The 144,179-nt window shown below is 41.4% G+C and overlaps 3 protein-coding genes across 4 annotated transcripts in view; 2 read left to right on the top strand and 1 right to left on the bottom strand.

Moving 5' to 3' along the window:
• Positions 1–29,578: 29,578 nt before the first annotated feature.
• Positions 29,579–63,227, bottom strand: tsr1 (TSR1 ribosome maturation factor). The gene is made up of 15 exons (XM_034169152.1): positions 63,062–63,227; positions 62,339–62,442; positions 62,026–62,254; positions 55,813–55,947; positions 51,972–52,405; positions 51,505–51,646; positions 45,498–45,679; positions 41,534–41,730; positions 41,261–41,420; positions 40,369–40,479; positions 40,144–40,276; positions 38,897–39,013; positions 36,724–36,864; positions 29,907–29,981; positions 29,579–29,794 (listed from the first exon to the last, which is right to left on the bottom strand). The coding sequence occupies exons 1-15, from the start codon at positions 63,186–63,188 to the stop codon at positions 29,595–29,597; spliced, it is 2,487 nt and encodes an 828-aa protein (XP_034025043.1). The 5' UTR covers positions 63,189–63,227; the 3' UTR covers positions 29,579–29,594.
• A 7,745-nt stretch (positions 63,228–70,972) lies between these two features.
• taok1a (TAO kinase 1a) lies at positions 70,973–131,788 on the top strand. The gene is made up of 20 exons (XM_034169148.1): positions 70,973–71,387; positions 107,347–107,605; positions 109,405–109,476; positions 111,164–111,265; positions 111,344–111,389; positions 111,527–111,623; positions 111,733–111,846; positions 111,952–112,043; positions 112,217–112,310; positions 115,322–115,403; positions 115,508–115,675; positions 115,755–115,955; positions 116,072–116,200; positions 116,736–116,972; positions 119,656–119,784; positions 119,920–120,123; positions 126,491–126,730; positions 127,676–127,888; positions 128,004–128,186; positions 130,043–131,788. Exons 2-20 carry the CDS (start codon positions 107,474–107,476, stop codon positions 130,562–130,564), a joined length of 3,057 nt encoding a protein of 1,018 aa, XP_034025039.1. The 5' UTR covers positions 70,973–71,387; positions 107,347–107,473; the 3' UTR covers positions 130,565–131,788.
• A 10,469-nt stretch (positions 131,789–142,257) lies between these two features.
• Positions 142,258–144,179, top strand: part of LOC117509453 (putative nuclease HARBI1) — a 4,704-nt gene continuing 2,782 nt past the window's right edge. The window contains exons 1-3 of one of the 2 annotated variants that reach the window (XM_034169151.1): positions 142,258–142,311; positions 143,152–143,288; positions 144,173–144,179. The exon at positions 144,173–144,179 is cut by the window's right edge and continues 38 nt beyond it. The gene's annotated coding sequence lies outside the window, so the exon portion shown is untranslated. Of the gene's footprint in view, positions 142,373–143,151; positions 143,289–144,172 lie in introns of both variants that reach the window. The other variant, XM_034169149.1, reaches the window with a different exon arrangement.

Genomic DNA, 144,179 nt, shown 5'->3' with positions numbered 1-144,179 from the left:
TAGTGCAGCATGTGCACACAACAGCCTGTGCTGCTACTTAACATAAAGACTTTTAAATTCCAAAAATAGGCAAGATGGACCAATAAATGTGCACTGGACAACATATTGGGTGTTATTTGATGCAGTCTGGACAAAAGGAATTGTCAGACGGACACGGATGGAGAAATCAACAGTGGATTTATGCAGGAAGCCCTCTAAGTGGTGTGTACAATAAGGACTTTATAATTCCAAAACTGATAAAAAATGGACATATAAATATGCAATGAATTGTTGTTCACCGGATGTTGGATGACAAACAAGAAGCTTTAAAGCAGTCAATCCTGTGTCCAGCTTTGGGTAAAGCCAACGAAAAGATCGTCTTGTTCCAAACAGGTGGCTTGGAGTCTCTTTTAGGTTGTGAAATGTTGTGTGCTAAACTCAAAAAATATAGTCTCCATGAGCCAAAATATGATTTGTACTCACTGAACCTGTGATATAATTAATATGCAAACTAGCTCACTGTTGCCATGGTGATCACTCTCCTTCCCCACCCATCAACCCCCCTTTCCCCACTTGGTCTACCCATATGCCAAGTTTGGTCCACCTGTAGGATGCAGCCCAAACATATTTCAGACAACAGTCAGATGACACAGACTGCTGTCAGACAGCAACGACATTGGAGCTGTCACTCACCCACTCACTCACTCACCCACGCAATCAAATCTCTGCTTGTCCCCACATTCCCAGTGCTAAACTGACCTCCAGAGGTGATTGCTCTAAGACTGCAAGGGAAGCTCAGCTTCCCCTAAAATGTCAAAAAATAAGTGATCAAATATATACTGTTGTGTGTACATGTCATTGACTAAATATGCGCTACAACGCGCTCAACTTTTGTTCAGAATCAGCTTCTTATCACTGGTAACGACACGGCTTTCCGCTCACTCAAACCCGCAGCTTCACGGTGCTTTAAACAGTGTGGACACTGAGCGTCCACAGACTTCAATAGCGAAGCAAAGAGTGCAGCAAAACGAGACGAGTCATTGGATAAATGCTGGGCTTTGTCCCGCCCATCGGACGCTCAGCGTCTCTGGGGGTCTATGGGGCAGTGGGCTGGCCCGGACGCTCAGCTTCTGCATGATGATTGGATGATCTGTCTGAGGCTGAATCCCTTTTTGATTGACAGCAAAATGAGTGAATCAGCGATCTTTTGGTGTAAACATCCGTGGGAGCATTTTTTAATTTTCATTCTGTTCTGAGTTGAACCGGAGACTTTCCTAATCCTCTTAGCAGCATTTTCTTTGTTAAAAACGACTAGCGACAAATCGAGCTTCTATTTCTGGTGTTTTGTGTTTTTTTTGTAGCTGTTTGTGTTTGGAGACTGACTTCTATCACTCTTTCTGACTTCTATCACAGTTTCTGTCCCTACCGAGCAGCGGGTGCTGCTGAGCTCCTCCACCGTCACAAAGCACTCACAGGCGGACAAACTTCACGCTAGCCTCGCGCCAGTCCCAGCTAGCGAGCTAGCTAGGTAGCAAGCTGCACATAATGGCAGACAATTTGAATGTTGTGGACCAGATTTTGGCGAAGCCATTTGATAGTCTTCCTTACGAAGAAAAACTTAGAGTTAAACAGCAGGGCAGATCAACTCCTCAGATTAATTTGGTGCAAAAGGTGGGGAAAAGTAACAGGTCTTTTCAGCTGTCCTGGTATGACAAAGTGAGCTGGCTGACTGGAAGTGCTGTAACAAATAAAATGTACTGTTGGCCTCTTGATGAAACCATCTCAGGGATGTGTTGTCTGGTCAAAAGTGGGTTTTGGGGATCTGTCCAACTTGGACAGGGCATACAAAAGGCATGAAAAAAGCAATGAACATGTGAGTGCATGTGCAAGGTTAAGTTGCCTGGGCAGAGTCAGGGTTGATCATGCAATCAATGAAGGCGCTCGCATTCAAGTGGCAAAACATAATGAAGCAGTTAAACAAAACAGAACTTTCCTAAACCGCCTTATTGATGTGACTTCCTTGCTTGGCTGTCAGGAGCTGTCATTTAGGGGGCATGATGAGAGTGTTGAATCATCCAACAAGGGGAATTACAGGGAGTTTAATGAAACATTAGCTAAATATGACTCTGTCCTGGCCACACAATTCCAGTCATCACCTGTGTTTTCTGGTATGTCCCATCCAATCCAAAATGACTTGATCTCTGCTCTTTCAGCCACTGTTTCTGATGAGATCAAGGATGAAATCCAGGCTGCTCCCTTTTTTGCATTGCAGGTGGATGAAACAACTTTTCTCTCAAAAATTCTTGAAAGGGTAGTTGTAAAACAGCTAACTGATCATCTGCAGAGGAATGGTCTATTTGAAGAGTTTCAGTCAGGTTTTAGAATTCATCATAGTACAGAAACAGCATTAGTGAAGGTTACAAATGATCTTCTTATGGCCTCGGACAGTGGACTCATCTCTGTGCTTGTTCTGTTAGACCTCAGTGCTGCTTTTGATACTGTTGACCATAAAATTTTATTACAGAGATTAGAGCATGCCATAGGTATTAAAGGCACTGCGCTGCGGTGGTTTGAATCATATTTGTCTAATAGATTACAATTTGTTCATGTAAATGGGGAATCTTCTTCACAGACTAAAGTTAATTATGGAGTTCCACAAGGTTCTGTGCTAGGACCAATTTTATTCACTTTATACATGCTTCCCTTAAGCAGTATTATTAGACGGTATTTGTTATGTGGGCCGCTGAAGAGGAGGTACTGCTGGCCCACCACCACCAGAGGGCGCCCTGCTTGGAGTGCGGGCTCTAAGCACGAGAGGGCGCCGGACCCTGAAGAAGTGACAGCTGTCATTCATCCCCTGCACCAGCTGTCACTCGTTCATCATCATCATCACCATCTTAAAAGCCGGATCGTGACTCCACCTCCTCGCCGAGAAATCGACTACCGTGAGGTACTTTCTCTGCTGATTAACACGTTGTGTAGGATTCTGAACTTCTGTTGCAGCCGGTATCCTGTGGTGTTCACCCTTATCTGGGAAGTGGCGTGGAGCGTGACGACGACAACCGCGCTACAGATAAGTGGTCACACTAGGAGCTGCACGAGTGTGTGATTCGGAGGTGGAGGTTCTCCTCCTAACTGTGCACAGACTGTAGACCACTGAGTGTAAGGATTTACACTCATTCATCTTTTTTCTGCTTTCTGCCAGCAGTACCAGGGTCGACAGCTGAAGACAGAGGTCACCTGGGGATTCGGGACTTGGCGGCTCCGGTGTTCTTCAGACCGTTGGTGGTGGAGGCCGTGTGGGACGCGGTCTCTCTCTCGTCGGGGTCTTCTATCTTCGAGCCTGCCCACACGTCACCTGGTGTTCATTGACTTTGCAATTTCTGTACATTTAGTTGTGTATTGTCACAACAGTAAATTGTTACCTTTTGGCTTACTCATTGTCCGTTCATTTGCGCCCCCTGTTGTGGGTCCGTGCTACGACACCTTCCCAACAGTATTGCTTAAATTTTCATTGTTACGCAGATGATACCCAGCTTTATCTATCCATGAAGCCAGAGGACACACACCAATTAGCTAAACTGCAGGATTGTCTTACAGACATAAAGACATGGATGACCTCTAATTTCCTGCTTTTAAACTCAGATAAAACTGAAGTTATTGTACTTGGCCCCACAAATCTTAGAAACATGGTATCTAACCAGATCCTTACTCTGGTTGGCATTACCCTGACCTCTAGTAATACTGTGAGAAATCTTGGAGTCATTTTTGATCAGGATATGTCATTCAAAGCGCATATTAAACAAATATGTTTTCCATTTACGCAATATCTCTAAAATCAGAAAGGTCTTGTCTCAGAGTGATGCTGAAAAACTAATTCATGCATTTATTTCCTCTAGGCTGGACTATTGTAATTCATTATTATCAGGTTGTCCTAAAAGTTCCCTAAAAAGCCTTCAGTTAATTCAAAATGCTGCAGCTAGAGTACTGACGGGGACTAGAAGGAGAGAGCATATCTCACCCATATTGGCCTCTCTTCATTGGCTTCCTGTTAATTCTAGAATAGAATTTAAAATTCTTCTTCTTACTTATAAGGTTTTGAATAATCAGGTCCCATCTTATCTTAGGGACCTCGTAGTACCATATCACCCCAATAGAGCGCTTCGCTCTCAGACTGCAGGCTTACTTGTAGTTCCTAGGGTTTGTAAGAGTAGAATGGGAGGCAGAGCCTTCAGCTTTCAGGCTCCTCTCCTGTGGAACCAGCTCCCAATTCAGATCAGGGAGACAGACACCCTCTCTACTTTTAAGATTAGGCTTAAAACTTTCCTTTTTGCTAAAGCTTATAGTTAGGGCTGGATCAGGTGACCCTGAACCATCCCTTAGTTATGCTGCTATAGATGTAGACTGCTGGGGGGTTCCCATGATGCACTGTTTCTTTCTCTTTTTGCTCTGTATGCACCACTCTGCATTTAATCATTAGTGATCGATCTCTGCTCCCCTCCACAGCATGTCTTTTTCCTGGTTCTCTCCCTCAGCCCCAACCAGTCCCAGCAGAAGACTGCCCCTCCCTGAGCCTGGTTCTGCTGGAGGTTTCTTCCTGTTAAAAGGGAGTTTTTCCTTCCCACTGTAGCCAAGTGCTTGCTCACAGGGGGTCGTTTTGACCGTTGGGGTTTTACATAATTATTGTATGGCCTTGCCTTACAATATAAAGCGCCTTGGGGCAACTGTTTGTTGTGATTTGGCGCTATATAAATAAAATTGATTGATTGATTGATTGATTGATCTTACCTTAGGGACCTCGTGGTACCATATCACCCCAATAGAGCACTTCGCTCTCAGACTGCAGGCTTACTTGTAGTTCCTAGGGTTTGTAAGAGTAGAATGGGAGGCAGAGCCTTCAGCTTTCAGGCTCCTCTCCTGTGGAACCAGCTCCCAATTCAGATCAGGGAGACAGACACCCTCTCTACTTTTAAGATTAGGCTTAAAACTTTCCTTTTTGCTAAAGCTTATAGTTAGGGCTGGATCAGGTGACCCTGAACCATCCCTTAGTTATGCTGCTATAGACGTAGACTGCTGGGGGGTTCCCATGATGCACTGTTTCTTTCTCTTTTTGCTCTGTATGCACCACTCTGCATTTAATCATTAGTGATTGATCTCTGCTCCCCTCCACAGCATGTCTTTTTCCTGGTTCTCTCCCTCAGCCCCAACCAGTCCCAGCAGAAGACTGCCCCTCCCTGAGCCTGGTTCTGCTGGAGGTTTCTTCCTGTTAAAAGGGAGTTTTTCCTTCCCACTGTAGCCAAGTGCTTGCTCACAGGGGGTCGTTTTGACCGTTGGCGTTTTACATAATTATTGTATGGCCTTGCCTTACAATATAAAGTGCCTTGGGGCAACTGTTTGTTGTGATTTGGCGCTATATAAAAAAAAATTGAAAAATTGATTGATTGAATTGATATAGCTTGCCATGCTCAACTCTGTCGTTGTTCGCTATGTGGATAGGGCAGGTAAAATTCAGGAGCGCTTTATTGGATTTTTTTGCATCACTCTCTGGGTTTGCCACATTTTTCTCAAAATCCACAAAGAGGATGTCTTTTCTTGAGTCTGCAGGCTGCTCAAGGTTGCCCAGAAATGCTCCTACTCGATGGAATTTCACATCACGGATAGTGAGCACTGGGGCAAACAATTATGATGCCCTCCTGCAAACTTTTGAGATGATCATTGCAGATAAGTCCATGGATGATGACACATTAGACTGTGCCAAAGGCCTTCTGATGAAACTGGAGGATTTTGAGTTTGTGTTCATGTTGTACACATATGAACAAATCTTCTCTGAGACTGATGTGGTGTTTGACATTGTCCAACAGAGAGCTATGGATGTTCTGTACTGCAAGAAAAGAATTGAGTCTCTTCTTGCTTTTGTCAAAGAGAAGAGGTCAGAGGGGGCTTTCCAAGCTGTTTATGCCAAAGCAGCAGATCTCACATCAGACCCACAAACTGAGCCCATGAGAAAACGCCGTCTGTCACAACTACAGGATCCCAAGGAGCGCTACAGAAATCTGTACATGGCCATCCTAGACAATCTCACAGAGCAGCTACCTCGGCGTTTTGCAAATTTGTAAAGTCTGCGCTTCTTGGAATTGGTCAATCCAGGGAAATTTGATGAGATGAGACAAGTGTTTCCAGAGGAGGCATTTCAGAGTGTCCTGAAACGTTTTGGCCAGTTCTTTGATTCAGGGAGACTGAGGTCTGAACTTCAAGTCCTATATTCAAACCAGGACTTGCAGGGCAACAGGGGAAAGCTATGTGATTTCTTGCTGTTTCTGAAAGACATGGAGTTGGACAGTGCAATGCCTCAGGTGTACAAACTATTGTCATTAGTGGCAACGATTGGAGCTACATCTGCAGGTGTAGAGAGGAGCTTCTCCTATTTAAAGCGGCTCAAGTCTTACACCCGCAACACCATGGGCCAAGGCCGTTTAAGCAGCCTAGCTCTGCTGGCCATTGAGAGGACACTAGTCAAGTCCCTGGAAAAGACGCCTTGCTGGTACGACAGGGTCACAGATCATTTTCTTGAAAAGGAACAGAGGGTAGAATTTACATATAAATAAACCGACACATTTTATGATGTAGGCCGAAATTGAGCTTCCCCTCCTTGAAAGACCAGCATCCGCCACTGCTGACCTCTCATCAGTGTGTGTCTCACATGACGGAGTGTGCGCATGTAGGTGCATAGAACAGGTGATCTGAGTGTGTTCACAATAGATGAATGAGCCGCGTGTGCCTGCATGTGTAGAACAGGTGATCAAAGCCGTGTGTGTGTGGATGAAATGTTTGCTTAGCTGTGTGTATATGTGTTCATAAACATTGTACCAGCCACTCCGCATGTGATCGTGGCTGGACCTGTCCATCCAGAGAGCGCACAAACAGGCTGACAGCTGTCAGTGATTGTCTGCTGTTTGTATATATATATATATATATATATATATATATATATATATATATATAGGTCTATTAGACGACGATGATTAGATGACGAGGTCTATTAGAAAAGTATCTGACATTATTTTTTTCAAAAACCATATGGATTTGAATCATGTGTGACTGCGTCAGACAAGCTTGAACCCTCGTGCGCATGCGTCAGTTTTTCCACGCCTGTGTGATGTGCCTGGACATGCCAGAACATGTCCCATGAGGCTTCATCACAGCGTTGTTTTGCGCCATGCGGCACCGCCGCAACGCGCGGAATTCCTCCGCACGTCTGTCTCAATGTGCCAAAAAAGTGATGTCCACGTCTTTTCACAATTCCTGTGCTAGTCAGACGACATCCCGGATAAAACACAGCGTCCAGTTTGGAAATGAACGGCACATTCCACTGTTACAGGAGTTTTTGTCATGGAAAGAGGAGCGGAGGCTTCGCGCGTCGCGGCGGTGCCGCATGGCGCAAAGCAATGCCGTGATGAAGCCTCACGGGACATGTTCTGGCATGTCCAGGTATATCCACAATTTCTCGGATAATCACTCGATGGAAAAACCACCGACAGCTGTCTGAACGCCATCTCAAAGCCGTCCTGTGAGACCAAAACGGAGGTGGTTTTGTCTCGCTCCAGTAGCGAATCCATCGTGACGCGCGAAGCCTCCGCTCGGCTTTCCATGACAAAATCTCTTGTTAAAAGTGAAATCTGCCGGAAAATGGTTGATGTCCAGCTCTTGTGATAACCAGAGAAATGGCACATGATGGTCACGAATCCAGACAGCCATCCATTTAGAAATGAAATGGTCGTTCAGCCTGTCGATGGCAGCTTCGGAGCGTGGCGCGCCCCACAGCCGCTGGGGGCCGTCCTTAAAGAGACAGTAACACTCCTTATTCTCTACCAAGTCCGTAACATTTTCACCGAAAGCTAGATAAATTTTTCTAATGGTTTCCAGCTGCCAGTCTCTAACAGTTTCTGAAAAAATTCTGATGGAAAAAAGCCCAAATCATTCCGAAATTTCCTGGCAATGAAACAACGACGAGGGGGCTGGACCACTCCTCACTCAAAGCCTGCTCACAGGCAAATGACGCAACCGACAGGCGTGGAAAAACTCACGCATGCGCACGAGGGTTCAAGCTTGTCTGACGCAATCACACGTGATTCAAATCCATATGGTTTTTGAAAAAAATAATAAGGTCGGATACTTTTCTAATAGACCTCGTATATATATATATATATATATATATATATATATATATATATATATATATATATATATATATATATATATATATACGAGGTCTGTCAATAAAGCAACGGTCCTTTTTATTTTTTTCAAAAACTATATGGATTTCATTCATATGTTTTTACGTCAGACATGCTTGAACCCTTGTGCGCATGCGTGAGTTTTTCCACGCCTGTCGGTGACATCATTCGCCTGTGAGCACTCCTTGTGGGAGGAGTCGTCCAGCCCCTCGTCGGAATTCCTTTGTCTGAGAAGTTGCTGAGAGACTGGCGCATGTTTGATCAAAATTTTTTCTAAACCTGTGAGACACATCGAAGTGGACACGGTTCGAAAAATTAAGCTGGTTTTCAGTGAAAATTTTAACGGCTGATGAGAGATTTTGAGGTGATTCTGTCGCTTTAAGGACTTCCCACGGTGCGAGATGTCGCTCAGTGCTCTCAGCCGCCGTCGTCAGCCTGTTCAAGCTGAAAACCTCCACATTTCAGGCTCTATTGATCCAGGATGTCGTGAGAGAACAGAGAAGTTTCAGAAGAAGTCGGTTTCAGCATTTTATCCGGATATTCCACTGTTAAAGGAGATTTTTTTAATGAAAGACGTGCGGACGGGTCCGCGCGTCGGGACGCAGCCGACACGGTGCGGCGGCACAGGAAAAACACCTCCGTGTTGATAACCATTTGTAAAATCCAGGCGGCTTTTGATGGCTTTCAGTGGAGTGAGTATATGAGAAATTGTTTAACAGCTGGACATGTTCCAACTTGTCCTTAAGGCTTCCAACAGAGGTGTTTTTCCTGTGGCGGAGCGCGCGGACCCATCCGCACGTCTTTCATTAAAAAAATCTCCTTTAACAGTGGAATATCCGGATAAAATGCTGAAACCGACTTCTTCTGAAACTTCTCTGTTCTCTCACGACGTCCTGGATCAATAGAGCCTGAAATGTGGAGGTTTTCAGCTTGAACAGGCTGATGATGCCGGCTGAGAGCGCTGAGCGACGTCTCGCACCGTGGGAAGTCCTTAAAGCGACAGAATCACCTCAAAATCTCTCATCAGCCGTTAAAATTTTCACTAAAAACCAGCTTAATTTTTCGAACCGTGTCCACTTCGATGTGTCTCACAGGTTTAGAAAAAATTTTGATCAAACAACGCGCCAGTCTCTCAGCAACTTCTCAGACAAAGGAATTCCGACGAGGGGCTGGACGACTCCTCCCACAAGGAGTGCTCACAGGCGAATGACGTCACCGACAGGCGTGGAAAAACTCACGCATGCGCACGAGGGTTCAAGCATGTCTGACGTAAAAACATATGAATGAAATCCATATAGTTTTTGAAAAAAATAAAAAGGACCGTTACTTTATTGACAGCCCTCGTATATATATATATATATATATTTCCCGCATGTGCACAACTTTCAGATGCAGCCAGTGGACTTTCTCTTTTCTCTTTTTTTAAACTCTTTTTTGTGGCCATTTCAGTTGATACACATCTTGAATGAATGAATGAATGAGTTTTTATTCGGCGCACACACACATACTTAACAAAAGAATCTCTCATCTTAACACAACTGTAGTTGGATTATCATTGTGGTACGGCACTTCACATGGGATTTAGTTAAACCAGAGGTGGATTATGCTTTTGTCAGCTGATCGATGTCGCCAGCACACAGTGGAGCCGGGTGAAAGGGATTTGACCAGCTGTCTGCACTGTGCTGTGGAACATGGGCTACCGGAGATGAGTTACATGTTTATTTATGTCGTCATGTACTGGGCAAACATTTCCACATCATACCTGCTACAGACTTAGGAGATGTACGTGTAATAATACATGTGTTACAGCAGTGACATCCCATTCAGCTGCGTTGCAGGGCACTGCACCAAGCCTCTGACACGCACATAGTGCCACATACATGTTATTACATTTCATTCGCCCTCCTTGGCTGGGGTCCAGTGAAAGTGGACAAACGGCACAGCATGTTGGTAGGCTTTGCTGTGACCGATCAATCTCAGAGCTCAATCATCCATGATCAGATCATTTCAAATGCTGTTTTGATGCCGTCAGAATACGTAAATTGAGGTCAGATGGTCGTCAGATTATACATGGATCACTGTCGGATAGGTGTCCCATCTCGACAGCGCCCGGAGGGTTTTGAACATGTGCATCACACTCAGGGCCGCTGGCCGATTTTGACCAACTGTGTTGACTTCTGTAGATGGCTGTCAGAACATTTTGGAACTGAAATCCAACACTTTCAAATGTGCGCCAATTCACGAATCCGATGCCACTCTGCGTAATTCCAACTATGTGTGAGGGGAGTATTAGGCTGGGCATAGCTGACCTGCTTGCAATTTACACCTACAATCAATCATCTACTCCAGTGCAGTTTAAAATACTGGCTCATTCATGCACTCCTCACTAATTCGCTGACTTACTTCCTGTGCCAGCCATGCAAACTTTGCCATCTGTTTTGCCCACATTGAACCTTCAGACCCACTGACTCTCCCCCCATGCCTGATACACTTTGGATTGTTTGGACAGACCCCTTTTTTTGGACTCTGACCGCTTCTCTTACGTTAAATAAAATAACTTATTTCACCTAGTCACTGTGTAGTTGTCTGCATATTGGGTCCAATTTATTCATCTGATTAACAGCTAAGGACCTGAGCTGGAAGGGAGCCCCCAACAACAGTTGATTACATTTGATTACATCATCCACAACAACAATTTCATGAGTGCCCCCTTAATTTCTATGATCAGCCATGTACTGTCTACATGGCCAAGGAGACAGTGACGACATGCCTGGAAACCACCGAATGAGGCCTCATGAAACTAGGTTGCTGCCAAACACTTCATAATTTCAGATTGGAAATCTACAAAACACCGTGACCCAAGGGTAGAGGGGGAAAAAACAGTGGAGGGATGGGAGATGATGTGGTTTGGAGATGGGGGTGCAGAGGGTGCATAGGGTCTCTTTGCGTGGGGTCGCCAGAGCCCATGGTTTCATAAAATTTCACTGTGACCCATTTATAAAATTTTGAGATCTCCTTCTGGCAAACGTAAAAATGAAGAGTGATGACGAACTCCTCTGTGGAAGTAATAATCAGAAATAATCAAAGAAATCCCAACAGGCATCACTCATGCAAGCAGGAACTTTGCTTTGCTGTTAAGCGCCCTTCTGGACAAAATAGTTTCTTTATTTGTTGATGCCAAAGACTCTCTGGAGGACAACTTTTATGCTGTCTGTGTAAAATATCTGTGCTTTCCTACTTGTCCGGCCATGAAATGCTGACACTGTGTGCATAATTCACATTTGCATGCAGGTGCTGTTGCAAAACATTTCTCCACAGATGGTCTGAACAGTGAGTCCAAGAAAACTCCATCACAGAGATTTTCTGGACCAGTTTTACATGTCTTGGTCTCTTCCTGTGATACTAAAAACTTCTGCAGATCATCTATCTACCTCTTGCTTTTAGTCGCTGGCAGTCCCAATCTGCTCACCAGGCTTTACGTCTGTCATCCTCCCCCCCCCCCCCCCCCCCCCCCCCACCCTCGCTCTCTGGGTGAACTCTTTTGGCTCTGCTCGGAGAACCTGGTCTCCATACCGTCACCACCGTCCCATTCCAGTTCTCTATCAGCACACACAACAATACACGCAAACATGCAAACATGTGTTTCTCTCCAGTGTGCACAAACTCACATGCACTCAAATACCCGTCGTCGCAGTGATTAATGGCAGAGCTGGGGAGTGTGCCAGGCGAGAGGAGAGGAGAGGAGAGGAGAGGAGGCTCCTGCAGCTGTGGTTTTGGAGTTAGTCTCTGCACCCCTTTGCTGCCCCCTCTCTCCTTCTCCTCTCGGCTGCTCCTCCAGGGACACGCGCCTTGGCCAGGTCCCAGAAACCAGGGAGTCGGGACCAGGCTAAGGGGGAAGGAAAGGGGAACAAGAGGGGGGAAAAAGAAGGATAAGTCAAAAGAAAGAGAGAAAAACAGAGCTGAGCTAATAGTGAAGGAGCGTCAGGCAGCACCTACATAAACAGGACAGTGCATCAGAAGGTTTTTACGGGCTTGATGGTGCACGGCATCACGCTTTCAAAACACTTGCAACAGTTTGATGTAACACTGTAAAAAAGTCAAAGATGAGGAAAAATATGTACAAAGTTAAAAGGGTAATTTTATGCATTAACCTTTGTGCAGGGATGCCGGGAGGGATTTTGGACCCCATGAAAAGAAATCTTAAGTCTTTGCCCCATAGCTGGCGGAAAAAAAAATTATAATGTTTTACATAAATTTTCAATTTCAATTTCAATTTATTTTCCTTTATATAGCTCCAAATCATAACAGAGCTGCCTCAAGGAGCTTCACACAAGTAAGGTCTAACCTTACCAACCCCCAGAGCAACAGAGGTAAGGAAAAACTCCATCTGAGGAAGAAACCTCAAGCAGACCAGACTCAAAGGGGTGACCCTCTGCTTGGGCCATGCTACAAACATAAATTACAGAAACAATTCACAGAACAATTCACGGACGAATATACAAGAATTGCTGTTGGTGCACAGGACAGGAGGGTCGCCAACACAAACATAACTCCCATCTCTGGATGGAGCTGCACCTTAAACGGAGAAAAAAACAGAATCAGGCATCAGAAAGACAAAAAATACTGTATAATTTGCCAGCATTAATCAACAAGAAAAACAGAAGAAATACTAAGGTGATCGCCGGCCACTAGCCCTAAACTTCACTAAAAGACCCAGAATTTAGGTAAAGTTGAGGCCACGGCCCGCTCCAATTACTAATAAATGAATTAAAAGAGTGAAAAGCGTAAAATAAAACTGTACCAGTATGCTAGCCATATGAAAGGGTAAATAAATGCATAGTCTGGACTTGAAAGTCTCCACAGAATCTGATTGTTTTATTGACGCAGGGAGATCATTCCACAGAACAGGGGCATGATAAGAGAAAGCTCTGTGACCCACAGACTTCTTATTCACTTTAGGGACACCAAGTAGTCCTGCACCCTGAGAACGTAAAGCCCAGGCCGGGACGTAAGGTTTAATTCGGTCAGCTAGGTAGGGGGGTGCCACTCAATGAACACCTTAAAATCTGATCTCACAGGGACAGGAAGCCAGTGAAGAGATGCCAAAATGGGTGTAATGTGGTCGAACTTTCTGCTTCATGTCAAAAGTCTAGCTGCAGCATTTTGAACCAAATGGAGACCCCTAATGCTAGACTGCGGTAAACCAGAAAATAGAACATTACAGTAGTCCAATCTAGAAGAGATGAACGCATGGATCAGGGTCTCAGCATCAGCCATAGACAGAAGGGGACAAATCTTCACTATATTTCGCAGGTGGAAGAAAGCAGTCCTAGTAATATTTCTAATATGGAGGACAAAGGACAACGAAGGATCAAAAATTACCCCAAGGTTCCTCACTTTGTCAGTGTGATGTATGACACAGGAGCCTAGGCTGAGTGTTAACTGGTCAAATTGATGCCGATTAATTTTTATTCGGCGCACACACACACATACTTAATAAAAGAACCTCTCATCCTAACACAACTGTAGTTGGATTATCATTGTGGGACGGCACTTCACATGGGATTTAGAAGAAGAAGAAGAAGAAGAAGAAGAAAGACAGCATAAAACCATGCATTTTAATGATATATTTAACTATCATTCCCATATTTGTGAAAAGAAATACAGTAGTGTTCAGAATAATAGTAGTGCTATGTGACTAAAAAGATTAATCCAGGTTCTGAGTATATTTCTTATTGTTACATGGGAAACAAGGTACCAGTAGATTCAGTAGATTCTCACAAATCCAACAAGACCAAGCATTCATGATATGCACACTCTTAAGGCTATGAAATTGGGCTATTGGTAAAAAAAAAAAAAAAAAAGTAGAAAAGGGGGTGTTCACAATAATAGTAGCATCTGCTGTTGACGCTATAAACTCAAAACTATTATGTTCAAACTGCTTTTTTAGCAATTCTGTGAATCACTAAACTAGTATTTAGTTGTATAACCACAGTTTTTCATGATTTCTTCACATCAGCGAGGCATTAATTTTGTTGGTTTGGAACCAAGATTTTGCTGGTTTACTAGTGTGCTTGGGGTCATTGTCTGAAACACCCATTTCAAGGGCATGTCCTCTTCAGCATAAGGCAACGTGACCTCTTCAAGTATTTTGACATATCCAAACTGATCCATGATACCTGGTATGCGATATATAGGCCCAACACCATAGTAGGAGAAACATGCCCATATCATGATGCTTGCACCACCATGCTTCACTGTCTTCACTGTAAACTGTGGCTTGAATTCAGAGTTTGGGGGTCGTCTCACAAAGTGTCTGTGGCCCTTGGACCCAAAAAGAACAATTTTACTCTCATCAGTCCACAAAATATTCCTTCATTTCTCTTTAGGCCAGTTGATGTGTTCTTTGGCAAATTGTAACCTCTTCTGCACGTCTTTTATTTAACAGAGGGACTTTGCGGGGGATTCTTGCAAATAAATTAGCTTCACACAGGCGTCTTCTAACTGTCACAGCACTTACAGGTAACTCCAGACTCTCTTTGATCATCCTGGAGCTGATGAGCCTTTGCCATTCTGATTATTCTTCTATCCATTTTGATGGTTGTTTTCCGTTTTCTTCCATGCGTCTTTTTTTTTTTTTTTTTTTTGTCCATTTTAAAGCATTGGAGATCATTGTAGATGAACAGCCTATAATTTTTTGCACCTGCGTATAAGTTTTCCCCTCTCCAATCAACTTTTTAATCAAACTATGCTGTTCTTCTGAACAATGTCTTGAACGTCCCATTTTCCTCAGGCTTTCAAAGAGAAAAGCATGTTCAACAGGTGCTGGCTTCATCCTTAAATAGGGGACACCTGATTCACACCTGTTTGTTCCACAGAATTGACAAACTCACTGACTGAATGCCACACTACTATTATTGTGAACACCCCTTTTCTACTTTTTTTTTTTTTTTTTTTACTAATAGCCCAATTTCATAGCCTTAACAGTGTCCATATCATAAATACTTGGTCTTGTTGGATGTGTGAGAATCTACTGAATCTACTGGTACCTTGTTTCCCATGTAACAATAAGAAATATACTCAAAACCTGGATTAATCTTTTTAGTCACATAGCACTACTATTATTCTGAACACTACTGTACATGATTTGACAGTTACTTGGTAGAGAAGCACTGAAAATACAGTTGTATGCAAAGGTTTGGGCACCCCTGATAATTTCATGATTTTCCTTTAATCATGGTTGTCTGGATCAGAAATTTCAGTTAAATATATCATATAGTAGACAAACACATTGATATTTGAGAAGTGAAATGAAATTTCTAGTATTTACAGAAAGTGTGCAATAGTTCGTTAAACAAAATTAGGCAGGTGCATAAATTTGGGCATCCTTGTCATTTTATTGATTTCAATACATTTAGCACTAATTATTGTAACACAAAACTGGTTTGTAAACTCACTGACCCTTGACCTCCTTACACAGGTGAATCCGATCATGAGAGAGGGTATTTAAGGTGGCCATTTGCAAATGTTTCCCCTCTTTGCATCTCTTCTAATGAGTAGCAACATGGGAGCCTCTAAACAACTCTCAAATGACCTGAAAACAACGATTGTTCAACATCATGGTTTAGGGGAAGGATACAAAAAGCTATCTCAGAGATTTCAGCTGTCAGTTTCCACTGTGAGGAACATAGTGAGGAAATGGAAGACTGCAGGCACAGTACTAGTTAAGGCCTGAAGTGGCAGGACAAGAAAAATCTCAGATAAGCTAAAGTGAATGATGGTGAGAACAGTCATAGTCAACCCATAGACCTGCTCCAAAGACCTACAACATGATCTTGCTGCAGATAGTGTCTCTGTGCATCGTTCAACTATACAGCGCACTTTGCACAAGGAGATGCTGTATGATGCTGTAATGTAGAGGAAGCCTTTTCTGTATACACGCCACAAACAGAGTCATCTGAGGTATGCTAAAGCACATTTGGACAAGCCAGCTTCATTTTGGAATAAGGTGCTGTGGACTGATGAAACTAAAATTGAGTTATTTTGACATAACAAGGGGCGGTATGCATGGCTGAAAAAGAACACAGCATTCCAAGAAAAACGCTTGCTACCAACAGTAAAATTTGGAGGTGGTTCTATCATGCTGTGTTGGCTGTGTGGCCAGTGCAGGTACTAGGAAGCTTGTTAAAGTTGAGTGTCACATGGATTCCAGTCAATATCAACATATTCTTGAGAACAATGTTCATGAATTAGTGACAAAGTTGAAGTTGCGCTGGAGCTGGATCTTTCAACAAGACATGTTAATGTTTTTTCTCTAACATAACCAAGTAATTCAACACAGAGCTGCTCTCTGGGGTGGGGGGGGGGGGGGGGGGAGACTGACAGACACCTGCTGCTTTTGATGTGTCTGTTCAGAACATGCATCCTTTTTTGAGCAGAGCAGCTTGCTAAATGCTTGCCTGCATTGATTAGTTAAGTAAAGCCCCAGTCACATGGCACTAATGAAGGACACTGAAGCCCAAATGAAACAAGAAATCTGGACTTACATTGACTTTCGGAAGCATCGTTTAACCATTGTTCAGCTTTGTTCCTGAAACAGAGGAGAATAAGAAGAAGAAACAGAGAGCAAAAAGCAAGACCAAATTTTGGGTATAATAACAATAAGGGTACTTTTAATACATAAATTAAAAAATTACTTATTAACTACTTTTATGGCTCAACCCCAAAACTAGCTGTAAGCACCAGCAGTTATTTTAAAAAACAAAACTCAAAAGTAGTACATCTTGCCCTACGTTCAAATTAGCTACAAGTGGAGGTGATGGTCTAGTGGTTAAGGTGTTGGGCTTGCTCCCGGTGTGTAGTGAGCGCCTTGTATGGCAGCACCCTGACATCGGGGTGAATGTGAGGCATAATTGTAAAGCGCTTTGAGCGTCTGATGGAGATGGAAAAGCTCTATATAAATGCAGTCCATTTACCATTTACCATTTAAGTGGCGGAGGCAAAATGAAGACTTGCCATTCATTTTCAATCAAACTGCCCATTTTGCAGCAACAAGAAGCAATAGTCGCTCTGTCGACAGACCAGAAGCCCATTTCATGCAACTGTTGAGCGAAGTGACACGACGACTGCCGAACCAAGTGAATAGGCCGTGTGACATCAGCTGGTTGTTTGCTTGAACAAAATAATCCAAGATGGACGAATACGCTCCAATACAGCTTATTTCTATATAAATCTAATATATGTCTCATATATTTTGTAAAATTTAAAGAAAAATAAACACGTCTAAATCTGAAAACTATGGTTTTGTAACCAGATAACACCTCTAAATGGATTTACAAGGCATCTTACGGAGATTTAGCGTGCGCGCCCCCGGAACGCCCAGTAAGTGACAAAGCCGACTGCTTGTCTCCGGCATTTGTAGCTAGGGTTGCCAACCGTCCCTTGAAAAACGGAATCGTCCCTTATTTGGAAATAAAAGTGTGCGTTCCGTATTGACCTGAAACAGGACGCTGTTTGTCCTGTATTTCTGTGAGAATCAAAAAGTCTGGCGCTTTATATGGAAACTTACAGTAAATTTGATCCCAGCCTCTCTCCTCTTCTTCACCAATGAGCTGACAGACACGAGTTGACGATACAGAATCACTCTTATCTCATTGGTCGAGGGACATCTGCTCGCAAGAAGATCCCGGACGAGAATCATGAGCCGACGACGGTCGTCGGACGACCATAGCAGCATGGCTGATACCGACACCGACACTGGCACTGCAGATACGCCTACAAACCGCAATGTCTGTAACGTCGTTACTCCTCCTCGAAAAAAAACAAAACAAAAAAGAAAGCAAAAATACATGGGCAAATGGGAAAAGGTGCGCGACAACAGCTATAAGTATTGTAAGTATTGTTTACTTTTTCAGACTTTCACTGTTACATTGTTTTGGATGATTTTTTTTTTTTTTTTTTTTTTTGGTAATTTATACACTTTTATAACAATAACACGACAGAGAAAGATTTATTTTTAAAGACATATTTTTTTTATACTTTGAAGCAGGACAGGATGCTCATATTGAAATTGTGAGTGAAAATTTATTTTGCACTAAAAATAAATTGCTAAATAATAATTTGTTTTCCGCATGTTCATATCATAACAAATGCATGTGTGCATCTACTTAAATTCAGGGTCAAGTCAATAGTCAAATGGTTAAAAATCGTTTCACACACGTGCTGGGAAGGGTGAAGGCAATGGTCAGTTGGCCGGTCCATGGAAATAGAGACTGGAATGGACGTCACGTGACTAGCGGCGTGCCCCACGGCGGCCATTACTGAGGGTGGAGAGAGACCTTGATCCTGTTAAACAGAAGCGATATGAGGAGAAAAAAGGCAGCCAGTGCTTCACCATCAACTGCACGCACCACAAAAACAAAGGTAAATGAGCACAATGGCAAGACATACTTCAGATTTATATTTTAATACATAAGGATTTTTTTATCCAGACATGTATGGGTTCGATAGACCTTTTAATTAGCATGAATACAACTTACAAGGCTTAATTTATAAAAATCCATCGAGAATTATGATGACAGGAAAAAAAAATCACAGTAAATGAACAGAATGGAATATTTTCCACAAATTTCCACACTTTACATAAAACATTTTTTTCTACCTAGACATGTATGGGTTCATTAGAAAGAGCAATGAAAGGGCTTTAAAACAAGCCTACTTTTATTAAAATCTGTTAACAAATAGCGAAAATAGAGCGAGAAAAGCAGCACAGTTTGTCCTAATTTCCCCAAATTTCTGCATTTTACATAAAAGTTTTTTTTTTTTTTTCACCCACACATGCATAGGTGCATTGGAAAGAGCTTTCAAAGGGCTTTGAAACAAGCCTACATTTATTAAAATCCATTAAGAAATAGTGATGCTAGTGCAAAAAAAGCGGTCAGTTTATTATTGATGAGCTGCACATTTCCACCCTTAGTAATGGCGCCTTCCTGTCCTGAGTGACGCTAATAGATAGAGGCGCGCATGTCCGTTCCAGTCTATATTTCCATGGGCCGGTCAGCCCTGCCAGTGAGGTGTCCCTTATTTATTTTTCAGAGAGTTGGCAACCCTATTTGTAGCGAATGTGACCGCAGGGTAAAAAAGAAAGACAATCACATCAATAACATTTGGTTGCATCTCCGTTGACCCTATGACCATCTCTGCATATTTCATTGTCATAATTCATAGTGTTTTTGAGCTACAGTCTCCATAAACCAATAGGCAGTGGTGGGCACAGCTAACCGAAAAGTTAGCTTTGATAACCATTAAACCGCTAACTGCAAAGTTAGCTTTCATAACATTAAACCAATAAACCACTAAAAAAGTAGCTATTGGCTATTTGGTCACCAAATGACGCCATCATCTAATTTGCATATTTTTTGTTGTCGTCACAGATGCTGCAGGAAAAAAAACGTGGGAGAGATCATTGAATACATTATCAATGTTTTAATATTGTCTAGTTAATTCCATATTCACAAATGTAGAGTATTGAAAAGGAATTTACAGACTTCTGGCTGAATTTGAGCAATATATAGAAGCAGTATTAAGCTTATAGACTCTGCCAAATGTCATAAAACTGCCACGCTGTATTAGGAATTTTTTGAAGGGACTTAATGTTAAGGAATGCCTTTGCTAATTGTACAATTGGATTTTTTTTTTCTTTCTATCTCTTTCTGTTTAGAATGATAATACTATGAGTGTTATTGTGGCCTCGTCCTTGGTTCTTTTGCTGTTTGTTTTACTCTTATTTGTTGAAAAAAAAAGTGAGTAAAAATACCTGAATAATATTGAACGAGAAATAAACTTGATTGCTGGTTTATTTGTTTATTTTGCCATTAAAACTGCCTATCACTTCTCAAAATAACATAACTTCTCAAGGCCAGGGATCCTCAAAGTCTGGAGACTAATTAGTCAAAATTCAGCAAACGAGGTGAGTAGACTGAGCGAGTCTGAGACAGGTTTATCATTCAATGCAGGAACAGCCGTGGTGGTATTGCTCGCTCAAGCAAAGCAGCTTTGCTTGAGCTGCTGCCCCCGCGACCCGACTCCGGATAAAGCGGAAGAAAATGGATGGATGGATGGATGGATGTTTGAACGCAGAGGATTGTAGATATCCCTCCGCTCAGTGCTACAGGTGGGGAGATCCACTGCCACTCGAGAACAGATTAGATCTGAGTTGCCAAACACCAGAAAAGTCTCCAGTGACACCAGGAAAAGTAGCTAGATTTGTTGCTAGTCGCTTCTGAAAAAACAAGTCTTCAAGAGGGTTTGGAAAGTCGCCAGATTTAGCGAGAAAGTCACCAAGTTGGCAACATTGGCTACAGATAAGCCAGTTTCGAGTTTAAATGCCGCAGGGGCTGCTGGGTAAATTCAAACGCGGCCACAAACACAAGTGAACGCACAAAAAATAAATAAATAAAAAATAAAACCCCAAACACTGTCATCGCAGTATTACAAGTCTCAGTTTATATCCACATAATATATTTATAAACCGTTAACGGAGCTACGGCTCACCCGTATTATGCTCACAAACACAAAACAAATGCACAAAAAATGAACAAAAATACTGATTGATCCGGAAGTGTTAGTTAGCTCTGCATTCATAAAAAGGAAGTAACATGTATGATTTTAGCATTATGAGCGTTTTTGACTGATAAATTTACTCACTTTACCAGCAAAAAACAATGTTAGCAGACTGAAAGTTAGCTGAACTACATTTAGCGGAAGCTAATTGGTCAGCTCTGCTAACAAAAACATTAGCTTTGCTAATTAGCGGTTAGCTGAACTGTGGCTACCACTGTCAACAGGAAGGATGACTAAAGCTCTGCCCTCCTCTGCCCGTAGATGAAGGTTGATTCTTTTCTAATTTTATCAACACTAATTCATTGTTATTTGTACAGTTTTTAAGGTTGCGGTGAGGTTTAGAGGTTATCGGTAACTGTATCTATCAAGAATGTTTCAACGGGTCTTTGCTTGTTTGAACCCAAAGTGTGATTTGCTCGCCCCCTCTGCCCAGCAGGCCCGATCAGTGTGTTTCTCTCCCTCTCGTCTCCCCCACTTTCAGTGTTTTATGGGCTGTGTGCTGTGGTGCCGTGACCTCGCTCTCACCCTGGTGCCACCCAGCCGGTGCAGGATTCAGGCGCTTATGGCCCCTGCCAAAACCCCATCGCGCCACATCTGCAATCCATAAACGCCAGCCTCTCTCACCCTCCTACTCCCTCACCCCTCTATTTAACTCTCTCACCCACTAACACTTGAGTTTTAATTTCCTAATTCTGTGCGGCTCTTTTCACATTCCACTGACACTCACATCCTTATCTCTCATTCCCCCGCCGCCCCTTTCACTCCTTCCGTTTCTTTCTCCGCATCCAAAGGAAAACTCTCTCATCCGTTCTATGTGCAGTCTGCGAACAGTGCGGTGGCAGCGAAAAGACAACCACAAAGCATTCCTGATCCAAACAGTACTAAGTCACCAGCACGTCTTCTGACGAGAGCTGGTGCCAAACACACTCTTCACTTATGGCTTGGATTCCGCTTCACCACATCACACTCGGTCCCCAAACAGATAAATGTTTATCTCTTTCAAATTGATAGTGTCAGGGGAAAATGTACAGTATGCATCTAAATCCAGCAGTGTGGAGGTTCTGCACTCCGCAGAGTTTCTCGGGATTACTCGTGGTTTCAGCTAATCTGCAAAAAAAAAAAAAAAGGTGAAATAATCAATCTTATCTCAAGCAAGAACCCATTCGATTTTGGTATTGATAGTGACCTTGGTGTGGATTCTGGATTGTCTCACTGCCCTCAGCAAAGCGGTGAAGTGGGTTATTATTTCCACTGGTGCGTGTGACTGTGGTCAACAGTATTGGAGGTCTCGAGGCCAATTTTTTGATGCCTTGGCCTCGACCTAGCTATGACTCGGGTCTTGGCTTTGGCCGTGGCATTGTCTGGACTCAAAGAATAAGATTTCTGAAGAAAACTCTGGATGTATACATAAGAATAAAAAGGAGCCCATCATGGTAACTTTACACATACGATGCTTGAAAGCATAGTTTTCTAGTCACCACAGTACTTCGGGTACACATACCATGCTATGTCTACAAGTCCTAATGTATAAAAATATTCCGAAACAGCTTTGTCACTACCCAAGCGTTATTATATTCTTTTGATCAGGTAATGTATTAATGTCTCTGATCTCAACATGTTGCGTCAAGTTGGGACAAAGTCACGGTCAAGTCATCAATCTGCAAGTCCCAAGTCAAGTCTCAAAGTCAGCTTGAAACAATTGGTGGTCATTATGACTTGAGACTTGACTTGAGAGTGACTTGATGGTGACTTCATTCCACCTCTGGAAACTACACTAAAGATTATAAGACTGCACCCGACTCACTTGGCCGAGGCTTAAAATTATGCATTAGTTGATCGGAACAGGCCACAGCAACTACAATCGAGTTTGTATAGTATTTTGCCTTGGCCTCAAGTTGTCGTGACTCTATCTCGGCCTTGGACTCGACTCCCTTCACATTTGTTGGGAATACTTGGATAGATATCTAGAGGTGATTAGATTTTGAAGTAGTTTTGTCAAAGGCCAAAGAAAGCACAGTACAAAAAAAACACCTTTTTTGTGTATCTCAACAACCACAAGCCTAGATGGATGATCTCAAACATGTATTGATCAGCAACACGTGATTGGTTGGTATGAATGACTTTACGAGTCATACATAGTCAAAAATAAATGACAGACGTATGTATATTTAGTTGTGTATTTATATTGTTGTGTGTGGAGGGTGCAGCCCCTGATGCCTTCTCATTTTGTTATTGTTTCTAAGAACCTCATTTTTAGAGTTGGAAAACAGTGTTTTTGTAATCAGATAAGACCTCTGAAGTGATTTACAAGACATCCGAGACATTAGCATGCACGCCCAGTGTCCTCCTGCAGAGGGTGTTAAAAAGAAAATAAAATATCTTATGGAATTCCACCCCCCACGTATTCTCTTCATTAAAATGAGATGTAATTTTGAAGCACATTTCAAAAATAAAAATAAACTGACACTATAATTTTTGGATTTCACTAGAAACTAAACTTTGTTAGTTTTGTGAAATTTGAACGGCTGTATAGCTTTAAATTTGAAGTCTTTTGCAAGATTCGTTTTCTTTATTTAAAATTGATGGGGCAATTTTCAACATTCTCTGATCCATTAGTCAAAACAGTTTTTGGCCTGTGTAGGCTCTCATTTTTGCTTTATGACATCACAATGAGCTAGTCACACATCAAATGGCAGAAGTATGAGCTCTGAAGCCCTTCCAGTTTTGCTCAAACAAAATTTTACATAGTCAGAGGGTGTATTCATTAATATTTTTTTAAAGTTTCTCCACATTTCCATGAATCTTAATGAAGTCAGTCAGTCGTACAGTTAAACCCAGGGATACATTTGAGGGGCCTTCATCCTTGGCGGAGGTATATGCGCCCTCTCAGTACCTCCTCTAGCTGCATGTGAACTGCTTTCATATCAGGGGAACCGAATTCCTCCTTGTATCATCATAAGGCAGCATAGCACACAGCAATCTGCCCTGAATCACTGTTTCAGTGCCCTTTCCTTAATGCTTTTTAAGTCGAGCAGAAAATAAAGTGTGTTGCAAAGCTGTCCAGGGCTCCCAGTTTGCCCTCTGCTGGGCAGCAAAGATACCAGTCTTTCCCCCATTCTATTATCTTCTTTCCTAGACTTTTTCCACTGTAATTAAATAAAAAATGTACACAGTGAACTTTTGCTCCCCTTCATTCCTTGGATCATGTTCTTCTCTCCATCCCAAAGTGTTCACCTTCTGGTTTCTCAGACTTACTGGCAGGCCTCTGCGGTTCAGTCCCAACAGCCTGAGGATGAATCACATTGCAGCGAGAATGCAAGAGGCTTTTTCCTTTTCTTCTTCTTTTATTTTTTTTATGATAAACACTGCAATTCATAAATTAGTTTCCCTCAGAAAGCACAGGGCAGGGAAGGATGCAAAACTGATGAGCGTTTGAAAACAAAAGATCTGTGTGAATGTGTCTTTAGATCAGGCCAAGACCACCGGGGAGAGATCAGTGTGTGGGAGGATAAGCACTATCAGTACTATCAGTACTTTTCCTGTCAAACATTCACACTAACTACAGCAGAAATTATTTCATGCAAACCGCTCGTCCCCCGCCCCACTCCCATTAGCAGGAAACAAGGAAACCCCAGTTTCTCTACATCCCAGATCCAGATGAATCGTTTGATCCAGATTATTTCATGCTGATAGATTTTTTTTTTTTTCCAGATTGTTGAATTGTGATGTTCTGTTAGATCTCTCTCACTTTTTTAAAATAAGGTAACTCACTGCAGAAATCAGGCCCATGTCTGCACGGCCCAATCAAACCAGATCCTGGTCCAGGCGACTGATTTTTGAATCAAGAAAACACCTCAATGTGTTTGACTTTTACAGAATCCCATTTGTTTCAAATACTCATCTTTAAAGTAATCCTTGGGCAAATTAAAGACAGTGAGCCATTAGCAGAGAGAAGCTGGGACCACCCCATTTGCACCCTGCCCCATAAACTACCAACTTCTTTGGGTTCCTTTGATAACCCCAAAATCCAATAAGCATGTTCATAAAAATAAAACTTGACGTTCTAGATGGCATCCAAAATGGCTGTTAATGACATTTTCATTAACTTTTTTTAAAAGCTGTATAAGATTTAAGATTTCTTTGGCAGCACTATAATTTTATTTCTTAGGATTTAAATAAGGGATTCATATTAGATTCATATATTGCCAATGTGATCAAAATTCATGCTGTCTGGTAACAATTTAGAATTTTGACCCCTGACGGGTTGAAATTCAAGTGATCAGACACCATAATCTACATTTGGTAGCAACATCATATCACATGGGGCTTCCCCCCGAGCTGTGGGAGGAATACTGGGAAGGACACAGTGACTGCCAATCAGAGTAAAGAAAGGCAGTATAACATCAGCTGGCTGCTCGCTCAAACAAAATAAACCAAGATGGCAGAAAATGCTCGAAACACCTTATTTTTGTATAAATCTGTTTGTCATATACAGTAGTGTTCAGAATAATAATAGTAATGCTATGTGACTAAAAAGATTAATCCAGGTTTTGAGTAGATTTCTTATTGTTACATGGGAAACAAGGTACCAGTAGATTCAGTAGATTCTCACAAATCCAACAAGACCAAGCATTCATGATATGCACACTCTTAAGGCTATGAAATTGGGCTATTAGTAAAAAAAAAAAAAAAAAAAAGTAGAAAAGGGGGTGTTCACAATAATAGTAGCATCTGCTGTTGATGCTACAAACTCAAAACTATTATGTTCAAACTGCTTTTTTAGCAATCCTGTGAATCACTAAACTAGTATTTATTTGTATAACCACAGTTTTTCATGATTTCTTCACACCTGCGAGGCATTCATTTTGTTGGTTTGGAACCAAGATTTTGCTCATTTACTAGTGTGCTTGGGGTCATTGTCTTGTTGAAAGACCCATTTCAAGGGCATGTCCTCTTCAGCATAAGGCAACATGACCTCTTCAAGTATTTTGACATATCCAAACTGATCCATAAATCGACTGCATTTATATAGCGCTTTTCCATCTGCATCAGACACATTCACCCCGATGTCAGGGTGCTGCCATACAAGGCGCTCACTACACACCGGGAGGGCCCTCAGTGATTTTCCAGTTAGGTGGGGATTTGAACCCATGATCTTCTGGTCTCAAGCCCAACACCTTAACCACTAGACCATCACCTCCCCCTATATCGCATACCAGGTATCCATTATACCTGGTATGCGATATATAGGCCCAACACCATAGTAGGAGAAACATGCCCATATCATGATGCTTGCACCACCATGCTTCACTGTCTTCACTGTGAACTGTGGCTTGAATTCAGAGTTTGGGGGTTGTCTCACAAACTGTCTGTGGCCCTTGGACCCAGAAAGAACAATTTTACTTTCATAAGTCCACAAAATATTCCTCCATTTCTCTTTAGGCCAGTTGATGTGTTCTTTGGCAAATTGTAACCTCTTCTGCACGTCTTTTATTTAACAGAGGGACTTTGCGGGGGATTCTTGCAAATAAATTAGCTTCACACAGGCATCTTCTGACTGTCACAGCACTTACAGGTAACTCCAGACTCTCTTTGATCATCCTGGAGCTGATGAGCCTTTGCCATTCTGGTTATTCTTCTATCCATTTTGATGGTTGTTTTCCGTTTTCTTCCACGCTGTTTTTTTTTTTTGTCCATTTTAAACCATTGGAGATCATTGTAGATGAACAGCCTATAATTTTTGCACCTGCGTATAAGTTTTCCCCTCTCCAGTCAACTTTTTAATCAAACTACGCTGTTCTTCTGAACAATGTCTTGAACGTCCCATTTTCCTCAGGCTTTCAGAGAAAAGCATGTTCAACAGGTGCTGGCTTCATCCTTAAATAGAGGACACCTGATTCACACCTGTTTGTTCCACAAAATTGACAAACTCACTGACTGAATGCCACACTACTATTATTCTGAACACCCCCTTTTCTACGTTTTTTTTTTTTTTACTAATAACCCAATTTCATAGCCTTAAGAGTGTGCATATCATGAATGCTTGGTCTTGTTGGATTGGTTAGAATCTACTGGTACCTTGTTTCCCATGTAACAATAAGAAATATACTCAAAACCTGGATTAATCTTTTTAGTCGCCTTGGGGCAACTGTTTGTTGTGATTTGGCGCTATATAAATAAAATTGATTTGATTTAGTCACATAGCACTACTACAGTATTATTCTGAACACTACTGTATGCCCTCTTCATTAAAATGAGCAGTGATTTTACGTTACAAAAATAATAAAGACGGGAGGGGTGGTGGTGGCCGAGTGGTTAGTGCGCTTGGTTTCAGTGCAAAGGTTTCCTGGTTCAAATCCCACCCCTGCCACATTTCTCCATGCAATGTGGAGTTGCGTCAGGAAGGGCATCTAGCGTAAAACTTGTGCCAAACCAACATGCAGATCCACATCAGATCTGCCGCGGTGCCTCCGAGTGAAACAATGGAGATGCCAAAGGGACTCAACATTAATAATGCTTGGATTTCAGTAAGGTGTGGCAGGAATGTCTATTCGAGAATGATGGAAAGGAAGGTTCAGCCGATAGTCGAACATTGGATGCAAGAGGAACAATTTCAGCCTGGCAGTGGAACAACCGACCAGCTCCTCACTCTCACAAGGATCCTGGAGGGTGCCTGGGAGTATGCCCATCCAGTCTACGTGTTTTGTGGACTTGGAGAAGGTGTGTGATCGGGTACCTCAGGAGATACTACGGGAGTATGGCGTGAGGGGTCCCTTCTCAGGGCCGTTTAGTCTCTGTACTCACAAAGCAAGAGCTGTGTTCAGGTGCACGGCAGTAAATCAGTCGTTTTCGGTGGGGGTTGGCCTCCGCCAGGGTTACGCCTTGTCACCAATCCTGTATGTGACTTTCATGGTCAGGATATTGAGGCGTAGTTGGGGGGAGGAGGGTTTCCAGTTTGGTGGGCTCAGGGTCTTATCACTGCACCCGAGTGTGGCTGGGATGAAGATCAGCACCTCTAAATGTGAGGCCATGGTTCTCAGCAAGAAACCAATGGATTGCCGACTCCAGGTAGGGAACGAGATCTTGCCCCAAGTGAAGGAATTCAAGTACCTCAGGGTCTTGTTCATGAGTGAGGGGACAATGGAGTATGAGATTGGCTGGAGAATCTGCACAGCAGAGACAGTGTTGCATTTGCTCTAGCATACTGTTGTGATGAAAAGGAAATTGAGGCGAAGCTCTCAATCTACTGGTCAATCTTCGTTCCTACTCTCACCTATGATCATGAAGGGTGGGTCATGACCAAAAGAACTAGACTGTGGGTACAAGTGGCCGAAACAGGCTTTCTCAGGAGGGTGGCTGGTGTCTCAGTTAGAGATAAGATGAGAAGCTCAGTCATTCGTGAGGAGCTCAGAGTAGAGCTGCTGTTCCATCACGTTGAAAGAAGCAAGCTGAGGTGGTTCAGGCATCTGGTAAGGATGCCTCCTGTGCGCCTCCCTGGGGAGGTGTTCCAGGTGTATCAGTTGGGAAGAGACCCAGGAATAGGTGAAGAGATTATCTTTCTACACTGGCCTGGGAGCACCTCAGGATCCCCCAGTCAGAGGTGGTCAATGTGGCCCAGAAAAGGGAAGTTGTTGCCCCTGCGACCCGATCCCAGATAAGCAGTTGAAGATGAATGAGTGAATTTCAGTAGAAACTAAATTTTGAGTTTAGTCAAATTCGCCTTTCGAATTTGACTAAGGACTGTTTTTATTTTGGTGACCATCCTGATTGTAAAAAAAAAAAGTTGGTGTGGTTCCGGGGGGTGGTGGGAGAGAAGCTCCCCTACTAGACAGGTTTGCAGTGTTCAACTGAACAGGACCAAATACACTCCGACAGAGTTGATTTAACACTGCAAAATTTATGGTATGTAAAGATGTACCATGAACAGAAGAGGTGTTGGCGGGTTCTTTGGTGTCATGCCCTCAGTCAGCCAACAGGCCCACAGCAAATCTGGTCTGGAAAATGTAGAACTTGTGCCAATTCAACATGCAGATACACCTTGGATTTGCTGTGGTGACCCCAAGTGCAAACAAGGGAGCAGCCAAAGGGACTTACTTTTTTTTTTTTTTTTTTTTTAAATCTAGAATTAAAAGTTTATGGACAATTTACAGAGTGCTTCCTTCAATGTTAATGCTCAAAGCACTTTACAATAACGCTCCACATTCACCCGTTAACTCACACACAGACATGAGGACAGATCTGCGTGATCTCAGATGAGCCTGACTACAAAGACACTCTGTTCTTGTTCCAAGAAAGATGGAGCAGGATCCCCAGAGACGAACTAAATTTCAGCCAAAACAAAACATTTTAAACCACATTCTGGCACAGTTACTGTACTTGTATCGCTTCAGGCTCTGCCACATCAGCGTGACTTCAAACAGTTGTTGCCGTAATGGATTTGATACGTCACGTTTCGGGGGGGAAAAAAAAAAAAAAAAGTCACGATCTGGTCACAGCGTTCAGTATTTGTTGAAGCAGAACGTTCTGTCAGCACACAACTATTTGTTGCTGAATGTAATCACTCAAATACTTGACCCATTTCAAAAAGCACCTCAACGGAGAAGACTTAATCACCACTGCCACCTAGTGGCCCAAACACACCAAACAAGCAGCATGTCAAACTCCATCAACTTTTTCATATGAATAGAAAATTTGGATAAATATATATTTTTATTGCTACATAACATTTTTTTTTAAATGTTATGTGAAGACATCCATGACTCATGTCAGTGTGTGACTCCAGTAGTCCATGTCCAGGTCTTCCACTTCCACAGCAGCTTCTCTTTTTACCCACGGCTCAGGCGGTGCCACATACGGGTCGTACGTCCAACGAGGATACACTCTCTTGTATAAATTCATCAGCACAGTATCCTGAGAGCGCAGCTGGTTATCAAACACACACTTCATGTGTCCGTGGGTTCCTGAAAGGGGGACAAAAACAATCTGACATGTCAGAGGAGAGAGAGAGACAAAAAAAAAAAAAAAAAAAAAAAAAAAAAAAAAAAAAAAGGACAACAGCTGCTGGTTTCTCACCTAAAGCCTCCTTGATGTGACCTCTTCGCCCCCACTTGGTTCTCAGTTCCACAGGTTTGAACCACATGATGTCATCTGTCACAAAAACACATACAACATGATGAACAACACAAACAAGTGCTTGTACAATGAATGTGTCACACTTTGGATCTTCAGTTTACGTTGACTTGTGAGGGTTTGTTTGTTTTTTCCCCAAGTTTGTTTTTTTTTTTTTTTATATCTCCAACTCTTAAATTTTGGAGAAGATCTGGATCAAGAGGCAAATCCAGGATCCCCCTCAAACTTCCTATAACACTGCGAGACATGGCTTTTTTATTACATTGGTATCCATTTCTCAGGCTATTTTACAAGGATCTTTTGGGGGAAAAAAATGATATATATATAATTTTCAAGCATATTTGTAGAGCAGGCGACTGAGACACGAATTAAACCAATATAACTAAGGCAAAGCCTTGGACTGAACATCAATGTAGGTTGATGTAAATATATCGTGATGATGGTATGTGATACATACATAATATCTCAACATGGTTCTCCAGTTGCAGTATGTCAGACAAAAAAAGCCCTGCAGAGGATCGTTGCGGGAGCTGAGAGGGTCATTGGAGTTTCCCTCCCCTCTGTCCAGGAGCTCTTCTTGAGCCGCTGCAGGAGCAGAGCACTGGGCATCGTCAGGGACCCCTCACACCCTCTCCACAACCACTTTGAATTGTTGGCATCAGGCAAATGCTTCTGCAGCATCGAAACTAGGACTGCCAGACAGTTCAACAGCTTCCTCCCTCAAGATGTTAGATTCTTGAACAACTGACCAGGATGTTGTCACCACTGCACTTTTAGATTTTAACTTGGCATCTTAACAACAAGCTGCTACCTGGACACTTTAACAGACAGGTCCATTTTCATTTCATTTTCAGTGTGATGTCTCAGGGATATGTATGTGTATGTATGAATATGTGAGGGGTGGGGGGATTGATGTGACAGATGTGTGTTTTTATTTAAATCTTTTTTTTTTTCTTTGGATCCCACCAAGAAACGCCCTTTCATTTTGTCTGCACTACAACTGTATGTACAGCTAAATGACAATAAACCTTGATTTAATAGTTCAAAATTGCTTGAGGTGAAGGTATTTTAAATAGACTGACACAATTTGTTAATGATAACCTATTGCAGGCATTAAACAGTACACACATGGTTTATTAAAGGTATTCATGAAAATATCATTGCTAAGTAGAATATGAAGCACAGAACCCTTGCTTGTCTCCCTTTATCTTGCACCCCTCTGTCATATTCTGCGGCATTTTGGGATTAAGTTTCATTGCTATGTTGACACTCAATTGTACATGCCGATAACTGCTGGTAATCTCATTTACATAAAATCCCTAGAGGATTGCCTTGCTTCAGTGAGAAGCTGGATGTCTAGTAATTTCCTGCTTTTGAACTCTAGTAAGACTGAAATGATGGTTCTTGGTCCAATGAGACATCGGCATCGGTTTGACCAGTAAGCCCTTAGTTCAGGTTCGTGTGTTATACAACCCCAATTCCAATGAAGTTGGGACGGTGTGTAAAATGTAAAGAAAAACAGAATACAATTATTTGTAAATCCTCTTCAAACTATATTCAACTGAATAGACCACAAAGACAAGATATTTAATGTTCAAACTGATAATCTTTATTGTTTTTGTGCAAATTCTTTCCCATTCTTGCTTGATGTACGACTGTGTTAACTGAAAATTGTTTTCTGAAGTGTTCCTGAGCCCACGCGGTAAGATCTTTTACACAGTGATGTTGGTTTCTAATGCAGTGCTGCCTGAGGGATCAAAGGTCACAGGCATTCAATGTTGGTTTTCAGCCTTGCCACTTGCGTGTAGAAGGTTCTACAGATTCTCTGAATCTTCTGATTATATAATGGACTGTAGATGATGGAATCCCTAAATTCCTTACAAATGAACGTTGAGAAATGTTCTTAAACTGTTGGACTATTTTTTCACGCAGTTGTTCACAAAGTGGTGATCCTTGCCCCATCTTTGTTTGTGAACGGCTGAACCTTTTGCGGATGCTCCTTTTATACCCAATCATAACACACAATTATTGTCTTCAATTCCCAAACGCTTGAGTGTTGTTAGAACTAAAGGTAATGTAACACAGTGGTAAATATACCACTTTCCCAGCTTTTTTGAAACGTGTTGCAGGCATCCATTTCAAAATGAGCATTATTAAATACCTTGTCTTTGTGGTGTATTCAACTGAATATAGGTTGTGCAACCCCAATTCAGTGGAATTGGGGCTGCACATCATACAAAGTGAGGAACCTTGTGGGAATTTTTGATCCTACACTGTCCTTTGACCTCCACATTAAAGGAGGAGGACTGCTTTCTTCCATCTGCAAAATATAGCGAAGATCCATCCTATGGCTGACGCTAAGACCCTGATTCATGCATTTGTTTCTTCTAGATTGGATTATTGCAATGTTTTATTTTCTGGGTTGCCGCAGTCCAGAATCAGGGACCTTCAAATGTTTCAAAATGCTGCTGCCAGACTCTTGACACAAAGCAGAAGGTTTGACCACATTGCTCCCATTTTGGCATCTCTTCACTGGCTTCCTGTCTCTGTGAGATCAGATTTGAAGGTCCCGCTACTGGCCTATAAAACTGTTCATGGACTGACACCGCCCTACTTGGCGGATCTACTTAAGACCTATGTACCAGCCCGGGCTCTGTGCTCACAGGACGTGGGATTGCTCTGTGTCCCTAGGATGAATAAAAAGTCTGTTCTGAAATAGAGCCTTTTCCTGTCGTGCCCCGGTCCTGTGGAATGATCTCCCTGTACTAGTGAGGCAGTCAGACTCTGTGGAGAGTTTTAAGTCACATCTGAAGATGCATTTGTTTTCTATTTTATATGATTAATATATTTTTGCTATGCTATTCTTTTTTTTTTTTTTTTTAACCTTTTTAACTTTTTTATCATGCATTTAACCTTTTGATCATGCTCTTTTATTTTTTGATTTAATTTCTTTTGGTTTTTATTGTTGAGTTGTTTTATGTGAAGCACCTTGAGATGAAGTTGTGATTTGGCGCTCTGTAAATTTAATGAACTGAAACCCGCCCCCCCCCGCCCCCCACCAGGGCCCTCTTGAACCCCTACCTTTTTAAGCATTTTTCTTTATTTGCCTCTCACATGCCTGGAAGCTCCTCACCATGTCATTTAGGTCCAGCAGACTTTTTTTTTCTCACTAAAATGGTTCTGGGGAACATTAGCATGGCTAAAACCCATCAAGCAGTCCATCAGGGTTTCAGTACCACTTAAGGAGACTAAACAACACTTAGAATCCAGCTACTATGACCTACACAAAAAGACATGTTGGCCATCCCTGGTAGCTGTAGTCAGACTGGGTTCAATGAAGGGTTATAATGGGGGTCATCATTTAAAAATGTTCAACTTGTTTTGAAAGTACACGGCATTATTTGTCTCATCATAAAGATTCCAAAAAAGTTTAGTCTGAACTATCGTTGAGTGAATGTTATAGAGTTATCAGGCAAAAATTTAGCAACTTTATCTTTTTACCGGAAGTAAGGGATGCCGTCAAGCTGAAGAAGGAGTCCTACTTGTCTCTGTTGGTAGGTGGGACCCCAGAGGCAGCTGACAGGTACCGGCAGGCCAAGCGTACCGCAGCCCGTGCGATCGCAGAGGCAAAAACTCGGGCCTGGGAGGAGTTCAGGAAGGCTATGGAGGAGGACTATCGGTCGGCCTCGAAGAGATTCTGGCAAACCATCCGACATCTGTGGCAAGGCTCCTAGGGTGGATGAAATCCGTCCTGAGTACCTTAAGTCTCTGGATGTTGTGGGACTGTCTTGGTTGACACGCCTCTGCTAGATCGCGTGGCGATCAGAGACAGTGCCTCTGGATTGGCAGACCGGGGTGGTGTTCCCTCTGTTTAAGAAGGGGGACCGGAGGGTGTGTTCCAACTATAGGGGGATCACACTCCTCAGCCTCCCCGGTAAGGTCTATTCCAGAGTACTGGAGAGGAGAATTCAACCGATGGTCGAACCTCGGATTCAGGAGGAGCAGTGTGGTTTTCGTCCTGGTCGCGGCACACTGGACCAGCTCTACACGCTCCATCGGGTGCTCGAGGGTTCGTGGGAGTTTGCCCAACCAGTCCACATGTGTTTTGTGGATCTGGAGAAGGCGTTCGACCGTGTCCCTCGGGGCACCCTGTGAGGAGTGCTCCGGGAGCACGGGGTCCGGGGTCCTTTGCTAAGGACTATCCGGTCCCTGTACGACCGCAGCAGAAGCTTGGTTCGCATTGCCGGTAGTAAGTCAAACCTGTTTCCAGTGCACGTTGGAATCTGCCAGGGCTGCCCTTTGTCACCGGTTCTGTTCATTATTTTTATGGACAGAATTTCTAGGCGCAGCCAGGGTGTAGAGGGGGTCTGGTTTGGGAACCAAGAATCTCGTCTCTGCTGTTTGAGGACGATGTGGTTCTGTTGGCTTCGTCAAATCAGGACCTTCAGCGTGCATTGGGGCAGTTTGCAGCCGAGTGTGAAGTGTCCGGGATGAAGATCAGCACCTCCAAATCCGAGGCCATGGTTCTCGACCGGAAAAAGGTGCTTTGCCCTCTTCAGGTCGGTGGAGTGTCCTTGCCTCAAGTGGAGGAGTTTAAGTATCTCGGGGTCTTGTTCACGACTGAGGGACGGATGGAGTGTGAGATCAATAGACGGATCGGTGCAGCATCTGCAGTGATGCGGTTGCTGTATCGGACCGTCGTGGTGAAGAGAGAGCTGAGTAGGGGGGCAAAGCTCTCGATTTACCGATCGATCTACGTTCCGATCCTCACTTATGGTCGTGAGATTTGGCTCATGACCAAAAGAACGAGCTCGCGAGTACAAGCGACCGAGATGAGTTTCCTCCGCAGGGTGGCTGGGTGCTCCCTTAGAGATAGGGTGAGGAGCTCGGTCACTCTGGAGGAGCTCGGAGTCGAGCCGCTGCTCCTCCACGTTGAAAGGAGTCAGTTGAGGTGGCTCGGGCATCTTTTCCGGATGCCCCCTGGACGCCTCGCTGGAGAGGTGTTCCGGGCACGTCCCATTGGGAGGAGGCCCCGGGGAAGACCCAGGACACGCTGGAGGGACTATATCTCTTGGCTGGCTTGGGAACGCCTTGGGGTTCCCCGGAGAGGCTGGAGGAGGTGTGTGTGGGTCGGGAGGTCTGGGCGGCTTTGCTTGAGCCGCTGCCCCCGCGACCCGACTCCGGATAAAGCGGAAGAAAATGGATGGATGGATGGGTATCTTTTTACCTTTGTCACTATTTTTTCTGTTTTTTGCCACATAATTCCACAACATTCAGTCAGAGATAGTCCAAACTATACCTTTCTGGAATCATTACAATCTGACAAATAATATGGTATCTATATTATAATAGTCAAGTGGCCTCTGTGTGCGTGCGTGTGTATGGCTGGGGAGAACTGACATTTGCCGTTTTGTATGCTTATGTAATTTGGGTCAAGGATGAACACTGCGAAAGCAGAAAGTTGATTGGACAAATATTTTTGGAGTAATTAGCAATTTTAGCTAACCAATAAACAATGAATGTTGTGCTGCAATGCACTATGGGAGTTTGGGGTTTTAAATGTTATTGTGCTTCATGTTAGTTTAACAGTGTTCTGTTATTGATTTATTTTAGGATTTCAATTGGTTTCGTCAGATTAGTTCAGTGTTATGTTGCTGTTACAATGACTGAGTTGAGTGTCATGTTGGCACCATGAGTTAAATGTGTAGCACTTTTAATGTCTTCCGCCATGTCTTTGTTTGCCAAATTTAAAGCACCTGCTTATAGCAGAATGCAGAATGCAATTTTTTTCCCCACGGGCAAGGCGGTAATATTTTTTAATGTCACCAGAGTATTTTTACATTTTGGCCCCTGTGTACTTCTTCACTGACCCCAAACTGGCTATAGCTGACACCCTGGGATGGCCACCATGTGTTTTTTTTGTGTAGGCCATGGTATACTGAGGCTGCTGTTTAGTCCCCTTAAGTGCTACCAAAAACCTGCATGGCCCATGCATTATAGGGGTCAATGAACGATTACACAGGGGTCATCATTTAAAAATGCTCCAGTCATACTAAAAAGTAAAGTAAAGTAAGTCTCTTTGGCTGCTCCCTTGTTTTCACTTGGGGTCACCGCAGCAGATCCAAGGTGGATCCACGTGTTGATTTGGCCCGGATGACCTTCCTGATCCAATTCCACATTACATGGAGAAATGTGGCAGGGGTGGGGTATGAACTGGGAACCTTTCACACTGAAACCAAGTGCACTAACCATTTGGCCAATCTGTCTGATCATAAAGATTCCAAAAAGATATAGCTGGACTATCTGTGACTGAATGTTATGGAGTGATAACAGCAAAAATGGTGATGGAGTGATAACAGCAAAAATGGTGATGGAGTGATAACAGCAAAAATGGTGATAAAGGTCAATTTCAGTCTGTGTGTTTCATTAAAAAGTGATGCAAATTATTGGTTGAACTAAAAGGGTTTTAGAAAGGAATAGTCTGTGCCATCTGTGATGCTTAGTTATAGCATGGTAACATATGTCACATGACACAAAATCCACTGGACGTCAACCTTGTTTGACCTTTACTTTCAACACGGTCAAAAACTATTCACTTTAACCAAAATTAGATCAACTTTACCTTTTGCACTAGTGGCCCGAAACCTAAGATGACGCCTTTGGTGTGTGGGGTTTTATTTTGGTTTTTCATTCACTTGCCACCCAGCGACATGTAGCCCCACCTACTGATAGCAGCTGGAACTGCCCTGCGACCTCTCACCTCTGTTGAAGAACATGTATCTGACAACAGCTGAGCGACGGTTAATTTTGAACGGGTGTCCGCTCAGGACAATCCTCTTGAGAACGACACGCTGAGGGTCACAGCTGAGCAGACAGCCTGTAGCCACCAGGTCCTGCACACCTACAAGGTCACAAGAACAACAGCTCAAACACCAGCACAATTTTCTTTTAAAAAAAGGTCATATTAAACACTTTCAGCAACATATCAACAGGAATCTGTCTCACCTACAATAAGAACAGACTACACAGTCATTTTAAGGTCTATGTTAAAAACAACAATAATAATAACAATCCTGTTTCGGTGATCATCAAGGAGCTGCTACTGGCCACGCCCCTTCCAACGTGTTCCTCCGAGTCACCTCCAGATTGTGTTTGGCCAACAGGGCAGGTTGGCTCAGCGGGCATATACCACAGAATGAGTTCAAATATTGACTTCTGTGACATATGTCACGCATGTCTATAATGAGCCATTTCCAGGCTAAACCATGTTAATAGATTCTATCAGCACAAATACAGAATCATGGGAATTTTAGTACATTTTTTTTCATGAAACCTCATTAATATTCAAATCTAAAGGGCAAACAAAAATAGATTTTGCACAATATGGCCTCTTTAAAACCCAACTGATATAAACATCCTGTTTTTCAAAACTGAAAACCTTCAACCATTTTCCTACTTCACTATAATTATCTTTTTATGTATAACAAATGAATGACTAAGAAGAAAAACTGAACTTGGGTTTGATTGGATTTCCCCCTGTTTCAATGACAGCTGGGGCAGCAGAGATGCAGAAACAAACAAAGGTGTCCTGGGTGGAGTTTTACAGGCTTCCAAATGAAGAATCCGCTGTATGGTAATGTCAGTCAGTTGCTTCTTCAGCAGCTGACGTGTGACACACAAGTCCATGTTTTATAATACCAAGACATTAGTGTTGAAGCTCATGGCCGTAATGCATCAAAGTGCTCGTGCAAAAGTTAGCGTGTGGCCATCAGTGTCAGTTAATTAACCCTCTGGGGTCGTCTGACACATCTCTGCATCAAAGTCACATGACTGAAGATGTAGCATCCGCTTTAACAGTCTGAATATGTGTTAAAAGTGCGGTCTTCAAACTATATGCCAGTTTTAAAATTCTGTTGATGCTTTTTACTAAATATTATGGTAATTTATGGTACACGTATTTGCAGAAAATGCAGCAAACAGGACTCTATTTCCTGGTTTAGCTTTGTCTTGCTGAAGGAGAGGCAAGGGAAATAAAAACACGATTCCCCCTTTATCATTGGTGGAAAAACACACAACCTAAACGAATCAAAATCTGACATTCTGATCAAAACGCCACCAAAGGCAGACTACAATGCCAATACTGCCACCAGGTGGACAACAGTTGACGTCTGTGTTCACACTATCTTGTGTTGGACAGGAATTGTTTTTTTGAGTGGCACAAATCCTTTGTGTGGCATCTTAATTTTTTGTACACAGTTGCTCAAAAAATGCCTAATGCATTTCCTGCATTTTAATGGAAGTAGTTGTATATAACCTTGTTGTTTGCTGCATTTGTACATATGTTTTTGAAACTTACAATTTATATTTGCATTCCAAGTTATAAAAATGGTTTGTTAAACATGTTTGATTTTCACAGCAAAAAAAAAACTAAATTTAGTTTCTTCAGATTTTATGTTTTTGTGTGAATTTAGGTTAATTGTGTTAATACAGTATCTCAGAATGAAAGAAAAACTGTAAAGTCACACAGGTGAGGTTGTGCTGAAAATAATGACAATAAACAAGGCAAAGTAAGCAGTTTTTAAAGGTAAATTACATTACTACCAAAAGTAGTAAAAAAAATGGCCAATTATACCCTGGACCACAGAGGGTTAGACAGTAAGCTGTAAAAGCTATGCAGAAAGCAGAGTAACACAATTCTTGCTGCTGAACGTACAGGCAGGGGACGCCATCATGAAAAGTAAGAGAATAAAATCTAAATTTCTCCTTCATGTTATTTTTTTTTTTTTACTTCCTTAAAATGGAAGATCAGTTATTCCATTAATACAGAAGAGCTGTATGTATAAACAAGAAAATCTATTTCAGATGTTCGATTTCAAAAAGACAAGAACAAATGGCCAAAAGTTAAAAAATGACCATGAATTAAAGCATCTCACCATCATTTCTTTCCTTAAAGAGGAGGACTCCTGCAGGGGAGAAGGTGATGGGGGCGAACACGGACACCACGGTCGGAGCGTCTGCTCTCAGGAAACGCTCCATCTTATGTTTGTCAGCTGGGAGGAGAAAAAAAAAAAAGTTTGGGGGTAAGAGTTTATTCCTGAAAAATGAAACATAGCAAAGAGCAAATCTAGACAGTAAAAGCTGTCAATAATGTGCATTAATAAATAACATATACACTACTGGCCACTTGATTAGGCACACCCAGACTGGACCCATTTTTCACTTTATTCTACGTCTCATTTACAATAGCGAGCCTGCACGTGTCAGTTGGCACTCCTGGAATTAGCCCTCACGCAATGCATCATGGGATCATCTGTATGCCTACAGGTAGCGTCCATGGATCTAAACAAAGATGGATGTGGTACTTTAAGCCAATGTTGGACCCAGAAGATGTACCTGGAGCTGTTATTAACTCACCATTCGAGGCAGCAACGGTAGTGGAACTAAAAAGATGGTTAAAGTGCAAAATTTCAAGTTTAAAAGGCAAGAAAAAGGACCTGATAGAGAGGTAAGGTCTGACTATCTCACTTCTAGGTGTTATTACTTTGTGAGTGATGGGGGTAAATTGAACATATTTAGAGGATTTATATCAAATGTTTCTGAAATACTTAATATTTGACCTTTTTCCACGGGAAACAAAACTGTTGGAATGGAGATAATCTTGGCTATGCATCTTTGAGATCAACGGGCAGGATTTACTGTTAGGCATCAAATGGCCTCTGCGATTTTTCCGCAAGTTGTGGACAAAACTAATATATTGGTGGTTTTGATGGAAGCAGTTTGAGTTGAAAACCATTTGTGTATCTACCATTAAGTTTGTGGCTGCTGCAGGCTCGGTGGGTTGATGACAGCTTGAACTTACTAAACTTTCTCTTATTCCCAGTCCTTCCAATATTAAGAATTCACTTGTTTCTAAGTGTTGCATTCTTAGGAAAAACATAAAAGTTCACGTTTATCCCTGAGATGGTTACTGAAGCACCCAGGCACACAACAAGTAATCTGCGGCATTCTCAGCCTTTTGTTTACTACTTCCCGAGCGTGTCTGTACATCCGCAGCAGGCACACATTCCCCACAATTGCCTGCACGACCAAAATCCAATATGGCGGTTTGCATCCCCCTATTTGGCCAAAAAAATTAACAACTCTGATCATGTAAAAAGTAGGGAAATTCAAAAAATGATACCTGAGGTGTGCTGAGAAAAGATAGGAGAGGCTCTAAAGCGCCGAAATCCACAGTGGAACACGAGCTCCTCCTTAGACTTGATTGGCTCAGTGTTGCTGGGGTGTCTGTGCACCAGCAGGTGCATCACTGACATCTATGCACAGAGGAAAACTGATCAGCTCACAAAAGTCAGACACCAAGAGGCTGCACCCTCAGTTTAACATTCACTCATTCAGACATACACACCTTTTGCTCATGAGGCAGCAGCGACACCAACACCAGAGGTCTGCCTGCCTGGACGCTCTCCATCACAGACACGGGTACGTCAACGACATGCAGCGTGACATACCAGCCCACCTGCACAAAAGGAAATGCGGCGTCAGCAAAACTAATTAGAACAACTGCACATCATCTGTCAAAAAAATGCATTTTGAAGGGGTGGGGGGGAAATGTATTAGCTGCACCTTTTTTCTGTATGTGGAACTCACTGGGGGAAAGTTTAACAACTGACAGGAACTCAGTATAGCACAAGTGCACCCCACAGCCTGTGCTGTTTCTTACCATAAGGATTCTTTAATTCCAAAATTAAGTAAGATGGACAAATAAACATGCATTGGACAAGATACTGGATATTATCTGATATGGGTTTCACAGAAGAAATGTGATGGACACAGACTGCTGGCCCAGAGGGTTTTGTACATGGTATTATTATTATTATCATTATTATTATTATTGGCATTTATTCTTTTTTGTTATTGTTTATTTTTATTCATGCTTTGATTCTTGGAAAAGCACTATACAAATATAAATTGTTGTTGTTATTATTAGCAGGAGTGGTGGCCAAGTGGTGAGTGCACGTGGTTTCAGTGCAGGTTCTTGGTTCAAACCCCACCCCTGCCATATTTCTCCATGTAACGTGGAGTCGCGTCTGGAAGGGCATCTGGTGTAAAACTTGTGCCAATGCAACATGCAGATCCACTGTGACGACCCCGAGTGCAAATAAGAGCGCAGCCAAAGGGTCTTACTATTTGTTGTTATTATTACAACAACAATCAAGTGATTTTTCTGTATATGTCACATAACGTGCTACTTACACTCTGAAAAATACTGTTTTTTTTTTTTTCTTTTCTTTTCTTACCATGGCCCCCTCTTCCCCAGCAGCAGCCTCAGACATGATACGGCGGCGAGTGCGTTCAAAGCTCTGAAACTGGAAAATACGCGAGTAGTTCAGAGGCAGGTTCTCCATGGGGTCCCAGGGTGAAGAACGGAAACTTTTAAGGCCTCTGTAACGCTGAAACCTGCGAGAACCACACAAAAACATGACCTATCAAACACATTAAACTGCAACACATAAACTTGTTGGAAAAAACACTTTCTTTCAACATGACTTCATAACACAAACAGAACCTACCTAACTTTAGCTGGTGTTTCAAGAGGTGTGTCCACCTCATCAGGGAACATTTCATTGGCTCGAGCCTCACGGTAGTGTTTCAAACCTTCTTCTGCCGTCTCATCCATGTGCTCATCATAACGCTGATCTGCTCCCACTCGCTCTGAGGAGCACAGCTCCTCCTCGTCTTCTTCTAAATCAGAGCCTGAACCGGGATCCTGGGCAGAGAAGTTAAAGTCTCTCTCAAATGTTTAAGTACCTAAAATATTTCCCTCCCTCATGACCAAAATTGTACCTAAGCAGCAAAGACAAAGACACAGACACACACACACTTCCGTGATCTGCATCAACCTCCACCGCGGTCCACTGCAGATTAATTAAAATTTACATAAGTGTGATTTTGTGTCATGGTGATTTCTTTTTAAAGTGATAACTACATTACTTTTGATGCAGCTGTGGTAAAATCTCAGTCTGAGTGGAAGAAATGCAGCCATGTGCTCACACAGCCTCGTGCACTGCTGGAGACAGCTTGCTGCAGGCTCTGTGCACATCAAGCTCAGAATGACCACTGTACCAAACGCCACGCTACGCACAAAGCACGTGTGCAGCTGAGGTGGCCGCAGAACTTTGGAGCGACTTATGTTGTGAACTGGTGCAAAGGGAACAGAATGAGCGGTGTGTCCGTGAATGGAATACAATTATTTTATCCACTGGGGCCTTGAACCTGCCTTAATCACTGTAACCAGCTTTTACTGCTATTAATAAATGAACCCACTCATGTCAGCATTCCTGAAACAAGTGTGTTTAGATCGGGGTGCCCACACTTTTTTAGCTTGAAAGCTACTTTTAAAATGGCTAAGTCAAATGATTTAACCTTATTACAAATTCTAAACATACATTGGCTCATCATTTATACTTATAGTGCAGAACTGTAGTAAAACATAGTCCCAGAGTAATAAATACTGACTTAAACATATTATTATTATTATTTTGTAAGTAGTAGTATTAACTAGTATAAAAAAAAATGTGATCAACAGTGGACCTTTTAACCTAGGGGTGTTGTGGTGGGTTCCCACAACCCAACACCCTCTTTCCAGCTGGATTCTCCCTTGGTTTGCTGTCTAAGAAGGAAGAACGGATAACATGTATTTATGCAGAAAGCACGACCTGACTGACAGGTAAGATGCCTTTATCAGCGCTTTTTACATAATGCTGTCCTCAGAAAGAGACTTCAGGTTCATTTGGGGTTAAAAAAAAAAAGTTTAACCACAGCGAGGACACTCAGAGTGGCAGAAAAACTGAAAAATAAAACTGCTAAAATTTCTTTGTAAAGCTCACTGTGGGTGTGCTGTCATCACAGAGCTTTGAGACACAGAGGGGTGATGACAATTTCCCCCAACCCCCCCAACTCGGAGCTGCTGCACAAAATGGCAGATGAATAGTTCACAGCATCCAACGCTAAAAGTGGGCGGTTTGGCCAAACCCCTGACCTCCCCCTGGCTATGGGCCAGTTTTAATGCCACACGATCGACCAACACTATCTTTGCAATCAACGCATTACAAGCCCTTATTTTTGGGCAACTCTGACCCAGAAAAATATATTAAAGTGCTGCATACTATGTGCACAAATATAGGGCTGTCAAAAAAAAAAGACTCAACATACTAGTCAACATTAAAATTTAGTATCACTTATTTGCAACAGACTTGATACCAACAGCGCCGTCTTTGCTCCTCTAGTTAACGCGCAACTTTACACAGCCAGTCCCCATGCTTGTTTAACTGCTGTTACATGCCAAGCATGTGCGCACACACATGCACACGTAACAACAGTGGTCCATTTGCTGTTCTTTGGGTTTGAAGCAGATAAAGAACCAATGCTTCGTAGAACCCACAGCACCTCACCAGACCGTACAATGGAGTCAGAGACAGTCAGCTGTAATGCGACAAAATCATTGGTAAAAATGGAAGCTGGCCAAAGGAAGAAAGTCACGGAGTGGGTTTTAAATATGATGTGAATATACTGTGTCAAAACCATAACTCCCAGGGCTGCTAACAGCCTCATACTTGTATCATATTAACGCTGCATTCAAGACGGCTCGGAAAAGCCAACCTTAAAACTTCTGAAATGTGCAGTCAATTGATGAACTTTGAAAACAATATTCAAGCTTTGTTATCTTTCCAAGGAACGAGTTCCTTTGAGGGATTTTTTTTTTGTACTACCTCAGAAAATCTAAATATACTGACTCCCCTCCCCCTACTGCCTACATAAAATGTAATCCAAAATATTTGTCATATAACTTATACTTAGTTATGTGATTGTAGTTTTACATTCTACAACTTAAAATAGTGTCATCATGGACATTATTGTCTGTGTTGCTCTAATCTTGACTTTTTTTTTTTTTTTTTTAATGCCCCTTTGTATCAAAAATGACATTTTTCCTGGGTTTCAGTTTAAGAATAAAGTATTGTGGCAATGCTACAGCAATATCAGTTTAGCTTATTCTAAATGCAAGAACTTTGGGTTTGCATCTCATAAAGTTCTCTTATTGGCTCTCAGGCCCGTTTCTGCCTGTGCTCATCCCTGGATCTGTGATAGCGTGAAATGGATAAGTCTCTACAGCTCCCACTGGACGGAATGCCAGCCCATCTTTGGGAACTTGTTCAGCTAAGGTGGTACACATTAGGAGCTGGGTGGACTAGTAGGATACAGATGACGTGTCGTTTCCAGTGACACAGTCAGGGAGGCAGAAGCACTCACTTACTCATTCACCTTCAACCACTTTTCCGGGTTCGGGTTGTGGGGGCAACAGCTCCAGCAGGGGACCCCAGACTTCCCTTTCCCATGCCACATTGACCACCTCTGACTGGGGGATCCTGAGCCATTCCCAGGCCAGTGTGGACATATAATCACTCCACCTAGTCCTGGGTCTTCCCCGGGGTCTCCTCCCAGATGGACGTGCCTGGAACACCTCCCTTGGGAGGTGCCCAGGAAGCATCCCTACCAGATGCCCGAACCACCTCAGCTGGCTACTTTCAATGCGAAGTAGCAGCAACTCTACTCCGAGCTCCCCACGGATGACCGAACTTCTCACCCCATCTCTAAGGGAGACACCAGCCACCCTCCTGAGGAAGCCCATTTCGGCCACTTGTACGCGCAACCTACTTCTTTCGGTCATGACCCGACACTCATGACAACAGGTGAGAGTAGGAATGAAGACTGACCAGTAGATTGAGAGCTTCGCCTTTTGGGTCAGCCCACTTGAGGAAGCCTGACGCACACACGTGGAATTGGAACCCCAGTTCACAGATGGGTGGTCCAACTCCTACGGCAGAGAGTCACCTTACATTCTATACATTCTCACAGCATTTATAAATCCAGCATCCATGTGCAGCAGCCAATGCAGCCCTGCCTCAACTGGCAAACTCAAAAAAGAGCCACACACACGAGGGAAAATCAGCATGAGGCCGATTCACAGCCTTAGAAAACATCCCCGCTGCAATAATAATAATAATCATTATCTTTTGAAGTACCCCATTCCCCTACTGTTAACATCCTAAAAATGTATTCCTGTGCGATAACCTCGACATCAAACGCCCACTAATAAAAAATAAAAATAAAAATGTAGGCGAGTTCTCCCCCCAACTTCTTTTCAAGCAGTGCTGGAAATAAATAAATGGACGTCCAGTCCCCTTGTCCAGACGGGAAGTTGTGTTCACAGAGCAGGATGACAGGAGGCTTCTCTGGGGACTCCTGCTCTAAAGACTATTGTTGTAGTGAGCAGCCTGGCACTGCAGACAAAACAAACAGTACCTCCAAGCCGAGAGCCGCACTGACGCTGGGTCACGTATGCAGAACCACCGACACACAAACTTCTACTGTCTGTAGTGCTGCTGTTACTATGACAACAAGCAGTCAAAGAGTCATTTAGCTGTTGCCGCTGGTCCCATCATACAGATAAATAGGGTGCTAAAGTGAGGTGTATACCTGTGAGTTATTTGCCTCATCCTCTTCACCCATGGCCACATCGATCAGTCCATCATCATCATCTTCATCACTGGTGTCCTCATCATCCTCAAAGTTCTTATCCTCTTCATCAACAATCCATGCAGCCTGGTACTCTGATGTACCTTTAGGAACCTTCATCACGCGTCTGTTCTTTTTCGCCTCTAAACAGCAAAGACAATCAGCAGAAATTTAAAAGTAGATAAGTGCGTTATGTTCCAGAAAACACTCAGAACATCCTGTATGAGGTCATAAAGTCTTGGTGAACCAGCCAACTTTGACCATAGACCGTTTAAAAAAAACAAGCATACATTTGAATTTAATTATATTGTCATGTTCATTTGTTTGTAATGTAATTACACAGAAATGCAACCTAAAATCATTAGGCAGAATGTTCAGCATGTGGCAACTCGTGTAAATTAGACCCTCAGGCCAATCGTTGAACATTTCAAGTGATATTACTGTATATTCCAGACTATATGTTACATCAGAATATTTGTCAGGTCTGTCAAAAAATAAATAAATAAACAGTGCCACAGGAACTGTAGCTCACCTGGATGAAACAAGACATCACAGTTTCAATTAGAAAAGTGGGCATGCCCAAACTCCAAAGGTCACACCAAGGTCAAAATTAACCAATCAGATATGTTTTGGAGCTACGTACGAGCTGCCCTTGTACAAAATTTCAGCTCAATATCTTTAAAAACTGCTAACCAATGGCTCGAGAAGGCATTTTCAATATGGTCACCATGGCAGCCATATTTGCAATCAGATCAGAGTGCCTCAAATAAACTTTGGTGTTCTCATGGGTAGGGACAAACACACTACATTTCAGCTGCACTGATTCAGTGATTTTGGAGAAAATGATGTTTAAACTAGACAACTAGAAAAGTGGGTGTGGTAATAAATAATAATAATAATAATAATAATAAATAAATAATTTCCAGCACAGTCGGCCCAAGAGTGGGCCACAGGTCCTTAAACAGTTTTGTTGGTATAGGATCAAATAAACAGGTTGTGCTTTTTTGACATTACGAGTTTTGTCAGCATGCCTAGTGATATACTATCAAATTCTGTAAATCTAGGTAATACCTAAGTAGTGGCGCCCACCTCAATAGTAGGGTGTAGTGACTGGGTTAAGGCATGCCGGGATATGTTTAACCTGATGTCTTCTATTTTCTTCCCGAAGTAATCCAGGAAATCTTGTGCTGTAAAAGGAGAGCGAACTACAGGTGGCTGTCCACGCATAAGTGTTGCCACTGTGTCGAACAAGAACTTTGAGTTATGCTTGTTTTTGTTGCTCAAATCAGAGTAGTAAAGCCTCGGTCCCACCGAGTGAAGGAGGAGTGAAGAAGGAGCCACGCACCCTGTTTTTTTTGTTTCGTGAGCTATCGTGGCAGTATAGTGGCTCAGAGTGGCTCTTAGAGGCATTATCTTCAGTTAACGAGGCTCCTCTGAGCGTGGCGCTAATTTCAAGATGTTCAAAATTTAGCAACAACAGCGTAGCGCAGTTTGTGTTCGAGTTACTGCGACGGCTTAGAGGCATTTGCGTGGTGCTTACGAGTCTGCAAAAAGTCCATTATCCGTGCACCTGGCACCTTCGCAGGACCTGAGAGGCTATTTTTGGAGCGGCTCCTCCACTTGCGCACACAACTGCACCTGCTCTGTGCACTGGATTCTATATATTTTGTAGTGGATTAATCATTTTCTGCCAAACCTTGGATGTTGAAAACACTTCTAATCACTTCTGGCATCACAGAGGATTGTTTCATCTGGACACTTTTTTTCCTCTCTTTCCTGCTCCATGTGGGATGTATTTTGAACAGCTTAAGGTAATTATTTTTAATGTTTTTTTATAGCTTGATAAAACAGTTCCTAGCTTTAAAAGTATGTCTGTATGTTGATGTCTGTTGTATGTAAAAGTATGTTAATTTAATATCTTGTTAATGGCTCACATGAGCTCTGCTGTGTGTGCACACTGAGGCAGGACCTGAGAGGCTATTTTTGGAGCGGCTCTTGCGCACACAATTATACCGGCTCTGTGCACTGGACTATATATAAAATAATTATTTTGTAGCGGATTAATCATTTTCTGTCAAACCTTGGATGCCGAAAATACCTCTCATCACTTCTGGAATTAATGGATCACATGAGCTCCGTTCTGTGTGTGCGCACTGAGGCAGTGACTCATCACACTTCAAACAAGCATTTAGGCAGAACGCCAGCTCACAAAAGAGTGATATTTCAGTCAATATTGGACGAACACAAAGTTAAAATTTGGGTGACTGTGTGAAAGTGGATGTGTGTTTAAAGCCATGGAAGATAACTCCAGTGGAGCAGCTAAGAGCAGGAGCTGTGCGGCAACACAGGTAGAGAGCGTGCAAAAGAGCGATTTTGAAAACATAACACAAAGTTAAAAGTTGTATCATGGTGACTTGTAAGCTGCGGAAGAAATAAAGAAAAAAAAAAAAAATATATATATATATATAGATATATATCTATATATATAGATATATATCTATATATCTATATATCTATCTATATATATAGATATATATCTATATATCTATATATCTATCTATATATATAGATATATATCTATATATCTATATATATATATATATATATATATATATATATATATATATAGATATATATATCAAAGGACAACAGCAGCGCGCACGCAAAAGAGCGCTTTTGCAAAAACAAACGGACGAACACAAAGTTAAAGTGGATTCACGTTGTAAAAATGATTGTGCTTAAAGTCAGGGAAAAAATAAAGCCAGCAAGTCACGGACGGAAAGGAAGCCAGAAAGAGCACAGAGGCGGCTGTCCATGAAAGGACAACAGTAGCGTGTGCAAAAGAGCGATTTTGCAGAAATAAACGGACAAACATAAAGTTTTGTGTGTTTAAAGCCGCAAAAAAAAAAAAAAAGCCAGAGAGCCGCGGCGCCAGCGATGAGCACAGAGGCAGCTCTCCAGGAACCCGTGGTTCGGGTCTAGCTGGTCTGGTGCATTACAGGTGGACAGCAGCCTGGCGCACAGCGCACAACTGTGATGGAGTGTTTATTTTTGGACTGCGTTTAAAAAAAAAAAAAATAAAAAAAAAAAAGAAGGGACATCTTTAAATGCTGCTGTGAATTGAAAACCCACACTTTAAAGGGACCAGCTGTGGGAGGGCTGGAGGTTTGGACCAAACTCATGCCTAAACGTGTGCCAACATGGCGTTATCATGGAGCTATCATGGCAGTATGTGGCTTAGTGTGGCTGATGCGAGCCATTCGAGGCTGTAATGACAGGTGGTAGTGGCTCACTAGAGGCTGCTACGTGGCACATGCGGGGTACAGAGAGGCACACAGTAGCACCTTCATAGTGGATACATGATAGATGAAAACGTGGGTTATTCTTCAAATAATCACACCACACCCATGCGTGGCTCCTTCTTCGGCCTTCATTATTCGGTGGGACCGAGGCTTAAGTTCGCTTTGTAGCCAATAATGCATGCTTATAATCTAAGATAGCATCATGCCACGCAAGGTGAAATACTTCCAATTTTGAACAAAGTTCTGTTCTAGACCTCTTGCTTTATGCTTGAGGTCACGCAGATAATCATTGAACCAAGGTGACTGTGATTTGGCTGAGCGTGGTTTTAACACAGGTGGTGCAATCATGTCGAGTGTAGTTTTGAGAACTGAGTTTAAACTATTCACAAGTCTGTCTACTGACTGGGTATTTGTGAAATGTGAAGCTAAGACATCAGGCAGTCTAGCTTCGAGTTCAGTCTTAGTTGAGGAGTTGATGCATCGGCATAATGATATATAAGGTTGTTGTTCCACTAAACATGACAGCGAAACTGTAAACTTAGTGAGTGATCAGGCACCACTGATGTAAGAGGCATGATGTCAATATTCATGACAGCAATACCATGTGCGAGAATCAGATCCAGGGTATTTCCACTAATGTGCATCGAGTCCCAAATGCATTGCCGAAATCCTAATGCATCCACAATTTCCATAAATGATTTGCAGAGGGGATCAGAAGGCTTATTTATATGAATGTTAAAGTCACCAATGACCAGAATGTTATCTACACTAGTTGACAAGTTAGAGATGAACGCACCAAATTCATCTAAGATTTCAGAATATGGGCCAGGAGGCCTATATACAGTGACAAAGTAATACAACTTTTTATTCTTCTGACCTTGGCAATGTGTAATATCCTGAGCAGAGCGGAGAATCAGATGCTCAAACAAGTGATATTTGTAACCCTCAACAGCTAATAAGCTAAACCTTGCTTCTTCATTTTAGTCACATCCCTTGTGATGCTTCGTATCACGAGGGATGTGATTACATGTATATGCTGGTGGGCAGGCCTCATTTAAGGGGAGGACAGCTGTAGGTTTAAGCCAGGTTTCACATAGCCCAATCACATCTAAGTGATGATTAATAATTAGATCATTGATCAACAATGATTTTGAGGACAGTGCTCTTACGTTAATGAGACCCAGTCTAAGGACCTCAGTGGGGTTGACAGTTGAACTGTTTGGGTTTAGGGGTGGTTCCAGAGTAGCATATATAAGATGCCTAGAAGTAGGTTTAGGTTTGAGACATTCCACGTGCGTTGTAGGTAGCAGACACGAAATCTTTGCTATTGCTGGAACAACCACTGGGCCATCCTCAATTTCAACATCATCCAATATAGTAATGGGTATTAAGTTTGGAAAGCATATCCCTCTATGATTTTTATGGACACGACTACGGAAGCAGGCCACAGTCTCAACTTGTTGAAATTCCCTCCCTGGCAAATAAACTGCACTATCACCATAGTGGGTTTTCTGCACTAAATTCCCCGCTAAGCTAATGGATTCCACAGCCACAGTTGTCATAAGCCTTGCAGGGTCTCTAATCACCTGCTCCGTGGCCTGCTGTAGATTCCTAATGTTACCCTCCCTGTAGAGCTCTATCTATGTTCGCAGACAAGCTAGCGGCGCCTTCCCCAGTAGGATGGAGGCCGTCCGGCATCATCAAGCCACAGTGGCCCCAGAACGAAGGCCAGTTATCAATAAAGCTAAAGTCTTGCTATCTACAAAACTGCGCCAGCCACCTATTTAACGATGTCAGTCTGCTAAATGCCTCATCAGTACCCCGAGAGGGGAGGGGACCAGAGACTATTAACTGATGCCGACACATCTTTCTGGCAAGGTCACAAGTCCTCTCTATGTCTATTTTTGTGACCTCTGAGTGCTTCATCCTGATATCATTGGTGCCAACGTGAATAACTATGTGACTATATCTCATGTCATGTTCCTTCGTCTGTCTTCCCTTCTGCAGCGTCAGCACCCTAAGATGAGATGTAATGTCGGGAGCTCTGGCCCCAGGAATACATTTAACGTCATTTAAGATTTATGTCTTTATATGCTTGGCGTTTCAGCTGTGGTTAGTTGATATGTGATTGAAGTGGATACTTTTGTAGAGGAGACTTCACTTGACATTTTGACATATAATAAGTGTATGTTGGTGTCAGCATTGGTTAGTTATGAGTGTTCAAATGTTCCAAAACAGGGCAAGTCCCCAAATTTGGGGACTCTAGGGTTTAAGAGATTAAAACAGGCATCCCTGTTTTAATGACTTAAAGTCATCCAAATATTATTATTTTGATGCTTTGCCTAAATTTGTAATCACACAATTTATTCCCATTTAACTGATTAAAACCAGATGTCTCTGCACTAAAACGGTCCTTCTCTTGCCGTCTGTCTTTCCTCATCGTTAAAGCCACAAATCAACATCCTGATCATCCTCGTCACTGTGGCACGCAGAAGAAGTTGCAAATTTGTAACATTTGACACTAACTGCTGTCGCAGTGTGTCATGTTCACAACTGGTGGTGGCAGAATGATCTGTCCATCCTCTCATTTAAAACAGTGTGCATCTTTTGAAGGTTCTGGTTTCATTATTTCATAACGCTATTCAGTGTAAATTGGGGTATTCTACCTTCAGCCTCCAGCAGCTCTGTGTCCGTGGGCCAGGTCTGCTCCCCGTCCATCGGGTCCACCTCAGCTTCTGCCTGCAGGCTCTCCCTGCAGGACGGATCCGCTTTCATGAGGACTCGTACTGCAGCCACCTCTTCGCCGTCCTGCAGCAAACAAGACAACTGCTTAAACTGAAAATCCACCACAATAAGGAGCACAACTTTTTTAAAACCACTCAACATATCTCCCTTACCTGATTATTATTCATTACACATCTACTTTAAGAACCTTTAAACTTCAGAGCAATTTCTTCTCTTCAGTTATTTTAATTAATGCTGTTCTATCTGTAGTTTTTCTCTGAATAATTGTTCTTCTCCAGAGTAAGCTCACAGTAAATTTACTTGTATATTCCGAGAGATTTTTTTAACAGAAAGTGTATCAAGTTTGTTCAGTGAAATGAAAGTACTGGCCAAGTCCAAAAACACCTACCAACATGTTAACATCTCCTCCCTTCCCAGGCTTTGCTGTCGTCATGGTGAAGGGGAGCGGGTCTGCTGGAGCGTCAATCTGACTGAGCTGAAAGTCTCCGTGTCCAGCGATGTGCACCAGTCTGTTAACCTGTAAAGGACGCCCACGGACATACCCAGAAACACAGAGGGTGCCCAGATCGCTTGTGGTATCATCTGGGCTGTTTGGTGTATAGGTGATGTGCTGAGCCAGAAGATGGGAGCGTCTGGAGCGGAAACCGAGCTTCCTCTGTCTCTGACTGCCCAGGTGTCTGAGAAGCAAAGTGGCATCATGCTCTGAATCCAAAGGAAAGAGACGGGCATCAGGGAACCGGACCTCTGTGATGGTCGTCAGGGCTTTCCTGGCCTCAATCCTCTTCTTCACAGGAAGATCAAACAGTCCCTGACAGACCAGTGCTACAAGGCAGATAAAAAGCTTTAGGAAACAAGGCACTCGTATAGTCAAATTCATATATCAACTGAGATACATTAACAGTACCATAATCAAGTCTAACATCTACATATCTCAGTGTCAGTGATGAAAAGTAACTGGCTGATTGCAGTTTCACAATATATCCCAGTTCAATAATGTCTTGGTTCCAAAACCACGAAGAATGGATCAGTGTGGTGAGCTATGCAAACTATGTATCAAGGCTGAAAGAGTATGGGAATATTAAAAATAAATAAATAAAAGGACAATGACAGCTTAGAGGAGGAAAGCCACCTAATGTGCAAAGCTTGTTTTGAAGAGTGACTGAAAAAAGGAGGGAAAACATAACACGGACAACTCTTTACTGAATTCTAGGTGACATGACTTTCAAATTCATCAACAAGCAGGAAGGGAAGGGTCATTAGTGAAAAAAATACAAGCCAGATAACAACTCTTATTAGCAAGCTTACATCAGTGAGTTTTTTCCCCTCCAGCTCTCACTATGGTCAGAATTAAAAAGGTGTTAGCAAAAGGCATGACATTTTTTTCAAAATCATGAGCAAATTTTATAACCTGACGATGGAAAATTTCTTGTTAAACATGAAGCAAGTGAACTTTTTCCCTAAAACTGATAACCTTAAAAAACATATTTTACATTTAACCACATCAAAGCTATAGTGGTTAGCTCAGTGAGCATGTGTAATAAGTGTAAAAAATAAATTAAGAATTTTTTTATGTTTATTAGTTGCTTTGGAGACACAAACTGTAGTTAAGTGGAAAAAGTAAGAGAGTTAACATGTTTCCAAAAGCTGTAACAGCTTAATACACCACATGGTTTTCCTGCTCAGCAAAAGATGGGTTGAGTGAGAAGAAGCACCACTCTGCTACTTTTTTTTTCTTTTTACCTTCTTTTTTCCTTCCAATTATGTTTTCACCCGTTTGTTTGCTAGCTTGCAAACAGCTTGGAGCCACCACAATTTTTCATATATTATGAAATTTTTACTGAAGATTCATATCCTGATAGGCAAGAACTGATTCAATTTTCAAGGTCATAGGTCAAAGGTCAAAGTCAGGAAAAATCCCTGTCCTTTAACATTGAATGAATTTCAAAAATTCACAACTATCAAAAAAGATCAAATTTCTTTTATATTTGAGAGCATTAATGTAGGATGGTATCCTTTACTGACTGACAAAGTTTGATCTGGATCTGATCCAGATTGTGGATTTTGTGAACATTTGAATTTGAAAATGAAAATTGTTTATTTCCAACATTTGATACAACAACAAATACAAGATAGATCAGTGAAAACAACAACAAAAAAGTTCCTAATGTGTACCCAACATGTCCGAAAAGGGGTAGGGTGAAGCATCAGCTTATTTATCCCTATCCCTTCTTCCCCACAACAAAAACACCCTAACCCTCATTACCCTTCCTCCTCCCTATACCTAGAAAAAAACATATTTTTGTACCGCTGTTTGAACTGGTTCATGCTTGGACATTTCTTGAGCCCCACTCCCAATCTGTTCCACATCCTCACCCCGCAGAGAAATACAGAAACCTTTTAATGTTGTTCGTGCCCACTGATGTTTTAAATTAAATTTCCCCCTTCAGATTGCAATCCCCTGATCTGTTAAAAAACATATTTTTAATATTTGCTGGAAGTAAATTGTTTATTGCTTTATACACGATTTGTACTGTTTGAAAATGAACCAAGTCTGTGAATTTTAAGAATTTGGATTGTAAAAATAGTGGATTTGTATGATCTCTATAGCCAGTATTATGAATCATTCTTATAGCTCTTTTCTGCATTACTGATAGTGATTGTGTTGTACCTTTATAAGTATTACCCCATACCTCTGGACAGTACTGTAAATATGGTAAAACCAGTGAGCAGTAAAGAATGCGGAGTGAGTTGTGGTCCAGAATATGTTTCGCTTTGTTTAGAACTGAAATGCTTCTTGGCAGTTTACTTTGTATATGTTTTATATGAGTCTTCCAGTTAATCTTATCATCTATTATCACCCCAGAAACTTATTTTCATGTACCCTTTCAATATCTACCTCCTTGACTTGTAAGTGAACCTGTATGTCTGTATTACAATAGCCAAATAACATGTATTTTGTTTTACTTAAGTTTAATGATAATTTGTTTCTGTCAAACCATATTTTCAATTTTCCCATTTCTATACTGATCCTCCTCAGTAACTCCTGCAAATCCTCCCTGAACAAAAAATGCTTGTGTCATCTGCAAATAATACTAATTTTAATATTTTGGAAACATTGACAATATCATTTATATAAATTAGAAACTGTTTTGGACCCAATACTGACCCCTGTGGGACGCCACAAGCAATGTCCAAGCATGATGATGTATATTCCCCCAACTTCACAAACTATTTTCTGTTACTTAAGTAGCTTCTCACCCAGTGCAACACCAACCCCCTAATCCCATACTGTTCAAGTTTATTGATTAATATGTCATGATTGATTGTATCAAAAGCCTTTTTAAGGTCTATAAATATTCCAACTGAATGTAATTTGTGGTCTATGGCATTTGGCATATGGAATTTAATATTGAAAAGCCCATTTGGTGTACATTTTGCATTATATCTCAATCAAAAATGCCTCAATCACTCTCATTTTTACCTAAACCACCAAAATTGGATGGAGGTTCCAATTTTATGCCTGTTCGCCTTCCAGTTATCAGCCGGAAACCAAGTGCCAAAAAGCAAAGACACATTGCAGAGATGACCAATGTTCTGTGAAAATTATCTGAAAAAGAATTCAGAAAATGATGAAGAAAAAAAAAAAAAACTGACAAAAACTCTGATTCAAATGCATGAACTAAATACAACCTCCTGACATCTGATCACATCTAACAGGACTCCGACCTTGAAAATTTTTTTCCAAGGTAAAATTTTGTGGAATTGGAAACTAGTGTTGGTGGAGGTTTGCTCTCTACAAGCAGGGCGGTGCTCTAGTTTGATGAGTAAAATGAAAGTGCACAGTTTTTCCTAAAATAGTCCGTCCCTGACAGGAATTGTCCTTGTGTGAACATGCACATAAACAACACAGTCGAGGGTGTTAGAGGTAACCAAAGGTAGCAGCAGCTGTTAGATGTGCCAACGTGCAGGCGCCCAAACTCTCAGTCACATCCTGCACACCAAAACAAACCAAGACGAACGGATAATGCGTCCAACATCCAGTGCAACAGTCAATATTATGTTAGGTCTCCTTCAGAGGAGTTTAAGAGATTTCTTCTGTGTTTCTGCACATTTCACCTTATTAAATGTAACACTGCCCCCCACAGGACACATTAACAGTCAGGTGGACGTCACCAATGCACGCAACCATGTGTGGAGACACTGAAACCTAATTCAGCCTTTGAACTCACCGTTGCTGGGAAGTCCCTGAGCAAACAGACAGGACAGAGCGTAGTCTCCGTAGCTGTCCCATCCTTCAGAGGCATCCAACACAAACACGAGGCTGTCTGCAACCTTGGCCACATCCAGCAGAGAGTGCAGGTCAGCTGTCCAAATAAAAAAGGACAAAGGCTTCAAAACATGAGAACAGAATTCTCCTGACAAAATGTAACACAAAGACATATGACACTTTTGACATATTTAAGTGTGTGGAACTGGACAGACTGTAGATTAATCAGCAACAGTCTGTGTTTAAGAGTAAAACATGTTAGTATTTTTTCTTTTATCAACAATTTAACACGTATGTTGGACATAAGGGCAACAGACACGACTGTACGTTCATTTCTGGTTGTCTGTCTTATTTTCATAAAAAGTTACCTTGGCAAATTAATAAACAATCATACATTTGAGCAGCTTTTGTCACCATCTAGCGAGTGATGTGAGCATTTCAGGCCTTCTGATATATCTCCAACTTGAAAACCAAAATTCAGTTAAAAAAAAACAAAAACATACAAAAAATTAGAAATGTCAAAAATGCATGATTTTTTTTGATTGTGAGAGTTTTACAGTTCTTGAGTTTTAAGATACGAAAATTTGCCAGAAGGATGGAATTTCTCTTGACAAGCACAAGTCACAGTGACTTGAAAATGCATCATGTGCATCATGTTTCATTCCAAGGCTTGGCAAAAGTTTTTTTTTTTAAGCAAAGTAATTTTATTGTTTTTTTGTTTTTGTTTTTTCCCCCACACAAAATAAACAGGTAACACAAACTTAAAATAACCCTCCAACCCCTTCCACACCAGTGTTGCAGACCAAATGGTCCGCCACTAAAAACTGGTGATCCCTGCCTCCACTTCGCTTGCGTCATTTCGGAGCTCTGAGACAGTCTCTTCACCCAAAGTGATCAAATGGATTAATGGGATTATTAACCTTCAGATGACAAGGTAAAACCCCTTAAATCATTCTAAAGTCAGTTTTAAGCAGAAACAAGGCAGTTTTAAGCAGAAATGAGGTGATACTTGGTGATGCTTTGAAATGACTGACGTGCAATGAACGTATCAGCTAACAGCTCATGTAGCTGCTGCGCTCTGATTGCCTCCTCTGTCATTTATGATGAAATAATGCTGAATTTATGTGGAAATAACTGTTGTACAAAAGCTTCAGATATCTGTCGCTGAGTTAGATGATGACTGGAGGCAGTTTGAAGCAGAAATGAGGTGATAATCTGTGAACCACGACTGACGACGACGCAGTGAAGGCAGGGCGGACCGATTTTTAGGGGGACCGTTCGGTCTGTGACACCGGATCACAAACACCGAAAAAAAAAATTTAAGTTGAACAGGCATCAAAATAAAAACAAACAACCTTAGTTATACTGACATGTATCACAAAACCTAATGGTATTTAAACTAAAATATCTGCAGACAAATTCTCAAAATAAGATTAAAAATAAAAGGCTGCCATGAATCAAAATAAACCTTAACAGACCCTTTTACAGTGTATCTGATCTTTTCCAAAATGAATATGATACATGACCTCTCTCATCCATTGACCATATGAAGGTGGATGTGGATCCTTCCATCAGCAGAGGATGAGTCTCTTGGCCATTATGACTTCTACTGAATGAGACCTCCAGAGGAACAACTCCAAACAGAGAGGTCAGTGGGGAGGGATGGACAGTCCTACCACAGACTGCAGAAAACGTGTTTAAAATAGAGTGCCAATAACAGTGTAGTCTTGGACAGGTCCAGAATGTGTGAAACAGTGAGGCCGGGGTCTGTTTGCAGCGGTTGCAGGCCGGGTCCAGGTCAGATTTAATCTTTGACAGTTTGTCCTTCGGCCAATGCAGACCAAGTACAGAATGTCTCAGACAAACTGAAGATGAAAAAATGTTCTTGATGATGTTTCCCCACAGTGAGTCTGATATGGATTTGTCCAAATCCAGTTCCCATTTGTGTTTGAGGGAGTCCAAACTTGTCTCATGGTGACCGCTCAGCAGTTTTACCCTCCAGAATCAAATCCACCAGGTTTTGAGACGAGCACAGAGGAAAGCTAGTAGAGTTTGACCTCACAAAATGTCTAACTTGGAGAAATGTGAAGAGTGGAGGTCATATGAAGCAAAAGTATGATCTACATAAAGATCATAAAGTGAATGTACACCTTTAAGAGCCCAAGTATTAAAGGCTGCATCGGTCAAGGAAGGGACAAACATGTGACTATATGACACTGAAGCAGAAAAGAGTAGATCTATAAAATGACATGACCTCCTGACCCCCTAAACTGATTGCAGATCTTCAGTGTCTGATTAACAACAGGGTTGCAGATATGGGTTGAAAGTGGATTTGTAAATGGTGACAGAGCAGAGAAAAGCAGATGACAAATTGTATGTGATTGAAGCCTTTTCCAGAGCCACCCAACTGGGGAGATTGTCCATTTTTAACCAATATAGTAAGGCTCCAATATTGGCTGCCCAGTAATAAAACATGAAATTAGGCAGTGACATACCACCAAGGCTACGGTACAGCTGTAACGTCTTTTTGCCAATTCAAGGGTGGTTTTTATTCCAAATGAAAGTAGACAGCTGGTTACTCAAATGACCAAAGCTTTGGCAAAAGCTTAGGAATACACCCTGTAAAATGCAGAATGAATGAGTTTATCCCCCCTCATTTTTAATATAATAAATAAAAATAATAAGTGTCATCATATTGTTAGACTCCAAATCAAAAGTGCTCATCCTGAGGATGAAGTTAACTGTGATGCACTGTTTTACCAAACACCATATTTTCTGGAGAATAAGATGCAGTTTGAGAAGTTGAGAGGTCCTGAAACCTATACTCCAACATGACTTGCATGCTGGAAAAAATACATAAATACAGTGCTTCGGGAAAGTATTCACAGCGCTTCACTTTTTACACATTTTATGTTACAGCCTTATTCCAAAATGAATGAAATTCATTGTTTTCCTCAAAATTCTATACACAATACCCCATAATGATAATGTGAAAAACGTTTTGAAAGATTTTTGCAAATTTATTAAAAAAAAAAAAAAAAAAAAAATCACATTTATTCACAGCCTTTGCCATGAAGCTCAAAACTGAGCTCAGGTGCATCCCATTTTCACTGATCATCCTTGAGATGTTTCTACGGCTTAACTGGAGTCCACCTGGGGTAAATTCAGTTGACTGGCCATGATTTGGAAAGGCACACACCTGTCTACAAATAAGGACCCACAGTTGACAGTGCATGTCAGAGCACAAACCAAGCAGGAAGTCAAAGGAATTGTCTGTAGACCTCCGAGACAGGATTGTCTGGAGGCACAAATCTGGGGAAGGGTACAGAAACATTTCTGCTGCTTTGAAGGTCCCAATGAGCACAGTGGCCCCCATCATCTGTAAATGGAAGACGTTCTGATCCAACAGGACTCCTCCGAGAGCTGGCCGCTCATCTAAACTGAGTGACTCTGGGAAAAGGGCCTTAGTCAGGGAGGTGACCAAGAACCCGATGGTCACTCTGTCAGAGCTCCAGCATTCCTCTGTGGAGAGAGGAGAACCTTGCAGAAAGACAACCATCTCTGCAGCAATCCACCAATCAGGCCTATACGGCAGAGCCCAGACCTGAATCTGATTGAACATCTCTGGATAGATCTCAAAATGTCTGTGCATCGACGCTCCCATTCAACCTGATGGAGCTTGAGAGGTGCTGCAAAGAGGAATGGACAAAACTGCCCAAAGACAGGTGCACCAAGCTTGTGGCATCAAATTAAAGACTTGAAGCTGTAACTGCTCCCAAAGGTGCATCAAAAAAGTATTGACCAAAGGCTGTGAATATTTCTGCACATATGATTTCTTAGTTTTTTTTATTTTTAATAAATTTGCAAAAGTTTCCAAAAAAAATTCATGTGGTCATTATGGGGTGTTGTGAGTAGAATTTTAAGGGAAGAAATTAAATTACACTACTTACAATACTTTCCAGATGTACTGTGTGCGTGTGTGTATATATATATATATATATATATATATATATGATATGATAAATGATATATAAATTTAAAAATTTAATATTATCTGCTTAAATCAGGCTTTCACAGGAATCAAAGCAGTAAAAACAATATACCCATATTATAAGCAAGTTTCACATACAGAATAAAGGCGCATCCGGAAAATACAGGTAAGTTTGTTTTCCTTGTTTAATGTACCATGTACCTGTCTGCCACCTGCTGGATGTGTTTTGGCCTGTTGCAGAGAACAATTTGATCATCACATGCATGATGGCAGTATGACGTTTGATGTAAAGCCTGGGTCCCGCCAAATAGTAAGCCATGAATAATGAGCCACGCATGGGTGTGTCAAAGATTTTTCGAAAAATGACCCACGTTTTCATCTATCACGTATCCAATACGAAGGTGTCTCTCTGGACCCAGCACGTGCCATGTAGCAGCCTCTAGTGAGCCACGACCGGTCTGTCATTAGAGCCTCGAATGGCTTGCATCAGCCACACTAACCCACGTAGCGCCATGATAACGCAATGCTGGCATACGTTTAGACCTGGGTTTGGTCCAAACCTCAAGCCCTCCCACACCTGGTCCCTTTAAAGGTGGATTTTCAATTCACAGATTCACAGCAGCATTTAAAGATGTCACATTTTTTAAATGCAGTCCAAAAATAGACGCTCCAGTACAGTCCCGCGGTTGTGCGCTGTGCGCCAGGTTGCTGACCACCTGTAATGCACCAGACCAGCTAGAACCGAACCAAGGGTTCCTGGACAGCCGCCTCTGTGCTCCTCGCTGGCTCCACGGCTCGCTGGCTTTATTTCTTCTGCGGCTTTAAACACACACACCGTGATCCCACTTTTAACTTTGTGCTCATCGGTTTATTTCTGCAAAATTGCTCTTTTGCGTGCATGCTGCTGTTCTCCATTCATGGACAGCCGCCTCTGTGCTCCTTCTCACTGGCTTCCTTTCCATCTGTGGCTTGCTGGCTTTATTTTTTCCCTGTCTTTAAACACAGTCATTTTTACACCGTGATCCCACTTTTAACTTTGTGTTCGTCCGTTTATTTGTGCAAAATCGCTCTTTTGTGCGTGCGCGCGTACATACACAATGAAGGGGGCCGCTTTAATTATATACACCTGCTGCTGCAACTCATGGGGATCACTTTCAAAAAATTCTTTATTTCTTCCACAGCTTACAAGTCACCGTGATACAACTTTTAACTTTTTGCGTGTTCTCCTTCTGTGTTGCTGCACAGCTCTGCACTGCTTTTAGCGGCTTCACTGGAGTTATTTCTTCTGCGGCTTTAAACACATCCACTTTCACCCAGTCATCCAAATTTTAACTTTGTGTTCGTCCATTATTGACTGAAAAATCACTCTTTTGTGACCTGGCTTCTGCCTAAATGCTCCTTTGGAGCATGATGCGTCACTGCCTCAGTGCGCACACAGTGGAGCTCATGTGATCCATTAACAAGATATTAAATCAACCATAGACATACTTTTACAGCTAGGAACTGTTTTATCAAGCTATAAAAACATTAAAATAGTTACCTTAAGCAGGAAAGAGAGGGAAAAAAAGCATCCAGATGAAAGTCTTCTGTGATTCCAAAAGCGATTAGAGATGTCTTCAGCATCCAAGGTTTGGCACAAAATGATTAATCTGCTACAAAATAATTATTTTATATACAGCGTCCAGCGCACAGAGCAGGTGTAATTCTGTGCGCAAGAGGGCAGCCACTCCAAAAATAGCCTCTCAGGTCCTGCGTAGTTGCCAGGCGCATGGATAATGGGCTTTTAGCAGCCATGTAAGCACTACGCACATCCCTCTAAAACCTCATACAAAGTGCCCCATGCTGGTGTTGCTAAATTTTGAACATCATGAAATTAGCGCCACACTCAGAGAGGAGCCTCGTTAACTGAAGATAATACCTCTAAGAGCCACTCAGAGCCACTATTCTCGCACGATAGTTGAAGAAACCCTCTCGTAGCAAAGAAAACATGCTGCGTGGCTCCTTATTCATTCTTCATTATTTAGTGGAACCCAGGCTTAACTTGATGATTTTTCTGTTTCTTTAATTTCCAGAGCATAGGTTTGGTGGCCACTGCTGCTTGTTCATTACAAGGAACACAAATAACAACCTGAAAAAATGAACAATTTACCAAATGCGCACCGCATTCCTCATGGCTGAACTTACCTGTGCTGAGTGACAGGAAAGTGAACCTTTGTTTAAAGCGAGGCATAATCAGTCCAAAACTGTCACTGATACCACTGACACACTGCTCGTGATGTACGAGACCCCCGTAGCTTTCCCCATGCAGCAGCCTGGTGACTGCGCCAGCATCAACTCCAGCGTGGAGAGGCACCACAGCAACCAAGTGAGGAGGGCCGTCCCTGCTGCCGAGTCGCCGTTTCTCTGACAGCACCTAAACGGACACAAAACACCGACACGCTGCAGCACCAGTCACCACAAGTCAAATACAAGAGTGACAGGTGAAAAAAAGCATTACCAGATCTTTTTTATTCCTGCGTAGTTGATTGGCTTTGTGTCTTCTGTCCACCTTCTTTTGCTCCTTCCTCTGTTTTTTACTGAGGGTTATCACTGAGACTCTTCCTGTGAGACATTAACATATTACACCATCATCATTCAAATGAAAGGACAGAACAGGCGCAGACGCACACATTGATTTGGCCTTTTAATTAAGCAGACCAACATTAAATAAACCATCATGTGGTTAAAAAAAAATTCAGGGATTCTCAGATGCAAATTTAAAAGTAAAATTTAAACTTGTGATTTGGTGCTGTATAAAAATATTTAACTGACAGTAATAAACAATGGAAAAACAATAAAAGTTTCTGACGTGGAATTTGAGAATTATAACTCACTTTGTCAAAACTGCAAATGAGAAAACAATTATAACTTTGCATATCATTATATTGACTTTGCATCTCAGCATTAACAGAAAACACTATTTAATAAAAACGAAACGGGTGCAGCATCATCTGTAGTGTAAGTACAGGCTGACCAGAACCAATATTTTAAGTGATTGGAGTGACTATGGTTTGTTTTTCCTCCCACCATCAAAACATGCTCATTATATTTGTAAATGAAACGTGGACGACCCAAATATCCCGAAAACAAATTTTAAAAAATCTGATTGCATCGCAGGACAAACTCAGCACGTGACGACACAGTAACTCACAGCCACTATCGCTGGCTTCTGAAGACTCACCTTTGTTTTCTCTCTCAATTTCACCTTTCGTCCGATGTTTTCCATGTTTGTGGCATTTATTTTTCTGTTTATAAACACCGGCTCGGTGTCCCTGTTGTTTTTCTCCACAGGCAGCCATTTTCGCCATGTGGGAAGAAGAATTTTACTTCCGCCTTGCAGTGACGTCAGGAGAAGGCGTGTTTGTTTGTTCTCTTCAAAATAAAAGCTCTTTGCGTGCGACATCACTCATCGTTGACAAAATCATGAGCGTCACGAATAACTCTGAAAAGCTCGGCAAAGTTTGACGACCCCTAGCAGCCACGCCTTTTGACTTAATTAGAATCTTTTGATAACTTTTGATCACCATTGTGTTGTGATGATTTTGACCAAATTTGAAGTTTGGTGAGTTTTTGAGCATGGGAAGAGGCCGAAATTTCGATTTCAAGAGTGAGAATAATAATAATAATAATAATAATAAACAGCGAAATTACAATAGGGTCCTCGTAGGACGTTGCCTACTCAGATAATAAACAGCGCAATTACAATAGGGTCCTCGTAGGACGTTGCCTACTCGGGCCGTAATAATAATAATAAATAATAATAATAATAATAACTAGGACTGCAAGCAGTCATATACGGGCCCTCGTTCCGCGCGACCGCCTACCCAGGCCAGTGGGTGCCATTGTGACCACATGTGGGCATGTGCATGCAGCGGCAACCACTCATCACACAGTTAAAATTTTAAAGAAATCACAAAATGCATGAAGGAGTTATGACATGTTGATTGTTCATCCACTAGGGGGCGCTCAGTGTACAAACAGAGGGGCTGGGTGTGTTCAGGGGCCAACCGTCATCATACATGTGAAGTTTCAAGTCAATCAGGCAAAGCATCTTCATGCTTTGTTGAGTTATCATGACTTGATGTTCCATGGCAAAGGGTCAAAATGGCGGCACCATAGCGGCCACACCCTTCAACATAGAGAAAAGCTTTCAATAAGTTTTGGTCAGTATCATCTTTGGATGCTGTCAAAGAAATTTGAAGTGCATTGGACAAAATCCCTAGGAGGAGTTCGTTCAAATACAACATGTGGAAATAATTTCAAAATGAGAAGAAAATTCAAAATGGCCAACTTCCTGTTTGGAGTACACTCATGGTGCAAGAGGCTTTTTTGTACGTCTATGCAAGTCACACGTGTACCAATTTTCATCTCCCTACTTCAAAAAACCCACTATAGGGAGGGTTTTTTGAAAGTTTCAAGGGGGCGCTATTGAGGCATTTTGCCCCGCCCATGGGCGACGCCCCTATGAACTGTAAGAGGTTGTCGTGCTCGACCTGTGTATCAATTTTCATGATGATGTGACAAAATTAAAGTCGTCAAAAGGAAGAACGTAATTTCATGGAGAATGGGCAATATTCGGCACGCCGCCACACAGACGCCGTTACTCGTAACTTCACAGCGTTCATCGCCTATGTTCACCAATTTGTTCTGCATGTTTTAGAAGTGGAATGAAGTTGATTGGGTTAAGTATGTGATATCAGGCCCTCTTAAAGTAAAAATAGGACATTTCCCGCCACCACCGGTGGGCGCTATAGCGCAGGTGGGAACGTAAGATATGTAGACGTTCAGGGCAGAGCCCTCATCATGTCCAGCAAGTTTGAAGGATCTACGATGAAGTATGTGGGCGTGACAGCCGTTCGAAGTGAAATGGCGTGCTCCGAAAAGCTCGCCAAAGTTTGACGACCCCTAGCAGCCACGCCTTTTGACTTAATTAGAATCTTTTGATAAATTTTGATCACCATTTTGTTGTGATGATTTTGACCAAATATGAAGTGGATCGGATGAAATCCCTAGCACAAGTTCGTTCAAATGTAAGTAGTGGAAATGGCCAAAAATGGCAAAAATTTGCTCAAAATCGAAACTTAAAATGGCCGACTTTTGGCCGGATTTTGAAAATTTCTAGGGGGCGCTATTTTGCGATTTTTCTATCATGTGCGAGGCCCCCAAAATATCAAATTTCGGATCCGGCCGGACGACTTTGGAAAGTTTGGTGAGTTTTTGAGCATGGGAAGAGGCCAAAATTTCGATTTCAAGAGTGAGAATAATAATAATAATAATAATAACTAGGACTGCAAGCAGTCATATACGTTCCCTCGTTCCGCGCGACCGCCTACCCAGGCCAGTGGGTGCCCTTGTGACCACATGTGGGCATATGCATGCATGGGTAACCACTCATCACACAGTTAAAATTTTAAACAAATCACACAGTGCATCAAGGAGTTATGACATGTTGATTGTTCATCCACTAGGGGGCGCTCAGTGTACAAACAGAGGGGCTGGGTGTGTTCAGGGGCCAACCGTCATCATACATGTGAAGTTTCAAGTCAATCAGGCAAAGCATGAAGGAGTTATCATGACTTGATGTTCTATGGCAAAGGGTCAAAATGGCGGCACCATAGCGGCCACACCCTTCAACATAGAGAAAAGCTTTCGATAACTTTTGTTCAGTATCATCTTTGGATGCTGTCAAAGAAATTTGAAGTGCATTGGACAAAATCCGTGGGAGGAGTTCGTTCAAATACATGTGGAAATCACGCCAAAATTAGAAGAAAATTCAAAATGGCCGACTTCCTGTTTGGAGTAGACTCATGGTGCAAGAGACTTTTTTGTACGTCTATGAAAGTCACACGTGTACCAGTTTTCATCTCCCTACTCCAAAAAAAACCCCTATGTGGAGGGGTTTTTGAAAGTTTCAAGGGGGCGCTATTGAGGCATTTTGCCCCGCCCATGGGCGACGCCCATATGAATTGTAAGAGGTTGTCATGCTCGACCTGTGTATCAATTTTCATGATGATGGGACAAAATTAAAGCCGTCAAAATGAAGAACGTAATTTCATGGCGAATGGGCAATATTCGGCACGCCGCCACACGGACGCCGTTACTCGTAACTTCACCGCGTTCATCGCCTACGTTCACCAATTTGTTCTGCATGTTTTAAAAGTGGAATGAAGTTGATTGGGTTAAGTATGTGACATCAGGACCTCTTAAAGTAAAAATAGGACATTTCCCGCCACCACCGGGGGGCGCTATGCGCAGGTGGGAACTTAAGATATGTAGACATTCAGGGCGGAGCCCTCATCATGTCCAGCAAGTTTGAATGATCTACGATGAAGTATGTGGGCGTGACAGCCGTTTGAAGTGAAATGGCGTGCTCCGAAAAGCTCGCCAAAGTTTGACGACCCCTAGCAGCCACGCCTTTTGACTTAATTAGAATCTTTTGATAACTTTTGATCACCAGCAGATCCCAAACCACCTCAGCTGGCTTCTTTCAATGTGAAGGAGCAGAAGCTCTACTCCAAGCTCCCCATGGATGACTGAGCTTCTCACTCTGTCTCACCAGCCACCCTCCTGAGGACGCCTGTTTCGGCCACTTGTACCCGCGATCTACTTCTTTAGGTCATCACCCAAAAATCATGACCATTGGAGAGAATAGGAACAAAGATTGACCAGGAGATCAAGAGCTACACCTTTCACCTCAACTCCCTTTTTGTCACAACAGTACAGTAGAGCAAATACAACACCGTCCCTGCTGTGTTGATCCTCCGGGCAATCTCACTCATGAACAAGACCCTGAGGTACTTGAACTCCTTCACTTGGGGCAAGACGGCATTCCCTACATGGAGTAGGCAATCTATCAGGTTCCTGCTGAGAACCATGGCCTCAGATACAGAGGTGCTGATCCTAATCCCACCCAGCCACTTCACACTGGCTGCAAACCAACACAGTGAGTACTGGAGGTCACAGCCCGATGAAGCCAACAGAACCACATCATCTGCAAAAAGCAGTGATGAGACCCTGAGCCCACCAAACTGAAGACCCTCCTCCATCTGACTTCACCTATTATATATATATATATATATATATATATATATATATAAATTATATAATATATATTAAATTATAAATTATATTATATTAAATTATATAAAGAAAAGGGTTGAGTTCCTCTTCTAAAAATGGTTGAGGTCTGCACCTTTCAGAGTGGCCTTTTATTGTGGACAGTCTAAGGCACACCTGTGCACTAATCATGGTGTCTAATCAGCATGTTGATATGGCACACCTGTGAGGTGGGATGGATTATCTCAGCAAAGGAGAAGTGCTCACTATCACAGATTTAGACTGGTTTGTGAACAATATTTGAGGGAAATGGTGATATTGTGTATGTGGAAAAAGTTTTAGATCTTTGAGTTCATCTCATACAAAATGGGAGCAAAACCAAAAGTGTTGCGTTTATATTTTTGTTGAGTGTATATATATATATATATATATATATATATATATATATATATATACACACATATATATATATATATATATACACATACATACACACACATGTATATACACATATACATACCTACATAAGGGTTTTCACTTTCTTGTGTCATCCGTGTATTTTTAACATATATAGATGATTTACCACCCCATGCAGGATTAGTGTGAGAGTACAGAATAGAACCCATGACCTTCTTGCTGTGAGGCAACAGTGCTAACCACTAAGCCACCGTGCTCACCAACTGTACACACACACACACACACACACACACATACACTTTTGTCTTTTCTGCATTCTGCTGTAAGCAGGTGCTTTTAATGTGACAAACAGAGATGGTGGTGGAAGACATTATAGGCACTACACTTTTGTGGGAACATTACACTTAAGTCACTCATGGTAACAGCAACATGACACTTAGCTGATCTGACTAAACCAATTGAATTACATTAAATCAATAACACTAACAACATTGTTAAACTAACATCAACCACAATAACAACATTTAAAACCCCAAAACCCAAACTTCCATGGTGCATTGCAGCACAATATCCATTGCTAGCTCAACAACCGGCCTGGCTATGAATTGGGCTGGATACTGGCCTCCATCTTGGAGTGAGATTTCCCACTCCTGTTGGGAAAGTGTCGGTACACGGACCCACAACAGGGGGCGCAAAGGAACGGACAATGGAGTAGGTCAAATAACAACACTTTACTGTTGTGAATGTGCACAACAAATACAACAGATTACAACAATAGATCAGAATCAATTCACAAAGGTGTCGTGTGGGCAGGCTCGAAGATAGGAGACACCTGTCCAAAGCAGAACCGGAACCACACGATTTCCTCTGCCACCAGACCCCGGGAATACTGGAGCCGCCAAGTCCCGAATTCCCAGGTGGCCACTGCCTCCGCGTGTCGGACCTGGTACTGCTGGCGAGGAACAAAAACACAATTAAAGGTGGGCGCGTTTGCACCCAGTAATCCGCACGGCAGGAAAGCTACCTCCACCTCTCGTTGGAAAAAGGTCTGTTATCACTCACAAAATCACAAAAGGTTACTGTCAAGCAGTCAGCTGAGAATATTACCTTCCAGGTAGAACGATATCTCGGCAAAGAGGTGGAGATGACGTCTTGCTGATATACCGATGCAGATCAGATGAGTGGTGACAGCTGTCACAGGTGATGAGTGTCAGCTGTCACCCCGGCTGCTCCTGTGAGGCGGTAGCGCCCTCTGGTGCCTGGAGCCCGCACTCCAGGCAGGGTGCCCTCTGGTGGTGGTGGGCCAGCAGTACCTCCTCTTCAGCAGCCCACACAACAACTCCTAACCGACCAATAGAGCAGCGCTCGCACAACACCAAAGTGAGGTTGACGTCAACGTCTCGGCCACCAGCCAGTCACAGGCTAGGAGAGACAGGCCAGTATCTGGCCCAATTCAGGGCCGGTTGTCGGGCTATGTCCACTGTTTACTGGTTAGCAAAAATGGATCATTTCTGCAAAAAAAATTTGTCCTATCAACTTGGGAGCTATTTTTATGTCAGACTGAGATATTTTAACATATACAAAGACAGCTTCATGTTATTATGACACATAAACATATTACATAGTAATGTAACATTTTTTTTTTTGCTGTAAGAAAACAATATTGATCTTGTTATCACATGAAATGCTTCATGTTGAAACAATGATTTATATCATATTGGGTAGGGGTGGGAAATGCTGAGTGCCCGAGTTCTGGTGACTGTTCTTTCACTGGTGTAATCACTGAGAGACGTGTTGCCAGGACTCTGGTCTTTGCCTTTGGGTTGTCGTTTCAGGACATTTTTCATTGTGGACACTGGACTATATACAGCTGCTTAGCTCTAGCATTTCTATTGCTGCATGTTCTGTTAGTTTGTTTGTTTTGTTTTGTTTTTGTTTTATTTGTTCTGATGGCCAAAGTAAATGGCCACCCCACCCGGTCTGATTTGCTTGAGGTTTCTTCCTATAATCAAAAACGCCTGAGGTAATTAATCATTACCACTGTCATCCACATGCTTGCTCATGGGGTGGGTAAGGTAACCCTACTCGCTTGGCATCTTGTTGCGCCCTTTGCTATGATTTGGACCTTATAAATAAATGTAATTGAATTACTGATAGAATGAGTTTGTGTCAAACAAGTGGCTCTGATGAAGTGTACCGCTTGCATTCGTGAGGAAACATCAGCTGCAACATTTTGATCAGGTGTTGCATTAATCTGGCCACAATGCAGCATGCAGTTGCCTCCGTGTTAAGGACCCCATTAACTACAAAAGGCAAACTGGATGCCTCCAGTTCTCCTGGCTGCAGCAGATAGCTACTTTCACAATGTCAACATGGCCAGTTGTCTGCCTGGAGGGATGTCACACAGAAAGCAGTGAAGTTCTATGGTGTGGTGAATGCGGTGATGCGCGGTACTGGCACATGCTGCCACACCTCACCATTAATCATCCACTAACCATCCAGTAGGTAGCAAACACATCTCTGGTATTTTATATGACACCTAATTGGATCCTTGTCATGTGACTGGTTGATTCTACTATGTCATGTGACACTGATTATTTGTCCCATTATATCTAGAAATAGTTCACTTAAAGTCTGATGTCATTTGCTGTACATTTTTGTCCCATATTTTTGTTAAACATGTAAAACAAAACAGAAGAAGAATTAATTATATTATAAATCCATAGGCATTTGTGGTGGAGGTCTTTCACCTGCAAGTACTGTACAGTCAAATTGTATGTTCAGGTAGGTGGCCGCCAGATGGGTGCTAGCGGTACTACCTGTGTCCAGCGGTGTGTCAATGGCTCACCTGCAGGGTCGTTTATGCACCCTGCTGTCGGCTTTTTGTTCCGAGATTAAACATGTTAAAATACAAAATGATACAGATTTATTTAGGTGTCATATCTAACACACAATGACAGTTTTCCATTCGAGCAAAGGTAATTTGTTGAAAGATGGAGGGTTCCATCTTTCAACAAATGTAAATATTCTTACAATTGCACAAATGAAAAATATTCATTATTTGTATGTTATAGGGAAAAACAAAGTTGCTGTTTTGCTCAATCTGGTGCATCAAAGGTAACCACTTTCCCATGATATTGGTGAGTTTTTGTGTGTCTGTGTGTGTCGGGGTGGGGAGATAAAATATGGGAAAGGTCTTGCATAAATAAAGGCTGCTGAACTCCCACTGCATGCAGAATTATATTTCCAGTGTTTCCAATACAAATTGTGTATTAAATACAGCGAAGAGAGTCTGTGCTTTGCTTCCCAGATTGCTTAAGAATGCAGGAAAAAAATAACTTTTTTTTTTTTTTTTTTTACATTTTCCGGATTAGCATGCTTCGGACCCCCTCATAGCCCCCCTCCCCATCTCCTCCTTCAGCTGAAGTTTGATCTGCCCCTGCATCATGTGTTCTTTCATGGTTTTTTTTGAGTGATTTGCGTGACATTTTTAAAGCAAAAACGTACTAAATGTGAAATTTAACCATTTTATTTTATTTATTATTTTTTAATTTTTTTGAGGAATCGAAATTTAGCATCGAGTATCATCGTATCGAACCGTGAGTTGAGTGTAGTTGGACTCCGCCTCTAACAGTGTCCGGCTGAACGGGCAGGGCGGAGGTTTCAGTTTGGAATTTCTATTTCAGTCGACCGGATAAAGACAAATTGAAGAGTTTGGTTTAAATGTTGAGTTTTCGTTGGAGTTTTACTTTTTTAAAGCCACATCGCGGACTGTTTGTGGCTCGTTTGGAGGTTTGAAGTCGAAGGGAGGCGGCGCAGCGCTCGGCAGCCATCTTTAGACCTGCCTGGGACCCCACTTACTTCCAAGGGTGGGGATTTGAATTTACAACTATCTATAAATCTGTTTGATGAACTCGACTGACAGTGTGAAGGATCTCGAGGATTTCGCGGAATGAGCCACTTTATTGGGAATGCTTGCGGCAGGAGACTTTAGTTTTGCCAAACTGCGCTGAAAGCTGGCCTGTCACTGGAGGGTGAGTTTCAGCTAACGTGCTAGGCTAATTTAGCAAACATCACGCAGGCTAGCCTGCTAGTAGCAGCGACTCTTAAAAGTTGGTCAGAATCCACTGCTTTCGTTACGTCTTTTCTGTGCTGACAGTAAACACGTACGTTTACGTAATTAGTGCTGTTTAAGCAAATGACACGTAATCTAGCCACGTTTGGTGTCGCTAATACTACACCCAGTGTTTGTTGGCAGTTCCCGGAATGTGGGTTTGTTTGTACCTGGTCGTGACTGTTGGATTGTGGAGGTATTGTTGCCACATTACAGACCTGGACAGACTTATTTAGGTCAATAAATACAGCAAATTGAACAGGATAACTTGTTTTTGATTGTGTCCCAACTCCAGGAGGTAATGCACAGTAGTACTATTGATTTGTTATAATTTTTTTAGGTGCATTCATAATGTTTATGAAGGAGATATATATGACTTAGTGCTTAGCTCAGATAAGATAATTATAGTGGGCGATTTTAACATCCACACAGATGCTGAGAATGACAGCCTCAACACTGCATTTAATCTATTATTAGACTCAATTGGCTTTGCTCAAAATGTAAATGAGTCCACCCACCACTTTAATCATATCTTAGATCTTGTACTGACTTATGGTATGGAAATTGAAGACTTAACAGTATTCCCTGAAAACTCCCTTCTGTCTGATCATTTCTTAATAACATTTACGCTGATGCACTACCCAGCAGTGGGGAATAAGTTTCATTACACTAGAAGTCTTTCAGAAAGCGCTGTAACTAGGTTTAAGGATATGATTCCTTCTTTATGTTCTCTAATGCCATATACCAACACAGTGCAGAGTAGCTACCTAAACTCTGTAAGTGAGATAGAGTATCTCGTCAGTAGTTTTACATCCTCATTGAAGACAACTTTGGATGCTGTAGCGCCTCTGAAAAGAGAGCTTTACATCAGAAGTGCCTGACTCCGCGGTATAACTCACAAACTTGCAGCTTAAAGCAGATAACCCGTAAGTTGGAGAGGAAATGGCGTCTCACTAATTTAGAAGATCTTCACTTAGCCTGGAAAAAGAGTCTGTTGCTCTATAAAAAAAGCCCTCCGTAAAGCTAGGACATCTTACTACTCATCACTAATTGAAGAAAATAAGAACAACCCCAGGTTTCTTTTCAGCACTGTAGCCAGGCTGACAGAGTCAGAGCTCTATTGAGCCGAGTATTCCTTTAACTTTAACTAGTAATGACTTCATGACTTTCTTTGCTAATAAAATTTTAACTATTAGAGAAAAAATTACTCATAACCATCCCAAAGACGTATCGTTATCTTTGGCTGCTTTCAGTGATGCCGGTATTTGGTTAGACTCTTTCTCTCCGATTGTTCTGTCTGAGTTATTTTCATTAGTTACTTCCTCCAAACCATCAACATGTCTATTAGACCCCATTCCTACCAGGCTGCTCAAGGAAGCCCTACCATTAATTAATGCTTTGATCTTAAATATGATCAATCTATCTTTATTAGTCGGCTATGTACCACAGGCTTTTAAGGTGGCAGTAATTAAACCATTACTTAAAAAGCCATCACTTGACCCAGCTATCTTAGCTAATTATAGGCCAATCTCCAACCTTCCTTTTCTCTCAAAAATTCTTGAAAGGGTAGTTGTAAAACAGCTAACTGATCATCTGCAGAGGAATGGTCTATTTGAAGAGTTTCAGTCAGGGTTTAGAATTCATCATAGTACAGAAACAGCATTAGTGAAGGTTACAAATGATCTTCTTATGGCCTCAGACAGTGGACTCATCTCTGTGCTTGTTCTGTTAGACCTCAGTGCTGCTTTTGATACTGTTGACCATAAAATTTTGTTAGAGATTAGAACATGCCATAGGTATTAAAGGCACTGCGCTGCGGTGGTTTGAATCATATTTATCTAATAGATTACAATTTGTTCATGTAAATGGGGAATCTTCTTCACAGACTAAGGTTAATTATGGAGTTCCACAAGGTTCTGTGCTAGGACCAGTTTTATTCACTTTATACATGCTTCCCTTAGGCAGTATTATTAGACAGCATTGCTTAAATTTTCATTGTTACGCAGATGATACCCAGCTTTATCTATCCATGAAGCCAGAGGACACACACCAATTAGCTAAACTGCAGGATTGTCTTACAGACATAAAGACATGGGTGACCTCTAATTTCCTGCTTTTAAACTCAGATAAAACTGAAGTTATTGTACTTGGCCCCACAAATCTTAGAAACATGGTGTCTAACCAGATCCTTACTCTGGATGCCATTACCCTGACCTCTAGTAATACTGTGAGAAATCTTGGAGTCATTTTTGATCAGGATATGTCATTCAGTGCGCTTATTAAATAAATATGTAGGACTGCTTTTTTGCATTTGCGCAATATCTCTAAAATTAGAAAGGTCTTGTCTCAGAGTGATGCTGAAAAACTAATTCATGCATTTATTTCCTCTAGGCTGGACTATTGTAATTCATTATTATCAGGTTGTCCTAAAAGTTCCCTGAAAAGCCTTGAGTTAATTCAAAATGCTGCAGCTAGAGTACTAACAGGGACTAGAAGGAGAGAGCATATCTCACCCATATTGGTCTCTCTTCATTGGCTTCCTGTTAATTCCAGAATAGAATTTAAAATTCTTCTTCTTACTTATAAGGTTTTGAATAATCAGGTCCCATCTTATCTTAGGGACCTCATAGTATCATATCACCCCAATAGAGCGCTTCGCTCTCAGACTGCAGGCTTACTTGTAGTTCCTAGGGTTTGTAAGAGTAGAATGGGAGGCAGAGCCTTCAGCTTTCAGGCTCCTCTCCTGTGGAACCAGCTCCCAATTCAGATCAAGGAGACCAACACCCTCTCAACTTTTAAGATTAGGCTTAAAACTTTCCTTTTTGCTAAAGCTTATAGTTAGGGCTGGATCAGGTGACCCTGAACCATCCTTAGTTATGCTGCTATAGACTTAGACTGCTTGGGGGTTCCCATGATGCACTGAGTGTTTCTTTCTCTTTTTGCTCTGTATGCACCACTCTGCATTTAATCATTAGTGATTGATCTCTGCTCCCCTCCACAGCATGTCTTTTTCCTGGTTCTCTCCCTCAGCCCCAACCAGTCCCAGCAGAAGACTGCCCCTCCCTGAGCCTGGTTCTGCTGGAGGTTTCTTCCTGTTAAAAGGGAGTTTTCCCTTCCCACTGTTGCCAAGTGCTTGCTCACAGGGGGTCGTTTTGACCATTGGGGTTTTTCCGTAATTATTGTATGGCCTTGCCTTACAATATAAAGCGCCTTGGGGCAACTGTTTGTTGTGATTTATATATATATATATATATATGAGAGAGAGTGAGTTGTGGTTTACTTATAGTCAATAAGCATTCTCAGCATTTTAACTTCAACAGTGCTGGCAGTGAAGTTTGGTTTGTGGTCTTGGATGCAGCAGTGCAATCGGAAAAGGTTTTCTGTTCTTTGGCTACATCACCAACATCGGTGGAGGTTCTCGGTGTCCTGGCTACAACGCAACCATCGGTGGAGGTTCTCCCATCTTTTGGGTACAACGCAACCATTGGTGGAGGTTTTCGGTCTCTTGGCTGCAACAGTGCCATCAGTGGACATTTTTGATCTTTTGGCTGCAACGCCTCCAGCGGAGTACAAAGTGCAGTACTACTGAAGAGCTCTAAGCTTTAATATCACAGGAACAATTACTAACAAGTACTTACTCACTGGTTGATGCAGGAGTGGTGGTTAATGTGGAGTTGCTTCAGGAAGGGCATCGGTCTTAAAAAAGACATGTGCCAATTCAACATGCTAATCCACCTTGGATTTGCTCTGGCGACCCTGAGCCAAAAACAAGGGAGAAGCCAAAGGGACTTACGTTTACTTACTGATCAGTTAATCATTTGGTCTCTGAAGTCAGAACATAAGTGTTCATTGTAATTTTTAAGAGCCCAATACACACATTATACGAGGTCTATTAGAAAAGTATCCGACCTTATTATTTTTTCAAAAACCATATGGATTTGAATCACGTGTGATTACATCAGACATGCTTGAACCCTCGTGGGCATGCGAGAGTTTTTTCACGCCTGTCGGTTACGTCATTCGCCTGTGGGCAGGCTTTGAGTGAGGAGTCGTCCACCTGCTCGTCGATTTTTTTCATTGTTTAGGAATGGCTCAGAGACTGTTGCTTTGTTTGATAAAATTTTTTTCAAAACTGTAAGGCACAACTGAGTGGACACCATTCAATAAATTCAGCTGGTTTTCGGTAAAAATTTTAACGGCTGATGAGAGATTTTGGTCTGGTAGTGTCGCTTTAAGGACGGTCCACGGCGCCTGACGGCGATCTGCGCTTCGAGGCGGCAGCGTCTCGCCGTTTCAAGTTGAAAACTTCCACATTTCAGGCTCTGTTGACGCAGTAAGTCGTCAGAGAACAGAACTTTCAGAAGAAGTCGGCATGAGGAGTTTATTCGGACATTCCATTGTTAACGGTCATTTTGTAATGAAAGAACGTGCGGGCAGAGTCGCATGTCGGGCTGGACCCGACCGCGGGTGGTCGCGACAGGAAAAACACCTCCGTTGGAAACCTTAATGGGCAAGTTGGAACATGCCCAAGCTGTTAAACAATTTCTCAGTTACTCACTTGTTGAAAGCCATTAAAAGCCGCCTGAATTCTACAAATGGTTTTCAACACGGAGGTGTTTTTCCTGTCGCGGCGCACACAGATTTGCCGAGTCGTCACGGAAACGACTCGGCGAATTTGCGCGTACGTCTTTCATTAAAAAAATGTCCTTAAACAGTGGAATGTCCGCATAAATTCCTCATGCCGGCCTCTTCTGAATCTTCTCTGTTCTCTCACGATGTCCTGGGTGAATTAAGCCTTAAATTAGGATGTTTTAAGCTCGAAACAGGCCGACGACAGCGCCTGGAAGCGCTGCAGGACGTCCCGCTCCGTGGGAAGTCCTTACACCGACAGAAACACCCCATAATCTCTCATCAGCCGTTAAACTTTTCACAGAAAACCATCTTAATTTCTCGAATAGTGTCCACTCGGATATTCCTCACAGGTCCAGAAAAAATTTTGATAAAGCAACGCGTGCCGTCTCGAGCAGCGTGTGAAACAAAGGAATTCAGCCGAGAGGGCGGGACCACATCTCACTCAAGGCCTGCCCACAGGGAAATGACGTCACCGACACGCGTGAAAAAACTCACGCATGCGCACGAGGGTTCAAGCATGATTGGTGTAATCGCATGTCATTCAAATCCATATAGTTAAAAAAAAATAATAAAAGGGTCGGTTTATTATCTAAGAGACCTCATAAACACAAGTTTGGGGGGGGAGTGGTGTTATATGGAATCATCCTGACCTTCTAGTTGTCCACGAGTCTTGCACTACTAATCCTAAACCATTTGGATTTCAGTGAATCATCACAAAGTGGCAGCACACTATATTGAGATGTGCTTCTGTCTGTTCTAAACTTGCTTATTCCACTTAAGTCATTGGGGGGTGGGGAGGCTGAAGTCTATCAAAATGGTCATTGGGTAAGAGGCGGGGTATGCCCTGGATGGGATGCCAGTGGGGTCAACACATATAGACTGACAAATGCATTCACAGTAGCACTCATCCCTATGGTCAGTTTAGAGTTGCTCATTCTCCCGAACACATATAGTCACATCCAAGCCACCATAGGGGGTCCATTATTATTAGCCTTATTTTGAAGAGATTTACAGCTGTTTTTCCATTTGTGTTGTAACTGGTGCAAAAATACATCAAATAAATGTAAACCAGACTGGAAAAACTTTAGTAACAAATAATAACACAACCACATCCTACTTATATTAGTTTTCCTTCAGTGGCAAACCCTAGTCATGAAGAGTATCCTCCTGTTGTTTTACACTGCTTCGGGTTTCACAGGGTTTCAATATTTCAGAGTTCCACATGATGGTCATCAAACATCTGATTGCCATCAACACCTTTGCATCTTTTGCTTGTTTCATTTGTCCGGCCACAGTCAGTAAGCCAGGAGGCATAGACATCACCAACAGCTAGCAGTGGCTTAAAAGTCCTGTTCTGTTGAGATCGCTAACTAGGGCTGGGTATCGAGAACCTGTTCTTTTCGAGTATCATTAAAAAATTATTCGATCCACCGACATCAATAGCTTTTGTGCTTAACCATTCCCTTATCGGTCCTTCAGAGTAGCTGTTGTTTTTGAGGGTGTTTGTCAGAAAAATTATCATTTCTCTACGTTGATTACAGACCCTGCAGCGGCTCTATAATCAACTGCTTCTAAAGTGTGACTCCAATTTGAAGCTTGAACCAATGAAGCATTGCTTTGATCTGCTGCTTCATTGGTTCTTTGATTTGCTGCTCTTCGGAATTGGCAACTCTGCTTCTTAACCTCTCTCAAAGCCATTAAGATATGTCAATCATGAGTCACTTTTGTGCAGATTAAAGTGAGTAACTGGGACTCCTGTCTTGTTGCAGTCAACAAAACGAGAATAGTCCTCCATTCCATTGGCACAGCTACAAACTCTGCGCAGCTCTCTGCTGAGTCGAGTTTATGCCGCCTTCACACCGGGTGCCATCAGCCGCTACAAATTTGCGGGGGTCGCGTGGTGTCGGACGCGCCTCCTTCACCCGGTGTGTCGCTCTGCTTTTGCTGCGAAAATTCACCCCAGTGCGTCATCAAATAGGAGCTTCCATTCCGCTTGCCGGCTTCGGTTGTCAGTCAAGTTAACATGACGGACCTTGATCACACGGAGCGAGTTGTTGTGGAAAGCTCCAAATACAGGGAGTATCATTTGCTGCAGGAGCTGCGTCTGGATGACGGCCGCTTTCAGTGGTCCTTCCACCTCTGCGGGACCCAGTTTGAGGACCTCCTGTCCCGTTCACGCACGCACATGTAAACAATTAAAAAAAAAAACCTCTGCTGCTTGCTGCAGGGCTGCACCTCGCTCTTCCCCCCCCAAAAAAACTGTCATAATTGTGTTTAGAAACCAGTCACCATTTGCTGTATTATACATCTGTGTAGTTAATAAAATATTCTCCACAGACGATTCGCCCCCGCGCGCATGTACAAGAACAAGAAACTCCGCTCCCGCTGCTGCAGGGCTGCTGCAGGGCTGCTGCTCGCTCCAAAAACTCTGTGATAATTGTGTTTAGAAACCAGTCACCATTTGCTTTATTATACATCTGTGTATTTAATAAGTAAAATAATGTCCGTGGACGATTCGCTCGCGCGTACACGTAAAATAAAAAGAAAAAACTCTGCTCCCGCTGCTGTGGTGCTGCTGCTCGCTTCAAAAACTGTCATAATTGTGAAATAAAGGACAAAAGAGACATAAGTCCTGCTCACAGACTGCTACCAGATACAGGACATGTTCACATCTTCAGTCAAACTCCAGACATCTCCATGTCACTACATGTTCAGTCCCTGATTGGTCATCGCGATGAGACGAAAAAGTTCAGATTTTGGGCAACGCGACGTGATGCGACGCAATATCGCGCCACAAATGTGCCAATCACTCAAAATCACTTCACTCGCGTCGCTTCATTTGCGTCCATCGCGTCACGCTGCGTGCCAAAATGCGTTGTTCCATAGGGATTACATGGCAACCTGTCGCGCCTGGTGTGAACGCGGCATTAGAGTCCGGTCGGAATGAATAACTTCAAAGCAAATCGCCACTTTAAATGTTGTAATACGGACAATAAACTACAATAGACTAAAACTTTTTTCTCCTCACAAAATGAGATGTCCTGCATGCTTTGAATTAAACTGATGCTGACATGCAGTACAGCCAGCTGCAAGAGTTCAGCTCAGAGGTATGGAAAGACATTCATGCTAATAGTGTCTGAAAGGAAATGCTTTTGACAAAAATTACAGATTTTGTTTATTTCTGTTTATGTCCAGAGATCAAGAATCCACCATGCAAAGTTTATGTCCAGAGTTTAAGGATCCATTGCCCAATTTCATATTTATTTACTTTAAGACTCAATAAAATGTTGGCATAGAAAACCTGTAAAGCCTACTTTTAGAACACAGAAAAATCACCTGAGGTTTTGTTAAGGAATTGGCTTCATAAGCGGAATCGATAATGGTATTGATATACAACCCCTGGCAAAAATTATGTAATCACCGGCCTCTGAGGATGTTCATTCAGTTGTTTAATTTTGTAGGAAAAAAGCAGATCACAGACAACACAAAACTAAAGTCATTTCAAATGGCAACTTTCTGGCTTTAAGAAACACTATAAGAAATCAGGAAAAAAAATTGTGGCAGTCAGTAACAGTTACTTTTTTAGACCAAGCAGAGGGAAAAAAATATGGAATCACTCAATTCAGAGGAAAGAATTATGGAATCATGAAAAACAAAAGAATGCTCCAACACATCACTAGTATTTTGTTGCACCACCTCTGGCTTTTATAACAGCTTGCAGTCTGAGGCATGGACTTAATGAGTGACAAACAGTACTCTTCATCAATCTGGCTCTAACTTTCTCTGATTGCTGTTGCCAGATCAGCTTTGCAGGTTGGAGCCTTGTCATGAACCATTTTCTTCAACTTCCACCAAAGATTTTCAATTGGATTAAGATCCGGACTATTTGCAGGCCACGACATTGACCCTATGTGTCTTTTTGCAAGGAATGTTTTCACAGTTTTTGCTCTATGGCAAGATGCATTATCATCTTGAAAAATGATTTCATCATCCCCAAATATCCTTTCAATTGATGGGATAAGAAAAGTGTCCAAAATATCAATGTAAACTTGTGCATTTATTGATGATGTAATGACAGCCATCTCCCCAGTGCCTTTACCTGACATGCAGCCCCATATCATCAATGACTGTGGAAATTTACATGTTCTCTTCAGGCACTCATCTTTATAAATCTCATTGGAACGGCACCAAACAAAAGTTCCAGCATCATCACCTTGCCCAATGCAGATTCGAGATTCATCACTGAATATGACTTTCATCCAGTCATCCACAGTCCACGATTGCTTTTCTTTAGCCCATTGTAACCTTGTATTTCTGTTTAGGTGTTAATGATGCCTTTCGTTTAGCTTTTCTGTATTTAAATCCCATTTCCTTTAGGCGGTTTCTTACAGTTCGGTCACAGACGTTGACTCCAGTTTCCTCCCATTCCTTCCTCATTTGTTTTGTTGTGCATTTTCAGTTTTTGAGACATATTTCGAACAATGGAATTGGGAACTCGCCTGACTTGGGAGGGGGAGTTGTTGGTGAAGAAGAGCATTCTGTGTATGTATGCAAGTTTTGAACAGTGGAGTAAATTCTGTATCCGTCCCAGAGCTCGACATTGCCGTTTGTCCGGTGGGCTGGCAGTGATTTTGCTCACTTACGGGCCACTGCTGGCCATACACTTTATAAAACAATTATTCCCAAAAGAACTATTTACTATTTAACACCCCCCCCCCTTGGGTTGGTAAAGTCAACCCTAAGGGGTCTCCAATTGGTTCAGAACGCTGCTGCCTGAAGCAGAAAGTTTGACCACATTACACCCATTTAGGCATCTTTTCACTGGCTTCCTGTCCCTGTGAGATCAGATTTTAAGGTTCTGCTGCTAGCATTCACGGACTGGCACCTCCTTACTTAGCTGACCTAATTAAACCCTACGTACTGGCCCAGACTTTGTGTTCTCAGGGTGCAGGACTACTTTGTGTTCCGAGGGTGAATAAAAAGTTTGCAGGTCACAGAGCTTTTTCTTATCGTGCCCCTGTTCTGTGGAATGATCTCCCTGCATCAATAAAAGTCAGATTCTGTAGAGACTTTCAAGTCTAGACTTAAGACGCACTTATTTTTCCTTTCGTATGGCTAGCATACTGGCATAGTATGTTACTATACTTTGTACTCTTTTAAATCAATTTAATTCGTAAACGGATCGGGCCACGGCCTCAACTTTATCTAAATTCTTGGTCTTTTAGTGAAGCTTGGGGCTAGTGGCCGGCGATCACCTTAGTATTTCTTCTGTTTTTCTTGTTGCTTAATGCGTATTTCTTTTGTTTTTCTTGTTGCTTAATGCTGACAAATTTTACTGTATTCGTTGTCTTTCTGATGCTTGATTCTGTTTTTTTTTTTTTTTTCCTCTCTGTTTGAGGTGTGGCTCCATCCAGAGATGGGTGTCGTGTCTGTTTCTCTAACCCTCCTGTCTTGTGCACTGGCAACGTTTCCTGTATACTCGTATTTGTTTTGTAAATTGTGTCTGTAGTATGGCCCATGCAGTGGGTTACACATTTTGAGTCTGGTCTGCTTGAGGTTTCTTCCTCAATATCATCAGAGGGAGATTTTCCTTACCCTGTCGACTGTGTGCTTGCTTTGGGGGTTGGTAACATAAGACCTTAGGCTACTTGTGTGAAGCACCTTGAGGCAGTTTTGTTGTGATTTAGCGTGATATAAGTGAAAACAAATTGAAAGTCGAATTTCTTCACATCTCCCTGTCATCCAACTTCAGCGAGTCTGCCTTGTTTATTATCTCGCACCACGCTCCCGCAGAGTGTTGTGCACGCACAGCTGGGGAAACAAGATTTCAGGTCAAAGAAATGTATGTTGTCCATGCATGGAGCATGCATTAAACAGGGTTATTCAAGAGAATATCGTTCAGTGTAATTACATAACTTTTTTTCTCTCCTCCTTCATCTCCAAAATTTCTTGTTAATATATCATATGTCAGAATCCATTAATGCTCCACATCCAAACAGTTGGTAGTGGTAATGCGCCATGTTGGTTTGCACACCTCTAGTAAACTCAAAAGACTCCAGTAAACTCAGAAGAAGAAGAAGAGCATGCATTCGACCTTTTCTGTTACTGATCTTAGGCAATCTTCGTGAGCATCTTTAAATTTTTGGCATGGGAAGCTCAGTGATGAAAGTTTTCCGGAAATGGTTGGAAATCATTGTTTTTACTCACGTGGTGAACATTTCTGGGTTATTTTTGACAACATACGCCAGATCGATCCACCGATATCAATAGCGTTTTTGCTTAACGATTCCCTTTTTGGTCCTTCAGAGCAGCCATTGTTTTTGAGGGTGTTTGTCGGGAAAATGATCATTCCTCTCCATTGATTACAGACACTGCAGTGGCTCTGTAATCAACCATTTCTGCAGCGCTATACCACTTTGAAATGTGAACCAATGAAACAATACTTCGATCTGCTGGCTTGTTGGTTCTTTGATTCGCTGCTCTTCAGAAAAGGCAGGTCCACTTCTTAACCCCTCTCAAAGCCATTAAAATGTCATGAGTCACTTTTGTGTGGATTAAAGTCACAAACTGGGACTCGTGTCTTGTTGCAGTGAAGAAACAAGAATCATCCTTCATTCCATTGGCACAGCTCCAAACGCTGTGCCGCTCTCTGCTGAGACAGAGTCCGCTCGGAATTAATAACAAACGAATTACCGCTTTGAATAAAATGACACTTCTTACAAATGTTGTAATACAGACAAACTACAATAGACTAAAACGTTTTTTTTTTTTCCCTCCCAAAATGAGACGTGCTGCGTTAAATAAATTACATCCTGATGTGCAGCGCAGCCAGCTGCAGGAGATCAGCTCAGATATATGGAAAGGCATTCATGCCAATAATGTCTGAAAGGAAATGCTTTTGACAAAAACTACAGTTTTGTTTATTTCTATTTATGTCCAGAGATCAAGGATCCACCATGTAGAGTTCATTATGTCCAAAGTTTAAGGATCCAGTGACCAATTTCATATTTATTTACTTTAAGACTAAATAAAATGTTCAATTTCAATTTATTTAGCTTATAAAGCACCAAATCACAACAAAAGCCATCTCAAGGCGCCTCACATAGAACAGTTCAACATAAAAAAAAAAAAATCAAATACATAATTAAAAACAGAAGTAAAAGAATAGAATAGAAAAACAGGCTTTAAGTCTTGACTTAAAAATGTCCACGGACTCTGACTGCCTCATGGTCGCAGGAAGACCGTTCGACAGAGCGGGTGCACGATAAAAAGTTCTTTGACCCGTTGTCATAGAAAACTTGTAAAGCCTACTTTTAGTACACAAAAAATTCACAAGAGGTATCGATAAGGAATCGGATCAATAAGCGGAATCAATAATGGTATCGACATGGATAAAATCTTATCGGTACCCATCCCTGGAGGAGAGTGAGTGAAAATAATACATGACGCTAGTGCTGTGCTGAAGTTTAACAGCTAAATTAGCTTTTACCTGTAGATTGTGTCAAGCACAGTGTTTTATCGATTTTTTATTTTTACCAAATAAAGCTACACAGTTTTTATTGTTACTGCCGTAACTACAAGAAAAGTCTCAACTTTAAATAACTTAGTTTTTTTTTATTTACAGTTTCTTTTTTTTACCATCAAGTAATCAGAGAAAATACCACAGTGCTGCTTCATATTTCTTGACCATGTCAGAAACATAATTTGCTGAATGAATGAATTAATCTGCCATTACTACATTACACATTACTTTTTATGCTATTTATTGGTGTAAAAATAGTTTTGTAATGTAAGAAAAGTTTTTTTTAACTTAAAATGTACAGTAATCAGAAATTAATGTTGAATTAAAAACATTTGTAAGGATTTTAAGGTGGCCAAAAATTAGAAAACAGAGATAATCGATAGTTCCAAAGCTCCTGCCAAAACTAGGTAAACTCAAAAGTGAGTAAAGGCTGAACAAGTTGATGCATTAAGAGCCAATTTTGTTTAAGGATCAGGCGGGCTGTGATTCAAGCTGACTTGAATTTAAACTACACATGGCTCAGAGATGGAACCTACCAAAAAATTAACTTTCACAAAATTTTTCAACCAAAAACCAAATGGTGACCTTGCCAGAGGTCATCAAAGTTCAAGGCAAAAATACGCAGAAACTGATGTTTCATTAAATTCTCATCTTTCAAGTGGTGTAACATTCAGTGCCATCAAGTCCCCCAAGCCAGTTTAACTATCAAATGATTTATGGAGGCAAATTCTTTCATCTTACATAAGTAAGTGCATGCAAAGTCATTTCCAACTTAAAAAAAAAATCATAAAAATTTGAAACACAAGCAACAGGTTAAATAGTAACAGTTTAACACATTTAATTTCTGCACGTGTTGTTGACATGTTCAACAATGAATAACATGTAAATAAGTAACACAAAGTTATGTACAAAGTAAGTTCAAACAAACGTGCAAACAAAAACTAAAATGCAGAAAAGTTGAAAACTAATAGTAATTTTGCGCAGTCCTAACATTAATTTCAGCCTTAGAATGCACGAAATTGCATCAAAATTTATGAATTTCAGCGACTGGGCCAGTGGCAAAAATTGGTTAATGTCTGGCCTTGCATCCAATATTAATGTGTAGCATGATTTGTTGTAGGGTGTTGTCATATTGTCAAGACCGCAGTGTCTGAAATGGTAACAGAAATAGTTAGTACAATACAGTTTTTTTTTTTTTTGTTTTTGTTTTTCACCTCCAGACAAGGAGTCTGACTCTCCTACTCCCCCCCCACCCCCCTTTTACTGGTGATCTACTGCATTTTAGACAGCAATGTGGCTTTTTGGTCATTTTATGCCACATTCTTCTTTTAATACAATGACAGAAGATTGTTGTTGTTGGCAGTTTCCTCGCTTGCGAGGATAGTGGGAAGGCTTTTTTTTTTTTTTTTTTTTTTTTTTTTTTTTTCTACAAGCCCTCTGGTGGCTGAAAAGTCAGATGCGGGATGCACAAGACCTGTTACACTTGGGACAAATGAACACTTGAGTAGGCTGGGCTTGTGCTGCTGCCCGCTCTTTCTGGCGTGAGGCCTCACTTCTTTCTGCCTCAAACTTCAGGCTGGTGGATTCGATGCTGGAACGCCAGCTGAGTCTATCTGTAGCTAGATGCTGCCATGACTGATGCTGAATGCCTGCAAGGGAGAGCTGTTTCTTCAGCTGGTCCTTATAGCGCTTTTTTGGGGGCCCTTGGTTTGTCTCCCTTCCTTGAGCTCGCCAAAGAGACTTAATTTCGGCATGCGTGTATCATCCATCCTGGCTACATGACCTGCCCAACGAGTTGTGGAATGCATTACCTCCTGAACTGAGGTCCATTAATAGCTTGCCTCTGTTTAAAGCTAAGTTAAAAAACATACTTGTTCAGGGCAGCTTTTTGCACATAATTGCTTTGACACTTTTTTGTCTATTTTTATTCTATTTTGGATGCTTTTATTGTGTTTTTCGTACTTTTCTTTTTATTTTATCTCTAGCTGGTGCTTTTGGAAAGCACTTTGGTTCAGTGAAAACTGTTGTAAAGGGCTATAGAAATAAAACTTGATTGATTGAAGCTGTTGTTTGAGTATAATAGACTCCATCCTGGGCAATTTGGCTCTGGTAAGGATGTCCTCATTTGAGACGTAGTCCTGCCATTTGATCCCGAAGATGTTTCGGAGACAACGCTGATGAAGGCGTTCCAGTAATCTGATCTGCTGGCGATACAGAACCCAGGTTTCAGCTCCATACAGGAGGGTAGGGACCACAATGGCTCTGTAGACCTGCACTTTTGTGGAAAGGCGCAGCGCATGATTCTGCCAGACTTTCTTTGAGAGTCGACCAAAAGAACTGCTGGCCTTGGCAAGGCGACTGTCTAGGTCCTTGGCAACAGATGCGTCGTTTGAGATAACACTACCGAGATACGTGAAGTGCTCTACTGCATTCAGGCTGGTACCCTCGGTGTTGATTTGGGGTGGGGTATATGCTGTATGGGGGACCGGTTGATATAGCACTTCTGTCTTTCTCAGGCTGATGGTGCAAAACAGTTGACAGTGTGCTGCAAGGCTTGCTCCGTATGGGCGACGAGGGCGCAGTCATCTGCGAAGAGCAGCTCCATGATTAGCTGTTCTGTGATCTTAGTGTGGGACAGAAGGCGTCGCAAGTTAAACAGACCTCCGTCGATTCTGAAGCAGATATAGATGCCGTCTGTCAAGTCTTCTTTGGCCTCACGAAGTATCATGCTGAAGAAGATGGAGAACAGAGTGGGCGCGAGGATGCAACCTTGTTTGACGCCATTTGAGATGGGGAAGCTGCCGGACAGAGTCCCGTTGTACTTCACTTGTCCCATCTGGCCTTCATGCAGCTGGCGGATGATGGTGAGGAGCTTTGGAAGGCAGCCAGGGCGTGCAAGAATCTTCCACAAACCCTCACGACTGACCGTGTCAAAAGCCTTGGTTAGGTCTATGAATGCTGCATAAAGGGCCATGTTCTGTTCTCTGCACTTCTCCTGGATCTGTCTCAAGAGGAAGATCATGTCGGTGATTCCCCTGTTGGCCCGAAATCCGCACCGACTCTCGGGAGTATTTTCATGCGCTATGGTAGGGGTAAGCCTGTTGAGCAGCACTCGAGCCAAGTGATGCCCCGGTAATTAGAACAGTCGGACTTGTCGCCCTTGTTCTTGTACAGGGAGACAATGACTGCATCCTGAAGGTCATATGGAACCATTTCCTTTTCCCAGCAACTGGAGAAGAGAATCTGAAGCTTGTCGAGGACTGCCTCACCTCCATTTTGGTACACCTCTGCTGGGATGCCATCTATGCCAGGAGACTTCCTTGGATTCAGCTGTGTGGTGGCCTTTCGGATCTCTTCAAGTGTTGGAGGGTCATCAAGTTCCCATTTCACCTCCACCTGGGGAATCTTCTCGATTGATGACTCTTGCACAGTGCGCTTGTCACTGAAGAGGTTTTCAAAGTGTTCTGACCAACGCTGCATAATGGTTTTCTTGTCCGTCAGAAGGGTGGAGCCGTCTGAGGAGTGCAGGGGTGCTTGCACTTGATGTGCTGGCCCATGGATGGTCTTAAGGGCTTTATAAAAGGAGCGCATGTTTTCGGCATGTTGTTGTCTTCTCCGCAAAAGCTAGCCACCAGTTGTTCTGCAGTATGCGGAGCTTGCTTTGCAGTGTGGAGCAGGCATTTCTGTAAGCTGTCTTGGCAGATTGGTCATCAGGTTTAGCTAAAAGAGTCTTGTGGCATGCACGTTTCTTTTCTAGTAGTTCCTGGATCTGTGCATCAGACTCATCAAACCAGTCTTTATTTTTCCTGGCTGAGAAGCCCACTACTTCTGCTGGCGTCTCCTGAAGGATGGTCTTTAATCTCATCCACTGTTGTTCAGGGTCGTCAGGCAGGCCTTCTTCTCCACCCAGTCTCTCCTCTAGTTTGGCCTGGAACTCCATTTTTGTGTCTATGTCTTGCAGCTTGTGGACCTGTAGCTTCTTAAACTGTGGGCCTTTCTTCTTAGGAGGGGGCTTGAAAGTGAAAGCAATCTTGGAACGGACCAAGCGACGATCCCTATAGCAATCCGCACTAGGCATCACCCTACAGCTAACATGAAAATAAGTGTTTCAAATTTAAATGAAAAGGATAATGGACAATGAAGGGGCAGGCCATATATGGGGGCAGGGCAGGCGGAACAGGATTCAGAAGGGTCACAGGGATAGACGACCCTCTCCCCTTGAGTCCCGGTGAGTTGCTCTGAGGGCTCTGTGGATGGGACACAGTCAGTCCGCGGCGGGCAAGGGCCTGGCGACCACAGTGTGGATACTCTTGGTGAACAATCCAGGTTTGTAGGCTCCACTGTGTCTGCAGCAGGAGTATCAGCAGGTGCTGGGGCTGCAGGTGGCCTGCAAGGTGTCTGCTTGGGTGGGGCTTTGTGGGTCTTTTCAGACTGGGCCATCAGTTGCAGACCAGGGGCCACCATCAAGTGATCTCTCTGGACTACTGGAGTGTATCGCTGAAGGAACTGGTGATTACGCAGAATGACGCGGACCGATCCGTCAACCTGAATCACGTACTGATTTAACTGTTGCACTTTGATAACAACACTGGTCTTGTTCCACTTGGTTGGGTGAGGGCTGGTTTGGTTTTGGATGCGGACAGGGTCACCGACCTTTAAGGGGGATGTAATGTGCAGGTGTGTTTGGAGAGGCATTTGACATCATGCATGTGCCAATTGCGCAGTGCTTCGTCTCTGGCTACAAGCGTCAAACGCCATGTTGGGTGGGGTTGGTATGTGCCTGGATGGATGGGAATGAAATCCCTTATGGGTCTTCGGAAAAGACACATGGGTGTCTCGGTCCAGCGTATTACTGAAATTTGTCAGTGTTCAATGACCTATTGACTGTATTGTCAGTTATCATGGGTTTGATATTTTTGACACCCACCTCCGCCCGACAGTTGCTGTTAGGGAATGCCACAGAGGAGAGGCAGTGTTGGACACGCTAATCACTAAGGAAGCGTTCTGTTGAGAGTGCCATGAACTCTGGTCCACCATCAGACGACAATTCCTCCGCAATTCCATAGGTTACAAACATGCAACGAAGGGCCGTGATCAAGCCCGATGCTCCGTTGGCACTTTCCTCCACGATCGGGTAGTTGCTGTAGCGATCAACCACGACGAGGAAGTGTCTGCCTTGGTATGAGAAGTAATCAGCCGCAACACATTGGAACGGGTATGCAGGCAGTAAGGGGGGCGTGGGAGGGGCACCAGGCTGAGAAGGAGCCATTCGGTTGCAGGCAGTGCATCGTTTTCGTAGCTCTGTGATAGCAGGGGCCATACCTGGCCAGAAGGATGACTCTGCCCTGGAGCACCTCTGGGTGATGCCTTGATGGGCTGAGTGGAGGGCCTCAAGCACCCTATTGCTTGCGCAGGGACACCGGGATGATGACTCGGACATGGTAGAGGGCGAGACCGTCAAAACTGCTCAGATATTTCCGATATTGATGGTATGGTCTGAGTGCTGGGGTGAGACATGTCTTAAGCTCTAGGAAGCCATCCTCGATGATTCAGCAATTCCACCATAGTTGGATCACTCGAGGTGGCCAGGTGGACGTCATCCCATGAGACTGATCTGATCACTGTGTTATCAATGGAGTCATATAAGCATACCTCAGTGATCGTCATGTCGGTGCAATGTAGTTGAGCCAGGACATCGTGGGGTAGGGTTGGTGTTACGCACAAAGCAGACAAGTCATCAGGTAGCTCCAAGTGTGATGGCCTCCAAACCGCTTGTCTGGACAGGGCATCTGTAGCGGCATGCTGGGCTCCAGCAATGTGAACAACGTGAAAGTGGTAGCGCAGGGTCTCATCCTTCAGGTTTCGCAGGTGGGGATTGGGATGTCATCCAGTCGCCTGTCGCCTAGCACTTTAAGGAGGGATTTGTGATCGACAGCTATGATGAGTTTGGGGCAACCAGTAACGAAGTGGCGGGCCTTGTCCAGGGCGTCCACGATGGCTAATGCTTCCCCTTCGATAGGCGCATACCTGGACTCTGTGCCCGAAGTAAATCTACTACCGACTAAGGTGATCTGCCATCCATCTGGGCAGCAGAATGTCCACGATGAGGGGCATGTGCAATGCCTTTGGAAGAATCAAAACCCTAAGCCGTCCTTGCTCCAGTCTGTGGCTGGGCATGTGGGTTTAGATTTGTCAAAGATTTCTACATCCTTTTTGATGTTGTTGATGATGAGACTTTGGTTTCCTCAAACAGCCTGCTCATGTTGTTGGTCCAGTCAAAACTGATTCCCACTTTCACGAACTTGTGGAATGGCTGCATTCTCTCTGCAGATGCAAAGGCGTATGACACCTGATTGAACAACCCGAACCAGCTATGCATGTCTAATGTTTTTTGGGACTGGGAAGTTCTGAATGACCTCAGTAGATTTATGGCAGGGTCTCACTGTTGTAGGGTCAGTTTGGAAGCTCGCAAACTCGACAGACTCTTTGGCAAATAGGAACGTGGAGGGGTTCAGAATCACGCCATTACGTCCACAGGTGTCAAGCCAGTCAACAGCCTGGAAGAAGCCGCCATAGATATCGTCCGCCCACATCAGAGCGTCATCGACGATCTTCACCTAATGAGGGATGTCGGTGACAAATTCATCGAAGTGCCAGCTGTATGCATCACCTGAGGCAACATAGCCTTGGGGGCAACACTGTATCGATATCAACCCCAGGGCGTTATAAACGTCTGTCCTCCTCGTACAACAGGATACTGTGATACACATTCCAGGCATCGAACGCTGTTTTCCTAGTGTTTGGTGGAGTGGCGCGAGCCTGGTGGAATGGCGACTGAGTGTGGTGTGTTTCTCTGGTAGTGTGGCGATTATGTACCTGGAAGTCGATTGTGCGTCAGGGTTTGCCTGATTTCTTTGGGCACCCAACCATCTGATGACGCCATATTACAGGTGTTCCCACTGGTACAGGTTCGATGACTCCTAGACGGATGTCTTGATCAAGGCCCGCCTTGAACTCTTCCTACCAATCTATTGGTACCAGGATGGGGGTATGATGGGCCACTGATGTAGCATCCGGATCGATCATGGGGGGACCTGACATCATGGGAATGGGCTGATGTTGACAGACATTGAATGTGCTTGATGCATAGTAGTCCAGCAGCCACTTCCCTAGTCTATCACAGTTCTCCTCAGTGGCAGGGAATGGAAGAGATGTAGGGTGTGGGGGTGGAGCCTGCTGACGAGGGCAATCACACAGGAGTTTTTCGTTGAGTGGTAGAGTAGCATCACGTGAAATGGGCTCGGTATGATTAGTGAGCGAGTGTGCCGCACTAACAGTTGGGAAACTGGAGGGGATGATTCAGAGCGTGACACAGGTCTGTTTCGATAGGAAGAATCTGTTAGTTGATGGTGTGACATAAACGAGCTTATGAGTAGTGCATGGATCACTGGCTGGGGAGTTGCCTGACATGCAGAGAGATAAAGCTCCCAGTATGTTAAATGATTGGCTGTTAGCCGCAGACATCTTCATTGTAGTGGGGATCAGATGTCGGGACTGTAACTCAAGCTTCAACAGGACTGACTCACCAGCAAGGCAGGACTGGCACCCTGTGTCCACTATAACGGGGAAAGTGACAGGGGTGGAGGGGCTAAGGAATGTGGGCACAAGGCCAATATCACTGGTGTCTGAGGGGACTGCCTGGACAGAGACCTCTATGAAGGGCTGGGGGTCAGATGTACGCTTTTCCCATGCCTCACACAGGTCATTAAACACATGTTCGGTTTGATAGCTTGGGCCACTGCAGGGTCATCGGGAGGTTTGCAGGTAGTGTTGCCTGAGGAGAGGGCCTCAACGGAGCACAGGGTTTCAAAGACTGCTGTGGCACTGCCTGGGGTTGGGGTGGACTCAGGTGTTTTTTGCCGCTGTGAGCAGTGACAGACACACTCATGGTGATGCAGTAGACTACACTTAGTGCATGTGTGATTATAGGCGTGGCATGCCTTCAAACATTCCTTCCTACTGCCAGCATGACCTTGCCTGCTACAATAGTCACACGAGGGGTTGCCCTGTTTGATATGGGGAGTGCTGCTACTCCTGGTCTGTAAACATGACATCTCCTGACGCTTGTAGGAGCTGGTGGCTGCTGCAGTAGCTGTGTCACTACCAAGAAAGAGGCACCTAGCCGAGCGCTTGCTGTTTTCCTTGGCCTCAATCGCTTGAATAGTGTCCTCTAATTTCACTTTCTGATTAGATTGGCCAAGGATGTCAACACGGATTTCATCATCACAGATTCCATGTATCAGTGCATCCCGTATTATATCATCACTATAGTCCACATCCTCTGCACAGCCGGGTTTGGGGCATGTAATCGAGAAACTGCATAGACTAGCCTGTCCTCTCAAGTGGGCGGCAAATGCTCTAACAGGTTCATCCCTGTCCTGTCGCATATTGTGAAGTTGGACGCAAGCTGCCACGATGTTCTCCTGGTGGACAGCAAGCGTTTTCATGTTCTGAAGGACCATGGCTTCGGTGCTGCTTGAAAGAGAGCCAAATGTGCGGGTGAGGTCTTTCCTCAGTAAATCATTGCAACATTCCAGGAGCTGGTAAATGGTATCCTGTCCAGTAAGGTGTGTGTGACTGCTTTATATTCATTCCACCATTGCAAGAAGTAGACCATTCCTTGCTAGAGCCAGTTTCCCCTTCTCCGCAGAGCCCGTAAATGGCCGTAGCTGTATTGGGCGCAGAGTGGGCTTTGCTGGCGTGTATATCCAGGAGGCGGATGAGGACTACTGGAGGAGGTGAACTGGGCCAGCTAACGTTGCAGCCTGGAGCAGGGCAGTCAGTGTTGGCCATCGTGGTTGGCCAACACTGACTGCCTGCTGTGAGCATAATTGAGTGCCAAACTCTTTACTCAACTTGCCAGTGAACAATGCTCGCACGTTTATTCTGCAAGAGACAAACATGGGTGTTAGAACACAGAACGACATGTAACTATGTACAATAGCTATACAGTGATCCATCACCGACTACTTAGCGCAATGGTTAGAAAGTGACCCATCACCAGATACTTATTGGTAACATGTACTACAACTATAATCCTATACTTTCAAAGCTTAGCTGCATTTTTTTTATTTTTTTTATATATTTTTAAATACTTTCTTCCGGTTGGTCTTTTTGGGGTTTTCAACAACAGAAACAAGGATCTCCTCCTCACACAAATTATTTATTGCTGTCTGATGGTCTTGGTTAAATGTGTCATTTTGTTTGTAGTTTAGCTACTCTTATGCTTTTGTGTGTGCACATACTTGTGCAGTCCTTTGTGTCTCTACTTGTAATGACATCTGCATAATTACCACACAATGCACATATGTTGTAATACTGGAAATATGGCAGTGGTCCAATTGCAGAAATGTTGAGCATGATCAAAATGTTGGCAGTCTGATCTCACAAAGGCGGAGGTTTGCAATGCAGGTGCTGCACACACGCTACAATACAACTTGTGTTTTTGTACAAATGTGGCAAAATGTGCATTTGTGTTGTATTACGAACATATTATTCGTATTGTGGAGTGACCGGCATTAAGTTTACCTCTGATTATTATTCGAGAGCCCAGGATAGCCACTCTATTCAAGAATAATAACTGATATGCAAAGTGGAAACTGCTACATCACACAGCAATACCATCAATTTGGTTTGTACTTTGAGTGGCTAAAAATACACATCATAGTGCTTTTCATTAAGCTGTGATAACTAGGAAAATGGTGACATTTTTGTAATTTTACCTCTGTGCATTCACCATTTAGGAATTGCAGTCAGTCATGACATTACACATGGCTTCTCCAACACCAGTCACAGAATTCTAACCTAACTCTCCTTCAGAGTTGTCATGGGTGTTTTGGTGGGTTTCATCACTAGTGTCCTTTTGTGGTCACTCAGCTTTTGAGAACTGCATACAAGTTTTTCATGCAGGTCCATACTGTTTGTATTAGTGATTGAGGTACATAAAGACCACAACATATTCAGTGAGTGGGAAATGTCAGTCTATCATCCTCTTCTCTAAGGAAAACTGGCTGTAAAACTATTTAGTAATAAAAATAATTGGTTTTTCCAATTATTTATGGCCTGTGAAAATGGAGGAACTGTGTATAAAAGTGGCTAATTCCTTCAGGGTTAATGCAATATTTTTGTTAAACGTATACATGACAAGCAAATCTTAATGGATATAGTTCATCTTTATTATCCCCTGGGTATGAACGATATAAAATACACGGGATGTAGCGATCAACTCGTCCGTCCATTTTCGCTTGTTAGAGCGATATCTCAAGAACCAGTTGATCAGTTTCATTGATATTTAGCTTAAGCGTGTACGTGGATGATCCCTGACACCAATCAGTTGCAGTGACCTTGGGGTCAATTTCAGGGCCACAGCGAGATATTCAAGATAATGTCACTACCACCCTTGTTGGCGCGATATCTCTTGAACCAGTTGACAAATGTCATTCATATTTAGCATAAGGGTGTACTTGAGTGGTCCCCCGACACTTTGTATTACTGATTTGTGGGGCCCGGGGGTTATGTCATCTCCTGATGACTCTTCTTGCAGTAGTGTACAGAGGCAAAATTTCTAAATGCTTTGTCACTGCCTCCAAGTGTAACATTATAGGACCATTTACCGTATCACAGTATTTCCCCACAATAATCGCAGTATGACTTGTATTTAAATTATGCAACCCCATTCCAAAGCCAAGCCTGGTAACTGTGGACTGCAGATAAGGTATCTTGTCAAAGGACACAGATGTGTAGTGTGCTCAGAAATGAGTCTTAGTAGTCTTCACTCCTGTTCCACTGAGAAACCTGCTCTGCTTTTTGTATTTAGAGTTGACTGTCTGAAAGAATGACTCAACTGACCTAACTTATTGACAACTTTGTTTTACTGTATTTTCCAGATTATAAGGTGTGTTATTTATTTTTTGGTAGTTTGGGAGATAATGTGAATTATACTCTGGTGCAATTTATATACCGAATAATCATCCGTTCTTTATTGATGAGAATAATAATTGCTGTTTATATAGGATTTTCCCAGGAATCTAAACACTAAACAAAATACACTCTACTAGTAAAAGAATAAATGACAATATAAATGGAACGCTACTGGTGGAGATCAAGTAGTTAGGGCACTTGGTTTCAGTGTGGAAGGTTCCCAGTTTAAACCCCACCCCTGTCACATTTCTCCATGTAATCTGGAGTTGTCAGGAAGGTCATCCGATGTAAAAACCTGTGCCAATTCAACATGCAGAACCATCTTGTATTTGCTGTGGCGACCCCAAGGGCCAACAAGGGAGCAGCCACAATGCACAAAACCCTCAAATTAATAAGATAATTTAGAAAAACATATGTTTTTATATATACGAGGGCTGTCAATAAATTATAGGTCCTTTTTATTTTTTTCAAAAACTATATGGATTTCATTCATATGTTTTTTACGTCAGACATGCTTGAACCCTCGTGCGCATGCGTGAGTTTTTCCACGCCTGTCGGTGACGTCATTCGCCTGTGAGCACTCCTTGTGGGAGGAGTTGTCCAGCCCCTCGTCGGAATTCCTTTGTCTCAGAAGTTGCTGAGAGACTGGCGCTTTGTTTGATCAAAATTTTTTCTAAACCTGTGAGACACATCGAAGTGGACATGGTTCAAAAAATTAAGCTGGTTTTCCGTGAAAATTTTAACGGCTGATGAGAGATTTTGAGGTGATGCTGTCGCTTTAAGGACTTCCCACGGTGCGAGATGTCGCGCAGTCGGGACGCAGCCGGCGCGGTGTGGCGGCACAGGAAAAACACCTCCGTGTTGATAACCATTTGTAAAATCCAGGCGGCTTTTGATGGCTTTCAGTGGAGTGAGTATCTGAGAAATTGTTTAACAGTTGGGCATGTTCCAACTTGTCCTTAAGGCTTCCAACAGAGGTGTTTTTCCTGTGGCGGAGCGCCGCGGCGGCTGCGAGCCGACGCTGCAATCCGCCCGCACATCTTTCATTAAAAAATCTCCTTTAACAGTGGAATATCCGGATAAAATGCTGAAACCGACTTCTTCTGAAACTTCTCTGTTCTCTCACGACGTCCTGGATCAATAGAGCCTGAAATGTGGAGGTTTTCAGCTTGAAACAGGCTGACGATGGCGCCTGAGAGCGCTGCGCGACGTCTCGCACCGTGGGAAGTCCTTAAAGCGACAGTATCACCTCAAAATCTCTCATCAGCCGTTAAAATTTTCACTGAAAACCAGCTTAATTTTTCGAACCGTGTCCACTTCGATGTGTCTCACAGGTTTAGAAAAAATTTTGATCAAACAAAGCGCCAGTCTCTCAGCAACTTCTCAGACAAAGGAATTCCGACGAGGGGCTGGACGACTCCTCCCACAAGGAGTGCTCACAGGCGAATGACGTCACCAACAGGCGTGGAAAAACTCACGCATGCGCACGAGGGTTCAAGCATGTCTGACGTTAAAACATATGAATGAAATCCATATAGTTTTTGAAAAAAATTAAAAGGACCTATACTTTATGGACAGACCTCGTATATCCATCGTAACTACTACAAAGTATACATTGATCCATGAATTTGAATTTCAAAAAAACACAAACATTCAAGCAGCAGTGTACAACAGAATCAGAACACAATCAATCACAACACAACAGAATCAATAAACCTAAGTTAATGTGCCATAGTAAGTAATCACATAATTTTATAGAAGCCTTTAAGACCACCCAAACTACTTTGTGATTTTATATTATCCGGGCAGTTATCCAAATATTTACATCTTTGACAGAAATACAATGACTTTTACGGTAGTTGGAATCTTGATTTCTGAAAGAATAATGTTCCTTGTAAATTGTAACTGGAGTTCCTCATTTCAGACAGGTTTCTAGACATGTTGTGACAGAAGTCTATTTTTCACTTGAACATAATTTGTATTATGATATTAATCAAGTCCCAAATTTCAAAATATGCAACCGGACAAACAAGGATTAGTTGGCTCATTGATAAGGTTTGTCTGTCATGTATGGAACAAGCGATGAGTGATATAAAGTAACTGAGTGTTGGGGGAGGAGTCTTGTGCTTTTATACAAAATGGCAATGGATCTTCGACATTTTAGATTTAACATAATCTGTGTTTTCCAACTTAAATTATCATCAATAAAGACCCAATAAATTTGGTTCATTAACAAGTTCAATATCAACATCACGTTTTAGTATATTTCTACTACGTTCCTGGGCTTATTAACAAATATGATGTGGCTTTGTTTTATCAAAGCAAAGTGACAATTTGTAGTCAACTATTCCTTAAACTTCTGGTTTCCCTCTCCATCGTGTCCAGAACCTGTCCAAATGATCCTCACTACAAAACAGTCGTGGTCATCGGCAAATAAAATACAACTCCCGACTTGGAAACCAAGCATATGTCATTAATATATAAAAGAAACAGCAAAGGCCCAAGGATTGAGTCCTGGGGCACCCGCAAGTGTACCTCAAAAATTCTGAATTTATCCCACCCATGTGAACATACTGATACCTGTTGTACAAGTACAACCCCTGGCAAAAATTATGGAATCACTGGCCTCGGAGGATGTTCATTCAGTTGTTTAATTTTGTAGGAAAAAAGCAGATCACAGACATGACACAAAACTAAAGTCATTCAAATGGCAACTTTCTGGCTTTAAGAAACACTATAAGAAATCAGGAAAAATAATTGTGGCAGTCAGTAATGGTTACTTTTTTAGACCAAGCAGAGGGAAAAAAATATGGACTCCCTCAATTCAGAGGAATAAATTATGGAATCATCCTGTACATTTTCATCCCCAAAACTAACCACTGCATCAAATCAGATCTGCTCGTTAGTCTGCATCTAAAAAGGAGTGATCACACCTTGGAGAGCTGTTGCACCAAGTGGACTGACATGAATCATGGCTCCAACACGAGAGATGTCAATTGAAACAAAGGAGAGGATTATCAAACTATTTTTCATGATTCCATAATTTTTTCCTCAGAATTGAGTGATTCCATATTTTTTCCCTCTGCTTGGTCTAAAAAAGTAAGCATTACTGACTGCCACAATTTTTTTTTTTTTTTTCCTGATTTCTTATAGTGTTTCTTAAAGCCAGAAAGTTGCCATTTGAAATGACTTTAGTTTTGTGTCATGTCTGTGATCTGCTTTTTTTCTACAAAATTAGACTGAATGAACATCCTCTGAGGCTGGTGATTCCATAATTTTTGCCAGGGGTTGTAGTTGGCTATCCAGTTATGTGCCAATCCTCTGATGCCATACTTCCATAATTTATCCACTAATATGGTATGATCAATAGTATCATAAGCTTTCTGTAAGTCGAAAAAAACACCTACGGTGTATTGTTTGTTTTTAATTGCATTTGTGATACGTTCCGCAAAATCAATTTCTGCCAGTGAAGTGGTATGATTTTTCCTAAATCCATATCCACATCCTCATTTAGTATGTGATGTTTGGATATAAAATTATCCAACCTCTTAATGAATACTTTTTTCAGAATTTTTGAAAATTGGCAGTGAGATTGGCCGGTAGTTTGAGGGGAAAAAAAAAATGTTTATCACCAGATTTGAACAGTGGTCCCATTTCAGCTATTTTCATTGTGGAAGGAAATCTGCCACTCAGTAATGACAAGTTACAGATATGTTAAAGGTTTAATGACAGTCGATTGTATTATTATTTTTTTAATCAAAGACGTATTAAAATGATCGTGATCAGTTGATTCCCCCCTTTTAGTTTATGTACTATGTTAATTGTTTCATATTCATCAGTTTCTCTGATAAATATTGAATCTGAAAGGTTGGTCCTCATTATCCTGTTATCCCAAGAGCTCATATTAGAAGGGACAATTGCATTTGCTAATTTTCATAATAATCATTAAAATGATCTGCTATAACTTTCTTTATCCACTGTATCACTATTTGAGTAAAATATGTTGGATAGTCTTGGACAATTTTTTTATTTTTTATTTCTGGATTTCATTTAAAGAGCTTCCATGTACCTTTTGATGATTTTATTTTTTCAACAAATCACTGTAATACTGCCTTTTGCAAGATCGCATAATATTGGTCACTTGTTTTATATGTCTTGTATTTACTAGGGTTGGGTATTGAGAACGGTTCTTTTCGGGTATTGTTAAGAAATGATTCGATCCACCAACATCAGTAGCCTTTTTGTTTGATTCCCTTATCGGTCCTTCAGAGCGGCCGTTGTTTTTGGGGGTGTTTGTCGGGAAAATGATCCATGTTGATTACAGAACCCCTGCAGGGTCTGTAATCGACCATTTCTGCAGCGCGGCGCTTCTTTGACGCATGAAGCAGTGATCCGACCCGCTGCTTCGTTAGTTCTTTGTTTTATTTGTCTTCACCTTAATTTTTCCCCGCTAAAACCCCAAAGAGCATATGTCTGAGAGTAATATTTACCTTTATGTTAAACTGACCTGTTATGGTCTTCTGAAACAGTTGATAGATGTATTGTATAACTTAAAAATGGGACTAATGCTAACGCATTAGCATGTCTATGGCATTTTCAATGTTAAAGTTAGCATTAAGCTGTTTGCATCTCAGCACGATTGTGTGCATTTGTTTTCTGTATAATAATTAATGGCTCAGCGTTTGTTGTCGTAAAAGAGTCAAATGTATTACAAATTGTAATATTTTTAAAATTTATTTTTATTTATTTATATATTAATAATAGCAACAACAATAATAGTAATAACTAATAATGCTACAATACAATTTTAGAGAAAGAGACAAAATGAACCTGATTTAAAAAACACAACAGAAAATATAAAACCAACTAACAATGAACATAAATGTAGAAATAAATAGCTGTTTCCTGTGAACACCTAGTGACTCTTACACCTCCACTTCATCCCTGTTTTAAGTTTAATGACAGTTTGTTTTGGTCAAACCATATTTTCAATTTGTTAATATATTCATCGATTTCCTCCAGAACTAACTGCCAAGCAAGAAAACTGCTGCATCCTAGTAATTGCAGAATACTACTGGAATGAATTTGAATAAGGAAAGTTGGGTTTTTTCTCACCTAAATGGATGCTGCACTCACTGCAGTTATTGTCTGGAATAGTCCCAGATTGAATTCAGAGCTTCCAGAATTCAAACATTTTCGTGCGGGTGGTGTTGGGGGTAATTTTGGGTTTCAGCTTTTTTTGTTGTTTTGTTTTTTCACCACTTTCATCCCTGAATGTGTCCATCGTGAGTCACTTTTGTGTGGATTAAAGTCACTAACTGGGACTCCTGTCTTGTTGCGAGAATGAAACGACAGTCGTCCTCCGTTCTGTTCACACAGCTCCAAACGCTGCACTGCTCTCTGCCGAGTCAAGTTAGAAGGATAGAGTGCAGTCGGAATTAATAAATTCAAAGCAAAACGCTGTTTAAATCAATTGACACCTCTTTCCAAATGCTGTAATACAAACAAACTGCAACTGATCAAAATGTTTTTTTGGGGTTTTTTTTGGGGGGGTTTTTTTCCTCCCGAAATGAGACGTCCTGCACTGACGTGCAGCAGCCGGCTGAGCTCAGATCAGAGGTATGGAGAGACATTCATGCCAAAATGTCTGAAAAGAAATGCTTTTGACAAAACTACAGATTTGTTTATTTTTATTTATGTCCCGAGATCAAGGATACAGTGACCAATTTCAATAAAATGTTGACATGAAACCTGTAAAAACCCACTTTTAGTGCGCAGAAAATTCACAAGAGGTATCGATAAGGAATCGGATTGATAAGCAGAATCGATAATGGCATCGATATCATAAAATCTTATCAATACCCTCCCTAGTATTTACTCTCGGCCTCAATTGTTTCTATGCTTTAAAATTGGTTTTTACAAAATTTGTTCTTTTTGCATGCATTCAGCAGTCCTTAGTGATCCAGGGTTTTTTAAGAGCTGACGTAACGTGAGTTCTCCTCTGTGAGATCAATAAAGTTTATCTTATCTTGTCAGTATTTCGCTTGTGTGCAACATTTGATATCGGTGGACAATGTTTATCATACGACTTGGAGATAATGGAGATAAATGATTCATATGATGGGTCCAATTGTCTTCAGTAAAGATGCCACGCAACTCTTGGTGTGATAAATTCCGTTCTAGGATTGGCCGTAGATTCCTTAGTTATTTTTCTTTTGAAATTTGGAGTGTCAATATGATCCAACTTATCAACTAAAGAATTGTAAACAACAAAAACCGGCAGGTGATCACTGATGTCACTAATAAGTAATCCACTCATTAATCCCAAACATAATGTTTGTTAATATATTGTCAGTGAGTGTCGATGTGTTTTGTAGTAATCCTGGTTGGGTGTATTATCACTGGATATTATCCCATACAGCACACAGAATCTAGGAATTCTGCTATATGTATATGGTCATGAGGATTTAGAGAATCATGTTAAAATCTTCACACATCTCAGTCAATTTCTCCGCAAAAAAATGTTATATTCAGCCCAGGAACTCTGTAAATACTACTTAAAATTATGTTTTTGATTTTTCACAAATACACATACACAATAACATTCCATAACACCATCCAAAGAAAATGACATATTCAGAACAATTTTCACAATAATGGTTAGATCTGACATAAAGAGCCACACTACCACCTCGTTTGTTTGCCCTATTTCTGGAAAAAAAAATCATAACCCTCAGGATGGACAGATCAATTATACTCTTCTTTTAACCATGTCTCGGTAACTGCAGGTAACTGAAAAATATTTATTAGCAATTTTCAAACAGTCCTGGATTTTAGAAAAATTCATTGGAGGCTTCTGCTGTTAAATGCACAATGAAGAATGCAACCATTTGTGAGAGGAATATGCTGACCATTGCCTTTGACATTCTAGTTGTCTACGGCGCCAACAAATCACACAAATGCTGAGACAGCATTTCATGAAAAACATCTGCAGTGCAAGGAATACATTATAAACTCGAGGGGAATATCCAACTTTTGTGATTAGATGAGATAGAACTTTATTAATCCCCTGAAAAGACTCCCTCAGGGAAATTGAGGTTCCAGCAGCACTGGATAGCAGCACACAGGGTAAGACCACACAAGGTACTCAGAAGTCGAAGTAGAGAGATAATTTGCGAAATGTAATACAAATATAAGTATCAGAAATACCCATTTACTGGCTACAGCTGCTCCTGTCCTTCTCGTCAGCTGTCTTCCTGTTACTCCTTCTCCCTTTCTTGCGACTGACTGTAGAAAAGGCCACATAAGTGAATAATGAAGCCACATCAACTGCCCTTTTGTTTGTAAAAAAGTTATAAAATAGAATGCTTTTATTGTCATTATACACAAGGTACAGCGAAATTAAGACAACTCCCGTAGTGCAAGGGTGTTAAAAAACAACAAAGTAAATATAAAAAGACAAATAAGAATATATACATGCATTTACAAAGGAGCCAGTAGGTGTATATAAACAGAAGTGAAATTATGTGACATTATGAAATAATGTCTAAGATATTGCAGGTTACAGGTGGTGATTTGTCATGTGATAGATGGAGGCTGTGCCAGCCGCAGCTGCCGCTTTGGAATACCTGGTGGTGCCTCACGCATTTCTGTTGTTGTAATAGAGCTGACTGATTACTTGGGGGGGTGTCGGTCCTGCCTGTTACATTGCACTGCACATAAGAAGGCATGTAGCTGTAATTTTATGTCAAAAGGACAGCTAAATTCTTGTCCAAAACTCTCACCAGGCCCCATTCCTGTTTCGGTATAGCTGTTCAAACAGGAAATGCAGTGCAATGAGGACGTGTTGGGAATTCCAGCCCTCCAGCTCTGTTGTCTTGTCCTGCTGCATTCTTGTGCATGTATGAGCACTGGTTTGAATGTCTTGTGTTAATATAAAGGTATCAGTTATCATCACTTACGTGTTCTGTTAAAAATGCCACCGTGAGATATGATAACAAACCTCAGTCATGGCCAGCACAGGCAATTGAGAGAGGCACAGTCTAACGTGGTAATGAGGCTTTATTTCACAGCTTTCTGAAATAATGAGTTTGCTCAGTGTTGTGAGACAAAAGATGTCTGCTTGAGCTGGGGGTTGTTGTGCTCCGGGTGGGGAAAAAAACTCTTGTGACTCTAACGTCATCTCTGCATGTGTTGGCAGCTGATCATCTGAGCCATACTCTTTCCTCACTGAACTCCCTGCATGTCTGTTCAACAGTAAGGCTTAGTGTGACAAAACACTCGAGGCATTGCATATTTAATACATACTGTGACTTCATGAAGTAGAATATTTTTGTTGAACCCTTGAATTAACGAAGCACCGTTCTGGGAGTCCATATATGGTATTGTGGGGGGTCCTTTGTTATTTCATAGTCAGTGTGACTGCGCTTGGAATTTATACACAGGTAGCATTCAACATGTTTACACATGTCCTTTACACAGCTTTCTGAATTTATTAGCAGTATCATGTGGGGTGATGCATGTTATTTCATGAGGCCCATTGCCAGGGGGTGATATGTGACTTCATTGGAAGGAGGTGGTGCGCCACACCAACTGCCACTCCTTCAGTTTGCTGACCATTGAGACTCGGGCCTGGGCTTTGGGACTTATGTTCCTGCACAACTGCACTTCCTGGGGAAGAGCAGACTGGAGCAGAAGCTGCTGGTGGCCTTCTGTCATGCCACCATTGAACGTGGAATGGCATACCGCATCACAGCATGGTTTGCCGGGAGTACAGACGCGGACAAAGAGGTTCTGCAGCGAGTGATAAACACCGCCCAAAAAAAATAATTTTGCTGCCCCATCTTGAGACGATGGGGCAGATCCTCTCAGACCCCTCTCATCCAGTACATCACCTGTTCAAATATGTGCAATCTAATTTACTCTGTGCCTTATCCAGAATGTATATTTATTTGTTTTAAATAGCTTGTACTTATAAGTCACATTTTTCACTTGGTCTGCTAAGTTAGTTATTTATAGGTCATAGGTAATAGCTTCTTTTCATCTTCTCAAACTCAGTTGCGGAGTGGCACCCCGAATCTTGTATATGTGAAAATAAACAAATAAAGCTTCTATTCTAACAACACCAAAAGTAGGCGTATTCACCTACAGAGATCTGGCGTTTGAAAATGAAGTGTCCGTGTATAAAATTGGCTGTGTTTCAGTATTTTTGTTGGATCATTTGAATTTTTACGTTGTGCTAACTAGGCACATATAGCAGCCAACAACTATTTTCAATGTAGTTAATGACTTAATCAGGGTTTGCGTTTGAATTTTTCATGACTGGGCCCTGGGACACATTAGGTATTGAACGTGAGTCCCCAGGCCCAGCCCAGAGTCCCAGCACCTTGAGGCGGCAATGGTGCCTTGAACGAGTGCCGAATTCCGTACATAGAGGGAGGTGATGGTCTAATGGTTAAGCGTTGGGTTTGAGACCAGAGGATCCTCTGTTCAAACCCCAGCCTGAACAGAAAATCACTAAGGGCCTTTGAGCAAGGTCCTTAATTCCCAAGTTGCTCCCGGTGTGTAGTGAGCGTCTTGCATGGCAGCACCCTGACATCGGTGTGAGCTTTTGAGATTTTTGCAAATTCATTTCAAACAAAAAACTAAGAAATCACATGTACATAAGTATTTACAGCCTTTGCCATGAAGCTCAAAATTGAGCTCAGGTGCATCCGGTTTCCACTGATCATCCTTGAGATGTTTCTATGGTTTAACTTGAATCCACTGGAGGTATATTCAGTTGGTTGGACATAATTTGGTAAGAGACAAACCCATCTACACACACACACGCGCACACACACATATATATATATATATATATATATATATATATATATATATATATATATATATATATATATATATATATATATATATATATATATATATATATATATATATGCAGGCATCCATTTCAAAATGAGCCAATATTTGCACAAAAGCAACCAAGTCTATCAGTTTGAACATTAAATATAGCTTGTCTTTGTGGTGTATTCAACTGAATATAGGTTGACGAGGATTTTAAAATCATTGTATTCTGTGTTTATTTACATTTCACACAACGTCCCAACTTCATTGGAATTGGGGTTGTGTGTGTGTGTCATTGTGCAGAAGAAATTACATATGATCAGTACATTCTGGTTGAGGTGTGGTGCATGTTTCCTTTGTTGACAAATGTGCCCTTCTGTTGGCAGAGCAGAACTGGGCACATAAATACACTATGGATGCCCCATTATGATTTAATCCAGTCATAATCTACCATCCTAATGGGAACCAACAAAGGAGTTGTCAGTATGATATAAATTACACCTGATTGAGTTATGGCCTGGTCACAGGGCATACAGTGATTCCTGAACGAAGGGGGGAAAAAGTCACAAAACGTCGAGAAAAGGTCGCCAAACAAGCATTATCACCAAATAGCCTGCAAATAGAGCGCGCAAAAAGAATGGAAGAGGAATGAAACGGAAGCTTACGTTGATCTCCACTCTTGAAACGAAACACACCTGGAGCCACTACTGGAGCAGTGTGGCTGCATCTCTGCATTCCAGGACTCGGTGCTGGGATGGAGCTCATAATGCCTGAGTCCTGGAGAAACTGCAAACAGAAGTGTGCAATCTGACCCACTGTGGAGATCTGTGCACACTTCGGTGGATCCACCTGCTCTGGTTCCTCATCCAGAGCAAAAGAGGGATCATCTCCTCATCAGAATCCTCACTATCTGGTTTAGTCTGACGGCACGCTGCGCGCTCCGTCTTGCTCCAATTTATAAAAAAAAAAAAAAGCTTGTTTACCATGGTGGCTGCAATTTTGCTGTATTATGTTACTAAGACATATATAGAAAGCTGTCAAAAGGGGGAATAAATATAAGTGTAAAGATGATTGAATATGTCAGAGCAGTCGTGTGAATGCCGCGCATTGACTCCCCCATGTACGGTTATTTTCACCAGCTGCCAGGGATCCACAAAATGAATTCTGCCTTCCAGAACAGCTCTTCATATAATCTTCTGAATCATCTACCTGTTGTCACATGTAGAGAAGGGTTGGATTGTCATTCCTGCACTCTTATTGTTATATTTAATTAAAAAATAAGTGCACACAGGAAGCAATGGCTGCTGCTGACGCTACCATTGGAAATTACATGCCTTTTTTGTTGTTTCAAATTCAGCAGTTGCTTGTAGTAGGAGCATGGTTTTCATTTTATTATTGGTAAAATAATTCATTGAATCCACACAAAAGATTAATTCTGGCTGATATAAGGTTGGTGAGCCCAGTGAAGCTGACCCCCCCCATCCAGATAAAAAAAAAAAAAAAAATTCAAGCAAACAGGCTGAGTTTGCCCTGTAGTTTCCGATGGTACATGAACGCAGCAGGAGCGCTCACAAACCGGCTTCTGCACCGTGTAAAAACATTCAGCTGGTTAAAGGAAGTCAAACTAAACACTGTTACAAAAACTAAGCAAACGATAAAAACTGCCAAGAACAACAGCAAAATGAAATACAGATGAATTGAGGTTTTCGGCAGCATTCGTTCAAATTTTTTGACAGTTTAAAAATCCTGACGAAGCGTCAGCTGCAGGAACGAAGCTGCGCGAAGGTTAAACGATGTCAATGAAATTCCAGATTTCTTGTTTCGTTTGGGCTTTGTTTCCCTTCATTAAGTGCCACGTGGACCGGGCCTTAAAACACGCAATGTTCCTTCTGGCTTTCTTTTCACATGCACTACTGCTGACAGTGCATGTTTTTAAAGTACATTAAGAAGGTGCTTAACTTTAAATTTGCAGTAAGTCTGTTCACACAAATCATGAACTGCGTGTCAGTCTTGTTGTTTCACAGCGTGGGGCCGACACAGCGAGTGATAACTCTTCTGCTCACATGGACCGTGCAGGCATGTAGTCACAGGGGTGATGTGTGGGAACAAACCTTTTTAGAGCAAAGGCCCACTTTTGAAGACTGGTGGTGTTATAAGAATAATAACAGTAACATTAACCAGTAGACTGCTGGTGGTAGTGGACATTGGGGTCTTTGACTTATTATTTGTAATGTACTTTATACTGTGTTGGCTTTGAAACAAACTTTTGTGCTCAGAAATTTCCAAATGAAGTAAATGGGATGGACATATTTGTTTCTATTTCTTCGTATTCAGGTGGTAACTAGAGCATATGCATTTATCTCAGGGTCACAGGCCACACTTTTAGATTTTGTCACTAGCACGATTGCTCTGGAGTAGAAATGCCTGGCATCACCAAACTTAAAAGAAAGGTGTATAATGTAAAAACCTCAGGCAGGTTCAAAAATAGATGGCCTTGATGTCAAGGTCAGAGGGTCTTGCTACAACCACAGGAATTCTGCCACCCTGGGATTTCACTGCCATGGGGGATGAGGAGTACCACGCCGTCAGTATTTTATGATGATTGGGTCTTTGGTCCACTGGCATTTTTACCCTGGAACATCCACATGACCATCCACAGAATTGGTATCACAACTAACCAGGACATTTTATAGTGGACCAGTGTAGGCAACTTGAGTTAATCCTGTTTGTTTTATCTCTGCACTCGAGCTTGAGGCAACCAAGTACCCAGTCATGTTAAAATCCCTGTCTCACTTGGATTAGATATTTGGTGTGAGTTTATCACTGTGCTGCGGTTGTCTTTTTTTTTTTCTCCTCATATCTTAATTTTTGTAGATATTTTTTCTTTTGTTTTCAGCTTTGAACACATATGAGACTACTGTCCTGCAGATGAGCCATCGGTGGGGGCTCTTAAGTCGCTGTCGCAGACCCAGATAGTTACTGGCGGCAGCGGCATTGCCCCCCCCCCTCCCCAACGCCACATTATGCCCAACAGCAGCCGGGCAGGGAGCGTGAAGGACCCTGAAATTGCAGAACTCTTTTTCAAGGATGACCCAGAGAAGCTCTTCACAGATCTGCGTGAGATCGGACATGGCAGCTTTGGTGCAGTGTATTTTGTGAGTATTTAAACTCATACATACACACACACACACACACAAAATCAGATTCAATGTAAAATATTTGCATTTAGGAAATAAAATTTTTCCGTCAGGTGTTTTTATATATATATATATATATATATATATATATATATATATATATATATATATATACAGTATACAGTTAATTGTATATTGTTAATACAGTATATTGTTAATACAGTTGATACAGGTAAGGAGTGCAGAATAGGAGGGCTTCTTAAAGAAAAACTAGCGGGTCTGCGAGAGCCAGAATTCTTGCTGGCTGGTAGGTGATGAGATACTTATTTCATGTAATGAAATGCAAATTATTTAAAAATCATACAATGTGATTTTCTGATTTTTTTTTTTTTAAGATTGTGTCTCTCACAGTTGAAGTGTACCTACAACAGTGCGTCTCAATTATTTTCTGTTACGCCCCAAATATGTCCATACCTGTGTCATATGTGGCTAAAGGTCCGGCAAGGCTTCAAAACTCATCCGTATATTGTTCGTATCTTCAGTGAACGCCATTATAAATACCGTTCTGATTGGTCTTACCGACCAGTCAGTCCGGCAAGGTTTCAAAACTCATCCGTACATTGTCCATATCTTCATTAAACCTTGGTCCGTACCTTTAGCAGTCCCGCAGAAGATACGGATGTACGTACCCGTAACCGCTTCATTAAAGAAAACAAAAAAGAACGAACTCTAGATCATCTTACAGCAAAGAATAACTTTAACATTGTTTTTAGTCTGTAGCACAAAAAAATTTGTATCACTTTGCTTGAAATTAAAAAAAATTAACCCTTAAACTATAAACATTTTTTGACCTACTGCCATTTGATTCTGAAAAACAAAATTGAATAAAATCAATAAACAATAATAAATTCAAATTGATCAGAACACTTACTCAGGAGCATAATAAATAAAACACTTTAACAGACAAAACAAAAATGAATAAAACAATTTGTGCAGATTTTTTTTTTCTTTCTTTTGCAGCACTTGCATCATCCAGCATGACAGACCATGTCTGCTGCTGCTCAGCTCCTCTACTATGGTGCTCTGAAGCTAACGGTGCTCACTGGTTTACTGAAGCAGTGTTCACAAAGTGGGATGATTGCTGGCAATATTCGGCACGTTTTTGCTGAAAAACCTCAAGCGGCTTATCTGTATGATTGGGGTGTAATGTCTTTGTGACGCCTTAATTTATTTGGCTTCATGCTGTCCGCTGCCAACATTTTAAGACACAGCGATCTTTCCTCGTCTCCCGCCGTAGTGTGAAAAAAAACCCTACATGGAACTGCCTTCCATTATGCAAGAGTCCTCAATACTCCCTGCGCACACTCTGACAATGAGAGCGCCACTGTCACCTACTGTAGTGGATGTACAATTACACTTTTTTTCTGGTACGGGGGTGGGGGGGAAGCATGTTCCCCGCACTCACACACACCCCGTGGCATCATACCAGGGGCGTGCCCCACTGTTTGAGGAGGACTGACTTATAATAAAAATTACAGCTCTCTCTATTCTTTGTAGGGGGGAAAATTAGCAAAATCGACAGTGGATCAAATACTTATTGGCCTCAGTGTATGTGTGTGTGTGGTAGAAGAACATTTTTACTTCTTAAATAGCAAAGAGGTAAATCAAACGGGACAACACCTTTAATGGTTAAATGGCAAAAGAAAGGCCTGAGGCAGAAAAGTTTCCTCAGGATTTATATTACTCAAGTTGCTTATTTTCATCAGTCTCTTGAACAGATGGCAATCATATAGATATTTGATGTGTTTATCATTCAGGCACAGGATGTGCGGACAAATGAGGTGGTAGCCATCAAGAAGATGTCCTACAGCGGGAAGCAGTCCAGTGAGGTATGGTAGATCAATATCAACAAATGGCCTTGGTACACTTAATTTTCCCTCACATACACACACTGCCAGAGCCAAGTGTTTTCACCGAGTAGCCTCTTAACACATCTCCTGTGCAGCATTAATGCTTGTTTGGATTGACCTTAATAGAGTACTTTAGACAACTTGTCATTTTTATATACGAGGTCTCTTAGATAATAAACCGACCCTTTTATTTATTTTTTTTAACTATATGGATTTGAATGACATGCGATTACACCAATCATGCTTGAACCCTCGTGCGCATGCGTGAGTTTTTTCACGTGTGTCGGTGACGTCATTCCCTGTGGGCAGGCCTTGAGTGAGATGTGGTCCCGCCCTCTCGGCTGAATTCCTTTGTTTCACACGCTGCTCGAGACGGCGCGCGTTGCTTTATCAAAATTTTTTCTGGACCTGTGAGGAATATCCGAGTGGACACTATTCGAGAAATTAAGCTGGTTTTCTGTGAAAAGTTTAACGGCTGATGAGAGATTATGGGGTGTTTCTGTCGGTGTAAGGACTTCCCACGGAGCGGGACGTCCTGCAGCGCTTCCAGGCGCTGTCGTCGGCCTGTTTCGAGCTGAAAACATCCTAATTTAAGGCTTAATTCACCCAGGACATCGTGAGAGAACAGAGAAGATTCAGAAGAGGCCGGCATGAGGAATTTATGCGGACATTCCACTGTTTAAGGACATTTTTTAATGAAAGACGTACGCGCAAATTCGCTGAGTCGTTTCCGTGACGACTCGGCAAATCTGTGTGCGCCGCGACAGGAAAAACACCTCCGTGTTGAAACCATTTGTAGAATTCAGGCGGCTTTTAATGGCTTTCAACAAGTGAGTAACTGAGAAATTGTTTAACAGCTTGGGCATGTTCCAACTTGCCCATTAAGATTTCCAACGGAGATGTTTTTCCTGCCGCGACCCCCCCGCGGTCGGGTCCAGCCCGACATGCGACTCTGCCCGCACGTTCTTTCATTACAAAATGACCGTTAACAATGGAATGTCCGAATAAACTCCTCATGCCGACTTCTTCTGAAAGTTCTCTGTTCTCTGACGACTTACTGCGTCAACAGAGCCTGAAATGTGGAAGTTTTCAACTTGAAACGGCGAGACGCTGCCGCCTCGAAGCGCAGATCGCCGTCAGGCGCCGTGGACCGTCCTTAAAGCGACACTACTAGACCAAAATCTCTCATCAGCCGTTAAAATTTTTACCGAAAACCAGCTGAATTTATTGAATGGTGTCCACTCAGTTGTGCCTTACAGTTTTGAAAAAATTTATATCAAACAAAGCAACAGTCTCTGAGCCATTCCTAAACAATGAAAAAAATCGACGAGCGGGTGGACGACTCCTCACTCAGAGACTGCCCACAGGCGAATGACGTAACCGACAGGCGTGAAAAAACTCTCGCATGCCCACGAGGGTTCAAGCATGTCTGATGTAATCACACGTGATTCAAATCCATATGGTTTTTGAAAAAAATAATAAGGTAGGATACTTTTCTAATAGACCTCGTATATCTAGATCATGCCATCAAATAGCTGTTAAACTTATGTTGTAATTTCAGCACATAATTTACTGAAAGCAAGTAATGCCAAATGTTTTTTCTTCATCTGTATTAAATGGTGATTATAAATTTGTTTCTGCTTTTTATTAAAATGTATATTCTTAGAAATGGCAGGACATAATCAAGGAGGTGAAATTCCTGCAGCGAGTACAACACCCAAACAGCATCGAGTACAAAGGATGTTACCTGCGAGAGCACACAGCCTGGGTAAAATAAGTGGTGATAATTACTGCAGCATTGTCACACTGATGGATAACACAATTTAACACAACACTTTCTTTGTAGTTAGTGATGGAATATTGTCTTGGTTCTGCTTCAGATTTATTGGAAGGTGAGTTAAAACTCTGACTGTTCCGTTGAAGTGGTTTATTTTAAAAAAAGGAGCAAATGATGTCAACTTGTTTGCTGAAATTTTTTTTTTTTTTTTTTTTTTGAGTTGTAATGTTATTTGACTGGTATCTCCACCAGTTCACAAGAAACCTTTACAAGAAGTGGAAATTGCTGCAATTACCCATGGTGCTCTTCAAGGGCTGGCTTACCTTCACTCCCACAACATGATTCACCGGTGAGGGTTTCAAGTGCTTAAGAAAGTGCTGGAAAATAAATGCACAGGCCTTCAAACATTTTTGTTCTTCCGTGTGGAGCTACAGTCATTGTCCATGTGTGTTTAACAGAGATATCAAAGCAGGAAACATCTTGCTGACAGAGCCAGGGCAGGTCAAACTGGCCGATTTTGGTTCTGCTTCCATTGCCTGTCCTGCCAATTCCTTTGTCGGGACGCCATACTGGTATGCTGCAAATCATGTGTATTAATGGTTTCACTCTTTGCAAATGTTTACTTAAAGTGTTACCTGCATGTCATTGCTGTTTTTATTTATTTATTTTTTTTAAAGGATGTCCCCTGAAGTAATCTTGGCCATGGATGAGGGTCAGTATGATGGAAAGGTGGATATTTGGTCTTTGGGAATAACCTGTATTGAATTAGGTATGGTCACTGCTGAGATAATGCCATTCATTGTTGTATTTCTGTCATTTTCCCAGCTTTTATTACACGCTTTACATTCATGATTCACTAACTTGATTTGTACTTATTTATTGTCTTGTGCTTTTCTTGTTTTCATTTTTGTTTCGATCAACTTGCCGCTTTTTTTTTTGTAGCTGAGAGGAAGCCTCCACTGTTCAATATGAATGCAATGAGTGCCTTATACCATATAGCACAAAATGAGAGCCCAATGCTGCAGTCAAGTGAATGGTGAGTTATGTTGTTAAATATTAAAGTATTTTCTGTAGTTTATGAATCACAATGGTGCTTGTAGGCATGAAGATTGTAGGGGCTATGGCCAATAGGTAGGACAAGTATGGCATCAACAAGGATGTAGTCGCCTTTGTTTAGAGGGAATTTCATGGTAAACAACAAAATTCATTACTTGGTGGAAATCTGAATGAACAAATTTATTCGGCACACACACATTCTTAACAAAAAAATTTGTGAATCACAAATGAAAAAATTGAAACAATTTCCTAGTTTGAGCAGCCAAAAGGTTGTAGGCAGAAGCGAAAGCTTATAAACACCCATCCCTTTTATCATTTACAAAACACATATATACACACACACACACACACACACGTATGTATGTATGCTTTCTTTTGTATGTATGTAGCACCTGTGTCCACCATTCTACACTACTCATTCTTTGGAATGGGTGGGTGGATGCTTTTGGGTCCAATCTCCAATTAAAGGTATTAGGCCCTTTCCAAACATGCGGTGTGGAATACCGTCCTGGTGAGTGAATTTGGATTCAGAGAAGGAAACATTTGTTTCAAACAAATAACATTCCTTTATTTAATTTTAGCACAAAAAATAAGCACCGTAACAAAGTTCTACATGATTCCTGTGTTTGCTAAAGCGCAAACAAATTGCAACCATAAAAACAAACCCACAATTAAATTCCAACTCTTAAAATGCACAAAAGCCTGTTTACCGACTCCCCTCAAACACAACACGACCCAGGCCCACGCGCGCACACATGCACATTCACACAGTTCTGTCTTTTACTCGCGCTTCCCTGCGAGAGAAACCGTATGAAGCCAAACATAGCTTGTCTTGCAGACCAGTCCTCGGCCTGCAGTCCAGAATCCAACCGCCCAAGTGCAGTGAAACGTCTCCAGTGATCTTGCGATATGGGAACACGTTCTGATGAACCTGCAGGGAACCTCAGCGCAAAGCAGACAGATGTGTAGATCTTACAACACGGCCATGGCCAGCGTGTGGAAACAGGCTACCTGATAGATGTTTTGGAAGATGCGTATTTTCCATCAACATGTCTCCGCCACTCCTGGGCGTCCGTTTCCCTGCTTGAGGTCGTCGTGCACTCCTGTCTCGCCATCTGTTGGTCCTCCTCGCTCAACCGCAGTGATTCCCGAGTCTCCTCCTTCTGCGCCCACCGACAGTGTGGTCACTCCTGCCAAATTCATGTCCGCGGTCAGTGTTTGCTTATGCGGCATCGGAACTGCTCTCAGCGTCGCTCAGTCTCCAGAGCAAGTACAGACAAAGATTAGTTGGTGAACCAAATGTCTCAACACACCCGAACAAACACTGCGCAATCAAAGAAACAAGTAACAAACTTAGTTAACCAAACTCTTCATAGTGTAACAAGCAATTATATTTTATAACATTTTTAAGCCAACTAAAGTACCAGATAATTTAATGCTATCAGAACAGTTTTTCCAAATTTTTACACCTTTTACGAAAACGTAATGACTTTTTACAGTAATACGAGTCTTTAATTGATCAAATACTAATGTTCCTCTCAAATTATAGGACTCCCTCATTTTGAACAGTTCCTGGACATGTTGAGGCAAAAGTTTATTTTTAACTTTACACATGTTGGATTTGTGTGTTTCCCCAAGGTTCAATGCAATAGGTCATATATGGGACAAGTAATGAATGATACAAAGTAACTAACAAAAGTTGGGAGAGGAAGTCTTGTGCTTTATACAGGATTGTGGTGGCTTTTGACATTTTAGTTTTAATGTTGTTAGTGAGTTTTCCAGCTTAATTTATCATCAATAAAACTCCAATAAATTTGGTTTCAGTTACAATTTCAGTTTCAGCATCATTTAATAATAAATTTCCTGGGGTTATTTCCAAATATAATGCACTTTGTTTTACCAAGATGAAGCGATAATTTGTTTAAATCAAACCATTGTTTGAAATTTTCTCTCTCCATCATGTCCAAGAACTGTCCCAAATCATCCCCACTACAAAACACCATTGTCTCATCATTGTATACCCAAGTTCATACAACAACACAGGCATAACCATTAATAAACAAATGCCAATCACTTAAAAATTTCCAAGTCCGAAAGCTCCCTTACCATCATGATTTAGCTTCCTCTGGGGAGCCATTTAATTTAATCAACACTTTACAGTACCTTATCAAAATTGCTTGTATTTTCTGTTTGTTGCTGAAGCACTCTGGCTTGCCTTGCTCTGTTGGCATTTTTTTTTTGTCAGGTGTTCATTGATGTACATGTCAGTTCCTCTCAGCTTTTTAGACTGCCGCAACAAATCCTTCTTAACTTTTCTGTTCACAAACTGGATAATAATGGCTGGTTTGGACTTGTTGTCTTTCCTTTGGAGTGAGTGACAGTCCGCAATGTCACTGTTGTTAATGTGGATGTCATTTGAAGAAAATTACATCTGACCTTTGACCCTAATGAATCTGATCTTCAATCAAATTGCTGACCTTACCTGGACAAGTCTGGAATCTACATACTTATCTGTGTCAAGTTTGATCCAAAACAAATTAATTGACCCCACTGCTGTCATTTGCTAAAATGAACACTTTAAGAACAATTCTGGGATTAGTCTTTACCCACATACCAAATATGGTAGAAGTCAGTCAAACAACTGGGGAGGAGTAGACAATCAGAGAAATGGACATAACTTTGATCACAGTGATTGATCTTTGAAAGATGTGACCTCCTCTGGACAATTCTGAAACCCACCTCCACAGATGTACTGAGAGAAAAAACAAAATTCTGATAGAATAACCTTTAACTTTGGCAAAATGAACTCTCTTTTTAAGATTAATTCTGGAGGGGTGGTCTTCATCCACATGCCAAGTATGGTCGAAATTGTCCAAAGGACTAGAAGTAGGGATACAAACAAACCGGCAACTGTTGCTCAGATTATTGTATGATTCCTGAAAACAAATTTCCATGTTAATCTCCTTTTCTATTTTCCATTATGCTCTTCAGGACAGATTATTTCCGAAATTTTGTAGATTCTTGCCTTCAGAAGTTTCCCCAGGATAGGCCAAACTCCGAGGAGCGTTTGAAGGTATGAATCAGAAAATCTTTTCAATCTTGAATGGGGTATTTTGATGTTTCCGTCCAGTGACCACACTCATCTCTTCACGTGAGAGCTTTCTTATCTTTTCCCAGCATGCATTTGTTCAGCGTGAGCGACCAGAATCAGTTCTAATAGACCTGATAATGAGGACGAAAGATGCCGTACGGGAGCTGGACAACTTACAGTATCGTAAAATGAAAAAGATCTTATTTCAGGAGGCCCGCAACGGCCCTACAGCAGAGGCGCAGGATGAAGATGAGGTTTGTGTTCAGTTTTGATTTTTGTGTATCTAAGGGGAGAGCAGTGTTTCCACTTTGCTGCTGTCTGTTGTCTCATTAGGAGCCAGAACACAGTGTGAGTAGGACGGGTACAGTGAACAGTGTGGGCAGCAGCCAGTCCATCCCCAGTATGTCCATCAGCGCCAGTTCTCAGAGCAGCTCAGTCAACAGTCTGACAGATGCTGGTGATGACAAGAGTGAGTTGGACATGGAGGGCGGCCACACCGTAATGTCCAACAGCTCCGTCATACATGTCAAACCGGTGCGACATTTTAGCACTTTCCTCATTCTACAGAATTTTTAAAGTACTCAGTGTTTCAAACTGTACACGGCAACCTGTTAAATAATCTTTGCTATGTAATTTTGCACAATCCTTAGGAGGAACAGGTGAACCACGAAGAGGTGGACCCTCATACCAGGCAGACTGAAACGCAGTCTCCCCCAGGCCAAACTCCACGGCCAAAACGGAACCGTGAACACTTTGCCACCATACGCACAGCCTCTCTGGTAAAAAGTTATTTTTACAAAGCAAGGAAACATTGAAATTAGGAAAGAAATAATTAACTATTTTAACGCAGGAACATTTCCCACATTCAGTTAAAAACAACAACAAAAAAAAAAGGTGTAATGGTCCATTACCCACACCTTATGAGTGTGAATCACAGTATGTCATTCAGTATACAGGAACAGCTTGTCGTGTGTAGATGGTGCCATCTTTTGGTCATAAAACATAATGCAGTATCTTTTTCATATAAGTCACAGGACCTCTCAAAAGTAGTATTTTTTAAAAATAATGTATATTCCATGACTTAGTCCAGAAAATACGGTAATTCCATTGACTTTCTCCTCCCTGTGACTTAAAGTGGTCCAGATCAGTAAATCTACTGGTAGTCTTTGTTTATCATGAAAACTTGCAGACTGTTGCTCCTGTGGTTACCTGCCACAGATCTGCTGTAAAGTCTACATTAAGTAAATGTTTAAATATGACACATTTTCTTTCCCAAGCACTGTATAGAAAGAGGGTATCCTTTGTATTTTCCAGGTCACTCGCCAGATGAAGGAACATGAGCAGGATTCTGAGTTAAGGGAGCAGATGTCAGGCTACAAGCGCATGCGGAGGCAGCACCAGAAACAGCTGATGGCTCTGGAAAACAAACTGAAGTCTGAGATGGACGAACACCGACTGCGCCTGGACAAAGAACTGGAGAGTCAGAGGAATAGCTTTGCACAGGAGCTGGAGAAACTGGTCAAGAAGCATCAGGCATCCATGGAGAAAGATGTATGCTTTGTGTTTAATTGCTGGCTTACAGCTATAACTTCAACATTTCTGGCACTTGAAGTGGCCATCAATTTTCATCCCCCGTGAACCTGACAAAGGAGTGCTGAAACTTTACAGATCCTTGAAAAGCATACTGATTGAACCTTAATTAGAAATGACAAATATGAAGCATATGATGGACAATTTATGTTGCATTATGAAATGTCCGAGCACAGTTGAGGGATTTTTGTTTTGTACAGTTTTTAAAGTCTGCAGCAGTGACAGAAGGGCAGAGCTGTACTTGTGGTTTTACAGGGGAAGGATGAGCAAAGAAAAGTTTCAGCTCTTAGTTTTCAATAAATTAAGTTAGCCAACAATTTTCAGCATGACTGCATGCAAATTTAATTAAATTATTTGGATAGTCCTGACTTTGACTACTTTGGAAAAGAGAGAAACTGGGGGATAAAAATGACCTTGAAAGAGAACAAGATGAATTAAATGTTTTAGGATTCCTCTGTGAAAAATATTGAACAGTGTCACTGAAAGTCACCAGATTCCTGTGATTTCCATTTCATCCATGCCACACCTCCACCCAGTGGTAGGCACAGTTCCGATAACTGCTCATTATTGAAGCTAACTTTTTTGTTAGCAGATTAGCTTTTCAGCTGAATTCAAAACCATCAGCAGACCAATTAGCTTCAGATAAATTTAGTTCCGATAACGTTTATACTGCTAATGTTTGTTTTTTGTTTTTTTTACATAGTAACAGTGAAAAACATTTATAAACCGTGTTGGCTCCAGTCTGCTATGTATTTTGCAGCAGTGAGGCAGCTAAGAGGAGCTGAGCTCAACTCTTCCCCAGCAGAAAGGGCCTGGCCGCTAGACTACTACAACCACAACTTAGCTGTAGCTTCCGATAAATTTTTTGGTGGTTTATCGGTTTAGCATTATTAAGATACAGTAGTGTTTAGAATAATAGTAGTGCTATGTGACTAAAAAGATTAATCCAGGTTTTGAGTATATTTCTTATTGTTACATGGGAAACAAGGTACCAGTAGATTCTCACAAATCCAACAAGACCAAGCATTCATGATATGCACACTCTTAAGGCTATGAAACTGGGCTATTAGTAAAAAAAAAAAAAAAAAAAAAAAATAGAAAAGGGGGTGTCCACAATAATAGTAGTGTGGCATTCAGTCAGTGAGTTTGTCAGTTTTGTGGAACAAACAGGTGTGAATCAGGTGTCTCCTATTTAAGGATGAAGCCAGCACCTGTTGAACATGCTTTTCTCTTTGAAAGCCTGAGGAAAATGGGACATTCAAGACATTGTTCAGAAGAACAGCTTAGCTTGATTAAAAAGTTGATTGGAGAGGGGAAAACTTATACGCATGTGCAAAAAATTATAGGTTGTTCATCTACAATGATCTCCACTGCTTTAAAATGGACCAAAAAACAGACGCGTGGAAGAAAATGGAAAACCATCAAAATTGATAGAAGAATAACCAGAATGGCAAAGGCTCACCCATTGATCAGCTCCAGGATGGTCAAAGACAGTGTGAAGCTAATTTATTTGCAAGAATCCCCCGCAAAGTCCCTCTGTTAAATAAAAGACATGTGCAGAAGAGGTTACAATTTGCCAAAGAACACATCAACTGGCCTAAAGAGAAATGGAGGAATATTTTATGGACTGATGAGAGTAAAACTGTTCTTTTTGGGTCCAAGGGCAACACAGTTTGTGAGACAACCCCCAAACTCTGAATTCAAGCCACAGTTCACAGTGAAGACAGTGAAGCATGGTGGTGCAAGCATCATGATATGGGCATGTTTCTCCTACTATGGTGTTGGGCCTATATATCGCATACCAGGTATCATAAATCAGTTTGGATATGTCAAAATACTTGAAGAGGTCATGTTGCCTTATGCTGAAGAAGACATGCCCTTGAAATGGGTCTTTCAACAAGACAATGACCCCAAGCACACTAGTAAATGAGCAAAATCTTGGTTCCAAACCAACAAAATTAATGCCTCGCAGATGTGAAGAAATCATGAAAAACTGTGGTTATACAACTAAATACTAGTTTAGTGATTCACAGGATTGCTAAAAAAGCAGTTTGAACATAATAGTTTTGAGTTTGTAGCGTCAACAGCAGATGCTACTATTATTGTGATATAATACTATTATTTATTTTTTTTTACTAATAGCCCAATTTCATAGCCTTAAGAGTGTGCATATCATGAATGCTTGGTCTTGTTGGATTTGTGAGAATCTACTGAATCTACCGGTACCTTGTTTCCCATGTAACAATAAGAAATGTACTCAAAATCTGGATTAATCTTTAGTCACATAGCACTACTATTATTCTGAACACTACAGTAACTTTTCAGTTAGCTGATTAGTGGTTATCAAAGCTAACTTTTTGGTTAGCTGTGCCCATTAGTGCCTCCACCTAAACGTCAAAGAAGACGTGGCTGTTGGAGATATTCACGGTAGCAGCGCTAACTATAGCAACCAGTCATTGAAGATTTGAATACCGCTGTGATTAAAGCAGCGATGCTGTCTAAGCTGAATCAGCAGTTTGCAGTGAAGTCACCATCATGCAGAAACTGTCTGTGAACATTAGCAGTTACTGTTTTTTGTTGATGTAGGTCTTGAGCTATATGGGGTCCACACCATATCTGATTATAATGTGCCTTTCTCTTTCAGGCGAAAATATTTAACAATGATGAAAAGAAATTCCAGCAGCATATTCAGAGCCAGCAGAAGAAAGAACTCAATAGTTTCCTCGAATCACAGAAGCGAGAGTACAAACTCCGTAAGGAGCAACTTAAAGAGGTAGAGGCATAGAGGCATCTTTGTGCATTGTTGCGTCATACAGTGAGGTCAGCAGTGTGCCTGCTGATGGATATCAATCTCTCCTGCCAATGATAATTTGCTCCCCCCCACTTATTTCTTTCTTTCTTTCTTTAGGAATTGAATGAAAACCAGTCAACACCCAAGAAGGAGAAGCAGGAGTGGCTATCCAAGCAGAAAGAGAACTTCCAGCACTACCAGGCAGAGGAAGAGGCCAACCTGCAGCGCAGACAAAGGCAGTACTTGGAGCTGGAGTGCCGCAGGTTCAAGCGAAGGATCTTGGTTGCCCGCCACAATATTGAACAGGACTTAGTGCGTGAGGTGAGCAATCTTCATTTTCCACTGAACCACAGTCTCATCAAACGTTAGTGAACTTTAGCTGTTAGTCAAATAGCCCAGCAATGTGAACTCCATGATGCTGTGAGACATCTCGTCACTAAAAAGTGATTTTACCGTCTATTTTCACTGTGTTCAAACTTTGGGTTTATATCACATGAAGGAAAAAAAATCAACAAATTGGGGTTGAAGCAGTGTTAAATTGTTGAACTGTGATTTAGTTTTTGTGCAGTGGTATAAAAATATGTTTGCCTTACAGCATTATAAGCATGGGAGGCCGCCAGGCCAGAAATATTTAGTTAATAACACTACCAAAAAATAAGCCCAAATAAGCATTAAGTTGTATGTGAATAATCAATTCAGTGCATCCATAGCCCTTTGAGTCTGGTATTCTCCCACACAAACAACCTTCTGTGAAGGAAATGTTTTTATCTGACAGGGTGCTGTTCATCTTGATTTATTTTCAGTCCTACTGGCAGTCAGCTGATTGCAACAACATTGACAACACCCGCTGCAGTCCACATCAGTGCAACCAGAGCTGTAGATGGTGTCGGGCATCAGAATGTGACATCTACTGAACAGATTTTAACTAGTAAAACAATGAAAAAAGTTGTACTTGTTTTTATGAAATGCTCTCACATTTATGTTAAAAATGCCTCAATAACTCCTTTCACACCATAATCTGTGCTGATAAAGACATGTCTGTCTCACACACACACGCATGCATATATATATAAATAAATAAATACATTTTTTTTTTTCATTTAACCTTTATTTTACCAGGGAAGTCCCATTGAGATTAAAAACCTCTTTTTCAAGGGAGCCCTGGCCAAGATGCAGCAATAAAAATAGTTACAGTATAAAATAAATTAATTAATTAAAACAAGTACATGTGAAGGAGGCTGTCTCAAGTGCTCTATCTGGCTTTAAAGTCATTTAATGTGATCAGTTCTGTAAGTTTCCAGTCCTTTTGCAAAGTGTTCCATGAAGAAGGGGCAGAGAAGGTGAAGGACCTTTTTCCAGTTTTAGTGCGGACATAAGGAACAGAGTAGCAAATGTTCGTTGGAACGCAAACCATAAGAATCAACACTTCTCTGTGTGATTAAGTTACAGATGTACGAGGGCAGTAATCCAAGCATGGCCTTATAAATAAAAGTATACCAGTGGATCAACCTCCTGGTGGACAAAGAAGGCCATCGCACTCGAGAGTACAGTTCACAATGACCAGTCAGAGTCCTACAGTTCGTAATGAACCTCAAGGAAGCATGATATCAATCAATCAATTTTTTTATATAGCCCCAAATCACAACAAACAGTTGCCCCAAGGCGCTTTATATTGGAAGGCAAGGCCATACATAATTATGTAAACCCCAACGGTCAAAACGACCCCCTGTGAGCAAGCACTTGGCTACAGTGGGAAGGAAAAACTCCCTTTTAACAGGAAGAAACCTCCAGCAGAACCAGGCTCAGGGAGGGGCAGTCTTCTGCTGGGACTGGTTGGGGCTGAGGGAGAGAACCAGGAAAAAGACATGCTGTGGAGGGGAGCAGAGATCGATCACTAATGATTAAATGCAGAGTGGTGCATACAGAGCAAAAAGAGAAAGAAACAGTGCATCATGGGAACCCCCCAGCAGTCTACATCTATAGCAGCATAACTAAGGGATGGTTCAGGGTCACCTGATCCAGCCCTAACTATAAGCTTTAGCAAAAAGGAAAGTTTTAAGCCTAATCTTAAAAGTAGAGAGGGTGTCTGTCTCCCTGATCTGAATTGGGAGCTGGTTCCACAGGAGAGGAGCCTGAAAGCTGAAGGCTCTGCCTCCCATTCTACTCTTACAAACCCTAGGAACTACAAGTAAGCCTGCAGTCTGAGCGAAGCGCTCTATTGGGGTGATATGGTACTACGAGGTCCCTAAGATAAGATGGGACCTGATTATTCAAAACCTTATAAGTAAGAAGAAGAATTTTAAATTCTATTCTAGAATTAACAGGAAGCCAATGAAGAGAGGCCAATATGGGTGAGATATGCTCTCTCCTTCTAGTCCCCGTCAGTACTCTAGCTGCAGCATTTGAATTAACTGAAGGCTTTTTAGGGAACTTTTAGGACAACCTGATAATAATGAATTACAATAGTCCAGCCTAGAGGAAATAAATGCATGAATTAGTTTTTCAGCATCACTCTGAGACAAGACCTTTCTGATTTTAGAGATATTGCGTAAATGCAAAAAAGCAGTCCTACATATTTGTTTAATATGCGCTTTGAATGACATATCCTGATCAAAAATGACTCCAAGATTTCTCACAGTATTACTAGAGGTCAGGGTAATGCCATCCAGAGTAAGGATCTGGTTAGACACCATGTTTCTAAGATTTGTGGGGCCAAGTACAATAACTTCAGTTTTATCTGAGTTTAAAAGCAGGAAATTAGAGGTCATCCATGTCTTTATGTCTGTAAGACAATCCTGCAGTTTAGCTAATTGGTGTGTGTCCTCTGGCTTCATGGATAGATAAAGCTGGGTATCATCTGCGTAACAGTGAACATTTAAGCAATACCGTCTAATAATACTGCCTAAGGGAAGCATGTATAAAGTGAATAAAATTGGTCCTAGCACAGAACCTTGTGGAACTCCATAATTAACTTTAGTCTGTGAAGAAGATTCCCCATTTACATGAACAAATTGTAATCTATTAGACAAATATGATTCAAAACCACCGCAGCGCAGTGCCTTTAATACCTATGGCATGCTCTAATCTCTGTAATAAAATGTTATGGTCAACAGTATCAAAAGCAGCACGAGGTCTAACAGAACAAGCACAGAGATGAGTCCACTGTCCGAGGCCATAAGAAGATCATTTGTAACCTTCACTAATGCTGTTTCTGTACTATGATGAATTCTAAAACCTGACTGAAACTCTTCAAATAGACCATTCCTCTGCAGATGATCAGTTAGCTGTTTTACAACTACCCTTTCAAGAATTTTTAAGAGAAAAGGAAGGTTGGAGATTGGCCTATAATTAGCTAAGATAGCTGGGTCAAGTGATGGCTTTTTAAGTAATGGTTTAATTACTGCCACCTTAAAAGCCTGTGGTCATTACTAATTAAAGTTAATGGGATATACAGAGTCAATCTTTCTCCTCCCTGCCTTTGTGGGAACATTGGCAGACACTCCCCAAGTAGAGCGGCGTGTGGCTTTGCTTTGAACCAATGAAGCATTGATCCGTCTCACTGCTTCGATGGTTTGTTGTATTATAGCACTTTATCTTAATTTTCTCCCGCTAAAACCCTAAAGAGCATATGTCTGTGAGTAATATTTACCTTTTTTTTTATATTAAACCGACCTGTTATGGTCTTCTAAAACAGTTGATGTATTTTATAACTTAAAAACGGGACCGATGCTAACACGTTAGCTTGTCTGTGGTGTTTTCAATGTTAAAGTTAACATTAAGCTGTTCGCTTCTCAGCACAGTTTGTGTGCATGTTTTCTGTATAATAAATAATTAATGGCTTAGTGTTTATCATAAGAGTCAAATGTATTATGAATTGTAATTTTTTTTAGTTATTTTTATTTATATATTTAATAGTAATAGCAACAACAACAACAAAAGTAATAACTAATTTTGCTACAATACAATTTTAGAGAAACGGACAAAAAGAACCTGATAAAACAAAACACAACAGAAAAGGTAAAACCAACTAACAATGAACATAAATAAATAAATATAGAAATAAATAACTGTTTCCTGTGAACACCTAGTGACTCTTACACCTCCACTTCATCCCTGTTTTATTTAAGTTTAATAATTTGTTTTGGTCAAACCACAAGCTATGTTTTTACAACAGAAAAAATAAAATACAGTAAACTGCACATTTGTGTCTTTTTTCATGAAAATATCTTATTAAAGATCACATACACTTTAGTCAGGCCTTTAAAATACTTTTGTGGACTCTTGCTGTAATATGTTGTCAGTGGATGAGATAGTTGCTGTAGGCATCTAAAAATACTCATCGGGTGAAACCTGATAGAAATCTCTCTGTGGCGTGTCAGTGATGTATGTATGTGCAAAATAAAACATTACTCAAGGTATGTTTTTGACGAGAATATAACATCATAACTTTATTACAAGCTCAAACGTTGATGTTGCGTGATAAAGTCCTTTTAATAATAACTCACTTCAAGAAATAATGGCAAAACTCATTTCCATTAGTAATGCCAAAACTCAACTCAGGTAAGTTAAAAAACAACAAAAAAAGATTAATCAATTACTAAAATAATCGTGAGTTGCAGCCCACGTTTGTTTTCCGAGTGAGAGCATTTTACAGATTAAATGTGAATAAGCCAGTTTTGAGTTTCTCAGTGCGCATGCGTTTTCTAAACTGGTGACAGTGTTACTTTGTGCACAGCAGAACAATGTTGTCAGTTGCTTTAGGCCCTAATTTTGTATTTTATTGACTGTACAGCCAGCAACACAGCACCCATTTGGTTCATTCGCTAAAATAACCAGTCCACTCATTAAAATAACCAGAATGTACAAAATTTGACTTGCTTTTTAAAAAAAAAACATTCTGTGGGAGATCCCCCAGACCCCCGTAGTTTGAAGTGAGTTTTCTTTGTTTCAGAGGGCTTCATACCCATTAAAATTCAGCAGAATATACAAAATTTAACTTGCTCTTTTAAAAAATTTCTGGGGGAGATCCCCCAGACCCCCCATAATCAATACTGTGTTTTTACTTCACAGATTGAAGTGAGTTTTATTTGTTTCAGAGGGCTTCATAACTGTTAAAATTCAGCAGAATACACAAAATTTGACTTGGTCTTTAAAAAAAAAAAAAATATATATATATATATATATATATATATATATAACTGAAGTTTTTTTTTTTTTTTTTTTTTTTTTTTTTTTTTTTAATGTGACTGCACGTCTGCCGCTCTCCAGCGCAGTAATGAGGTCTACTAAGTGGTGGCTCAGGGGCCACATAAAGTCTACTCTGCTTTTGTGTGGACACGCTTCAACAGGGTGTCTGGATTTAGAGTTTGAAGAAAAAGCGGTTCCATGTGCACCCTGAGATCTGTCAGTGATGACTGGTGGGGTTCTGACAATAAATATCCACAATAAATTTTGCATATACAGTGGTCCCTCATTTATCGCGGGAGTTACATTCTAAAAATAACCTGCGACAGACGAAATCCGCGAAGTAGTCAGCGTTATATTTTGCAATTATTATAGATGCTTTAAGGCTGTAAAACCCCTCACTACACACTTTGTACACTTTTCTCAAACAGGTATTAACATTTTCTCACTTTCCTCTCCTGTGTAAACACTCTCAAAGTTCAAACCTTAGTAGAAAAATAAGTCCAGTATTATAGAATGAAACAAAGATCAAAACCTGTTTTCAGGCCCAAACATTTGTTTGAGAAATAAAAATAGAACATTTTCCTATGAATAATTATGATGGCTTTTAGAACTAACGAATTTAATTTTAATGATCAACCTACGAGGTTGGACACATAAGAAATTATTAATAGTGACTCACCAGTATTTCACAGTTCCTCGGATCGCGCCTCTTCGTCGTGGCGCTGCTCCGCTGTCACGTATTTTTCCACTGAGTGACGCCTCAGTGCAGGTGTCTTTTTCCGAATGAAGAACACAATTATGGGTAGTTGTTGGCGCTCTTTTTCTTCTGGGCGAGAAGATTATAAACAGACACGCAGAACACAATGCGCGTACTCTTTCTTCACTCACTGCCTCCGGTGTTACCGTTGCGGGACCTGCAAAGAATCCAAGTCATTAAAAAAATACAAGCCTCTCTCAGTGGCCACGGAGCTCTGTGGCTGCAGTTACCGAGACCATGCAGCGCTGCGGATTTTTCCGCAAGAATTCTATCCTTGCGGGCTGCTGGAGCGCTCTGCATCAAAACAGCGAGGGTAGTCTCTGGACCTGTTGCCAGATTTTGGCCGCAACTCCGCACAGCGGACAGTGGGGCGGTGTGAGTGGCCCGCTGCGGCGCTTACCGAGCCCACAGACTCGGTAAGCGCAGTGAGAGCAATTGTGATGCCGACCGCCCGCCTGATGAGGATGCAGAACACTATGCGCTGTTAAAAAGAAGCAGCAGCATGCAAAATTGCACTAAATCAATCCGCGAAACTGCAAGGCTGCGAAAGGTGAACCGTGTTATAGCGAGGGACCACTGTACCTAAATACATTGTTTGCAGCATTGCAGTTACTAGTGTGGTTAGTAAATCTGAAACCGAGTGATCAGAGTCTTTTGGTATTCTTTAATATGGAAAAAAAAAAAAACTTGTCGTGTTTTGTGAAAAGTAATTTAACTTCATTTCTCCCGCGTGTGTTTTATCAGGAGCTCAACAAACGGCAGACCCAGAAGGACTTGGAACATGCAATGCTTCTGAGACACCACGAGTCCATGCAAGACCGGGAGATCCGCCAGCTCAACACCATCCAATTGACACGAGCAGAACTGATCCGCCTGCAGCATCAGACAGAGTTGACCAATCAGCAGGAGTACAACAAAAGGAGAGACAGAGAACTTCGACGTAAACATGTTATGGAGCTTCGTCAACAACCAAAGAGCCTCAAGGTGAGAGTTCTACCTCCTTGAGGTGCTGTGCACATGCATACATTCTGTATGCTTGTCAGTAGATGAACTCTTCTTCAGTTTTGAGCTTACACATCAAAGTGCACAGCCACTGAGATATAGATGGATAGGTAGGTAGATATTAGGGGTGTCATAATACATGTATTTGTATTGCACACAGTGGTTCGTTGCACAGAACTGTATGCAGAATACACTGCACGACACTGCAGAGTATGATTATAGACACGTGCGTATTTATTTCCAAAAGTCTGACGCATTTCATCTCATGTCCACAGGCTGTGTCCCTTCAGTTTCATGATCTGGGTGGGAAGGCGGGGTCTTTCTCCCCTTTGACTACACGAGGCGAGCCCCCCCCCCCCCCCCCCCCCCCAAGTCTGCTGTGTCCAACTCGAAAAGAGAAAAAGACAGTTAAAGCCAGTGACCAGATTTAACCCAGAAACTTTAGAGGCATTAATGAAATTGGTTAATTTAATCTTTTTTCTTCAGAAAGATGACCCTAAAAGCGAAAGTGTACCGATATGCGTTTGTGTTGAGTCACTGTCCCCGAATGAGGTCAGTACACTTTTGAGTTTAGACAGAAAGCGCCACACAACAAATGCAACAAGTCTTCCTTAATTTTGCTCATCACATGGTCCGTGGTAGCTCTGTACGTCTCAGGTTTACTATATATATATATATATATATATATATATATATATATATATATATATATATATATATATATATATATATATATATATATATATAAGAAAAATACTTCTGAGCTCTCTGCAGTTCTCCATCTCTGAGCTATATGTTTTGCTGCCTGGGTTAATCAACAGTCTGCTACAAAAGTAAATTTGTAATGAAGAAAATGAATTTCTGTGATGTTTGTATGCAAATAAAGGGATCTTCATCGTGATTTTCTATGTTAATGCAATGTGCCAGTCCAAAGAGGTCCAGATCAAGAAGCAGTTCCAGGACACCTGTAAGATTCAGACCAGACAGTACAAAGCACTGAGGAACCATCTGCTGGAGACCACTCCAAAGTCTGAACACAAGGCCGTCCTGAAGCGCCTGAAACAGGAGCAGCACCGCAAACTGGCCATCTTGGCAGAGCAGTATGACCACTCTATCAGTGAGATGCTTTCCACTCAGGTGGTGAGTCTACATGCATGTGTGTGAAGGAACGCTGACTTTTCATGGATTATATTTTGAGTGCTGTGGATGTCAGAATTGGCAGCCGCGCTGATCCCAACCCTTTCTGTGACCTCAGCTACGCCTGGATGAAGCTCAGGAGTCTCAGTGCAAGATCCTACGAATGCAGCTGCTGCAAGAGCTAGAGCTTCTCAATGCCTATCAGAGCAAGATCAAGATGCAGACAGAAGCACAGCAAGAGCGCGAGAGGAAGGACTTGGAGCAGCGGGTGTCCCTCAGGAGGGCGTTACTGGAACAGAAGGTTGTGGACATTGTTTGTTGTTTTTATATTATGTACAAGCATCTCATTTGATGTAAATATCATGCTGCCAGCAAATTCACCTTTTAAAAAAGTTGTAGAAATTGTCAATTGTTCACATCCTTCCCAAATTGGATTAAATTAAATGTTTTACAAGATGTTAAAATTTTTAATGTTATCAGCCAAAAACTGACACACACAAACAGACAAGAACGTGGGAGTATGCAGGATTTTATTTTTAAAAACATTACTTGAATTTATTCAATTACAACATAGTAATTGTAGCTTTCTGCAGAAGCCTGTAAAATGCATTAGAACCCGACAGATATATCGTTTAACCAATATGATCCTTTCACAAACACATCTGTATCATTTTTGCAGGTATGAAAACCTTTAACAATAAACAAAGCAGAAAAACATTTTGTCTGCTGGAAATGTTACATAGTTTGTCCAGCAGCCGATTGATTGCTTAGTTTGTTTTTAAGCATGGCTTGGACCCCAATTACCCCTGGGTCACATTAGCTACAAGAGACGAGGCAAAGTGACCTGCTGCAGCAGCGGCCATTTCACAACGATGAGACAAGTGGTTGTGATGCTGCCAGCATGGCGGGGCCCAAATAAACAAGAAGCCTATTTTATACAAATGCTCAGCGATGCGACATGGCATGTGCCAGACCAAGAGAAGGCAGTGTGACGTATGCTGTCTGGATGTTGGTTATATTTATAGTTAAGTTCATGTTTAAACTGTAAAACGTCAAGTCTCAGTTATATTTTAGTAATAAGGGTTTGATAACAATGTTAGGCGTCTCTACCATGTTATTTTATGCATATCTAGGCATACTAGATCATTTTTGCAAGTATAAAAGCACCTAATACCAGTATTGGCCCCCAGAAACTTCATATTCGTCGGGCTTTACAATGCACCAGACTTGAATCAAATCACAACCCCCCCAAATCAGTTCCTCAGTCAGTTGGAACTAGGTTTTGTTGCAAAATAATGTCAAACAGCATCAATAATCTAGGGGCATAAAATTAACTGTTTGTCTGAAACTGTAGGGATATTATCCCCTATACAGATGGAAAAGATGGACCGCAGTTCATAGTTGCGTTTATCTTTCCGGTTCCTTAAAGATGAGCCACAGGGAAAAGTCTGCCCATGTTTACAGTTTATCCTTCCAACGGCTGGCAGAGCAGTTGCCAGGTTCATTGACTGCTGCTGATAACGCCTGTTCTCTGGAGTCTTAGTCACAATAAAAACATTATAATGTCAGATCAGCTGCACAGAAATAAATTACTTTCTTTTTAAAGAAAATTGCTGGTGCTCACATTATCTTTGCCAGGCTATGGGAGCAAATACAGACACTATTAATGCTCTTTGTCATTGAGGCGTCTAGAAATATGGAATGTCCAAAATGGATTTTGTGTGACCACAAATGTACTTTGTGGATGCACTGTATTTACTGAAATATGCAGCTCCACAATGCTTCACTTTCAAAGAAGAACTAATAGTTATGTAATCTTGTGGCAGGTGATGTTGATTATAATGTTGCTTTTGTTTATCTGTGCCGATTCTTGTTCACACCAGTTTTTGTCCTAATATTTACTTGTTGGCCTGGTTTCCAGCATCACAACCACAGGAAAATATGCGTTATCATCAGTAATTCAGCACATGTAGTTTCCCGCCTGCAGCAATGGAATATGACAAAGCTGTCCACAGCCGTGCCCCCACACCCCCCTTGAATTGTTCCTTTCTAATATTATAAATGGCTGTGTGTGTGTGTGTCAGTCAGTCAGTACTGATTTTGTGTGTTCAGTATGTTTGCTGCATGAACAGCTTTTTGTTTTGTTTTGTTTGGTAGATCGAAGAGGAGATGATGTCCCTACAGAACGAGCGCCTGGAGCGAATTCGGAGTCTGCTGGAACGTCAAGCTCACGAGATGGAAGCTTTTGACTCGGAGAGCATGCGTCTGGGCTTCAGCAACATGGTACTGTCGAGCTTCTCTCCAGAGGCCCATGGGAACAGCTTTTCCGGCACTCCGGGAAGTTGGAGTCAACACCAGCAACAGCACCCAGCTGGCTCTCAGGGAGCGCATTGGGGTAGTGTTGGTTCCAGGGTGGGGTCGAGTCACCAAAGCAGCCATTCTTATTACCACTCCAGCCACGGAGGGTCACCTATGCAGCAAGTCTGGGGGCAAGACGGCCCTCAGCCGTGGGTCCATCCATCGGCGGGAGCGCTGGCCTCCCGCAATAGTGCAGTTGTACAGAACAGCCCCCAAGCAGTGGGGAGGACAGCCACAGGAGGGCGCAGTGAGCAAGGCATGAGCAGGAGTACCAGTGTCACCTCTCAGATGTCTAACGGGTCACATCTTTCATTCACATAGATTGTCTATCCACCCTGCAGCGTGAGCGTGGTGACGTAGAATCTGCTACACTTTCCCTGCGACTCTCCTGTGTACAGACGTGTGATTCAACAACTGTTGCTCAGGTCAATATGGCTGGAAGAGGTGCAGCGCCTCTTCACAGCAGTTTACCGGCACACATGCAGATCCTTTTAAGCAGTTTGAGTCTCAGTATGTAATACACTATGTTTATGGGTTTTTGTTTTTAAAGCATCTACAGAAATATTGTCCGCAGTCCACCACCGCTGCTCTCATCTTGCACCTGAAATGGTCAAAAAGCCTTTGATGTGCTTTAGCTGCAGTCCCAGTGTGAAATATAGGCACCCCTTAGCTTTACCTTCAGAATTTAAGTTACATTCAGAAATCAATGCAAATAAACAAATGCCATATCATCAGAATATTTAATAATGTCCAAAGTTAGTAAACAAGAAAACAATGCAGCCCTCTGGTGGGCTGTGAAGGTACTGTAGGTGGGTGGTGGGAAATTATTAAAAATAAATAAGTCCTTTCATTTTAAATTTTGTAATAAAGCTTCAAACTACCCAAAAATGTTTAATTAATTTTTAAAAATATAATTATTGAAACACAAACATGATATTTAAATGTCAAAGTTGTGATTAAAGGTTTGGGTGGGCTGCAGAATTCTTAAATTTGGGAATAGCTGAGTGAATTAAAAATAGAGGTAAGTGTAAATGTGACAGTTTTTGAATTTACAGAAAATCATCCCTTTCACAGCCAGCTTCCTTTTGACAAGTCTGAATGGATGCGTGAAGTTTTCCAAGTCACTGAATGTGCCTTGGAATTTATCAGTCTGTAGGAAATACCACCAGTATGGAACTGTGTGGTAAACCTATGTGGAGTAGGCAGACTTCAGAAATTTACTGACGAGTGAAGGAAGCCGCCAAAACACCCTTGACAACTCTGAGTTATTGGATTGGGGAAACTGCCTAAATCTGAGCTCCAGTTTGCCTGAAAACAAATGGGAGACTTGCATTTGATTTTGCTTTTAATGGTCCTCTTTGCTTATCCATCATAAATCTGTGTAAGTGGTGATGCAACAGAGAAAAAGTGCACACTTCATTCAGTCATATCACAGCCACAGAAGTCCAGAACTCTTTCTGATGTGTCTTGGTGACTTCCCTCACTATTCTCCTTGTTGAGTGCTCACTAAGTTTTTGAGAACTGCCTACTGTGTAGTGTTTTTTTTTTTTCTCCCCCCTAAAAGTTGTCAATGAAGTCTTATTCACCAACATGGAAATGTTCATATATCATCTCCGGACTTGTCCAAGGAAAACTGGCTGTAAAAGTGATTTCTTGTACATTCATCAAAGTGTGCCAATGACTCACTATATATATATATATATATATATATATATATATATATATATATATGAAAGGATTTTTGTTGTGGTTCAGTTAATTTGGACATTTTATTAAATATTTTGATTGTATAAAATTACATTTATTTGTGAATGTAACTTTTCTATATTATCTAATTACAATTCGGGCTCCAACAATATCCTCAGAAATGTGGTATCAATCACTTGCAGGAACTTTTTGCTGTTTAGGCTCCACCCCCGCCCTGCAAACAGTGCACGGGCAGATTTACTGATGGTGGGTTTAAGAAAAAAGCAGCAGATGTAACTGAAGATGAGCTGCTGTTGTGATGCCAGCCTGCTGTGATGGTCATTGTGGTAGATTACATCGCCCCTCCACCCGCCGGCCGCTTTTTTTTTTACTTCCTGATCGTCAGTTAAAATGAGACTTCAGAGCCAAATATTAATCTCAAGTCCAGGCAATATTTTTCTACAATCCTAACACTGCGTGCCTTTTCAGCCTTTTAATTTTAGTTGCATCTCTTTATTCAGTTTTATTTGCAGTTCGTTAGCATTTGGAGATCAATGCCATTGTGTGTGTGTACCTCAGATCCCAATGTGTTTTCTCATCATGAGTAATAACTGTGCACAGTAATGAGTACATGCATAATTTGTGAGAAATACAAACTTGCTTGTTCCTTTGAGAATCTACATTTTGAAATGTGACCAATGGGTTCAGAATATAGTCAGGTTTGTCTAATTTGGCTGGTGGGGGTGTTTTACAAAACTAATACATTTTTAAAACCCTGTTCAGTAGTGAATCAGAAAATGTTTTTTACTTCCTCAGATGCCAGTATGATGCAGTCTTGGACTGGGCAGAAAATGTTGACCTTTAAATTCTGACGTCTGTATATATCCAGTTCAGTCTAAATTTCAGGGGTCAAGGAATCCGGCGGTACTAAATATAAATATGTTGGTATGAAGATGGCAATATTCTTATATTAACCTGAATAATGTAAAGAGCATTTTCTGATGACCTTCACCTGAATAAGGCCATAATCAGAATAAGAAGTAATCAAATTTAAAACGGGGGATGTTCCAGTTTTAGTCAGATAATTGACATGTGTTGTGGATGTCTTACTGGAGTTTTAAATGCATTTTACACCACATAAAGCGTAATGCAGCTGAGTCATTAATCAGACTTTGTCACGTAAACAGGAATATGAACTGAATATTTTTTTTTTTACTCTCGTATAATCACCATAATCTCAAAAAAAAATCTTTAGAACAAGGCGGATAATCGTATTATTGCCGTCCATGTAAACATGTGGATTGACATCTCAGATTTTTCAATGCGTGTAATTACATTTTATGTAATCCAGATCTCTGGATTACATAAAATCCATTGCAGTAGCATGTATTGCATTTTTTTTGTGGCCAAACCAACTTTTTTTTTTGTACTAGAAGAAGTGACTGTAATGGGTTTTAGATCCCAAGTTCAAAACTTCAGCTCAACGTTTTGAGTGTGCTTCAAAATAACAGAAATGTGAATCCATCTCTGACAACTGAGTAAAAAAGTGTAAACAAGGAATAACTGTCTAAATTAGTGAGTTTAATAGTTAATTTGTTCAGAATTTTAAGAAAAAGGTTTGCAGTACTGTGTGTCATACACAGCCACCACCACTGCTACTGTAAATATTTCCGCCCGGTTCCTTTTGAGTAAATACCCATTGGTGTCAGGTACCTTGGCCCCTCCCACAATGGGGGTGTAACTGTAAAATTCAGATACATGCCTCAAAAGCCAAATGGGTTTATCTAAATAAATGGTAAATGGCCTGCTTTTATATAGCGCTTTTCAGTCTGCATCAGACGCTCAATGCGCTTTACACATCAATGCCTCACATTCACCCCGATGTCAGGCTGCTGCCATACAAGGCGCCCACTACACACCAGGAGCAACCAGGGGATTAAGGACCTTGCCCAAGGACCCTTAGTGATTTTCCAGTCAGGCTGGGATTTGAACCGAGGATCCTCTAGTCTCAAGCCCAACACCTTAACCACAAGACCATCACTTATCGCTGATTGGTTATACTCAGTTCTAACTAGCACTGTTGGCTCTCTTGCCCCCCAAAAATGTAGGTTTAGCTACGAGACTCAGTCATAAGTAAACTCAGTCAAGAATTTGAGACATCAGTATTTGAAAGTCACTTATTTCTAGAATCAAAGGTGGCAACAAAATGAATACAGGAAAATTCACTCCTGCTTTTCCTGATTGGTTAATCTCCGAAGCTTTAACAAATGTATAGTTTTCCAAGTTACCCCAAAGTTGAGTGAGCTCAAGTGTCTGGGCACAGTGAACTGGACTAGTGTTGACCCTCGGTTTGAACTTTGACCCCATGTTAAGGAGAAGGTTGGGGGTGGGGGGGAGCAGGGCTCACTCGTTGTTGCTGATTTTTTTTTTTTTTTAAGTGCCTTTTAAAACTGCTGCCTTTTCAAAGCACTTTATACAGCTAAATATATGTAATATTAAAAAATGTTTCCGCAGAGCACCTGTAGGGGGCGCGTCTTGTTTTGAGGTCAAGCTAACTGTACTGTGACTTGGCTAATTCCCAAGCACAGGCAAGGCTTGGTGTCTTAACCTCTTCTCCAGAGCTTTGATGTCTTTTTGTTTTTTTGTTTTTTTTTATGCACAATTTGAAAGAGCAATCTATTCCAAGAGGAATAGATTTTATATTTAGTAACTTTTCGCAAGAGTGCATAGTGTGCAAACATGTTCCACAAGTTAAAATGACACTCCTTCATAAATGTCCAGGTGGGATTTCAGCTTTCAGTGGGAAGCATTTTTGATTTGGAAATGAATAATTACAGCTTCAAAACAAAAATGAGAAAACTCAAACAAGTGTGAAGGCTGAAATACAACCTCAATTCCAATGAAGTTGGGATGTTGTGTAAAATGTAAATAAAAACAGAATACGATTTACAAATCCTCTTCAACCTATATTCAACTGAATGCACCACAAAGACAAGATATTTAATTTTCAAACTGATAGACTTTTTTGTGCAAATATTTGCTCATTTTGAAATGGATGCCTATAACACGTTTCAAAAAACCTGGGTCAGTGGTATGTTTACCACTGTGTTACATCACCTTTACTTCTAACAACACTCAATAAGCGTTTGGAACTGAGGGCACTAATTGTTGAAGCTTAGTAAGTGGGATTCTTTCCCATTCTTGCTTGATTTTCCACATTCAGTTGTTCAACAGTCCAGGGTCTCCGTTGTTGTATTTTGCGCTTCATAATGCGTCATACATTTTCAATGGGCGACAGGTCTGGACTGCAGGCAGGTCAGTCTAGTACCTGCACTCTTTTACTACAAAGCCACACTGTTGTAACACGTGCAGAATGTGGCTTGGCATAGTCTTACTGAAATAAGCAGGGACATTCTTGAAAAAGACGTTGTTTGGATGGCAGCATGTGTTGCTCCAAAACCCAGATGTACCTTTCAGCATTGATGGTGCCATCACAGATGTGTAAGTTGTCCATGCCATGTGCACTAACACACCCCCATACCATCACAGATGCTAGCTTTTGAACTTTGTGCTGGTAACAATCTGGATGGTCTTTTTCCTCTTTTGTCCAGAGGACACAAAGTCCATGATTTCAAAAAAACAAATTAAAATGTGGACTCATCAGACCACAGCACACTTTTCCACTTTGCGTCCGTCCATTTCAAATGAACTCAGGCCCAGAGAAGGCGGCGGCGTTTTTGGATGTTGTTGATGTATGGCTTTCACTTTGCATGGTCGAGTTTTAACTTGCACTTGTAGATGTAGCGACGAACTGTGTTAACTGACAATGGTTTTCTGAAGTGTTCCTGAGCCCACATGGTAAAATCCTTTACACAATGTCGGTTTTCAATGCAGTGTCGCCTGAGGGATCGAAGGTCACCCGCATTCGATGTTGGTTTTCGGCCTTGCCACTTACATGTAGAATGTTCTCCAGATTCTCTGAATCTTCTGATTATATTATGGACTGTAGATGATGGAATCCCTAAATTCCTTTTAATTCAATGTTGAGAAACATTGTTCTTAAACTGTTGGACTATTTTTTTCATGCAGTTGTTCATAAAGTGGTGATCCTCGCCCCATCTTTGCTTGTGAACAGCTGAGCCTTTTGAGGATACTCCTTGTATATCCAATCATGCTTTCCTGTTTCCAATTAACCTGTTCACCTGTGGAATGTTCCAAACAGGTGTTCTTTGAGCAGTCATCAACTTTCCAAGTCTTTTGTTGCCCTTGTCCCAGCTTTTTTGAAACGTGTTGCAGGCATCCATTTCAAAATGAGCAAATATTTGCACAAAAACAAAAAAAGTCTTATCAGTTTGAACATTAAATATCTTGTCTTTGTGGTATATTCAATTGAATATAGGTTGAAGAGGATTTGCAAATCATTACCTCCGCCAAGAAGGTTATCTTTTCTGTCACATCCGTTGGTTTGTTAGCAGGATTACTCAAAACATCCTCAACGGATTTCAATGAAATTTTTTACCAGGGGTGTATCTTGGCCTAACTTTGAAGGCATTAAATTTTGGTAATGATGCGGAACATGATCCGGTTCCAGTAATTTTTTTTAAGGATTTTTTTATCATTGCAGGACAGGGCCAATTTCAACATTTCTGCATCTAACTTCATGAAGACGGGTCACAAAGGCTGAACAAAAATTAAGTTATGACAACAATAATTTAGCATTTGTTTCTCCTCATTGAATAAACTTATTAGAAAATTAAAAAAAAAAATTGTGTAGTTCATGCAGTGTCTCTATATAAATACATTTGCTGAAGATCTAAGGGTTTAACCCTCTGGGGCCGGTGCCATCGGATACGACGGCTGAGACCAAACTTTACTAAATTGTAAATAACGTTTAATGATATGAGATAGAAACTTACTTTTTTGCTGAAAAGTTAACTCCGCGGACTTTCGAGCCACCGTCCACCACCTTTGTACTCCTCATAGAAGCTGTGTGATGACATGACCAATGTGAGTGTCCAGTCGGAATTGGTTCACCATCACATGGTTTTCCAAAATCCAATCGTAGGGCAGATTCACCTCAGTGACACACCAAAGATTGTTTTTAGGAGTGATGTTACTAGTTTATTATACAGTGAGGAAAATAAGTATTTGAACACCCTGCTGTTTTGCAAGTTCTCCCACTTAGAAATCATGGAGGGGTCTGAAATTTTCATCTTAGGTGCATGTCCACTGTGAGAGACATAATCTAAAAAAAAAAATCCGGAAATCACAATGTATGATTTTTTTTTTTTTTTTATTATTTATTTGTATGTTACTGCTGCAAATAAGTATTTGAACACCAACCAACCAGCAAGAATTGTGGCTCATACAGACCTGTTAATTTTTCTTTAAGAAGCCCTCTTATTCTGCACTCTTTACCTGTATTAATTGCACCTGTTTGAACTTGTTACCTGTATAAAAGACACCTGTTCACACACTCAATCACACTCCAACCTGTCCACCATGGCCATGGCCAAGACCAAAGAGCTGTCTAAGGACACCAGGGACAAAACTGTAGACCTGCACAAGGCTGGGATGGACTACAGGACAACAGGCAAGCAGCTTGGCAGAAGACAACTGTTATGATTATTTATTAGAAAGTGAAAGAAACACAAGATGACTGTCAGTCTCCCTCGGTCTGGGATTCCATGCAAGATCTCACTTTGTGGGGTAAGGATGATTCTGAGAAAGCTCAGAACTACACAGGAGGACCTGGTCAATGACCTGAAGAGAGCTGGGACCACAGTCACAAAGATTACATTAGTAACACATGATGCTGTCATGGTTTAAAATCCTGCAGGGCAGCAAGGTCCCCCTGCTCAAGCCAGCACATGTCCAGGCCTGTTTGAAGTTCACCAGTGACCATCTGGATGATCCAGGAGGCATGGGAGAAGGTCATGTGGTCAGATGAGACCAGAATAGAGCTTTTTGGAATCAACTCTACTTACCATGTTTAGAGGATGAGAACAACCCCAAGAAAACCATCCCAACCGTGAAGCATGGGGGTGGAAACATCATACTCTGGGGGTGCTGTTCTGCAAAGGGGACAGGACGACTGCACTGTATTGAAGGGAGGATGGATGGGGTCATGTATTACAAGATTTTGGCAAACAACCTCCTTCCCTCAGTAAGAGCATTGAAGATGGGTCATGGCTGGGTCTTCCAGCATGACAATGACTCCAAACACACAGCCAGGGCAACTAAGGAGGGGCTCCGTAAGAAGCATTTCAAGATCCTGGAGTGGCCTGGCCAGTCTCCAGACCTGAACTCAATAGAAAATCTTTGGAGGGAGCTGAAACTCCAAACCTGAAAGATCTGTATGGAAGAGTGGACCAAAATCCATGCTGCAGTGTGTGCAAACCTGGTGAAAAACTACAAGAAACATACCAAATATTAACATTGATTTTCACAGGTGTTCAAATACTTATTTGCAGCAGTAACATACAAATAAATTATTTAAAAAAAAAATCATACATTGTGTTTTCCAGATTATTATTATTATTATTTTAGATTATGTCTCTAACAGTGGACATGCACCTAAGATGAAAATTTCAGACCTCTCCATGATTTCTTAAGTGGGAGAACTTGCAAAACTGCAGGGTGTTCAAATACTTATTTTCCTCACTGTAGTTTTGAATAAATGTGTGTGGAAAATTATTTTCTGCTTTACTTTTTCCTTTTATTTCTGATTATAAACCTTTATTACTTACATAACACAACTATAGCATATATATTTTGAAAGTACAGGTTGTCCTTGATTGTGGGATGCAGGGAGACTTGTTTAAACAGTTTATGCCAGGCGAGTGAACTGTCCAAAAAATGCTCTCAGACCCCTGAGGGTTAACCCCTGAATCTGAAACATGACAGTAGATGCTTGTATGTACCATCATGTAGTGGCTTTAAATTGAAGCAGAGACAGAAAAATTTGCTCGTCGTCTTTTTCTTTCTCCGTCTTCTTCCCTCTTCCTCTTGATCTTCTTTTGCTTTCTCCTTTCTCTTGTTCTTTTTCCTTCTTCCTGTTGTTCTTCTGCTTCCGTCGTCTTCTTTGTAGAGGATTTGCACCAATATTGAATGGTTTCTATCCTGAGTTGGTTACAAACGTTGCTCAGAGTTTGGTGTAAATAGTTTCTGTTGTCACTGTAATCTTATGAATCAATTTCCAAACATTTCACTTTCATTTGATGTGACTCTACTTCAAACATTATTCATCGTGATCCACCTAAAATGTGGCCTTTATTCTCAGATAAGCTCATCATGTTTGCCAAGCCTCATAAATATTGGTTGCATTTTAAAATTTTTTTTAGCTGAATATACAGCCTCAGAAATTATTGCTGATCATTCCTAAAATGGATTGATTTTGGTTTCCAGGTTAGAGCAAGTACGTATTCTCAAGTAATACTGCTAACAAACCAGCATGCAAGATGTTGGTGAAAACAAATTTACTTCAAAATGTAACACTAAAATGATTTTTAAAAACTGCTTATTTTGTCAGTTATGAAGGAGTGCTCTTTTACATGTTGCATGTCGTGACCATGACAGCAGGCTTTGCACTGTTAAAACATGCAACAACTAATATCTATATCATCTTTTTTATTTTAAGAAGCCTGAACTGTTTTCCTTAAACTTTATTAAATTTTTATTTTTTTTAATATGCAGAAATTATCCCAGTGGTTTAAAACTATTGGAGCTTTTAATGTACATTATTTTTCACTTTTGAAAGATTTGTTTTTGTTTTGTTTTGGGTTTTTTTGCAGGGTGGGGTAATGATATAAAACAGCCTAAAACATTTAAATTTGTGTTTTAAATGATAACTAAATGGGGTGGGGTGAAAACATTTGCATTCAGATTGTATTGAGAAAGCACAAATTGCGGCTGGTCATTTCAGCGGTTTCATTGCAGGTTCTTTGCCTGCTCGCACGGTGACAGTTTGCTTTGTTACACTACAATTCGGAGCCACAACCTCTCCAGACTAGGGCTCTTTGTGAATACTAATCTGGTGATATGTTCCTGTCACACCTGAGGACACAAAAAATGCTGTTTTTTTTTTTAGAGGTGGGATTTGAATTTTTTCACGTGTGTCCTACTAAAAATGTACGGTATGCAAGTTAGAGTTTTGTTAAAAAGACTCAATTTTTAATGCCAAGTAAATAGCTCCTGCTACTGTAATACAAGAGGTTATATATTCAAGTTTTTTTTTTCATGTTAATATTCAGTAAGAGGGGAATGTCTTTACGCTTACTGGGATCTTTGTGAAAGGTCACGGCCAAGAGTTGAATGTTAGGCCAACCAAACCTCGTGTATATGCCAACTTTGCGCTTTGTGTTAACCTTCATGTCACTGCTTTGTGTGAGGGGTTTGTTCATTGTCAGACCTCTCTGTCAACCTGGTTTTCATTTTTTTTTTTAAATACAATATTATTTTGATGTTACATTTTGTCCTACTGACTGAATGTTTATGAGGGTACCGAGAGAGAATCTGCAACACCGAATGGTGTGCTTCTCACGGTCAAACACTGCCATGTCTGAGTTGCCAAACCCAGAGAGCTGTGTGTTGTTTCAGTTCCACAGTTCTTCCTGTCATTAAGCTGATGGCATGTGTGAAGCATCAAAACAAGTAGGTTCTCGTCTCGCAGCGATGTATAAAGGCTTGAATAGTTGGTATGGTGACAGGCAGATGATGAAAAGTTTGCATTTTGTTAGTATTGTTTGGCACATTACCACTACAACTCATAACCTGTATTAAATTGTATAGATGGTAGAAGTTATTATTGAATGTCTGAGAGATTACGTAAAAGATGGTAAAAGTACTAAAAGTAAGTTTAAATTGTGTAAAAAATAAAAAAAAATATTCACAAGACTATTAAAGATCAGATCTACTATTTTGTTTGTATTATACTTACTGTTGTGTTGGCAGAGGGATATTGAAAAGAAATCAGCTGTAATAAAGTAATTCTAGTATATTTTTCTGTTTCTCCCCACCCCTTTTTCTTTCTTGGACCACAAATATGCACATCTGCCTCTATAAGTAACAAGTTCGTCGTCATGTCCTACAACAGCTTGTACTCAAGGTTCTTGAAATGGAGCGCTATCACCACCTGGTGGACATCCACCATTAATGCAGGTATAATTGAATGTCACCATGAATTATAGTTTAAATAGGTTTTTGCCATGATTATTAGAATCACTCAATGCAACAGGAGAAAATGAGTTGCATTTTGATACCATCTTGTCAATATTCTGAAAATGTGACTCTTGCATAAATCTGTAAACTCACCTTGTGTTTTAGTGGCTCCTATTAGGAAGTAATCCAATAGCAGGGCACATAGGCTGCAATGCCTTGTTGACATTAAGGGTGTAGCCCCTTGTGATTATTATTCAAAATTAAAATTTACTTGTTGAAACCCAGTCATACAGTTCCTTTGTTTTTGCATGTTGTGTATATGTATAATGCAAAATGACAGCTATAGTTTTATTGCTGGCAAAGTGTATTTTGGAGGGTTTCTGTGACAAATATAGCAGGTTTGTGCTTGGATTTGACAACTATGAAGTTTGAACTACATGACCCATTCAATAGAAAGTGGAAACTCACACAATTTCTAATTTCCAGAAAAAAAAAAAAAAGGGGGGGGGGGGGTTGTCTAATAAAGGCATTATAACATAGTCTCCCCACTCAATCATTGGAAATACATTATAAAACAGATGTTTGCTGACACAGGCCTGTCTGTCTTACCTGTCCAGCAGATGTCCAGCAAACCCTTAAGCCTGTATCTCACTGAGTGGTGAATCCTGATGAATGTGAATTTTGGGGTTCATCAGGACCTCTGGGCACCTATGTGTTTTTTATTTAATTAGTTTTTGTGGCACTTCTAGTTGACGGTCTTATTTTTTCAGCTCCAACATGTTGGTGTAACATACGGTATCACTGCAGAAAGTGTGTGCCATGGCAACTTGTTGCTGGTTTTTTCACCTACAAGGGTCAAAATTCCAAATTGATTCCAGGCAATGCGAATTTTGATCATATTAGCAATTACGAATGCTTTATTTGAATACTGAGGTAGTGAAGAAATTCCTTTTTTTTATGACACCATTTTAAAAGAGAGAGAAAAGGGGACTTTTCCTTAATGTTCTGTAAAACAGGTTAAATCTGGATTAAATGCATATTTTGGAGGAAAGCAGTCTGTAAATGGGAATATTGAACAAAAGAAGCCACAGCAGAGAAGCAAAACATTTACATTACAACATTTAAGTGGCGAGATGTTCCGGCAGGTGGCGCTAATGCAATGTGCTTTCAGATGAAACTGCCCTAAAAAATAACCACGTAGAAGAAAGGACAACAATGAAGAAGTGTGTGTAAATATTTAAAAGAAAAATCTTTATTTTGGGGAGAAATGGCTCTCTTGTTTTAGTAAGTGTATTTAAAAATGACTTTAAAATGCGTGGTAATATTTCACGGCGTTCGTGAAATGTTTTTAATGAGCATAATAGTTGACATCGGTGACAAAACAAGTAGCATTGTTTTGTTCACGCGGGATTTACGTTCGTAAAAGTTGATAAATTTTGGATATTACGTGACCAGCATCGAAACTATCAGTGTAGTCGCTAGTTAGTTAGCATCGAGTTCGTACTACGTGTTTGCTAATCCAGCTAGCATTAGCTGAAATTAGCACTTTGATAAATCTGATTAACAAAAAGTTATTTAAAAAAAATAAGGAATGTGAGACTTTAGGATCAAACGTCTTTATAAATGAACCATAATTAATTTGGACAATGACGGATTTTGAAATTGTGGCTTTACACAGCCACAGTGGAGTTGAAACAAGATGTGCTTGAAGTCAGTTATTTAATTCAAGAGGTTTGAACTATTTACATATTACAGCCATTTTTACACACAATCCCTCCACTTTCAGAACCTGTATAGAAACAGGTAATCTAAGACAAATCATCACTTTTACAGCCAGTCAAGGGATTGATGATGAACGTTTCAAAATCACTTACTGTGTCTTAGACTTCGTTTACATTGTTGTTATTATTACACCTGTCTGCAGTCTTCTGTTCTCAAAAACTAAGTGACTGCAGGTGTAGGAGAAGGTAATTTCAAAAGGAGGGGAGTGGGTCAAAATATAGTGTGTCAAACAGTCTTTAGGAAGATGATCTGACTTGTGTCCTCTGACTGACTGGCCACAGAACTGCAGGATGTTGTGTGAAGTGCTGCTGTCGTCATTGTGGTTCCTGTTTGTCATCTTCTGGGTGGAGACGATAAGTCTGTGGCTGTTCATCTCTATGTTCTACCAGGACCGAGCCTTCTACAACTGGGAAGATGAGTAAGGATGTGTTCCAGGGTTTTGCATAAGATCTTTTGATGGATTTCAGTTGATATTTGTATTAAAATTTGAGATTCAGTTCAATTCGTTAGTGTGGATCAGTTATTCAGTCAGCAGAAAAATGCTTAACTATTTGTATTTGCATAACCCATTAATAGTTCAGATAATTAATTAAGAGCAAGAATTAGCAGTCACCCATGTGTGCTAAAACATCACTCAAATAGTGTTAAACTCTTGATGCAAAACAACTGATCTGATCCCCCCCCCATTCCATTTAACACAAACTGTCCAACAGCTATTCCTGCTGACAGAGGGAAAAAAATGTTTATCCAAAATTTTAGGGAGCACTCTTCTTTTTTTATGACTACGGCCTTTAAAAGGTTGTATGGCAAATATCAACTGCTTCGATTGTGGATAAATTAGACGGCATGATTGCAGCTTTTTTTTTCTTTTTTTGTGTTCTACACAAATTAATGGTTGAACCCTTTGTCATGATTTGTGTTTTTAAAAACCTGTAATAAAGTACTTTAAACTGATGTAAACAGGCTTAAATGGCTTGTCAACAGCTATCTCTACTGACAGACATCTTTAGATTTTGGAATAATTTGCGGAAAGTAATTTGAAGACATCTTGCACAATGAGAAGATGGTTATAGAATACGGTTGTAGAATAAATAAATGATGAATCATAGCGTTATTTACAGAGCCGTAGTGCAAGTAGGCAGATGGGAAAACTTCAGCCAGTCTTTAATTCTTTCCTCACAATCATCCTGCAATAATTCTTGATTCGTACTTGGATGTGGGTCTTGTGTTGCAGAGTCTGTACATTTCTGGTTTCCTAAGCCACGTTTTAAAAGCAGAACCCTTTGTTGTTTGATGTTACAGGGTGCTC

Source organism: Thalassophryne amazonica, chromosome 4, assembly GCF_902500255.1.
Source record: "Thalassophryne amazonica chromosome 4, fThaAma1.1, whole genome shotgun sequence".
Classification (NCBI taxonomy): Eukaryota; Metazoa; Chordata; class Actinopteri; order Batrachoidiformes; family Batrachoididae; genus Thalassophryne; species Thalassophryne amazonica.
Note: the sequence above shows the minus strand (reverse complement) of the source record. Positions and strands in the feature narration are given on the sequence as shown.

Bases quoted from the DNA above. Each gene is read 5' to 3' on its own strand.
- taok1a (XM_034169148.1), top strand. From the start codon at position 107,474: ATGCCCAACAGCAGCCGGGCAGGGAGCGTGAAGGACCCTGAAATTGCA. The intron at 111,266-111,343 runs GTAAAATAAGTG...CTTTCTTTGTAG, and splicing joins TGCGAGAGCACACAGCCTGG to TTAGTGATGGAATATTGTCT. The intron at 112,311-115,321 runs GTGAGTTATGTT...TATGCTCTTCAG, and splicing joins ATGCTGCAGTCAAGTGAATG to GACAGATTATTTCCGAAATT.
- tsr1 (XM_034169152.1), bottom strand. From the start codon at position 63,188: ATGGCGAAAATGGCTGCCTGTGGAGAAAAACAACAGGGACACCGAGCC. The intron at 62,255-62,338 runs GTAATGCTTTTT...GTGTCCGTTTAG, and splicing joins GCAGGAATAAAAAAGATCTG to GTGCTGTCAGAGAAACGGCG. The intron at 36,865-38,896 runs GTGAGATGCTTT...GTGACCTTGTAG, and splicing joins CTTTAAGGAAAGAAATGATG to GTGTGCAGGACCTGGTGGCT.